Source organism: Elephas maximus, chromosome 13 (genome assembly GCF_024166365.1).
Source record: "Elephas maximus indicus isolate mEleMax1 chromosome 13, mEleMax1 primary haplotype, whole genome shotgun sequence".
In the NCBI taxonomy this organism is placed as follows: Eukaryota; Metazoa; Chordata; class Mammalia; order Proboscidea; family Elephantidae; genus Elephas; species Elephas maximus.
In genome coordinates this window covers 68,807,974-68,952,152 of record NC_064831.1, presented here as the reverse complement: position 1 = coordinate 68,952,152, position 144,179 = coordinate 68,807,974, and the positions used below count along the sequence as shown (strand labels likewise).

Sequence of the window (144,179 nt, the reverse complement as noted above, 5' to 3'; positions counted from 1 at the left end):
CTCACCCTGGGCCCCCTACTGCAGATTTGGCAAAGCTCTGCCCAGGCCTTGGACCAATTGAAGTTTGAGGCAGAGGAATTTCACACAGCCCAGGTCCCTACGGGGTGAATTAGCTATCCAGTCACCATTCCCATCAGTCTAAGCCAGTGTCCAATCTCTGATTTCCCAGATTCCAAGTGACACCCAGCATAGGCCCAGAGCCCTGGGGTTCTTTCCATTAGGATAAGGGAATATCTATTAATACCACAGGATGCCTGAGGACTCTCTAAAAGCTCCCAGACCAAATTCTCTGCATTCCTGCCCCTCAAATTGTATGTGTTGGAGCCAGTAATACCCAAACCAGCCAGGCAAAGAAACAGGTACAGAGGACCCTGGACAGAATTTGCCCTTGACATTCATTCATTCAATTATTATTTTGCACCTACTGTGTGTCAGGCCCTGTGCTTTCCATACTGAGAGGATGTGGTAAGGGTGGACACTCATTCTGGGCTTTTCTCCCACCCAGACTTATCTTGCCATCTGGAGCAGCCGCCACTCATCTCCTGTAAGCCAAATTCCACTCTTCCTCTAGGGAGCACTGTCAACATTTGCTGAGCACCTACTATGTGCCAGGCATCATTCTAAGACTGGGGTAAGTCAGGGGCATGACCTGTCTTCAGGGAGCTTAATGCCAAGTGGGAAGACATTAAACAAATCACTCCCTAATGATTAAATAATTCCACCTGTGACATGAGCTTCATGGGACAAGCACAAGGGACTCTATGGGAACAGGACAAGGGGACCCAGCTCAATCTGGGGGACAGGGAAGAATTTTCAATCAGAACCAACACATCTTGGTTTCATACTCCCACACTGGATCAATCAATAGAAAATGTAAGAAATAGAAACAAAAAGGGATGGAAAAAAACCCAGACCTGCATCATTAGCTTCATTTCCCACAGCTTTTGTTCGGCAAGACACAGAGGCCAGGCTTCATCAGGTCCCTGTGTGGAGAAGACCCTGTCTCTGGCATCAGGTACTTGGGTGCTGGTTCTGGTCTCACCCCTTCCTCACTTTATTACCCTGGCCTAGCCACTTGTCCTCTCTGAGCCTCGGTTGCTCTATCTGTAGAATGGAGGCAACATGTCCCCCACTGGGTTGTTAGGAGGATAAACTAAGGGGTGCTTATTAAATGGTAAAGTGTGCGGGGCTGTGGCTAATTCCTCCCACCGGCTCCTACCACTGTAACAGCCACATGTTCCCCTTTTGTCACTAACAGAGCTCTCTTTCTGAAACTCCCAGAGCCTGTCTGCTCGATCAACCCAGGGACATGCTGATATGCACCGTTGTTTGATGTGCCCCTCACAGAGGTACGAGATTCCTGTGTCTGTTCGGATCTCCTGTCCCTTTCTGTCCAATCCAATGTGACAGTATGTTTCAAGGATTTGTTTGACACCATCGACAACCGAAATAGAAAGCCCATCTCAAGCTCCCCTGGATACAGCTTGTCACTGTCTTTAGAAGACAATTCTTTCTAGTAAAGGAAGGAACCACGGGAGCTCGATGTCGGGTCCTACACCACCCCTTCATCCGGATGTGCAGCAGAAGGAGGCATTTGAATAAACTGGGGGACAGGTGGAATGTCGCTTCTCCCCACACTAGAAAGCTGTTCCCTATTCATGCCTGTGCTAAACTCTAGCATGTTTTGCTAAGATTAGCAGAAGGCTTCGTTTATTAAAATCTACTAGGAGCCAGGCCCTCTGCTGGGACTCTGCATCCAACTCCACTAATGCTCATGATCACTTTGCAAAGCCAAGATGACCATGCCCATTTCATGGATGAGCAAACTGAGACCTGAGAGAGAAGAAGTCATTTACCCAAAGTCACCCAGCTAGAGAGTGCTGGGGCTGAGATTTGAGTTCAGGTGTCTGGCTGCACTGCCCCCAGCACTGCCCAAGGGATCACACTGTCTCCGCTTCAGTCGTGCACAGATTCCATCCCTGCCTCCTGTTCTCCACCTTTGCCTTCCTTGGCTCCTCCTGGGTGGTGAGTTTACTGGGGTTCCCACCTGCAAGCTCCTGAGCCAGGATCTGGGGTCCTGGAAGACACTGATGGTGCCTGAACCCCTGGAGGCCCATTGCTGTTCAACCAACCAACCAGTGGCCAATGAGTTGATTTCAACTCATGGCGACCCCACTTGTCTCACAGTAGAACTGTGCTCCACAGGTTTTCAATGGCTGATTCTTCAGAAGCAGGTCTCCAGGCCTTTCTTCTGAGGTGACTCTGAGTGAACTTGAATCACCAACCTTTTGGTGGCAGTGCTAAGCAGACCATGGAAAGGCCCCCGTATCCCACCTCTGTTTCCATGCTGGCCCAGACCCTGTCTTGGTGCCTGCTTTTTAGTCTGGCCCTTGTACTTCTGAAAAGTCTGAAAGACTCTGGAACCCACAAGCTGGAATCTGCCCTGGGTCCCCTACTGATCTCTATATGCCAATCACCATCCTCCGGGCCTTCCAGTTGGTCTGTACTTCCAATCATCCCACCCACCAAAATGGCCTCCGGCATTGGGACAGGACCTACTCTACCCTTTGGGCACTGGGTCTCAGGCTGCCCTTCTGTCCTTATTAGCTATTCTGGACTCAACTTACCTGAGGTCTCCCTACTAGAATACCTTGACTTCACTGATATTTCTCTCTGCTTATGCCCCATCTCCAGGTATAAAGGCACAAGACCTCACTCATCTAGACTGTTGATGAGGGTCCCCATACCCATCTTGCCCTTCCCCACACTGCAGTTGGGAGACTGAGGTCCAGAGACAGGAAGAGGCCCAGGCCTGCTGTTATTTACTGGGATATCCATTTATGGGTAGTATCTGGAGTGGTTTATAGCAGATAATGTTATACAAATATGGAGCTGGGTTCCTGGGACTGGCCAGGGCTCTGCAATCCAGGGCTTCCACTAGGGCTCCCCTTCCCCAAGCAGACCCAGCTCCTCACCAGAGCACAGGCTCAGCAAGCACAGCAAGGACTAGACTTCAGGCCCCACCTGTCCCTTCAGCAGAGAACCTTTGGGCAGGACACCTGTGCAATTGTACCTGATGGCCCTGCACATATAAAACCAAAGCTATTTGCTTAAGTGCCTACTTCTTCCACTAGACTTTGAACATGTGAGGCCCTGTTTCGTGAATCCTTTTACCCGTCCCCATCCCTAGCAAGAGCGGGGCGCATAGGGGCTCATTAAAGCCTATGGGATGAATGCATGAATGAATGAGACTCTCTCTCCAACTTCACTACTTCCCTTTGTGTATATTCACTTAAATGACTCCTGCTTACCTATATACTACTTAGTTTTCTTTAACTTTTCATAGTTTTCCTGCTTTACAGTGTACCCGGCTGCGACATGGGAACGCCAGTGTCTGCTTCTTATCCTTCTCACACAAGAGCTGAGAAAGTGGTTGGAAGCAACAGTAGTTTGCTTAGCTCCTTGGAGAAAGACACAAACTATTGCTGGGGTTTTATAAATGAGATCTCCACTCTTCCTGCATAAATTCTTGTCTTTGAGTTTCTGTCTCCCCGGTTATGCATTGCTGGATGGCTGGAGTTATTCTGGGCATTTATTCAAGTGTCACTAGTAACTTAGAACTCACCAGTGACAAGCTGGCAGATCCACTTACACAAAGCAGCTCCTGAAAACTACTAATGATGCCGTGAGGAGACAGGAGACAGGAACCAGCAGGATTTGGTCTTCGGTGTAAGGCATAAATATCTGAAAATGAGAAATTCCTTGGAGCCAGCCTCTCAGACAGAACATTTAGTGCTCAGTTACATAAAGAGCAACAGAAGCCAAGAGGTCAGATAGAGCTGCAGCAAGGCCTGGCAGTGGGGCCCGGGCACCAGAGCTGGGGGTGACTCCTGACAGGGGCCAACGCCCAGTGGGAGTGTGCCCGGGGGGGAGGAGGCATCCAGAGCATCGCCCAGTTGACTGTGACCGTGGTGGAGTGGGTTACTGTCTAGCACCCCTTCTTCCATCTACCCATCCATCTACGCCACTGAGACAAGAACAGGGAGCCTGGCACTGCAGGGAGGAATTTCTATGTGGTGGGATTGCGTCATGAGCAAATTAGTGGTGCTTTAGGATATGGCAAAGTCCCTGGGTGGCACAAACAGTTTGTGTTTGACTACTAACGTAAAGGTTGGCACTTCGAACCCACCCAGTGGCGCTGCAGAAGAAAGGTCTGGCAACCTGCTTCCATAAAGACTACAGGCAAAAAAAAACCTGTGAAGTGGTTCTGCTCTGTAACATGTGGGGTGGCCGTGGGTCAGAATCGACTCAACAGAAACGCGTTTCTTAGGAACTTGCCCCATAAACGGCACTGGAAGGACAGGGCAAATTGCAAAGACCTGATCTGGAGGGTCTCAGTTCACGGGACAGCTGATAAACAGTGACAATAGAGTGTGATTAGTGTTGGTGTAAAGGAAAGCCCTGGGGGCGAAGGGGCTGTGGGAATCCAGGGAGTCCATCTCCCCAAGCCTGGGGGGTTCAGGGAAGACTCCAGAAAGGATGGGACATTTTAGCAAGCGTGTGTAGATTGCAGGGGAGCAAGGGAGGCGAGGAGGTTGGCACCAGTTCCTAAAGCTTGGGTGCCATGTTACAGAATAATGGGTTTGAGTTTGGGGGGGGGTTGTTTTTTATGATATTGTAGACTCATTTTCAAGAGAACATTTCAGAAAGCAAAACGAGAAGACTCTCCCCTTTCTTCTCTCAAGAGAGCCAGCAAGGCTCAGTGTCCTCAGGTCAGCCCCAGAGGAGAGTGGAAAGGCCTTTGTTTTCTCAAGTCTGGTTCTGGTCACAAAGAGCTGACTTGCCTTGGGTGGGTAGGGGCTCTGGGATGCGCAGGAAGTGGCTCAACTCCCCCTGGAGTTTCCCAGAGACAGGAAGGAAGGGTTTGGTGAGAGGAAAGAGTGGTAAAGGGTGCAGGTGAATGTTTAATAACCTACTCTGAGGGCGAGGGGTGGGTGGGCGTGTCCTGATTTGTAGTGTTTACCAACTTCCGTAGAGGGACATTCGTAGTTCAGTGGTAGAATTCTCAACTTCCACCCAGGAGATCTGGGTTTGATTCCTGGCCAATACACCTCATATGCAGCTATCAACCATCCGTCAGTGGAGGCTTGCATGTTGCTATGATGCTGAGCAGGGTTCAGCGAAGCTTCCACACTAAGACAGGCTAGGAAGAAAGGCCTGGCGATCTGCTTCTAAAAATCAGCCAGTGAAAACCCTATGGATCACCAAGGTCAGACCCACAACCAATCATGGGGATAACACAGAATCAGGCAGTGTTTCATTCCATTGCGTATGGGGTCGCCATGAGTCAGGGCCAACTCGATGGCAGCTGACAACAACAATAATCAATTTCTGTGGTGTAAATACTTCCACCACGGGTGATTTCAAGCTACCACTATTACATCACTGAACAGAAAGTTGGGAAGAGGTGCCCACAATCGGTTCTCAAGACTCGGTAGCAGTCTTCTCCACCCCACCACTGACATGAAGGCATGTACCCACTTCATGCAGCACCAAGGAGGGGACAGGGCCTTTTATGAGGTGGCCCACAGGAACCAGGGACTGAAACCCAAGGTCTAAGACCTTGTGAGCTGCTGCAACAGATCTCGGAGCTGGCTTGGCCTGGAGGGAATGAGCCATCTTTCCTTGGAATGAACCATTTGGGCTTTAGCATGAAGCTCTCAACAATGACCATCAGTGGCTGATGAACACAAGCGTGGCTGAAGTTTCTGGACTGTGTAAACAATCCTTACCCATGTACCCCAAGCAATGACTCAACAGAGGTGACTGGAAGCTCCAAGCCGGATTTAATTCCACTTATAAAATACTGTGATGGCTCTTGCAAATGACTGTCGGGGGGTAAATTCATACCGGCTACGAAGAGATAGCTGAGTTCTTTTGATTTGTGGGGCTTACTCTTTCCGCTTTCTCAGTCTAAGAGGGAAAATGAGGCAAGAATTCAAATAACCTTTATACCCAGCAGAAAGTGATGTGGACCACAAAAAGGAAATCACAATAGTAAAATGCATGTCACACATTCACGTTATCACATTTACAAAAATCCTTCACGTACAGGATCCCCTTTCATTCCCCTCACAATCCTGCCAAGCTGATTGTAGTCCCATTACACAGATTAGGATACTGAGGGGCAGAGGCCCAAGACCATAGGGTCCATCAGTGGCAAAGCCAGCACTCTCCTTCCTATCTTCTGCTTTCAAGCTCTATGTTCTATCCCCTGTTGGGTGACCAACTTGTCCTGGTTTTAGCTCTGAAAGTCCTGCGTCCTAGGAAACCTCTCAGGCTTGGACAAAACAGGACTTTTTGTCTGGGACTGAGTTGGAATAGACTCCACAGCAACAGGTTTGGTTTTGGTTTGGTTTTAATACTGAAAATCCTATGTCCTGTCGACCTCTCAGACTTGGGCAAAACGGAAGAGTTGGTCTCCCTAATTCCCTCTCTTACTGTGACTACACAAAGCGCTATGGAACTCTGGAGAAAGAAGGAGAGGTATTCTGCCTAGGACAATTTGAATCGGGGAGGGCATCCTGGAGGGAGTTTCCATGGCTAGGCCTCCATGGCTAGGCTGAATTTGAACACTTTCCAGGTGGGCACTTTCCAGGAGGAAATAAAAATGATGTAAAAACAGAGAAGGGGTCTCTGAGTGCATTATGGGGTTGGCAGCTGTCTGATGGAAGTCTGCCTAGGACATCAGAGAAATGGAGATGCCACTTCATCTGCGTACTCCAGAAGGAGCAAGGTCTCAGGTGGTAGAGAGTAGTTTGAGGAGGAAGCACATGACCACAGAAACTGCTGTTCCCCTTCCACCTTGGTAGTGGAACGTCACTTTTGGCAGCTTTAAAATATATATACACACACACACACACACACCCACACATAAAGTACATATATTTTTTCCCAGCCTCCCTTGCATGATCTTGCATGATGGCCAATAAGATATAAGTTAAGGTTGCTGGATGGATTTCCTGGAAGTCTCCTTAAAAGCAATTGCACGGCCAGAAACCAGGTTTCTTCTTGCCTGAAACTTGAATGTGATGACTTGAACTCCGGCAGCCATCTTGAGGCCTTGAAGATGAAAGCAACATGATAACCATGGCTGAGCAGAAAGAGAAAAAGAGGCCAGATTCCTCATGACCATGGAGCCACCATAACCACGCTGGACCACCTACTTCCATACTTCCTTTACATGAGAAGATAAACCGTTATGTATTTAGACCACTGGAGTGAGTGCTTGTAACTAGCAGCCAAATGTAATTCCAAGCCAGGGAACTGAGCAAAGGCACTGAGGCAAGAATGAGCACAACTATAGAAATCACTTGGCCACTCCCCCACGGCTTAACTAGGTTTCTTGGGATTTTAATTCTCTTTAAGATCTCTTTCCCTTGCCCTCATCTACAAACCTTTCCTTGGCATTTCACAATGGTATTCTATGGAATCCTGAGACCCAGGGTCACTTTCTTTTCCCCCTTAGCATTTTCATCTATCTTCTAGCCTTTTACCCATTCTGTCAATGGCATTTATAGCCTCAGGGAGTGATTGTGCTACAGAAAAGCATAGAACAAGACAGTCAGTCCTTGGCTTTAGAGTTACGATATAGACTTTTGAAACTCATGGCAAAGACCTTACTTTGAGAAAGGTTTTTTGAGTTTCAAAAGCCTAGGCAGTATACACCACTGTGAAATTTCAGAACACCAAGAATAAAACCCAAACCCATTGCCGTCGAGTCGATTCCAAAAACTTTTTAAAGGGAACAAAATAGGTAACAAAGAAAGAAAGAAGACTCAAAACAGTTTCTGAGTTCTCAGCAGCAAGTTGCTAGAAAACAGTGGAGCAATGTCTTCAAAATTTGCAAGAAAATTATTTTCAAACTAAAAGTCTATTTTCAGTTAAATTACCAATCAAGAGGCATAGCAGATTAAAGACACTGTCAGACATCCAAAAACTCAAATATTCTACCTTCCACATGCCCCTTACTTTAGATAACAAGTGGAAAACAAGAAAGAGTAAGACACAGGATCTGGAAAACAGGAGAGCAAACCCAGGAGGGCAATGAAGGCAAGACCCTGGAAGATGTATACTGTTGGCCTAAAGAGCAACCAGAAGATGGAACATATGGGAAAAGTTAACCACAGTTACAGAGAAAATTAAGCAAATGAAAAACAAAACAATTATTAACTCCAGGACAAACAAAGGGTTGAAAAAGAAAGGAGGCATGATAATAATGCTCTCTTTCTGTTCAGCACTGAATAATATTTGTTTTGGAATATAAATAAAATCCTTTTATTTCCTTTTCTTGCTTTATTGCACTAGCTAAGACTTTCAGTATCATGTTGACTTGTTTAAAGAAGAATTAACACCAATTTTAGACAGTATCTTTGACAAAATATAAGAAAGAACACAACCCAACTCATTTTATAAGGTATGGATATGTGGTATTCAATTGCTCCAGCACCGTTTGTTGAAAAGATGACCCTTCTTCCATTGAATTGCTTTTGTACCTTTGTCAAAAATCAGTTTGTGACAAATATTACCTTGATACCAATATTACCCTGACACCAAAACCAAAGACCGTTCAAAGAAAAAAAAAAAAAAGAAAACCATAGGTCAATATTCCTCATGAATATAGACACAAAAATCATTAACAAAATATTAGCGAATAGAATTCAGTAGTACATAAAAATATTACACACCATGACCAAGTGCAGTTTGATCCAGAGATACGAGACCAGTTCAATATCTGAAAAACAACTAATGATATTAACAATCCACCATATTAATAATAATAATAAAAAAACATATTAACAGGCTGTGGTTGTTGTTGTTAGGTGCCATCGAGTCGGTTCTGACTCATAGTGACCCTATATACAGCAGAAGGAAACACTGCCCAGTCCTGTGCCATCCTCACAATCTTTGTTATGTTTGAGCTCATTGTAGCAGCCACTGTGTCAGTCCATCTCACTGAGGGTCTTCCTCTTTTTCACTGGCCCTCTATTTATCAACCATGGTGTCCTTCCGCAGGGACTGGTCCCTCCGATAATATGTCCAAAGTACGTGAGACAAAGTCTTGCCATCTTTGCTTCTAAGAAGCATCCTGGCTGTACTTCTTCCAAGACAGATCTGTTCATTCTTCTGGCAGTCCATAGTATATTCAATATTCTTCACCAACGTCATAATTCAAAGGTATAAATTCTCCTTCAGTCTTCCTTATTCATTGTCCAGCTTTCACATACACATGAGGTGACTGAAAATATATTGGCTTGGGTCAGGGACATGTTAGTCCTCAAAGTGACATCCTTAGTGACATCTTTGCTTTTTAACACTTTAAAGAAGTCTTTTGCAGCAGATTTGCCAATGCAATACATTGTCTGATTTCTTGACTGCTGCATCCATGGGCATTGATTGTAGATCCAAGTAAAATGAAATCCTTGACAACTTCAATCTTTTCTCTGTTTATCATGATGCTGCTTATTGGTCCAGTTGTCAGGATTTTTGTTTTCTTTATGTTGAGCTGCAATACATACTGAGGTTGTAGTCTTTGGTCTTCATCAGAAAGTGCTTCAAGTCCTCTCCACTTTCAGCAAGCAAGGTTCTGTCATCTGCATATTGCAGGTTGTTAATGCATCTTCATCCATTCCTGATGCCGTGTTCTTCTTCATGTAGTCCAGCTTCTCAGATTATCTGCTCAATGTACAGATTGAGTAAGTATGGTAAAAGGATACAACCCTGACACACACCTTTCCTGACTTCAAATCATGAAGTACCCCCTTGTGCTATTCGAACAACTGCCTCTTGGTCTGTGCATACATTCCTCCTGAGCACAATTAAGGGTTCCAGGATTCCGAATCTTCGCAATGTTATCCATTATTTGTTATACTCCACACAGTCGAAAGCCTCTGCACAGTCAATAAAACCCAGATAAACATCTTTCTGGTATTCCCTGCTTTCATCTCACATCAGCAATGATATCCTTGTTCCAGGTCCTCTTCTGAATACAGCTGCAACTTCTGGCAATTCCCTGTCAATGTACTGCTGCAACTGCTTTTGGATGATCTTCAGCAAAATTTTACTTGTGTGTGATATTAATGATATTGCTCGCTAATTTCTTCATTCCGTTGGGTCGGCTTTTCTTTGGAATGGGCACAAATACGGATCTCTTCCAGTCAGTTGGCCAGGAAGCTGTCTCCCAAATTTCTTGACATAGATGAGTGAGCAACTCCAGTGCTGCATTCATTTGTTGAAATGTCTCAATTGGTATTCTGCCAATTCCTGAAGCCTTGCTTTTTGCCAATGCCTTCAATGCAGCTTGAACTTCTTCCTTAAGCACCATCAGCTCTTGATCAAATACTACCTCCTGAAATGACTGAATGTTGACCAATTCTTTTTGGTACAGTGACTGTGTATTCCTTCCACCTTCTTTTGATGCTCCCTGCGTCATTCAATATTTTCCCCCATAGAATCCTTCAATATTGCAACTCGAGGCTTAAATTTTTTTCTTCAGTTCTTTCAGCTTGAGAAATGCCAAGCATGTTCTTCTAAAGAAAAAAAATTACATAATTATATCAACTGATGCAGAGAAAACATTTGACAAAAATCAACGTCTATCAATTCATGATAAAAATCTCTCGGAAAACTAGGAATATAGGGAAATTTCCTCAACTTGACAGAGAACATCTACAAAAAAAAACCTACACTTAACAACGTAGTGGTAAAAAATTGAATACTTCCACTCTCAGCTGCTAATTGAAGGTTGGCCTGAATGTTGGGCTGTTACACTTATTTGAAGGCAGATTTGCCATTATCACTTGGCAGGCTAATGTAGGATAATCAGTCAAGAAGCCTGGAGAGCTCAGTTTTCCATTTTTGCAATCCTTTGACCCACTTAGGTGCCCCTGGGAGTAGGTGGAAGGAGAAGAGGAGGGTAGTTCTGTGGCTTGAAGAAAGACCACAGTGGTGGGAAGACCCTTATATTCTCAACATAACAAGAACCAGTGTCATTTAGGAGCTGAGTCCTTGTTGTTGTTGTGTGCTGTCAAGTTGATTTCTACTCATAGTAACCCCATGTGACAGACTAGAACTGCCCCATACGGTTTCATAGCCTGTAATCTGTTTAGGAGCTGATCACCAGGTCTGTTCTCCTGTGGAGCCACTGGGTGGGTCCGAACCACCAACCTTTCCGTTAACAGCTGAGCACTTCCTAGGGCTCCATAAAGCTTGAAGGAACATGTTGGTTCCCAGAGGGAGCACAAGGCTCCCCTCTACCTACCTTTTTCTCACTCAGCACTCATAAATGCTGGAATCCAGTCCCCAAAAAGAGAAAGTCCATGCTTTTACTAAAGAAGTCATGCACCAGAATTCTTACCAGGAAATTTCAGTAGAGTTTACAGTGTTTGAATGATTTGAAACAAATCATTTATTAGTCTATGCTTATCTCCCTCAAGAACCTGTGGCTGATTAAGTAGCTGGTTAAAGGCTGGGAGATCCTGGGTCTCAGGCAAATATCAACTCACCACAGCTAATAAAAATTTCCTGGCATCTTCAACCAGGACTATAGAATCTTTGGATTTCTAACAAGTTCCCAGGCAATGTTAATGCTGCTGGTTAGGGACCGATTTCAAGAACTACTACTCTACTAGTGGTTCTCAGAATTTATTATTCATAAGAATCACTTGGGGATCTTGTTAAACTGTATATTCTGATTCAGTATATGTGGGGTGGAAATGCAGATTTTCAGCAGAGGTTCAAACCAGGACAAACCAGTTCAAAGCCCTGGCTCCAACCTGATGTATCGCAGATGGCAACCAGTGACCCAGAAAGAATTCATCTGTACCCAAAGCTCAGACTTTGTTTTCACACAACTCTGGCCTCTGCAGTCAGGTTCCTGATGGGATTGGCGGGAGAAGGGATCTCCAAAAAAAACAAACAAACCAAACTCGTTGCCATCCAGTCGATTCCAACTCATAACAACCCTATAGGACAGAGTAGAACTGCCCCATACGGTTTCCAAGGAGCACCTGGTGAATTTGAGTGCCAACTTTTGGTTAGCAGCTGCAGCTCTTAACCATTATGTCACCAGGGGTTCTGGGATCTCCAAGGGAACCTGCAACTTCAATACCAAAAACCAAAAACCCACTGCCATCGAGTTGATTCCGACTCATAGCAACCCTATAGAGTTTCCAAGGAGCGCCTGTGGATTTGAACTGCCGACCTTCTGGTTAACAGCTGTAGCTCTCAACCACTACGCCGCCAGGGTTTCCAACTTCAATACCACACCCAGCAAATTCAGAGGACAAAGCCATTCAATTCACTTCCCTTTCAGCTCGACTGTTGTTGTTAGGTACCATTGAGTCGGTTCTGATACACAGCGACCCTATGTACAACAGAACAAAACACTGCCTGATCCTGAACCACCCTCTCAATTGTTGTTATGCTTGAGCCCATTTTTGCGGCCACTATGTTGATTCAACTCGTTGAGGGTCTTCCTCTTTTTCACTGTACCTCTACTTTACCAAGTGTGTGATAAAGACTGTGTGTCGACTTGGCTGGGCCATGATTCTTATTGTTAATATGTGATCATCCCTACGATGGGATCTTCTGTGAGTAGCCAATCAGTTGAAAGGGAGTTTCCTTGGGCATCCAAATATAAGCGGATGTTCTGGCTTTTGCTTGCTCTGGGTCCTGCAGCTGGCTCCTGTTCCTCTGACCTCTGGTTCTTGGGACTTGAGCTAGCAGCTTACCTGCTGATCTTGGAATTCGTCAGTGATCACAGCCTGTGAACAAGAGCCCTGCTCTCCGACCCGCCAATCTCAGGTTCACCAGCCCCAGCAGCTATGTGAATCAGGAGAAGCCTCCATTCTGACCCACGGACTTGGGACATTCCAGCCTCTACAACCTCATGAGCCATTTCCTTGATATAAATCTATATATACGTACACTTTACTAGTTTTGCTTCTCTACAGAACCCAGCCTAAGACACCAAGGATGATGTCCTGATGTCCTTCTCTGGGAACTAGTCCCTCCTGATGTTGTCATTGATTCATGCCACATCACCAGATGAAGGTCTTGAAAGCTTGATTCCATTCACGTCATTAAGGTCAACTCTTCTTTGAGGTGGCAGCTCTTGCCCAGTCGTATTTTGAGTGCTTTCCAACCTGAGGGGCTCATCTTCTAGCACTATATCAGACAATGTTCTGCAGCTATTCATAAGGTTTTCACTGACTAACTTTTCCAGGTCCTTCTTCCTCGTCTGTCTTAGTCTGGAAGCCCAGCAGAAACCTGTTCACCATGGGTGATCCTGCTGGTATTTGAAGTACTGGTAGCATAACTCCCAGCATCACAGCAAGACACGAGCCACCACAGTACAACAAACTGACAGACGTGTAAGGCGGCTCTACTAACTTTACTAACTAGCTCTACTAGCTCGTGACAATAAATCCAACTGGTTTAGGCAAACTAAGGGGAACTCATTGGGTATTTTAACTGAAAATGTGGATTCAGGTACAGCTGGGCCCCGAAGCTGGCCCTGTGGATTTGCTCTCAGTGCCTTTGGATGATGAGAAAAGGCATCTCTTCCTTGCCCAGGTGTTCAAGGAGTTGTGCAAAGGATAAGGATTAGAACAGTGGGACATCAGGAAAAGTTATTTATTAAGGTCGCTATGAGCCAGAATCAACTCGACAGCAAAGGGTTTAGTTTTTGGTTTTCATGCACTTTGGGCACCTCAACTGTGACTAGAAATTCCCAAATTATTCCTTTTTATTTTTTTTTTAATTTAAAAACACTGAAATCAGCCAAGTGATATGAGATTGATTTTAAGATGCCTCTGAATTCCATTTCTTAAGACTTTCCTATTTCAGACTGTGCAGTAAATCCACACCCAAAGAATCAGTACAGGGCCTGGAAACAACTATGCCTCATCTAGTAACTCGGTAAAATCTCTTCCTCAGAACATTCCAGAACTCTCTGGAATCATACTATTCTGGATAGGTGAGCTCTCTAAATAGCTGAAGATCTGTCTACTTTTTTAAACCCCAGAAGTTTTAGACTGAAAGCATTTCTCAAAACTCCTATGCATGTCCTTGTTTTATTTCTTTACTATAGTTATTACAAAGAGTAGAAAATGCAGATAAGAAGAAAAGAATATTGAATCAAAATGAGAAGCAGAGCACATATGCCTACCTTCCCTCCCACTCCCCCTGAAATGATTCGAAAGATCAAATTAGCTGGGCGTGCTTCCAATGAAAGGGGGTGGTAAATCTTTATTTTTCATATTCTTCCATGTGTATCAGTCTATCTTAGCCCTCTATATGTAGCATAATTTGATCCAAAAAGAGAATACGAGAGAGGAAAGAATGCCAAACCAAGACCCAGAGATCTGGATTCTAGTTCTAGTCAGCCATGAACTTCCTGTGTGACCTTGAGCATGTCACTTTCCCAAACAAAAGATGAGATGGCTGCATTGAATGGTTCCTAAGTTTCCTACCAGCTCTGTATCAGTCAGGGTCCAGCAGGAAACAGCGCGTTCAAACAGATGGGTAATTTGAGGAGAGTGCAATGAAGGGACTACTGCAAAGGTTTGGGCTGGGAGTAGGGAAGCCACAGGGATAGCGCACTGCCCTGGAGTTAGTATCCTCTCTAGGCTGGAAGCAGCCAGGTGAGGGGGCAGCTGCTGGAAGCTAGAGATAGGGCCTTGTGGAGAGGGCCCCTGATTGGAGCTGTGACCTTTAGTCAAGGCATGCAGCACCAACGTCACCCTCCTCCCTCCCTCCAGGAAAATGCCTGGCTTGGGCCAAAGCCAACCAGAAGCCCTTGTGGCAGATGAGACGAGCGGCTGATGCCAGCCTCCCAGGCAGGAAGGCAGAGAAGAGTGGAGATCAAGCCTGGAGTCGCAAATGGGTGATGTCCAGCAGAAGCTCATTCCTTTGAGCATTAGTAATTACACTACACTATATCCTCTGTGCTCACTGAGGACTTAGGCCTGCTTTTCTTACTGTCAGCCACACGCTTGGCTTGCTCATCTGTGAATTTGTTGCTCCTAATCCTCATTTTGGGAAGGAACCCTGGTGGCGCAACGGCTAGGCATTCGGCTGCTAACCAAAAGGTTGGCAGTTCAAACTCACCTAGTGGCTGCATGGGAGGAAGACCTGGCAATCTGCTCCCATAACAACAACAATTCTCAGTGGTCTAGAAAGCCTAATAATAAAGTTCACGAGAAAGCAGTGTACAATGTAGATCCAGAGGCTATGAGCTAGGGTCTAGAGGCTTGACTCTGGGTAAAATCATAGCTTTGGAGCACATGAACACTGTGTGTTCCTTTTGGCTACTTGGAGGTTCTTTATGTTTGCTCCCTGGTCCTGCTGCTGAGCTCTTGATTTTAGCAAGTCCCTGAGCCATAGGGACACTAGACTGTACTAGAAAAGAATCTCAGCTTTCCCCAGCCTCAGTGCTCACACTCATACAAACATCTTTAACTTGTGCACAGCTGCCAGCTGCCCTGAACAGAGATCAGTATTCAAGACTTGTTCCTGAATAATATAATTAATTATATTGAGTGACTAGACACACGTCCAGCTCTATACTGTGTGAAAGGAGCCCCAGTGGTACAATGATTAAGTACTCAGCTGTTAACTGAAAGGTCAATGATTTGAACCCACCAGCAGTTCCACAGGAGAAAGACCTGGCAATCTTCTCCCATAAATTTTACAGCCTAGGAAAACCTATGGGACAGTTCTATTCTGTCCCATAGAGTCGCTATGAGTCAGAATCGACTTGACAGCTAACAATAACATACCCTGCGAACAGAGTGTGTGTCCTCACTCCCAGTAAATTGACCATATGCAGGGCACAACAAAATTGGCAATAAATTTTAAAATGCAGCAATAGTACAGACCATTGATTCTCTGAGTACAATGGAAAAGAAGGACAAATAAGCAAAAGCAAGAAAAAAATCCACTCAGAAATTGAGAAACCATCCAGTTAAACTTTCGTAACTATCCACCTAGCAATAAATTAATTTCAGAATATTTTAATATAGTGCCAATCAGAAATTTATACAGCAATCCTGTGGGATCTGGAAAAAAAGTCCGTATGTAAAGGAAAAACCATAGTCTTAAACACTACTGTTACCAAACAAGAAATAATGAAAATAAATATTCAAGAAGTTGGGAAAAACCAACAAAACAGAACTAAAGAAAGCAGGAGAATGAATTTAATAGAGATACAGGCATATTAATGAGCTAGACAAAGGGTAGAATTGACAAGTAACTGAAAAGTTTAATAATAATACAGGCAGTCCCCGACTTACGACATATTCGAGTTACTATGAACCACATTTACGACTGTCTGGTTTTTGTTTGTTTGTTTGTTTGGCACATCTTATCATTATTAATATGTACTACACAGTTCAGACCTGCCAGACGCTCCTTGGGAACTCTATGGAGCAGCTCTACTCTGTCCTATAGGGTCACTATGAGTCGGAATCGACTCGACAACAGTGGGCATGGAGAGTGGAGACATACAACGTTGCAGTCCCTGATTTGCTGACATTATCATTCTCCATGTTCACTCACAGATGTTCAACATTATGATTTACTGTTGAAAACACTGCCATACAGCAGGCTATTGAAACTAAAAAAAAAAAAAAGCATTCTACTTATATCAGAACCAACTTAAAAACAGAGCTGTCGCAGCCCCCTCATAAGTTGGGGACTATCTGTAATATAATTAAAACCTTTGCAAGAAAAAAGAAAATAAATACGAAATCTGCCCCTAAGAAGGAGACGTAACATAGATGGAGAAAATCAGAAGAGTTATAGGAGAATGTTCGATTTGGGTCTTTGGAATAAACTGGAAATGTGAGGAAACAATCTATGAAATTATAAGATTGACTCAAGGAGAGATAGATAAACTAAGCAAACCAATGATAATGTAAAAACCTACCACGGCTAAGTGGAATTTGTCTAAGAAATGCAAGAATGCCTAATTATTGAGAAATGTACTAATATATTTAATTGCCTAGCCGGTAAAGTCAAAGAGATGAACTAAGATATTTCTAGATATGAGAATAATTCAGAATAGTAACTGGTTACGAAAGAAATATATAAATAGCAATAGCTTTCCTATATACCAAAATTGCCCAGTTTAAAAAAAAACAAAACCATAATTCCAATAGTAACCACAAAACATAAAATACCCAGAAATAAAACAAACATAAAATGGGCAAGACATAGACAAATAAAATTGTAAAATGTATTTTAAAAGTAAAGACTTGGAGGGATGTACTTTTTCTTGAATAAGATGATAAAACATTATACAGGTATTAATTCTTCCTAAATTAAAAAAATATATTAGATGTAAAATCTTAATGAGGCATTTTTGAAACTTGACAAAATGAGTAATGAAATAGTCTTGAGGACTAAATACACACAACTATTTAGGAAAATTGTGAATCAATCTGCATTGGTATGATTATCACAGTCATCTTCAAACTCTGGCTCTTAACTGGAGGAGTAAATAGAACAAAACTGATATACGATCGCTGTTGGCTCAACAGTTGAATTCAAAAACCTTATCAGATCATCTTAAGTGAAACCACTAAGCTATGTTTTAAAAAAAAAAAAATTGCCGTCAAGTCGATTCTGACGCATAGCGACCCTATAAGACAGAGTAGAACTGCCCCATAGGGTTTCCAAGGAGCAGCTGGTGGGTTCGAACTGCTGACCTTTTGGTTACCAGCTGTATCTCTTAACCACTATGCCACCAGGGCTTCCGTTAAGCTATGTTAGGTCTGCTTATTTCATAGTCTAATTATGTCTTATTAGTGCCAGTGTCTTTGATAGATGATCATGTCACCTTAGTCATATGCTTGCAGCATATAAAAAGATACTTGCTTCTTGTACACCCCACATTTGAATTTCGCCATCTCTTTACTAGAACTAGCCAGTTATCAAATATATTGTGCACATTTTTTCAGTTTATAAATCTAAATAAATCTTAGAACCCTTTAGGATCATGGCAGAAATTAAACGCAAGTCCTATACTGCTGCCTTCAAACTGAAAGTCGTTGCAAGAGTGGAAGAAACAAGTAACAGGGTGACAGCGAGAGACGTGGAGGTTGGAGAGTCGTCCATTTGCAGATGGAGAAAGGGGAAAAAGGAGCTGGAGAGAATGAATCAGGGAAAACGTGCAAGTCGTGGGCCCAAAACGAAATGGCCTGAGTTGGAAAACAACGTGAAAGAGTGAATTATTTCTTGAAGGGAACAAAATCAAGCTGTCTCTCCTGTTGCAATTCAGATCAAAGCAAAGCTTCCGGCAAATAAAAGAGGAATCCCAGATCTTAAGGCAGGTTTCACCTGGATTTCTAAATTCACGAAAAGGAATGGCCTTTCTGTGAGAGTGAGAACCACTGATGACGATAATGAGGGAATAAACTAAAATGGCCTATTTTAAGATAAAAATACAATTTCTTCTGGTGACTTTTGTTTGTTGATTTCAAAGATGCTGATTATCAAAAGGAAACCCTGGTGGCATAGTGGTTAAGTGCTACGGCTGCTAATCAAAGGGTCAGCAGTTCAAATCCGCCAGGCGCTCCTTGGAAACTCTATGGGGCAGTTCTGCTCTGTCCTATACAGTCGCTATGAGTCGGAATTGACTCGACGGCACTGGGTTCTTGGTTTTTTGGTTTTGATTATCAAAAAGTATGGTTCAGTTTAAGATTTATGAAAGCAATAGAATATAAACAACATCTTGTTCTTGTAGTTTTAGGCCTAGAATCATTTCTAACTTTCTAATTTCTACAGTTCTTGCATTCATACTCTGGTTTCAACATGGCGTCTCATTTCCACCACAAGCCTATTCAATCCACCAATGGCTGCACTTGGTTTAGAAAAATACCTACCTTAAATGAAGTTGCCACGAGATCAGTTTTATCACAGTAACATTAAATCCATTAGACAGGAAAAAAACATAAAATTGAAAGTCAACATGTAAAAAAAATATTGGTATAGTGCACTTATGAAAATAACACATTGGGGGAGTTGCATGGTTTGAAAAAACTTATAATGTGCACGTTATTTGCATAAAAATACAGTAATAAAAGAAATATGAATTAATGAAAGAGATATCATTTTTGCCTTGTCGAAATGGGCAAACATATAAGAGACTAACAATAACAACATCCAAGACTGACAAGGAGATGGAGAAATAGGTAGGCCATCTCAACCACTGTTGGTAGCCACGTAAAAGAGTAAAAGCTCTCTGGATATCAACTAGTATGTACCAGCGTTTAAAAGGAAACCCTGGTGGTGTAATGGTTAAGTGCTACAGCTGCCAAGCAAAAGGTCAGCAGTTTGAATGTACCAGGCTCTCCTTGGAAACTCTGTGGGGCAGTCTACTCTGTCCTATAGGGTTGCTATGAATTGGACTTGACGGCAGTGGGCTTGTTTTATTTTATTTTATTTTATTTTTCTTAGAGTTTAAAATACATATGCCCTTATCTCAGAAATACCACTTTTAAGAATTTAGCCTAAGGGGGGAATGTATATTTACACAGATATTGATTGCAGCATTTTTTTCCAAAAACTATGAATCGAAAGCCACCTAAATGCCCAATCATAAAAAAAAAACCATTGCCCTCAAGTCAATTCCAACTCATAGCAACCCTACAGGACAGAGCAGAGCTGCCCCATATGGTTTCCAAGGAGCAGCTGATGGATTCAAACTGCCGACCTTTTGGTTAGCTGCCAAACTCTCAACCACTGCGTCACCAGGGCTCCAATCATAAAGAATCAGTTAATTAAATTTGTAGTAATATAAAAAGATGTCCTCACACACTGTTAAGTAAAGAGAGGGTGAGAGGGAAATTGAGATTATAAAACAGCACGTATTATAAGCCCATTTTAGTAAATGTAGTTGCATAGAAAAAAAAAACTTGGGAAGATTGCACATCATAAAAACTGTTGGAGGGGTTATATCTCCATTTTTTGCATTGTTTTAATCTTTTTATAAAGAGTATGCACTACATTTATAATCAGGTTTTCCATTTGCCAACCTTCCTGTGACCCAGGGACCACCCATTCCTCTCTACATACAAATCTCCAGAAAAGGGTTATCAGGTTTAGCATATAAAAATACATATTGCATGGGACATACTTACATTAAAAAATTATATGTTGTTTACTGAAATTCATGTCACTGGGTGTCCTGTATTGTATCTGGCAACCCTGGTCCGGAAGGGAGGGATACTTCTGATGGAGCTAATGTCCAGGGATTAGGGAAGGGGTTATGGCTTATGCCCCCAACCACAAAGAGGAATGAAACCCATCCGTGGTCAGGTGGCTGGGGTTGCTTGGTCTATTGCATGTACATCAAGGTGGCCTTCTTTCAGTCTCTAACCATACCATCCAATTAGACTCACCAAACATCTACCATGGGTTGGATGTCTTCAAATGCAGTAGCTCGTTAAATCTTCTCACCAGCCCAGTGAGATGAGTATTTTCATGATTATTATGAATTGAATCATGTCCCCCAAAAAGATGTGTTGAAGTCCAAATAAGCCAAGCTCTTAACCACTGTGCCACCAGGGCTCCCAATTTTAGTTATGGCAGCCCTAGGAGACACTCCAGTGACTCTCTGCTTTTCACTGATTCAGAGAGACTTGAATCTGTGATTTGCTCAAAGTCACACACACGAGTGGGAGAGGATTTGAACCCACATCTTTTGACTCCAAGTGAGGGCTCCTGCCCAGACAGTTCATTTGGGTCCTGCCACCCTGAGTCCTCGCTCTCACAGAGGGGAGGGGCCCATTTGGCCCAACTAGCCAGTGTGAAATGGGCAGCATGTCTTGTGAGCTGTCTGTTCTACTGGATTACAGGGCAAAGACCTTGGGGCCAGGCTGCCCAGGCTCAAATCCAGCCTCTGTCACTTCCTGGCTGGGTGAACCTCAGCAAGTCATTCAACACTTCCACTTTCCCATCTGTACCATGGAGCTGAATGGGGGATGATGGAGTCTACTTCCATAGGGTTGTGTGAGGGTTCAACCACTTAACTGATCTAAAGCACTTAAAACAGTGTCCCTTTCCACATGTTTTCTCAGCCTTTTCCTAATAGTAATAATAGGGAAACCCTGGTGGTGTAGTGGTTAAGAGCTACAGCTGCTAACCAAAAGGTCAGCAGTTCGAATCTACCCGCTGCTCCTTAGAAACCCTATGGGGCTGTTCTACTCTGACCTATAGGGTCGCTATGAGTCGGAATCGACTCCACCACAAGGGGTTAACAATAATAGGTTTCCTTTTTTTTTTTTTTTAGTAAAAAAGGTTTAAATAAGGAGAGTCTGGCTTAAGGACCCCAGTCTTGAAAACTTTGCCCTCCATCAAAAAGGCAGAAGAAAAGCAAAGGTAGTCATTGCGCAGGGTTCCTCTTGAGAAGACAACTGAAGATGCTCAGCCTGCTCCTTGTTTTCATTATTTCTGAAGAAAAATCAGCACCAGAAGTCCTTACAGAGGTGCCCTTGCCCGCAGTGAGACACTGGGAGGGACGACTGAGGTCAGTCCCTTCCCTTGAAAGGCTTCCCACCTAGGAACACAGGCCCGCACCATTGTGCCAAGGCCAGGGGCGGCTCCATTTCTCCACAGCAGTAGGGTCTCTCTCCGAGGACTACCCTTGCCCTACCCAGGACTACCTGATTCCCAGACCCACTGTCTCGCGCGTCGTGTGTGTGTGTGTGTGTGCGTGTGTGTGTGTGTGCGCGAACGTGTGTGTGCGTGTGTCAGGGAGGGGCAGCTGCAGGATCCCTGCTGAAAGATGGTGTCCTTCCTCCCAGGGCTGCGTGCCCGCCCATCGCCACCGCAAACAGGCCGGGCCGGCGCCGCTCCCCCGTCCGAGAGTGGCCGCTGCGCTCTGCGGCAGACGGTGGTGCGCGCTCCCTGTTCCTCAGCTCGCCTGGCGGCCCGTGCGCCCTCCCGGTGCAGCGGGCTCTGTGACGTTCTCGGATAAATGCCGTGTAACTGTGTAGGCGAATGGGAGCTAAAAATAAGAACGGAAAATCTATCATTAAGGTATCATTGCGCCAGCGCAGCTATTTGAAGGCTCCCATAGTCCCCGGCGCCTGCGTTTGAAGCCCGCCTTCAGGCTTTGGGGGGTATTTGCAGAAAACTCCCAGCAGCGGCTCGCCAGCCAGACCTCAGGGCTCAGGGGGTGGAGCCGGTAATTATGGCAACGCTTAAAATAAAATAAAATAAAATAAACCTTCACCTCTCCCTTCCCCATCTTCCCCCCCAGCCCCCCGCATTGTCCCCAGGTAGCTGGGGAAGCTGCCAGGAGTGGGACAAGATGCTGAGATGCTGGTCGGTTACGCAAAGATTAGGGCTGAAAGCGCTTTCAAATCTATTTCGCCATCCACTTTCCTCCGTCCACTTCGAATTAGACAAAGTACGGGGGGTGGGGAGGCCTTTGGAGGAGAAAACAACTGGCACTTGACCCCGGATCTACAGTGCGCCGCGGTGGGGCGCAAAGATGCAAACTCCCGGGATGGCGAGTCTCTGGGGTTCCACTGAGCTAAATGAAAATTGATCTGATTTGCTTTATAAACACCCGAAGAGGAGAAGGGGAGTCCCGGACGGGGGGCAGGATGTGTGTGTGTGCGTGTGTGTGCGTGCGAGTGTGCGTGTGTGTGTGTGTCCGAGGAAGGGGAGGGGGCGCCAAGGTGCAGCCTGCGAGCGGCTCTGCGCCTTGCCGGGGCTGCGTGCGTGTGTCCCTGTCCTCGCTGCTGAAACGGGCTCTTCGAGGGATCGGCGTCACATGACTCCGCCTGCCCCTCGCCAGCGCGCAGCTCGCCAGTCCCTCAGTTTGCCAGGCGCCCGGGGAGGGTCGGGCGGCATTTCCTGGGCCCGGGGGCTCTGCAGAGCAGAGGAGACGTGCGGTCGGGGAATGGCACATCTGGATTCGGGAAGCCGCGGTCTGGCGCCAGATCCTGGAGTGTAGACGTTTGGGGGAGGGAAGGGAGGAAAAGGGGGAGAGCAAACGAGCCGGCGCCAGAGAGAGGCAGCGCGCGGCGCGCACTGACTGGGGTCTGCGGAGTGCCGGCCGGAGAAGATGTAAGCGCGTGGGGTCTCGCTGGCCTCCGAGCACCATGCAGAAGGGGATCCGGCTGAACGATGGGCACGTCGCGTCCCTGGGACTGCTGGCGCGCAAGGACGGTACGCGAAAGGGGTACCTGAGCAAGCGGAGTTCGGACAACACAAAATGGCAAACCAAGTGGTTCGCGCTACTGCAGAACCTGCTCTTCTACTTCGAGAGCGACTCGAGCTCGCGGCCCTCGGGGCTCTACCTGCTGGAGGGCTGCGTCTGCGACCGCGCGCCCTCCCCCAAGCCGGCGCTCTCGGCCAAGGAGCCGCTGGAGAAACAGGTGAGGCGAGCGCCGCGTCCTGACCTCCCCGCGCCCGGACCGCGGTCCTCGGGGTGCAGAGCCTTCGGCTGGCCGATGGATCCCGAACTTTGGTCCTTCTACGCTCGCCGCCCTCGGCGGGAGAGGAAAGTTGGCCTTAACCGGGGGGGTGACCCCCTGGCGAGCAGAGGGGGCAGGGACTGCGGACGGGGAGTAGGTACGGGCTGCGGCTGCCCTTCGCCCGGCAAGCTGAGCCCCGTGGGAGGTGGGGACAAAGGGGCAGAGACCGGGAGATGCGGAGGGAGATGGGGTTGGAGGGATCAGACAGAGACGATGAATCTGGACCCAGGTCCAGCCAAAAATGGTCTTCCCAACCTCCTCTGCCACCACCCCACCCACTTCCCCCAGCGCGGGACAGCCCAGACTGTCAGGCCAGGAGGGGAGGTGTAATTCCCCGCGCTTAGGCACCGGAAGGGCTACACTGAGGCGCCCGAGGGCCGCAGCCCCCTGCCTCGCAGCGGCTGGGGGAGAAAAGGAGCCTGCGCCCGCTCCTCGGAGTTCGGGGTTGCGGAACCGCAGGATCGGTTGGATGCGATCGAGCGGTAGCGGGCTCCCAGCCGACTCCGGCCCCGAGCAACAAACCGAGGGGTTCGGAAGAGCGCTCTGACGCGCCGGGGGTAGAATCCGGGCTGCTGCGGGGGCGCTTTTTCCTCCCCCGCCCCCTGCGCCGCCGCCGCCGCCGCCAGCGCCGCCACTGCCACCGCCGCAGTCGTGGCTGTAGCGCTGCCCTCGCGGTTACTGAGTTGCAAGGCTAAAGGGCTAGGCCTGGACCTGCCGGGGGGCCTGGGCAGGATGGGGTGCGCCTTTGGGGTGGGGAAGGGGACAGGGGCAGCTGTAGTTAAGGAGTGGGAATACCCAGACAGCGAGAGAGCGATCTGTAAGCTTGATGCGTTTTCCAAAGGCATTTGGCCCAAGCCCCTGGTTCTGGGAAGGTAAGTAATAGTGGATCCTAAAATGTCACCGATGGGACGGACCTGAGATCAGTTGGACCCAACCAGCTGGTTATTGCCTAGATGGGGACACTGAGGCCCAGAGAGAGAAATCCACCTGCCCAATGTCATACCAGGAGTCAGGGCCACCCCAAGGTTCTGGTAGGCAACTGAGATCTCAAAAGCCTTGCTGCTGGCAGACTGCTTGTGATGGATTGCCCAAAATAAAGCAAGGCTTAAAATACCCTTTCCTCCTAGTCACCTCCCCTCTAATCACCAGGACAGAGATCCTGGTTCAGTCGCCAACACACCTCCTCCTTCCCTGCCCTCTGCCTGCTCCTGATGGAGATGTTTCCTGGGGGCTGGGAAATGTGCAAAGGAATTTTTGAGGGTGGGCCTCTGGAGATGGCGAGCCACATGGCAGGCAGGGGCTTCCAGATGGCAAAGCATAGCAAAGAGCAGGCGGCTCCTTAAGCTTAGAGCACAGATGGGGCCTAGAGGACTCACCTGGGAGAGCCAGACCCAGGGAGGGCCAGAGATGCTGCTCTCAGCCCTTGATGACGTGCCCCAAGACAGCCTTCCAGAACATTAACAGCCCTCACTGTACTTACCAGTGACCTCCAGCACCAGCCTGAGCCCACCTCCATCCTTCAGCTGAGCTCCTGGGGGCAAGGAGGGACGAATGGGGGAAGCCAAGTTGGCACTGGGCTCAGAGTGTCAGTTCTCAGCACCCTGGACACAAATTAGACGGCCTGAAACTGAATCTCAGAGTTGCCACTTCTTGGCTGTGTGACCTTGGTTAACACACTAAACTTCCCTGAGCTTACATTTTATAATCTCTAAAATGGTGATAGTAACACCTACCTTTCCAGAGTCTGAGAAAACTAAATTAAATAATGTATGTGAATGCTCAGAGCACCTTTTAGTTGAATCTGGATAAATCTTAGTCGAATCTGAATTATACCCACCTGGACAGGCACTGGAAACCCTGGTGGTGTAGTGGTTAAGAGTTCAGCTGCTAACCAAAAGGTTGGCAGTTCGAATCCACCAGGTGCTCCTTGGAGACCCTATGGGGCAGTTCTGTTCTATAAGGTAGCTATGAGTCGAAATTGACTCAACAGCAATGGATTTGGTTTTGTTTGTTTGTTCTTTTGGCAGGCACTAAAGGCCTTAGGTCACAAAATATCAAAGGTGAAAGGAACCTCAGCCATTGTCCAACCCATCCTTCCCACTTTATAGATGAGGAAACTGAGGGCCAGAGAGGGAAAGGGAGCTATGCTAAGTCACACAGTAAATCAGTGGCAGATTCAGACCTAGAATTCATGCTGTGTCTAAGAATTCCTAAAAATGAGACTGTATGTTGATTCCAAATCATTCAATCCTGGCTCAGGTATCAAATCAGGCTAGGAGAGGCTCATGGAGAGGCAGGAGTGCAGACCAAGTGACAATCTGCACACATGTTCAGAGCTGTAAGCGTTTCCTCAGAACACCAGCAAAGACCCTCAAACATGCTCACAAGAGTAGCCCTCCTGCACTGGAGAACAGAACCGGGTTGAGAGTAGCAGGCAATAATTTAGTGCTGCGCAGTCAAGGTGTAAACTTTCGTTAAAGTCTCACATCTCATCTCATACACTTAGAAAGGCTTTACGTCCTACTCTAGAACAAGACTTTGGTACGTGTGGAAAAGTCGATCCTGCTCCTTTGGCCTCCGTTGTTGTTGTTGTTAGGTGCCATCGAGTCAGTTCTGACTCATATTGACCCTATAGGACAGAGTAGACATTCCCCATAGGGTTTCCAAGGAATGGCAGGTAGATTTGAACTGCCGACCTTTTGGTTACTAGCCAAGGTCTTAACCACAGTGCCACCAGGGCTCCACTCTAGCCTTTATGTGTGTGCAAAAAATAATTTTTTCTAAATGTTTGCATAAAGTTGATGGCCCCAGAAGCTGCCCCGTGTTTATCCTTGACTTGAGCACCCCATGACAGAGCCCAGTGTAAGAGGCCCAGCTCCTGGCCATTCTGTGACCAGGTTTGCCTTGTGTCTGGGCCCGTAGGAAGTCTTGGCTCAAACCTACTGGGCAAGTGGCCAGGCATCAGCATTAAGAGGCTTCAATGAGGTGATCAGTTTGACAGGACTGGTTAGTATCTGGAGGTCTGTGGATGGCGCAAACAGTTTGCACTTGACTGGTAACCAGAAGGATGGCAGTTCAAACCCACCCGGTGGCACTGGGGAAGAAAAGGTCTTGAGATCTGCTTCCATAAAGATTAAACTAAAAACCAAACCGAAGGCCATGGAGTCAATTCCAACTCATAGTGACCCTGTAGGATAGAGTAGAACTGCCCCATTGGGTTTCCAAGGCTGTAATCTTTAAGGAAGCAGACCGCTACATCAAACGAACAACCTTTCAGTAAGCAGCCAAGCACTTAACCACTGTACCACCGGGCCTCCTCCATAAAGATTACAGCCAAGAAGGCCCTATGGAGCAGTTCTACTCTTTAACACACGGAGTCGCCATTAGTTGGAATCAAGTCAACGGCACAAGACAAGTTAGTATCTGGGGCAGCAGTTGTTCAGTGGTAGAATTCTCACCTTCCACGTGGGAGACTCAGGTGATTCCCTACCAGTGCACCTCATGGGTAGCCACCACCCACCTATCAGTGGAGGTTTGCATGTTGCTATGATGCTGAACAGGTTTCAGCAGAACTTCCAAACTGAGACAGACTAGAAAAAAGGCCTTGCAATCTACTTCTGAAAATTAGCCAGAGAAAACCCTATGGATCACAACGGTCCAATCTCATTGTGTATGGGGTCACCACCAGTCAGGGACTGCCTGGATGGCAGCGAAAAACAACAAGTTAGTATCTAGGGAAGACTTGGTTTTAGAAGGACATCATGTTTACCCAGATCCAAGCAGGCAGCTTCCTCCTTGAAGGCCCAGCAATGGTTTCTGAAGGAATAGAAACCAAGGTTTTGTTGGGAACCCACCCAATGGCAGGAGTGGGGTCTTATTAACCAAGGACAAAGCACATAGTAGGTGCATGGTGCCTACTGAACTGGACTTGTTGGTGTATCAGATGTTAATGCCACATTTCATGTTCTGAGGACTGACTGGGCACCAGGTCCTGGGGCCATGTCCCAGCCCTAAGAAGCTGTATCGTCACAGTCCCTGGGCCCCTGGGTGAGACAGATGCAGATAAAGATGAAAGTCACCTGCTGGGAAGGTGCTCTACTAGCAGGACGTACAGGTGCTCTGGGAACCCAGGCTTGGATCACCAGGTTCATCCCAACATGGTGCAGCCTCGCCTGGCTGCTTCTAGATTGGTCCGAGTCATCTGGTGCAGCTACAAGGTCCTGGAGCCCTGCCTGGTCCCAAAGCCTCCGTAAGCCAGACGGGCACAGCTGTTCCCCGCCCCGTGTCTGCTGGCACCTGCAAGCTGGCTCCCTGGCCTGGACCCTATTGTTCACCCTTGACTTCATCTCCTCCTGACCCTACAGTCCACGCGGCCCATACACCGAAGGCCTGAGTGCCTTGGACTCAGACTTTGAGTTCAGCTTCCCGTGAGGTTGACCCTGGGTGTTCCATAACCTGCCTTATCGTGGAGTCACCCACACTGCCTTTTCCCATCCTTGTTCCAAGCACACTGCAATAAGGTTTCCAGCCAGCTTCTGGGGTGGAGGGGCAGCCAAACCAGCCCCAGCACCCCCCAGCCCCCAGAGTGGTCAAAATGTGGAGACCAGGTTCTTCATTCACCTAGGACCGAGGCAGGGCCATGAAGAGGTGCAGGCAAATCTCTTCAAGCCAGAACCTTACCGGTGATGTGGGCAGAGACGCTGGAAGCTGGGGGCTACCTAACCAGTTGCCGTGGAGCCAGTTCTGATTCATGGCAGTCACATGTGTGTCAGAGTAGAACTGTGCTCCACAGGGTTTTCAGTGATTGATTTTTTGGACATAGATCACCAGGCCTCTCTTCCGAGGCACCTCTGGGTAGACTTGAACCTCCAACCTTTTGATTAGCAGCCAAGTGCGTTAACCATTTGTACTCCCTAGCTCCTCTGAGAGCCACTCGGTACCTACTGTCTGCCTGGTTGGACCCTTTCCCTCCTAAAAAAAAAAAAAAATTTTTTTCCCTCCTAGAAAAAAAACGTAGGCCTAGTCCTTGTTTATAGAACATGTTACCCATTGGCCAGGTCGATGCAGGTGAGCCACGGCCCTGAGGCCATGAGTGTGTCCCCTTTCAGGTGGAACAGTCTCTTCTGTGGTCACCCAGCAAGGCAGTGGCAGAAATGAGATGAACTCTTTAGCTTTCTCACTCTGCAGCTCTGCTCCCTCCACTGCAAAGCCCGCCCTCCTGATGAGCCAGCTCTAGCACAGTCTGCCTCTCAGCCAATCAGAAAAACACAAATGTGAACTGCAGGGGAATAAGATTGCACTAGAAACGGGCACCCCTTGGACACAAAGCCCCGGGACTCTGGCCTAAGCAGTGCCAGCGGCCCAGACGATGGAGTCCTTGCACCTACGGAAAGGCTGCAAGGCTGCCTGACGGTCCAGGGCCAGGCGGGCACGGAGCCCCAGGACTAACCGTGTGGGCTGTTCATCTCCCTATTCCATTTCCAGGTTGGGGAGGCTCAGTGATTACATCTGGAATGAGACAAGGAAGTACCAGGCACTTGCCCCTTTGCCTGGTGACAGTGGGGCCAGGGTCAGGGACAGATTGTACCTACACAAGCTTGAACTAAAATTTCCGTCTTACTTATTTGTGCAGTAAACATCTTAGCTCTCACACCAAGCCTGTGCTAGATCCTGCAGATACAGAGAAGAATAACATTTAACCCTTGTCTTCAAAGCGCTCACAGTTGAGTATGGACCTCTCTTCTAGATTCACTCCCACAGCAATAACACGCACGCACGCGCGCGCACACACACACAGCAGTTGCCATTGAGCCACTGAGTCACTTCCGACTCACGATGCCCCCGTGAGTGTCAGATTAGAACTGTGCTCCACAGTGTTTTCAATGACTGATTTTTCAGAAGAAGATCACCAGGCCTTTCTCCTGAGGTACCTCTGGGTGGACTTGAACCAGCAACCTTCTGGTTAGCAGTGAGGTTAAACCGTTTGCAACACCCAGAGACTCCAAGTACTGGAAATTCTCTCTCCTGAAGACTCAGACTCTCTCCCCCTGCCCCTGCCGGGGTTCAGGGGCTTATGGTGTGACACTGGATTTATTGAAAAACAGGGCCATTGTCTCACCTGGACCCACCCCAGTTCCCCCTCCACACTGCAAGTGCCAGAGTTATCTTTTAAGATGCAAATCAGGTCATGGTAGTATGCCACTGACAGCATCAGGATCTCCCCTTCACCTTTAGGAAAAATTCCATCTCCCAGCCATGACCTGGAGGACCCAGCGAGCTCCAGCCTCTCACTCTGTCCCTCCCCCACTCTCCTTCTTCCTCACCCTGCTCAGGCTGGTCTTCCCACTCCTGCACTGGCCTCCTCTCTTCTACCTCCAGGCCTTTGCAGAAGCTGTTCCCTCTGCCTGGAATGATTTCCCACCCCCACATACTTTGAATGACCAGTTCCTTCTCCCCCTTTAGGGATAGAGTGGGGAGATGAGCACCCCACACAGTCCTGGGGCCCTATTCCTGCCAGGCTGGGCCTGCCTCTGGAACTATGGGCAGCCTTGCTGGCCTTTCCATAGGTGCGAGGACTCCACAGTCTGCAGGTCTTAGCCAAGAAGCAGCCCCCTTGAAGAGAGGCCTTCCCTTACCACGGAGCGGGAATAACCCCATGTTCCCATCGTGTTCGTTGATAGCACACTTCTCTTCCTCCCTGTCACCACAGTCTGGGATGGGTTTACAGATTTGGATGGTTGTTTGCTGTCGATTGTCTTCCCCACTAAAACCGAAGTGCCGGGAGAGTGGGCTGAGGGGCGGGAGGTAGGCCCCCATCAGGGGCTGTTGCCATTAGTAGTCTAGGTGACAGATGTGGAAGTCCTGAAAGGGCGAAGGAACGAGGTCTTTATGATAAAGACTTTACCAAGAGATACTCGGGTGCGGAATTGGCAGGATTTGTGTCCAGTTAGGAGTCCCTGGGTGGCCTAGATGGTCAAGCGCTGGGCTACTAACAGAAAGGCTGGCAGTTCGAGTCTACGCAGAGGGACCTTGGGAGAAAGGCCTGGTGATCTACCTTTGAAAAAGCAGCCACTGAAAACCTTACAAAGCGCAGTTCTACTCAGATACACATGTGGTTGCCATGAGTTGAAGTTGGCTCGACAGCACCTGGTTTGGTCTTGGTTTTTGTGTCCAGTTGGATGTAACAAACCCTTCTGTCCGCGTTTATGCCTTAGGAATCTGGGCAGATGCAATGCCACCACTGAGACAATTTGGAGGAGAAGCAGGCTGGGAGGGAGTGGGAGACGACAAGTCCCCTTTTGGGGAGTCTCTTAGTCTGGGTTCTCTAGAGGAGCAAAACCAGTGAAGCGTGTATATAAGTAGAGAGAGAGATTTACTTCAAGGAAACCGCTCACGGGTCAGGCGGCAGGCTGGAGGCCTCCGTCGGCTCACAGGGTTCCAGGGGCTGCTGAACCCAAAATCTGCAGGTCAGGCAGCAAGCTGAAGACTTCTGCAGGCTTTTGTCCTGAGAACTGGAGGTCAGACGATGAGAAGAGTGTTGTTGTTGTTAGGTGCCACCGAGTCGGTTCCGATTCATAGCGACTCTATGTACAACAGAACTTTAAGAAGAGTACGGGGTCAAGAAAGAGAAAGAGATTTACCAGAACATCCATTTATATACTAGAGGCAGGCCACACCCCCAAGGAAACGCCCCTTTCAACTGATAGATCACATTGTGGACAGGCAGGCAGTCCGACGTCTGCCAAACCCCTGCGGATCATAGCCTAGCCAAGCTGACATACAACGTTAATCATCACAGGGAGGTCAAGCTTGAGGTGCCTAAGGGCAGAAAAGGGCTTTAGCCTCTCCCAAGGCGTGGTGAGGATGTTTATTAAAGAGACAAATGCAGCCCCACAAGGACAGCTGGGGAGTGTGCTGGAGGGATGGGCTGATTGGAAGGGCATGTTCAGAGGCTCAGCAGGTGGCACCCTGTTGCCCAGAGCCCATGGAGTGAAGTGATGTGGCTGCCAGGTACACAGCAGGGGACATGCAGGCTAGGCAAGGGCTGGTGGAGGACAGTGCCAACTGAGCAGAGCCTTCATGTGGTCTCTTTGGGATCTGCCTGCTTTAGACACTTTCACAGCTGGCTTAGCCAGTCAGCCTTTGCTTCCTCTTCTCCAAGTGCAGGCACTGGTGTGAAGGTCACTCGATGATACGGGGACTTCCTACAGGGTGGGGGCACAACCTCTCTCCTTTCAGTTCTACTACACTGCCAGGTAGGTATTTTCACTCCCCGTCACAGATGGTGGTGCAGTGGTTAAGAGCTTGGCTCCTAACCAAAAGGTCAGCAGTTTGAACCCACCAGCTGCTCCTTGGAAACCCTATGGGGCAGTTCCACTCTGTCCTATAGGGTTGCTATGAGTCAGAATCGACTCAATGGCAACAGGTTTGGTTTTGGTTCAGTCATAGATGGGGAGCCGTGGTGGTGCAGTGGTTAAGAGCTCCACAGCTAATCAAAAGGTCAGCAGTTCGAATCCACCAGCCACTCCTTGAAGACTACCGGGCAGTTCCTATAGGATCGCTATGAGTTGGAATCAACTTGACGGGAACAGGCGAGGGTTTTTTTGGTTTTGGGTCACAGATGGAGGAAGGGAGGCCCAGAAGGTTTGCCAATCCACACTCCTGAAGAAGGGTTTGAACCTTCTTTCCCTCCCAGTGACTGGACAAGTCACTCAACAACCCTGGTCTACGGTTTTCCTGCCTCATTCAGAGGAGCCTTGGGCTTCTACAGGGGCTCTTAGGTGGCCACCTTTGGGGCTGGGAGGCAAATGAGGTGGGGAGCATGCTGGGGGCCACACCCCTATGTCAACCACAGCAGAACAGCTTTTAGTTGTTGATAGTTGCAATCTCGTCGGTTCCAACTCATGGCAACCTTATGGATAAGAGAACGAAATGTTGCCCAGTCTTGTACCATCTGCATGATCTTTGCTATGTTTGAGGCCATTGCTGTGGCGATTGTGCCAGTTCATCTCACTGAGGGTTTCCCTGGTTTCGCTGACCCTCTACTTTACCAAACCTGATGTTCTTTTCTAGAGATTGATCTGTCCTGATGACGCGTCCAAAGTAAAAGCAAAACCACGTCTCGCCATCCTCCCTTCTCTGGTTGTGTTCTGGTTGTATTTCTTCGAAGCATTCTGGTTGTATTTCTTCTGAGACTGATTTGTTTGTTCTTCTGGCCATCTACAATATATTCAGTATATTATGTTGCTGTTGGGTGCCGCTGAATCAATTCCAAGTCATAGCGACCCCATGTGACAGAATAGAACTGCCCCATAGGGTTTTCTAGGCAGAGGCAAATTGCCAGGTCTTTCTCTCGCAGAGCCAGCGGGAGGTTTTGAAACGCCGACCTTTCTGTTAGCAGCCAAGCAATTAACTGTTGCGCCATCAGGGCTCCTTCCATAGATAGAGAGAGAGAGATGTATACATTATATATGACGTTTCTGCATAAGTCTGACCTTCACCAACAGATAGTGCTTCAGCTCTGACATGCTATGAGTCCATATTTAAATATATATAATCTTGTAGCAGGGTCCTTCAACACACTAGACCAAAAATACTGGATAACAATTTATCAACCATTTATCAAGCACCTATGATGTGCCAGGCACAGTAGCACATGTTTTACACAAGGCACCTCCATTAATCATCCCACCAGCCCTGTGAGGTAGTCACTAATATTACCACTTTAGAGAGGGCAAAACTGAGGCTCAGAGACATTAAGTAACTTGTTCAAGGTTACAGAATGAGTATGTGGCAAAGCTGGCACGTGATCCCAAGTCTGACATCAAAACCAGAGCCTTCAACCACAAACACACAATATAAAGATTTGGGCTAGGGACTGCTCGATCCTCTGCCAAGATAAATGAAGGAAAAATGGAGAACTAACAGGAAGTGGAAATATGGCACAGCCTCTCTGGTGACTTTGGTGAAGGCGGCTTTTGTTTCTGCTTGGGTGGGAACCTTGTAACTCTGAATCCCATGAGTGTCGAGGAAAAAAATCAGCAAAGCAGGCATCCACGCCCTGCAGTCCGGTTTCCCTGGAATCCGTGGGAGTCTGGAGCTGATACCAAAGCCGGTGTTTCAGCCGTTGCCTGCGCGCACGCAGCCAAGAACAAGACTCAGCCCCCTGATGTTCATGCGGGAGCATCAGTGACGCGTGGACTTGAGAGGGGCCCAGAACACTGCCAACGCCCAGACGCTTCCGTCGGGGCGACTGTCGTGCAGGAGCAGCTGGGGGGCTTGGACACCCCCGGCTGAGAGAGGAGCACGCAGCCGCCAAATGCGCAGCCGCGATTTCCGGCCTCCCGCTTCACTCGCTGATGGAGTTCCACTGCCTTTAAGGATGAGGCAGCGTTAGGGAAAAACCATACAGACCTGGCTTTGTATCCTGGCTCTCCCCGCTCCTAGCTTGGGAAGTCTTCAAGCTCTCTGAGCCTCAATTTCCTCATCTGTGAAATGGCCGCCATAATAGAGCCTACATCCCAGCACTGTTCTGAGTGTTAAATTGGATGATGTTTGTAAAACCCTAGCACAGCACAGTTATTGCGATCCCATGTAACAGAGTAGAATAGGGTTTTCTAGGCTGCAGTCTTTACAGAAGGAGCCCTGGTAGTGCAGTGGTTAAGCCTTTGGCTGCTGCGGTTCGAACCCACCAGCTACTCTGCGGGACAAAGATGTGGCAGTCTACCTCCATAAAGATTTCATACCAAAACCAAACCCTTTGGTTCGAACTCATAGTGACCCTATAAGACAGAGGATTCTAGCCTTGGAAACCCTATGGAACAGTTCTACTCTGTCTTATGGGGTCGCTATGATCCATCCTTGTCGCTCCCTCGCTTCCCGCACAGCTCTAGTCCAGGCTGCTGTCATCTCTCAGCTGAACTTTCTTGGTGGCCTCCTAACTGGTGTACTAGTCAGGACACACTGGGTTGTGCTGCGGTAACAAACAACGCCAGGCCCAGTTAATACAACAAAGGTTTATTTCCCACTCAGGCTTTATGTCCCGTGCAGGTTGGCAGGAGGGTTCTGCTCACTGTGACTGCTCTGGCCCAGGCTGGTAGGGGCTCCATCCTGACACCTGCTTCCCAGTCACCTGACAGAAGGGAGGGAATGGGACCAACCCCCTACTCCTGAAGCTCCCACCCAGAAATGATCCACTCCCCATACAGTTCACTGCATGAGGCAACTTGCACAGCCCTAGTGTCAGAGGTGGGGGAAGTGCAGACCTCCCGCGGGCTGGGAGGGCAGAAGTACTAGGTTGACAGCACTAATGTCACCCACTGTCTCCCCACAGTCACTGGGTCCTGCAGTCCAGAACAGTCTTTCCAAAATGCAAATCCGATCATGTCACACATACATACACAGAGTAGCTGAGGAGAAAGGCAAAGGAGCCTTAATGATGGGCTTAGTGGCAGGAGGCAGGGAGCCTGCTAAGCAAGCTGTGCTGATGCTTAGAGGGGCGGGGTCCTTGCCAGCCTCCCTTCTGTTCATCAAGCTCAGTGTCTCTGTCATCCCTGACCAAGTGTGACAAGAAGTACTTTAGCAACTGGGCTTCCCCTGAATTAATGAGGAAGAGGATTTTAAAGGCTGACATGGCATTCTGAGAATGTTAACACTCCCCATCAGTACCTTTGGCTCAACAGGAATTTACCAGGGCCTCCTAGGAGCCCAGGTACCTGGATGGAGCAAACGGTTAATGTGCTTGGCTGCTAACCGAAAGGTTGGAGGTTCAGGTCCACTCAGAGGCACCTCGGAAGAAAGACCTGGCAATCTTCTGTCAGGCTATATGAGTGAAATATAATCAACTTTGCTTAAATGACTCTTGGGCTCTTAGTCAAACTCAGGAAGTTGGTGGACTCATTTAGGAGAACCTGGTCAGTGTGCAGTGTTCTCAACATGCCTGGTTTCCCCCATCCCCTAAGCCTGCTGCTACCCTGCCACCTGCTTTCCTCCCACGCAGGGCCTCTTCTGCCCTCTTGCCACACTCACCTCCTGGTCAGCTCTGCAGGCAGTGGGAAGCTGGGGCTGGGAGGGGCTGGTGTTCCAAGAGGAGAGCAGATAGATAAGCAGATACCAGTTGGGCAGGGGTGAGGAGAGGGGGGTCATTACGTCTGAAAGCATCCTGTATTCTGGACAATGAGGGAAACAGACTGTTATGGAACACGTACTGGCCTGTAGAAAGACACAAACCAGCCAAGAAGCACTTGTGTCCCAGGGGCTTGTACAAGGGGCACCAGCAGGGGAGTGCTGCTGACACCAAGGACAGAGTCACTGCAAATAGAGAGGCCTCCCCTATCTGCCAGGGCCCTCAGGGGAAGCTGAGCATGCTCAGTGATGACCACTCTCTGGAAGGCTGGAACGTGGAGTGTCCTGGTGGCCAGACAGTGTAGGGTGCAGCTCAGAGGAGTAGGGGGGTGGGAATGGATGTCACCACACCCCTCAGACAGGCACTCCCAAAGAGCCACTGTCTTCTGTTATTTTAAAATTGTAGAATTGGCCACACGTTCCCATGATTCAACATTCAAATGATACAAAGTACAGAGTGACACCCCTGACCCCAGCAACCCAGTTTACCTCCACAAAGGCTGCCATCATTACCAATTTCTTATGCATTCTTCCAGAGTATAGATATATACATATGTATATATGCAAATACATGCATATATGTGCAAATACATACCAAATCAACCAGTTGCTGCCAAGTGGGCTCCAGCTCATGGCGACCTCATGTGTGTCAGAGTAAAACTGTGTTCCATAGCGTTTTCGATGGCTGAGTTTTTGGACATAGATTGCCAGGACTTTCTTCTGAGGTGCCTCTGGGTGGACTCGAACAGCCACCCTTTTGGTTAGCAGCTGAGGGTGTTAATCATTTGTACCACCCAGTGATTTCACAAAGACATACACGTATATACAAATATGTGCAGATATATATATGTATGTATGCATATATATAAAATTATTGTACAAAACATACTACGTTGTAACGTATTACAAATGCTATTCTACATCTTGTTTTTCTCACTGTGTGGTGGAGACAGTTCTTTATGAGTATATTGACCGTCATCGTTCTTTTTTACAGCTGCATAGTATTCCATTGTATGGACGTCTCCTCTTGAGGGACATCTGAGTAATTTGCAGTCTTTTGCTGGTACAGACAGTGATGCAATTAATAAATACCTTTGTGCTATTTCACTCTCATTCAGATGGCTAAGATTAAAAAAAAAAAAACAGAAAATAACGAATGTTGGCGAGGATGTGGGGAAACTGAAACTCTTACCCACTGCTGGTGGGAATACAAAATGGTACAGCCATTGTGAAAAACAGTATGGCCATTCCTCAAAAAACTAAAAATAAAAGTACTATATGACCCAGCAATTCCACTGCTAGGTACATACCCGAAAGACTTGAAAGCAGAGACTTAAAAAGAGACATGTACACCGATGTTCACTGCAGCACTATTCACAATAGCCAAAAGGTAGAAACAACCTAAATGCCCATCAACAGATGAATGGATAAAATGTGGCACATACCTACAATGGAATACTACTCAGCTGGTAGGAGAAATGAAGTCTTGATACATGCTACAGTGCGGATGGAACTAGAAGATGTTATGCTGAGTGAAGTAAGTCAATCACAAAAGGACAAATATTGCATGACCTCACTTATATAAAAAGACAAGAAAAGAAAAACATATAGAGACCAAAGTTTATTAGCAGATACCAGGGGTTCGGGGGAGGGAAGGGGGGTTAACGGTGATGGAAAAATAACATTCATTAAGGGTAGGGCTATATAGCCAAGTACTGTAATTGCTGTCGATAAGTTGTATACCTGTAAAAAGTTGAACTGGCAAAAGTTGTGTGATAGATATATTTACAACAATGATCAAAAAAAACGTAGCTGCTGAGGCTGCTTATATACAACCAACCAAAAGCCTCATGGATGTTCCTTGGTTTGGAGGTTTAGGGTCATGGTTTCCTGGGACATCCCAGTTAATTGGCCCAACAACATGCTTAGTGCTTCTGTTCTACCTCCTAGTTCATTGCATAGTGCCTGGGGTCTTAAAAGCTTGCAAGTGGCCATCCATGACACACAATTGGTCTTTATTTCCCCCAAAAAAGGAGAGTCAGGAATAGGAGGAGGATATGGAATGTGTGGCTAATTGCCTCCATGGACAACTACCTCCTTTTCCATGAGTCCAGAAGAACTGGATGGTGCCTGGCTACCATTACTTAACATTTTGATCAAAAATTCCATAGAAGGATACTGATCAAAAGGGGGAAAATGCAGAACACAATTTCAAATTCTCATGGACTCCAGACTTCCCAGAGCCATGGAGGGTGAATGAACCCCTGAAACTATTGCCTTGACATAACCTGTAAGCCTTAAACCAAAAATATCCCCTGAAGTCTTCTTAAAACCAAACAATAGTTTAATTTAACTGGTAAAAAATATCTGCCTTGAGCATTATGCTCTTTTAAGAACTATCTATAAAGGATCGAATTGACAAAAGCAACTTGAAAGATTCGTTAAGAACCTTGGATGACAGTGAGTTTATGTTAATGGACGAGGAACAGCTCAGAAAAGGGGAGTGAGAACGGTTGCATAACTCAAGAATGTAATCAGTGTCACTGAAGCGAACATTAGAAACTGTAAAAATAGATACATAAGTAAATAACCTTTATGTATAGGTCATTTCTAACCAGGTTTTTACAAAAGCTAAAGGACAGACACGTGCAAACTAAAGCTCATTCCCTTCTACATTTGGCAGACATCTAGAGGTGGTTGGTGGGAACATCAAGGGCAAGCTACCTGATATTCATGCAGAATCTGCAAAGTGGGACAGCCGCCAGGAGTCATTTCATCCCGTGGCCACGACTCCTAGGGCCTGGAGTTGTTAGCTGCCATCGAGTCGGCCCGTGACTCATGAAGACCCTATGCACAATGGGATCCCATTGTGATCCATAGGGTTTTCAGTGGCTGATTTTTTGGAAGTAGATCTCCAGGTCTTTCTACCTGGTCTTAGTCGGGACACATCACTGAAACCTGTTCAGCATCATAGCAACACACGAGCCTCCACTGACCAGTGGTGGCTGCACATGAGGAACATTGGCTGGACATTGAACCTGAGTCTCCTGCATGGAAGGTGAGAATCCTACCACTGAACGACCACTGCCCAGCAGGGCCTGAGTAATATACATTAAGGAAGAGACTGTTCTGTGGGCAGAATCTCAGAGGGCCACACTAACACAGGCCCCCAGACATGGCCAAGCTCTGCCTGGTTCCAGGCAGATTCTGAGAGAGGGGCTTTCACAAGTCTCTTAAGTTCTGACATTGCGGTTACTTCCCAGCAGATCTCCTCCCACCTATTTCACCGCTGTCCCCAGGGAAGGCCAGGCAGGACATACAGGTGAGCAACTATATGGTGTTCAGAGGTCAGTTCCTGGAGCAGGCCTCGGTCCTGGTCTGAGTTGGAGGCTGGAGCAATGCATGGCTCAGGCCCCATCGGAGCCCAGGAGCCTGAGACAGGCACTCAGCATGGGGACAAAGCAGAAATCCTGGCACAGTCACCAGGACCCTGGAAGACTCAGACCTGGGGACTAGGAGGCAGAGGTTGGTTGGAATGAGGCCACTGGGAATGGGGGAGAGGGTCGCAAAGGGGGAGTCCAGAGTCTGGGAAGCCTCATCAGGTGAAGTGGGGGGTGGTGATTTGTGCAGGGTAGATATGTCCTTTCTGGTGGGGGAGCACCAGGGGCGTTGGCTGAGGCCAACACGGCTGTCAAGCAAGGCCCATTGGGGAAATCCTGGACCCAGTGAGGCCCCCACTGTGTGCCAGGCACAAGGGCAGTGCAGCCAGGGCGGGAGAGGATCCAGCACCTGATGAGCACGCGGTGTGTTGCAGAAGCTGTGAGAGGGGCCAGAAGACACTCTTGGGATCCTAGAGGTGAGAGGTAGAAAAAGGTCCTGAGGTGTACGTGAGGACCTAAGGGGAAGCCTGGATGGATGGCCCTGACTGAAGGAAGTGAGGGCAGAGATGACCAAATAGTGGGACTCCAGGCCAGGGCACGTGCATGCACACACACAGACACACATGGGCACACACGGACACACACACATACACACGGACGCAGACATACATACAAGGCTGGGGCCCCATCAAGTTCCCTGTAACACAGCCCCTTCTGTGGACTGGAACATCAGGCCACATCTGGCAGAACAGGGCTAGCTTGGGCACAAGGCCAGCTGAGACCTTGGAAGTGGACCAGGAGGGAGGGAGCCAGGACAAAGCGGAGGAGAAGAGGCCCTGCCTGGGTGGGGCAGCAGAGTGGGACCAATAAGGCATGAGGCTGGCCCAGCGTGAAGGCGTCCATCCTGCCTCAGAGGACCCAGCCCACTCCTCCCCTAGGAAGCCGCAATGAGCAGAGGCCCTGCTAGTAGGCCTGAATCCCAGCCAAGCAGGATAAATTGGAGGGGGCGAGACTAAGGACAGGGAGACCGGACAGAGCCGTTTCATAGTCCAGGTGGCAGATGATGAAGCCTTGAAGCAGAGTGTGGCAGTGAGGATGGGGGCAAGGCATAGATCCCAGAGATATCAAAGAGGAGAAACAGAACTTGGTGACCAGTTGACTCTAGGGGATGAGACCCAGGAACTGAAGGTGATGGAGAGGATACCACAGATTGCTGATTCATAATAACCCTCTGATCTTGGCACAACTGTGACCATTCGGTTTATAAGACCTCCCCAGGCGTGTGTATACGTGTGTGTGCGCGTATGTATGCTTTCTAGTAATTTGCCACGGTCAGGTTGATGAGACCCGTCACATTGGCCTTGCAAAGGATTCAACTGGCTTAAAAGCCATTATTGAGCACTATATGAATCAAGAGCTTTCACACCATTATGTTTTCAACAGAAGTGAGGTGGGTAACATCATTCCTGTTTTGTGAAAAATTGAACAGGTCCACAGAAGCTAAGAGAGGTACTGAAGACCCCCAAGACTAAGTAATAAATAATAAATTTGAACACAGATTTATCATAGACCAAATGGAGGTCTGCCGACTCCAAACCCTGGCACATGTCACCACCCTAGGGTCCCAAAGTGCACTCTCTAGGAAGATCTACCACGGAGCAGCTCTACTCTGTAACACATGGGGTCACCATGAGTTGGAATGAATTTGATGGCATAGATTTGTTTTAAATCTTTGTGGAAGCTGATTGCCAGGCTTTTCTTCCCCAGGACTGTTGGGTAGATTCAAACCACCAACCTTTAGGTTAGCAGTCAACCACAAACGATTTATACTGTACAGGAACCTGTCTGGCTGATAGTGGGAACTTAATAAATTTTTGTTGGATTAATGAATGAGAAATCATTCAGGTAGGGAGTAAAAGATGGCAAGAGCTTTGTTTTCGATTATTAATAACCCTTGTTTTTAGCTGCCTGTTTGCCAGTGAGGAGCCTAGTGCTGAGAGAGAGGGAGGGGCTCCCCAAAGCCCCTTAGCTCCCTAAGCAACAGAACTAGATCCCAAACCCAGCTGGTTGGTCGGTTTGAACCCCTGCTAAGAATTTGCATTTCTAACAAGTTCCCTACTGAGAATTTGCATTTCCACCCCAGATATACTGAGTCAGAATCTACATTTTAACAAGATTCCCAGGTGATTCTTCCGTATAACTTCCTGGGAACTTGTTAGAGCTGCAACTTCTCAACAGGGAACTTGTTAGAAATGCAAATTCCCCACAGGGGTTCAAACCTGAGCAAACTGGTTCAAAGCCATGGTTGAGAACCACTGGTTTAGAGATTAGAGCCTTGGTGGCACCGTGGTTAAGAGCTATGGCTGCTAACCGAAAAGGTTGGCAGTTCAAATCCACCAGCCGCTCCTTGGAAACCCTATGGGGCAGTTCTATTCTATCCCATAGGGTCGCCATGAGTTGGAATCGACTGTACAGCACCCAACAACAACAACAAGGTGTTTATTAAAAACCTTCAGCCCCACCCCTAGAGATTCTGATTCTGAAGGCCTGGGTGGGGCCTGGGCATCTGCATTTTTAGCAAGAGCCCCAGGTGATTTGTATGTGGACAGCTGGGATACCACACTAGGAGAAATGCCCCTACTATATCTAGTTACCTCTGGTGCAGCCGCAGCAAGGCGGAGCGATGGGTCTGAGCCTGATCCTGGAAAACAGGTGGGGTCCCCGTGACGCGGTGAATACAGACGTGGATCCCATGTGTGGTTTCATCTCAAGTAACAGAGCTTTGTCATAAGCAGTGGTTCTTACACTTTAGCGTGTATCTAGATCACCTACAGGGCTTATCTAAACACAGATATCTGGGCAGTTCGAATCCGCCAGGCGCTCCGTGGAAACTCTATGGGGGTAGTTCTACTCTGTCCTATAGGGTTGCTATGAGTCGGAATTGACTTGACAGCACTGGGTTTGGTTTGGGTTGGGTTGGGTTGGGTTGGGTTGGGTTGGGTTGGGTTGGGTTGGGTTGGGTTGGGTTGGGTTGGGTTGGGTTGGGATGGGTTGGGTTGGGATGGGTTGGGATGGGTTGGGTTGGGTTGGGTTGGGTTGGGTTGGGTTGGGTTGGGTTGGGTTGGGATGGGTTGGGTTGGGTTGGGTTGGGTTTGATCTGGGCCCCATCCCAGAGCTTCTGATTTGGGATTCTTGGGTGGCCTGAGAACTTGCATTTTCAACAAGTTCCCAGGCGACACTGACAATGACGCACCAGGGACCGTGCTTTAAGAGCCTCTGTTTTTGCACATCATGAAAAATGTCGTCAGTACCGTTGGATTTCAGATACAGAAGCTGTGCTGGCAAATGTTCTGCTGTGTGTGTTCTCGCCACAATAAAGAAAAGAACCTCTGGTTTTAAGGATTCTCGCAGCAGTGAGGGAGGTGGGATATTCCTGGGAAGGACAAGAACCCCAGTACAGGCAGCATTTCCAGCGGCCATAATCGGAAGACCCGGAAGCCACAGCAGCTCCAGGGCCAGGCAGTCTGTCCCCTACCCACACCTGGACCCCTACAGCCAGAGTCTACGGAGGTGCCGTCTAGGGTCCCATTCCTGCGACTCAGCCCCTCCCCTGCAGCACTGGCCTTGCCTTCAAGGCTCCATGTGTCTCTGTTGGGCCTCCTGCCTTCTGCTGGCTCATGGCCCTTCTTGCCTGCTCCTGACCCACCTCCTAGTGGTCTTCCGATGTTACTGCCAACTTACTGCCTCTTCCCATACTCCCCAGTGCAGACCCCCAGCCTGGCTAGTGCCCATTGTCTCTGTCCAGGTAACTTGGGGAGCCCAGACCAGTCTAGAGCTTGGTCCCTTATTTCAGGTGCCTAAAAAAAAAAAAAAAAAAAAGTTTTTTTTCTTTTTTACCCCTGATCTAAGTGGTGAAAGTTAATGCACTTGGCTGCTAACTGAAAGGTCAGAGGTTCAAGTCCACCCAGAGGCACCTCGGAAGAAAGGCCTAGCTACCTACTTCCAAAACATCACCCCTTGAAATCTCTATGGAGCACACAGTTCTACTCTGACATACATGGGGTCACCATGAGTAGGTGTCAACTCAATGGCACCTGGAAAAAAAACCCTGATCTAATTGGGCTCTGGTCCCGTTCAAAAAAGAGCTCAGGCCCAACTTCCTCAGCAAAGACCATGCAGGGGTCAGAGGCCCATAGAAGAGGCCATGGGCTTATTAGGTACTGTGATTCCGTATCCAGTATCCCAGTGGGCTGGTGAGGGCCTGAGGGTGAGGCTGGACCTGTTTCTGCAACTCTAGTTAGGCCTCAGGGATGCCCAGGGTTTGTTTCTGCATTTATCCTATATCGTTGACAGCACACAGTGTGTGAGTCCTGATCCCACCCACTGTCCCGGGGAGGCCTCAGATGTGGCTCTGTATTGCAATGGAAAGTTCTAGGGTGTCCCCAGGGCTGAAATAATGCTGCCGTTCTGTAGAGGCATACAACTGGGATCCAACAAGTGTATGTAGTCACCTTGCATGGCAGGGGTGGCTCAAGTCCTATCCTGCAGTCACACTGAGTCGCAAGGGTTGTTCTGGGGGAGTCTTCTCAACTCTGATAAGCTCCGAGGTGGTTCTGGTTGGCCGCTATCTCACTCTGGGGTTGCCCAAGATGTGGTCCTGGCTTCCTCTCAGCAGCGCCCACGGGGACCTGGTGTGAGTCTGGTTCCCACTCTGCAGCTTCAGATGGCTGTCTCCAAAGTCCAGGTATGGTTCAGCTCCCAGGGGTGACTTGGTGTCTCTCTATAAGCCCTGATCCAACACCAGCAGAGGTTATAAGGCTGTCTCCTCCAGACTCACTGTTCCACTCTGGAAGGGACTGATATTAAAATTGTGATTTATCCAGAACCCCCAGGAATACCCAAATCCCATCGTAGACCACCACGTTTGTGAGATCCTCAGGCAAGAGGCCATTCAGGCAATGCAACATTCTTTAGGACTTTCTAGCTTTGGCTGCAGGGAAGAGCTGGCCTGGCCCCACTGAGGCTTTGGAGCCTGAGGCCTGGTACCAAAGCAGGCCAGTGGCTGGTGCTTTCTCCTTCCCCCCTGAGCCATGCCTCAATCGCAAGTCTTATGCTCTAGCATCAACAAAGCCTATCCACAAACACGCCAGAACCAGATGGACAGGAGCATAGAGAAGGGAGAGAGAGCGTCAGTCGCAGGCTCCCAGGGCTGGGGAGACAGTGGGAGCCCCTGCACCTGGGGCAACCAGTCACCAAGCAGAGGAAGAGGCGTGAAGCAAGAAAGGCAAAGCTAGAGGGTCCTGTGTCTGGGCTGCTTCTGAGAGGGGGCAACAGCCTCGGCCATTGACCTCACCTGCCCTGTGGAAGGAAGCTAGGAGAAGTGGGGAGGAGACACAGGGATGTGGAGGAGGAGAGAAGCAGGCCAGAACAGAGACCCAATGAGAGAATGAGACAGAGAGGCTTGGAAAAAGGACGAAAGATAGACACAGAGAAACAGCAAGAACAAAAGAAGAGAGAAGGGAAGACGATACCTTTTCCAGGCTCAAAACACCAAGAGGTGGGCTCCTCTTTGAACTGTGGCCCAGCTGATCCAGAGGACCCTGGCTGCCCCAGGACACATGTCCACACCTAGGCCCTCAGGCCACTCCAGGCTGCACACCTGAACCTGGATCCTAGCCACCACAGCTCCACAGGGAAGTCAGGCCATGCCAGAAACACACCAGAGCCTTCCCAGAACTGTGGGGAGAGATCAGGAACCACCCAAGGCCATCCAGAATGCCAGGGAAAGACCCAGAACACAAGCCCTTTCTCCATCTCCATCTCCGTATCTCCCCTTCCCCTCATCTCTGATCCCACATACAACAGTCTCATTCATTTGGCTGCCCAAAGCCAGGATTTGTGATGACTCAGAATTGCTGGGTGGAAGTTAACTTTACCTTAGCAAACACGTTCTACTAGTCAGTCAGGCTGTGCGGTCGTGTAAACCAGAATTCAGGGAGAAGGTTTGCAGTCATGGAGGGAACAAACCACTCTCAAGTCATTTGAGGCAGTTATAATCTGGCTTCAGCCCTGAGTTCTAACATCATTTATGCTGTTTCCCGGCCTGGTGGCCCTGGGCAAGCCACTGTGTCTTGCTTCAGCTTCCTCCCATTTAATGGAGTGGATAGTATACTTAACTCCTAGAGTGGTCATGTTTCCAATGTGGTATACTGACAACCTAGCACCATGCCAGGGGCATAGTTGTTGTTGTTAGGTGCCATCGAGTTGATCCCAACTCATAGCGACCCTATGTACAACAGAGCGAAACACTGCCCAGTCCTGTGCCAACCTCACAGTCATTGTTATGCTTGAGCCAAAGGAAACTAGCACCATGCCTGGGCATAGTATGTCCTCAAATTTCCCTTCCCCTTTTTCTACCTTAGGGGAGTCCCTGGGTGATGTAAATGATTAACGCACTCAGCTGTTAACCAAAAGTTTGGCAGTTTAAGTTCGCCCACAGTGCCTTGGAAGGAAGGCCTGGTGATCGAACTTATAAAAAATCGGCCATTGACGTTAATCCAAAAAACACAAAATAATAAATGTTGGAGAGGTTGTAGAGAGACTGGAACACTTATACACTGCTGGTGGGAATGTAAACTGGTACAACCACTTTGGAAATCGATTTGGCACTTCCTTAAAAAGCTGGAAATAGAACTACCATATGATCCAGCAATCCCACTCGTTGGAATATATCCTAGAGAAGTAAGAGCCATCACATGAACAGATATATCCACATGCATGTTCATTGCAGCACTGTTTACAATAACAAAAAGATGGAAGCAACCAAAGTGTCCGTAAACGGAAGAATGGATGAATAAACTATGGTATATTCACACAATGGAATACTATGCATCCATAAAGAACACCAATGAATCTGTGAAACATTTCATAACATGGAGGAATCTGGAAGGCATCATGTTCAGTGAAATTAGTCAGTTGCAAAAGGACAAATATTGTATGAGACCACTATTACAAGAACTCCAGAAATAGTTTAAACATAGAAATACTCTTTGATGGTTACGAGAGCAGGGAGGGAGGGAAAGAGGAAGAGGCGGATTCCCTAATTACATAGTAGACAAGAACTAATTTAGGTGAAGGGAAGGACAATACATAATACAGGAGAGGTCAGCACAACTGGACTAAACCAAAAGCAAAGCAGTTTCCTGAATAAACCGAAGACTTTGAAGTCCAGCGTAGCAGGGGCGGGGGTTTGGAGACCATGGTTTCAGGGGACATCTAGGTCAACTGGCATAATAAAATCTATTAAAAAAAATTCTGCATCCCATTTTGGAGAGTGGCTTCTGGGGTCTTAAACACTAGCAAGCGGCCATCTAAGATGCAACAATTGTTCTCAACCCACATGGAACAAAGGAGAATGAAGAACACCAAAGACACAAGGTAAGTATGAGCCCAAGAGTCAGAATGGGCAACATAAACCAGAGACTACATCAGCCTGAGACCAGAAGAACTAGACGGTGCCCGGCTACAACCGATGACTGCCATGACAGGGAACACAACAGAGAACCCCTGAGGGAGTAGGAGAGCAGTAGGACGCAGACCTCCAATTCTCATAAAAAGACCAGACTTAATGGTCTGACTGAGACTGGAGGGACCCTGGAGGTCATGGTCCCCAGACCATTTGTTAGCCCAAGACAGGAACCATTCCAGAAGCCAACTCTTCAGACAGGGATTGGACTAGACTATAAAAGAAAATAATACTGGTGAGGAGTGAGCTTCTTGGATCAAGTAGACACGTGAGACTATGTGTGCAGCTCTTGTCTGGAGGGGAGATGTGAAGGCCGAGGCGGGCAGAAGCTGGCTGAACGGACACGGAAACACAGGGCGGAGAGAAGGAATGTGCTGTCTCATTAGGGGGAGAGCAACTAGGAGTATATAGCAAGGTATATACAAGGTTTTGTATGAGAGACTGACTTGATTTGTAAACTTTCACTTAAAGCACAAAAAAAATAAAATAAAATGTTAATGAAAACAAAACAAAAAAATCAGCCATTCAAAACTCTGTGGAGTGCAGTTCTACTCTGATGCATGTGGGATCACCAGTCGTGGTCCACCCAATGGCAATTGGTTTACTGGTTTCCATCTTAGGCTCCTGTAGCTGCCAGGACTGCAAGCCCATTGGCCACTCCCCAAAAGGTGCTCCGGGCATTCCCCAGAGCCACATCCTCCCCGGCCTCTGCAGCCTGGTTGTTATGAGATGCTTATGGGGCACTCCTGGGTCGTGCCTTCTCCTAACACCCCCACACCCACCCCTCCACTTCACCTCAACTTCCAGCCCATAGATCACTCAGGGCCTCGAAACTGTCCCCAAAGAGGACCACAAATTCAGGACACTTGTTAGGAGGTTGTCACAGTAAAAACAGGAGAAAGGCCACAGGCCTAACCTAGAGCGGTAGCCATGAGGACGGAGGTGAGCCGACAGGAGGCAGAGTAGAGGGAGGAGGTGAGGGGCAGAGCAGGGGGAAGCCTCTGGGTAGCCTGCACCAAGCTCTCTGCAGCCTCAGAAGCCGTCCGTGTTCCTGGTCTTAGGGGCAGTGAGCTGAGCACTCCCACCCGCCAGAAGTCAGAGGTCCCTGGTGGCTGGGTTCAGGCCTGGGGACTCTCCTGGGTTCTTTCTTGCCTAAGACTTACTGTAGGGGCTGAGGTGCAGGCAACTTGCAGTACACAACCATGGCAAATAGCCTTTGCTCCTCCACAAAGCAGGGCCAGCTGGGAAGAAGCCTCTGTTAGGAGGGAGGGGCCTCAGCCAAGCCCATCACTCCCTACAGCTCAGAGAGGGTCCGGGCTGGCTTCACAGCCCCCAGACCCTCCCAGGGCCAGCAGCCCAGTGGGGAAGGAGGTCAGTCCTGCCCTGGGAACTCACCTTGGTGCCACAAATGGGTCCAGCCAGCTGTGACATCTGGCCCTTGGGACTCTAGGGGGACCCCGCCACACCACTGAGCCCCAGAGAAGCCCTGTGTGCAGTGGAGAGTGCCTTTTGTCTGGGTTAGGACCCCGAGTCTCACCTGACTACAGGCTTCGTGAGGTCAGGACCTCGCATTTATCATCTTTGCATCCTAGTGCCAAGCCAAGGGCCTGAGTGTAGGGCAGATGCCCAGGGAAGGTTCGTTCTCCTGGCTCCTCAGCTTGCCAGCTGTGTGACCTTAGGCAAGTGGCTCAGCTTCTCGGAGCCTCAGGTTTATCAGCTGTAAAGCAGACATAATCACCCCTATTCCACTTGGTTAATTTGGGAATAAATGAGATCATGGGCCACAAGCGTGTGTGTATTCATTATCTAGGTAGCCACCTGCAGCTTCCTTCTTTAAGGGGAAGGCGGGGGTATACCCATTGGAGCCTTCTGAGTTCAGTTATTCGAGGCTGCAGCTGACATTTCAGTCTACAGCCCCAGTTATCTGTTTCCTAGGAAACAAGAGAGACATTGACTCTGCAGCTTCTCTCTCTTACACACGCATATAAACATACACTGGCTGCCACTGAGGCTGTCAATTAACAGAAATATGGTGAATGTCAGCAGAAACTAAAAATACTTCACACCCCGAACCTTGCGCTGTTGCTCCCTGCAACTGCACCCCGAGAGACAGGGGGTGGCCCCCTCTCTGGCACAGTGTCATGCCCCGGGGCTGGCCCACCAGGGTGTCTTCTAATTGGGCAGACTGAGGGCTCTCCTCTGTACCCTACCTCCGTCTCCCTCCTCCTGGTGTCTTCAGGACCAGATCCGGGTCCCCCAGAGGTTGGGCCCCAGCACTTTGCTTGTCTGCCGTCTCACTAAGTGGCTCCTCTTCCAGCCTTCCTCTCCTCCCTGAGACTGACCCCCCAACGCCCATCTGCAGCCTGAGACACAGGGACTGAGGGAAGCAGAAATGTCTGCCAGTGTGGCTCACGGGCACTCACAGTCTGTATGTCCATCCCCTATCCACCACCCCTAAAGCCTGCTCTTTATCCTGCTAGTGCCCCACCCCAGTCTACTGCATTACCACCACCTGGGCACCCAAGCCAGAAAGCTGGGAGTTGTCCTTACCACTGTCCTCCCATCCCAGCCCTCCACCCAGAGCCACCACCCAGGCCCCTGCCCACCTGCCACTGGCACCCCTTATTCCTTCTGCACAGTCTGTACCGCCCACTCCAGAGCATGCCACATGCTGTAGACCTCTGTGCTGCCCCCCAACCAAAAAAACCATTCAGCTGAAATTAAACCCAGGACCAATGTCCATCCTCTGGAAGCCCTCCCTGACTTTCCTGGGCTGAATCCGTGACTTCCCTGTGCCCCCGCAGACTTTTTTTCTTATCTCCATTACTGTAGTGATTGCTCCGCATTCGTTAGAGGGAACACCTTCATAGCGCTTACTAGGTGCCAGGCATTGTTCTAAGAGCTTTATGTGTATTTAGCGCCTATAACTATTACCTGTGTGTCTAATGTCTGGCTCCTCTGCCTCCCTGGGAGCTGGGGAGGGGGCAGGCACAATGGTTGACCCCGCTGTGAGTCCCCTGCCCCCAGCACAGAGGTGGGAGGTGGCTATGGTAGGCTTTCATGGGGCCATGTCCGTATTCACTGCTCTAACCCCAGGACCTAGGACAGGGTTTAGCAGATGTTTGTGGAGTGAATTAAACGCATGCTGGATTGAACTGGTATCCAACTCCCAATGGGACTGTCCTCTTGGTGTATTTTCCTGTCTCCCCTCCGACAAACCTGATGGTTTAAGACCGGCTTTTTTGCAATTTGTTGGCAAATAGGGCTTTGTGGGTTGCGCTTCCTTCTTAGAACTTCCTAAGCATAGGTTCTGTTGCATCGTACAAAGCCTGTCTTAATCGAGAGTTGGAAACTGCTAAATAGTGGCATCCTGACGATCACAAATAACGAATCTGTGCCTAGCTGGTACAGCAGCGAGCACGTTGCACAGCAGCTAGATTGACAGCAGGACGCGGCACTGGCTGTGTGGATGCCCTAGTAATCGGAAATATCTTTTCTTGGTGCAGCATTATTTCACGGTTAACTTCAGCCATGAGAACCAGAAAGCCTTGGAGCTGAGGACAGAGGATGCAAAGGATTGTGACGAGTGGGTGGCGGCCATTGCTCATGCCAGGTATGTCTACCCCCATCATAGGGTGGAGGGGTCCCACAGTCCAGGCAGTAGGGACCAATCCTAAGGGCCCCATTCTTGAGCAAACCCAAGCCTCACGGTGGGGAGGGCAGGTCAAAGGAGGAGAGAGAGGGGAAAAGAAAAGCTGTAAAGAGGAGCTCCTGACAGGGTCCACGCTTAAGCCGGGAGCTCTGGGCCTGGGCCCTCGAGGCCACCACAGTGAATGAGAGACCTTGAGAAGTGGTGGTGCGGCCTCCCACTCCTATCTCCTCCAGACTAGTTTTTAGTGATACTCAGGGAACTGAGTAGGATTTAGTTTGGCTAAAGGCTTTTATGGCTACCAAAGTCTAAGGCTGCCAGGACTCTAACCGAGACGCTGGGTGGTCGTGAACTAGTCGTTTCTTCTCTCCTGGGCCTCGGTTTTCTCACGTGTGGGCTGAAATTTTCTGAACTTTGATATTCAAGGATTCTAGGCCTGCTCTTCCCACACCCCAGCAGTACATGCCCCTCTCTGGAGGAAACTTACTGGGCCAGATGGGGAGAAAGGCAAGAGGAGTGTATCTGTTGCAAAGAATATAGGGCGCCAAGCTGGACTGAGCCCTTTTGGGTCCTGGGGAAATGAGACATGTGGGCTGGGGTACAGTCCCAGTGCTAATCATCCCCTGGCAGAGCTGAGTATTGTCAGGGGACAGAGGCACCCAGACTCACCCTTCTGAGCGGTGAGACCTCTCTGGCTCAGTGAGGAATGGTGTGTTTCCGTATCTACCTTCCCACTCAAATGTGAGCTCCTGACGGAGGGACCAGCTATGATTCTTTGTATCCCCAGGGACTGATAAAGGCATGGTCAAGGTGCTCAGCAAATGTAGGTTAGAAGAATACAACGATGAAAGGGTTGATGGAGGATGGATACAGGGATGAATGTTGAATTTATAGATGGGTGATGAATGGATGCGTGAATAGAGAATGGATGAGTGTTGAAAGTGTATATGGAATGGATGAGTGTTAAAAGTATACATGGATGATGAATGAGTGGATGGGTGGGTGGATGGATGGATGGATGGATGGATGGATGGATGGATGGATGGATGGATGGATGGATGGATGGATGGATGGATGGATGGATGGATGGATGGATGGATGGATGGATGGATGGATGGATGGATGGGTGGGTGGGTGGGTGGGTGGGTGGGTGGATGGATAGATGGATGGAAAGTTGATGAATGAATGATGGATGGATGATACATCTATCATGGTGGGATGGATGGATAGATCAGTGGGTCAGATGATGGATCGATCAACCCCAAGGTCCCTCCTTGAACTTTGGATCAGGCCAACTGGTCTTGGCCCTGAGATCAGACCATTTCCATCCCTGTCCTCAATAAGTGTCCAGTCTAACTGTGGAGACCAGGTTCTCACACATAAATCAATACAGTCAGGCCTTGTGCTGAGGGGACAGGGATGGATGTGACACATGTGTCCCCCAGGGATATCATAGTCTAGTCAGGGAGACATTAGATATGTGCACAAATAGCCTTGGTGGGTGAAAGCTGTGTTAAGTACAAAACACCACGGGTATATGGAGGAGAGACGCGTTACTTCCATCTTCAGGGAAATGGGTGAATCTGGGGAAGCTGGAAATAGGGTGACATTTGACCTGAGTGTGGCGGGGAGTCAGAGGCAGATTTAATGAGTTTAGATAACAGCATTTCAGACTACCCTTCCCCCCACCATAGATTTAATTATGTCCCCCCAAAAATGTGTGTATCAATTTGGCTGGGCCATGATTCCCAGAATTCTGTAGGTATCCTCCATTTTGTGATTGTAATTTTATGTTAAAGAGGATTAGGGTGGGATCATAACCCCCCCTACCCAGGTCACATCCCTAATCCAATGTAAAGGGAGTTTCCCCGGGGTGTGGCCTGCACCAGCTTTTCTCTCTCAAGAGATGAAAAGGAAAGGGAGGCAGTCAAAGAGTGGGGGACCTCATACCACCAAGAAAGCAGTACAGGGAGCAGAGCGCGTCCTTTAGACCCAGGGTTCCTGTGCAGAGAAGCTCCTAGTCGGGGAGAACATTGATGAGAAGGCCGACAGAAAGAGAAAGCCTTCCACTGGAGCTGACACCTTAAATTTGGACTTGTAGCCTACTTTACTGTGAAGAAATAAACTTCTCCTTGTTAAAGCCATCCACTTGTGGTATTTCTGTTATAGCAGCACTAGATATTTAAAACACCCCCCATCCCCTGCCCAAAAAAAAAAAAAAAAAAAAAAACCTTGAATAAAGGCACTGATACAGCAAAGAGAATTCTAAGAATGATGAAAAGATAAAGTTGGGGTGCCTAGAGGTAGATAAGGTTGCACAGTGGGCTGAGACAAGACCGTACCCAGTCTTGACCACCCAGCCGAGATTTTGGGCCTCTCCTCTGTAAGCAGGGGGAGCAATCGAGGATTTTACAGCAGACGAGCAGCCTGATCAGAGCTATAATTTGGATGGAAGTGGCTGGTGGTGTGGAGGATAGAATCCACTGGGGAAGATCTCAGATTCAGGGGAGCAGCTAGACTTCTGTCTCCACAGCTGTAAAGTAGAGCCAGTAGCAGGGTTATTCTGGGGACCAAATGAAACCATGTACGTGAAGGGGCTTTGGAAGCGATGAAGCATTATAGAATTCTAATTTGTTATGCATTCCGAAAACCAGGGCTACATTGATTTAGAAAATCGATTAATACAAAAATTTTCTAGATGCAATGAGCTACCACCCCATATACACTGGAATGGCTTCAGTGATAAAGACCAGCAATACCAAATGTTGGAGAGGGTGTGGAGCAGCCAGCACTGTCATGCATTGCTAGTGGGAATGTGAAATCATACAACCACTTTGGAAAATTTCAGACAATTTCTTAAACAGTTGAACATACATCTACTCTATGGCCAACCAATTCTACTTCTTGGTATTTACCCAAGAGAAATGAAAAAATGTCCACAAAGAGCCTTGTGCACAAATATTCTTAGCAGTTTTACATACAATAGCCAAAAACTAGAAGTAGCCAAGATGCCCATCAACAGACAAATAGATAAACAAACCTTGGTACATTCACAGAACGGAATATCACTCAGCAAGAAAAAGGGACCAAGGAACCAACTACCGATATGGGGGCGGGGAGCAGCAATGGTTCAGTGGTAGAATTCTCACCTTTCGTGGGCGAGACACAAATTCAATTCCTAGCCAATGCATCCCAGGCACAGCCACCACCCATCTGTGAGTGGAGGCCTACATGATGCTATAATGCTGAACAGGTTTTCAGTGGACCTTCAAGACTAAAACAGACTAGGAATAAAGGCCTGGCAGCCCACTTCCAAAAAATCAGCAGTGAAGACCCTGTTGATCACAACGGTCTGATCATGTTGTGCGTTGGGTCGCCATGAGTCAGGGACAGCTCGACAGCAGCTAACAACACCACCAATACCTGTAGAAAGATGGATGAATCTCAAAAACAATACACTGAATGAAGGAAGCCAGACACAAAATAGTACACACTGTATGAGTTCAATTATATGACACTCTAAAATGGACAAAAGTAACTGTGGAGACAGAAATCACAGCAATGGTGGTTTCTAGGATGGGAATTGACTGGGAAGGGGCATGAGAGAACTTTCTAGGGTGATGGAAACTTGTTACTCCATTAGGGTGTGTACACTTGTCAAAACTGATCAAACTGTGCACTTAAGATCTGTGCTTTCCACTACACATACATTAAACCTCACATCTAGAAAGCGAATAGTGTGTATCCATTCACTTTTTTTGCTGCATAACAAATTACCACCAACTTAGCAGCTTATGGGCTGGGTTTTAGCAGCTTAAAACAATACCCGTTACCTCACAGTTCTGTAGGTCAGAGATTGACCCATCATGGTTGGGTTCTTTGCAAGGGTATCACAAGACTGAAATCAAGGTGTTGGCTGGGCTAGACTCTTAGCTGGAGGCTGGGGAGGTCTTCACTTCCAAGCTTATTCTTATTGTTGGCCGAATTCAGTTCCTTGTGGTTGTAGGTCTGAGGTTCCATTTCTTTGCTAGGTGTCAGTTAGGGGTGGCTGTCAGTTCCTAAAGGTCACCCATATTCCTTGTCATGTGGCCCCCTCCTTCTTCAAGTCAGCGACAGCATGTCAAGTCCTTCTCCTGCCTCAAATCTCACTTTCTTGTGACCAGCTGGAGAAAACTGTTTCAAAAGGCTCATGTGGGTAGATGAGGCCCACCAGATAATCTCCCTATCTTAAGGTCATCTGTGCCATATGACATAACCTAATAAACATAACCTAATAAGGGAGTAAAATTCATTGTATTCCTAGTCCCAGGGATTATGCAGGGCATGTACATGGAGGCTTGGACAGGGTAGGAAATCTTGAAGGCTATCTTAGAATTCTGCCTATCACAAAGAGAGAACAATAATTTTTTAAGCAATTCACTAAATTGAAGACTGACTCTCTTTAGCCAATAAAATAATAATCCAGTTTACATAAAAAGAAAAAAACAAAAAAACTGCCAATCCCATCTAGGAGCCTAACTGAGAATGTTTCACATCTGAGGGTGCTCCATCTTCACAGTCATTAACCCCACACTCACCGCTGCTGTCTAGTTAACAAAGAACAACTGTACAGTCCTCTACAGGCTGTAAAACTCTTTCACACAGTGTGTCATTTTCTCGCAGACCACCCAGCGAGTGGGTCCCTCCAGTCCCATTTGACAGACGTGCACAGTGAGGTCCAATGTCACAAAGGGCGTGGATGCCTGAGTAGAGATGGGGGTGCCTCAGATCCTGGCTCCCAGCTTAGGGCTCTGTGACTCCCAGGTAATGCTGATTCAACCCAGGCTAGAAGCCTGCGCACCCTCAAAGGGGAGCAGTAAGGTGAATGGACTCCATCTACCTCTGAACCAAAACCTCTCCATACTCATCACCCTTTTGGAAGCTAGGAGATGTGCCCATTGGATGTGCTGATTGCTTCTCTTCCCTTGCCAAGCCCTGAGGTTTGGGTCAAACCACTGGCCTCCCACTATGCCCCCATTCAGTCTGAGTGGGGGGCAGAATGATGATCGCTGGTAAGGGAAACCAAGTCGACTTCCCTAGAATAGTTACCATCATGAGCCTTCAGACTCTTACTTGGGGAGCTATCTATTTGATTAGGGGGGGATCTATAAATGGTTCTTTATTATTGCCAAGAGCTTTATTTACCCTCAAACCTCATACATCGTGTGTGTGTGTGTGTGTTTGTGTGTGTGTGTATCTTGAGGAAGAAACTGGCTCTCTTCCACAGCCATATTGAGTATTAAGTATTTTTACATACTCCAAATTTAGTTTTTATTTGCATAGACATACAGATACAGTCTATATACAAAAATAAACACTGTAGTGTATTAATATCATATAGAGACACAATGTACTCTCAGGACATATCTATAATGGTCTAGTATTATGGGATGCCTCTGTGGTGTGTATATACAGCAATGTATAAAATGCAATACACGGTGTGTCCTTACCTTTCAGTGAGGATAACTAGATGCCATACTAGATGGCCACATAGGAAAGTGAAGAAATGCACTGTTGGCGATAGAGTCGGATTCCAGCTTCGACTTTGACGCTAATTGACAGTTGTTTTGGGCAAGGCACTGCCCCTCTCTGGGCCTCAGTTTCTTCATTTATAAAATAAGACGGTTAACCATTATTAAACAGAAGGGACAGAGAGAGGGAAGATGGGAGACAGAGGGAAGGAGAGAAGACGGAAGGAAGGAAGGAAAGGGAGAGTGGAGGAATGGAAAGAGAAAGGGAAGACAAAGGGCAGAAAGGGAGGCAAGCCAAGCTGAGACGCTATGGCTCTGGATTTTGACTGAGTGAGGCATTAGGGTGAAGCCATTGGCAAGAACAGAAAAATGAAGAAGCCGCGTTTTCACACCCCTGGAGAGGGGAGAGGTGTGGTGGTGTGAAAAGAGCCTCCTTCATGCTCTCAGCTGAGTTTCCTTTGCAAGTGAAGACAATTAAGCCTCTTGGGAAGTTGGAAAAAAAAAAACTTTAAAACTTGATATTCTAGTTAAAATTCATTTTAATAAAAGAAGCACAAAATCCTCTTTTTAATCAAATAACATTAAAACCAAAGAATTCTCCAGTATAGCCTGTTATTTATCTTTAAGGTTGTAGTGGGGAGAGACCGTAGAGTTGGCAAGCAGAGGACAGTTGGGGACCCCAGAAAGGGAGGCAGTTCCTGGCTGGGGGCAAACATCAGACTGTCAAGGGTTGAAGAGGACAAAGGAATTGAGGAAATAGGACAATGAGTCAAGGCAGTTCTTTCAACAAACCTCACGTAGAAAGGGGGAGAAAGGGGGTAGGAGCTGGAGGCAAAGTTACGGAGGAAGGACAGCTTGATTTTGCCCTAAAGAGGAGCAACTTGAGCAGCCGAAGTGGCTGCTAATACAGAGGAGAGAGGCAGTACCTGAGGGACAGAGAGCCCTGAGGAGGGGCCAGGCACGGAACCTTGAACTTGGACATGAGCTCACTGAGAAGAAATGGAAACTGTAGTTCCTACAGCTAACAGTTACCCAGCACATACTCGGGTTGGGGCACTGAGCTTCCTGTGTCGACTAATTTAGTCCTCACAGCAACTCTGTGAGCGAGGTGCAATTATTATCCCCATTTTATGGATGAAAAAACTGAGGCACAGAGACAAAGTGGCCTGTCCAAGGTCCCTCAGCCAGTGGGTACAGGAGCTGGGGCTGGGCCCAGGCAGGCTGGATCCTGTGGGGCCTCAGCCAGGACACTATATATATGTTAGAGAGAGGGTGGGTGTGATAGGCCGTGGGGCTGGCCAGGAAGTGACAGAACGTCTGTGAGGGATAGGCTCTGAAGTAGGAACAGGATCACCTGCAGAGGAAGGTGAGGAGTGAGGTACAAGTTTGGAGACAGGGAAGGTTTGGGGAGGCCAGGATGCTGACAGAGATACCCGGAATATTTCAAGGCCCAGCCAAGGCTGAAAGTGGGAAGCATGGAGCTCTCCACTGCTGGGGGACTGAGACGGGTGACACAGGACTGACCCAGAGATGGGGTTCTGCTAGTAGGAGGGAGAGAAGGACAAAGGTCAGAGGAAACTGAGGATATTGGCAGAGGGAGGCTTCTGGGGTGGCCCTGGGCTAGAGCAAAGAAAGATGGGACAAGCAGGAGGGCTGGGTAGAGGGGTCCAGAAACCTCTTAACTTTCCCCCAAATCAGTGCCTAAAATGTCCCTGCTCCCACCCAGCTGGGCACTTCCTCCTGGGTTACTGGGGTCCCCTTCTCAGAGCCTCTCTGCCCTCTAAGGCTGGACCTACCTTACCTGGAATCGAGTCTTGCCCCAGTTCTGACACCTTCAAATGGCCTCGTTGGTGTTGTGGAGTGTCAGGGAGAGGCCCAGGCCTGCGAAGCAGGGGTCCAGGCTCTGCCTGGTATTCTTGGACAAGTCACTGAACCTCCATGGTCCTGGCAATCTTCCAAGCCCCCCTCCATACTGACGCTCTGCAAACTGAGTCATATTAATTTACGTAAATCCTGGCACTGCCACTCCACCCTGTGCTTATCCTCTGGGGCCCTCTCTGATCTGGCCCCAGCTAACTATCCAGCCCCACCACCAATTACCCCCAACACAAGCCTTCCACCTGAGGCTGCCCTCTGATGGGCATGTGTCTAGAACATTGGATTTGGAGTCAGAAGGCCTGGGTTCCAACTCAAGGGCCTCCTCCTCCAGGAAGCCTGCCCTGATTACAAGTCCTCACTGCTGGCTCTGCCCTTCACCCTACAGCGCTAATAGCCCATGACACACCATATGGCACTCAGGAGTACTATGCAGGTTCTGCAGATGTCCCTCAGATAGTGGCATGCACATCCCTGACTTTCTATGTATCCCAAAGGGCTTGACACATCCATCCACCCAGTCATCCATCCACGTAACGAATGTTCACTGAGCACCTTCTAGTGCCTGGAGCTGTGCCCAGCCCTGGGGGTACAGAAGCAAGCAGCACAGACATGGCTTAGCCCTCAGACTATGCAGAGTCCAGTGACAAGGTAGACAAGTAACTGGACTACCCCTAACCAGTGTGGCTGGTGCTATGGTAATGGAAGCCCAGGGTGCTGAGGGGACACCCCATGCAGTCTGGAGACTAGGGAAGACTTCCTGGAGGTAGCACACTTCAACTGGAACCCAGAGCTAACTAGGAAAGATGGTGGAGGTAGCCCAGGGAAAGACAGAGAGAGGGAGGAGGCATGTTTCAGGTCAGAAACCTGCCTGCGCAAAGGCCCAGAGGGGTGTGTGTGTGTGAAAGAGAGAGATAGAGAGAGACAGGATGAGAACTAGACGCGCTGGAGGAACCAGAAGTCAGTGTGGGAGGCAGGGGCTTGGGGAGGGGGCTGGAGCGCCCAGCAGGAGCCACAGCAGCCAGGTCAGGCCCCGAGCAGCACCTCTGAGAGTCGGGGCCTTCTCCTAAGTGCAGGTAGGCGGGTGAGCCCCACTTCTGGTTGGATCTCCGGGGAACAAGGAGGCAGTATCTTACCCACCGTGTCCATCTGTCCATCTGTCCATATGTCCGCAGCTATAGGACCCTGGCCACAGAGCATGAAGCACTGATGCAGAAGTACCTCCACTTGCTGCAGATCGTGGAGACCGAGAAAACCGTGGCCAAGCAGCTACGACAGCAGATCGAGGACGGGGAGATAGAGATCGAGCGGCTGAAGGCAGAGGTGACTGTTGGTGGGGCAGGAGGAGGCTCAACACCTCCAACCCCAGGCGCCTGCGGGCTCTGGAGGCATATGGGCCTGGTGGGTCATGCTGGGTGGGGAGGACCTGCCTCCAGCTGCAGCTTTGCTGGGGTGGGGGAGAGGTGGGAGAGCCTGCCACCCCAATCCATGGCAAACAATCTACTCCCAAGGGATTGCAACGCAACCTCTGTGCTAGGATGTGCCTGGTGCCTTGTATATGAGAAACCGGGCTGAGAGAGCTCAAGTGACCTGCCCAGGCTCACACAGCTGGGAAGAGGCAGAGCTGGGATTTGAACCCAAGCCTCCCTGTGACTTGCTAGTCTTTGCACCATATTCACAGCTCTTCCAGGGAGCCCAGCACAGGGCTGCACTGCCTCTAAACCACCTGGTTTATTCTGGGATTAGTCCCGCTCTGAAGTCAGCCCCTGGGATCTCTTAGACCAACACAGATGCCTGAACCCAAGCTGACCCCCTGTAAGGGATCACGGAAGGAGTCTGGCCCCAGAGCCAGGTTATTTGCTTCATCACAGAGGATGTTTTCACTCATTCTTTCACTCACTAAATACTTAAGATCACCTAACCATTGATCTAAGGAGCCCTGGTGGTGCAGTGGTTAAAGCACTTGGCTGCTAACTGAAAGGTTGGCAGTTCAAACCCATCAGGTGCTCCAGTGGGAGAGAGATGTGGCAGTCTGCTCCCATAAAGATTACAGCCTTGGAAACCCTATGGTGCAGTTCTACTCTGTCCTGTAGGGCCACTGTGAGCTGGAATCGACTCAAGGACAATACGTGTAGCCACCGACCTCATCCCCATCCCCAAGCACCCTTCTCTCCAGTCCCGTTGGCCCTGGTCCACCTCTTGGCCTCTGCACATGCTGGGGCTTCTGCTTCGAAGGCCCTTCTCATCCTCACTCCTCCCCTCAGGGGAAATCCTACCAAGCTCAAATGCCTCGTCTCAGGACACCTTTCTCTGGCTGTGTGTCTGTTGTCTCATCCAGCCTGGTGGGAATTCCTGGAGGGCAGGCTCTGTGCCCTTGATCACTCTCCCCCTTGTCCCTGGCACAGAGTAGGTGCTCACTGAGGGTCTGATGCTGGAATGAACGACAGGATCTGTGGTGGGCATGAGGGACACGGAAGTTTTTCCCCTTAGGGTCCAATCACAGTGTGATCAGTGCTGTTGCAGAGCTTGCAGTGTGAACCAAGTGAGGAAGTGAGTCAGTTTTTGTGAAGGTTCATGTCTCATGTGGCTTTGAAGGGTTTCAGCAGTTTGTAGGCCAGAGAAGGGGTGGGTGCAAAGGGCGGAGCCCCCCTGGTGCTGGGGAGCAGAAAGCAGGTCAATAGTGAGAGAGTGTGTGTGTGTGTGTGTGTGTGTGTGTGTGTGTGTGTGTGTGTGTGTGTGTCTCCAAGTGGCAGCAGAAGCCCAATTGGTGGGAATTTGGATCAATGCTTCCAACTGTGTACATTACCCTCCAGGGCAAAAGATATTTTTAAAGAAAACTTTGAAAGAAAGACCAGCTTGGTAAAGCTTTCTGCCTGTAGTTAGTCTCTCTCCCTCTCCCTCTCTGCCTTACACACACACACTTCCTCTGAATGAGCTGCAGGAAGATAGGAACAGAGCTCATTTTCTACGAATTAGGCCATCAGGAGAATCCCTGGGTGGTGAAAATGATTAACATACCCAGCTGCTAACCAAAAGGTTGAAGGTTAAAGTCCACCCAGCGATGCCTTGGTAGAAAGGCCTGGTGATTGACTTCCTAAAAATCAGCCATAGAAAATCCTATGGAGTACAGTTCTACTCTGACACACATGGGGTGGCCATGAGTCAAAATCGACTCAACAGCAAGTAGTTGGTTGTTTAGGCCATCAGGTAGACAGGAGGCACTGAGAAGCCAGACGAGTGATCAGTGACCCCAGTGATGAAGACGGAGGGCCTTAGAACAACAGAGCTGGGAGAAATCTGAAGACAAAGACACCGAAGTCCATAGAGAGGAAGAGACTTATCAAAGGCCACTCAGCTATTGCGTGCTGGAGTCCAGGCTCAAACCTGGATCTCCTAGCTCCAAATCCTTGGTCTGTGCCTGCACTACCACAACGTACCTCTTCCCCAGTGTGGAGACAGGCCTGGTTAACGGGGGCCTATTAGGGCACTGTGGACCCTGGATGGTCCCAAGCTCTTACGGTCCACCTTTCCTCTGATATCCAAATAAAATTCTTCAAGCTTCCATCCCACATATGCCTGAGGATTTCCAGGGGGCCTACATTCCCCTGGTCACCCCTTGCTTTCAAATTCTGCTCTCCTGATTCATCACATCCCTTCCCACAGCAGCTGTCCTCTTCTCAGTCTTTATTCCTCTTTATCCCTTGGGTGGCCACCACATGTATCTGTCAGGATGGGCTACTTTCTGCTGCAATAACAAACAACCCTAAAATCTTAGTGGCTTAAAACACCTAAAGTTGATTTCTCCCTCACACTGTATGTCTTTTGTGGGTTCTGCTGAGGACTCTGGTCGACAGTATCCTCCCACAGAGACAAGGACACAGGCCAACAGGGCTTCCACCTTCAGGAAATTCTCCAATCACATACGAGGGAAAGGAGCATGGCAAATAACCTGTCTGCTCACATTTCATTGGCCAAACCCAGTCACATGACCATGGCATCTGAGAAACACAGTCCTGCAAGGAGAATTAGAGCATTAGCAAAAGCCCTAATGACTCCCAGACTGTGGCTTCTCCTTCATTCCCCAACCCCCATGACTCAGGATGTTGTATGTAACAGACTTCCCTGAAGGTTTGTACACAATGGAGGAGCATTCCACTACCCAATGAAAAACACCTTAAAAATGCGTAGAAAACATCCCTGCCCTCAAGTCTTTCAGCCTTTCCCATTGTGGTTAGATGCCATTGAGTTGCCCTGACTCATGACAACCCCATGCACAGTGGGATCAGGTGGTTATGATCCAAGGGTTTTCGCTGGCTGGTCTTCAGAAGTAGATATTCAAGCCTTTCTTCCCAGAGCATCTTAGTCTGGAAGCTCCACTGAAACCTGTTCAGCATCCTAGCAACAAGCAAGCCTCCGCTGACAGATGGGTGACGGGTGCTCATGAGCCGCGTTGGCCGCCAACCAAGCCCGGGTCTCCCGAATGGAAGGCGAGGATCTACCTCTGAACCTCCACTGCCCCTTCCTACTGGAAGGATTTCTCACCATTCTCCTCTCCAGACATTCCCGCATGTGTTTTTTGTTGTCGGTGTTCACGATCTCTTTCTCTACCAAAACCCTCACCCTGCATCCAGGGATGTGCCGGGTCCAGCCCTCACCAGCTTACAAGAGCCAATTGTTAACATTCCAAGAATCTGATTGTTAAACCTTTGTTAGCTTGACATGGGGCCGAGGTAGGATGTTTACACTACAGATATTGGCGGATGCTACAAGTCAGAGCTTTTCTTTCAGAGAGCTGTTGTTTGAGCATTTACCAGCACACCACTGTGTCTGCGCCTCTTTTCAGGATGGGTTACATAATTTTTGGCCCCAATGCAAAATGAAAACGCAGGGCCCTACAGACTTTCAAGATGGCAATAGCAAAGTGTTAAACCAAGTGTTGGGTCCTTCTAAGCATGGGACCCCATGGGACTGCACAGGTCTCGTGCCCGTAATGCCCATCTCTCCTCCCTCTGTGCCTTCCCCACCCTGAGCTTCCTCCCACCCCTAGCCATCTCCCTATATAGTAGCAGGAGATCACACCCAAACACTTATAACTTTCTTTGGCAGAGAAATCCACCTCTGTCTTAGTCTCTTCTTTCCCATCTAAACAATCCTCTCAGCCCCCACCTTTCATAACCAGAAGCCCCATCAAGGAACCATCCAAAACAAAGGAAACATCTACCTCTGAGAAGAATCCTCCCCACCCAAGAACGCTCAGTTTGGCACCATTTCATTTTTTTAATAGCTAGTTTTCTCCCATTTATGATTGGAAGTGAATTTAGCGAGTGAAGCCAGGCCCTAAAGGATAGTGTAGGAGTTTACAGATAGTTGTAATATTTTATTGGCTTGGAAGCACTCAGACTCCTAGAAAGTCGACTTGGGAAAAAACTGCAGAGATCTTTACTTCAGTTCAGCGTTTAAAATAAAAATTTACCCATGAAATCTGTTTTGCAAACGAACTTTGACTTAACGTGGAACCCCAATATATAAAATAGGTAAATAAAGAGGCTGCTCTGGGGAAGGAGGAGAGGAAAGCCCTGACCCTTCCCCACCCGACACCTTCCCTCATCAGGGCCCACCACCCATGCCTTGACCCCCTACTCTATCTCTCTTCCTACCATCCACCCACCGCATGCACCTGCTGACCTGGCACATAATGCCCTACCATACTCCTACACCTTTGTTCATATCATCCCCTGCACTCGAATTCCCTCCTTCCCATAGCCCGTATGTTGACCCCCTACTTACCCTTCAAAGCCTCTTCTGGGAAACCCTTACCACTTCCGTGGTCAGGCCCTTCCGTGGCAGTGGGTGCATGCCTCTGGTCTGGTCTTGCTTGTTGGATTATAAATTACCTCTGTGGATGTCTGACCCCCTTCTTAGGGGAGCATGGCTGGAAGCTCCTCAAGGACAGGGATCTGACTTATCCATCTCCAGCTCATTTCACCAGTGCTTAGCATGGCGCCCAGCACAGAGACACCATCAGAACATGCCAATGGGGTTGGTACAAAGCAAGATGGAGATGGATGCCTCTTGGGCTTGGCAGAGACTAGAGGGAAGCAAGAAGTAAGGAGAGAGAACTGAGTTGTATGGCAACTGTTTAAAAAGCAAGAAATGCAGAGATCTTTAGCAAAGCTGCTAACAGAGTGGGAAAAAAAACCTGGATTAATTCCACCATCAATAATTGCACCAAGTAAACACATTCCAGACTAAAGAAAGTATCTCCAGAGAGGGTGGGGCAGGAGCCAATGTGCTGTGCCCAAAAAGGGTGTTACAAACCAGTACTTGCCTCAGACAGACAATTTGGGGGTGCCAGGTGGCAGGGGCCAGCCCAGATGCCACACATTGAACGCAGCATGGAGTCGGACAGCCAGAGCTGGACTCCAGCTGGTGTGTTGAGGTACAAGGAAAAGGTTAACACCTCATGGCCGTCACTGACAAGCATCAACTAAGCTAGGCCTGGACGTCCGCTGAACAAACCAGGGTCCAAAGCAAATTCATTCCCGTAAAGCACCTGCCAAGGTTAAAGAAAGGCAGCTTTCATGAGCCTACTGGGCCCGGGGTTTCCACAGCCACCTGGTGTCAGCTCCTGATAGTGATGACCTTCACACCCTGAGCAGGGTGCCCTGCTCAAGACTTCTGCAGGGTCCCCAGGCTTGTAACTCTCCAGAGCTTCGCCCACCCAGACCAATCCTTAAATAAAGATTCCAAGACTGCTGGTATTGCCTCTGCAGGTAGCAAAGCGTCTGACCTAATTGCATCTATTTTTTGCCCTGGTCCCTGCTGAGTGGATGTCCTGGAATGCCTCTCTCAGAGAAGGGCACTGTCAGTTTTAAATACAGACTCCCTGCTCCCCCGAGACACACGGCCATCCTAAAGAGAGAAAAAATATATATATATGCAAATCCCAACACCGGTGAGGAAAGCATACTGGCTTGGAGGTGATAACCAGCCACCAGGCCAAAGGTGGTGGTATTGGCTGGGTATCCCTGCCTGTTGGGTAACTCCAAGAGTGTGTGTGTGTGTGTGTGTGTGTGCGCGCGCGTGTGTGTATGTCCCCTAGCCCTTCAATGTGCAGATCAAAGAATCAGCCTTTATTTCAACGCGCAACTTTTCTCAGATTATCAAAAAAAAAAAAGAGGAGAAGAGAAAAGAAAAGCCCTTCTCCGCCTGAGTGTTTCTCCGTTGGATATTTTCAGCCACTCTTCAAGCAGAGGCAGGGGTAATTTTAGCAACCAGGGAGTGAAGAACGGTTAACTGTTACATTTGCTTTCAAAGTGCTCCATGCGCCCAATTGTGAGAGCCCATTCATTCTGCGGTTCAGCAAGTGGCCTTGAGGGGACAAAGCCACGTGTTCTGAAGAGGCAGCAGCGCCCAGCTTGGTGGCAGTGTTTGTGGGATCCCCGGAGCTACTATCTTTAGACGTGTGGGGCTCAGTGACTGCAGTGTTTTTCTTTGATGGAGGCTGTCGTTCTGATTTTTTATTATTCTTATTATTCACTAATTTATGTAGCTAACAAGTACGTGTTGTGTGCCAGGCACCGGGCTAGGCACGGGAATGAGTCAGTGAATTATACAGCTGCAGACCCTTCTCCCACAGAGCTCACGGCACAGATGGAAAGGTAACTAGGCAATTCTAGCACTTTCAGGGAGAGTCCACAGTACCGAGAGAGCCCTTGTGAAGGGCGCCCAACAGCGAAAAGACTTGTGGAATCGGGAATGGTTGGAAGGAGCCCAGCCCTGCCCATCTGAGCGGTCCCAGCGCCCCAGCCGCAATGTGGCTTCAGGTGGCCCTGCTGCTGGGCACCACCCTCCTTGTGTTGTTCTTGCAGCTATGCCGACCCCTCTGATCCCCAAATCAGGCAAACGGAGACTTTTAGGCAGCTCAGATGTTAATCCCAAGGGCTGTCTTCTTGCTCTTGCTGTTACCTGCCGTTGAGCGGGCTTCTACTCATGACAACCTTATGTATAACAACAAAATGTCGCGTGGTCCTTCACCATCTTCATGATCGTTGCTATGTCTGAGTCCATTGTCGAGGCTATGGTGTCAATCCATCTCATGGGGGGTTTTCTTCATTTTCGCTGGCCCTCTACTTTATCAGCCATGATGTCCTTTTTCTAGTGATTGGTCTTTCCTGCTGACATGTCCAAAGTAAGCAAGCCCAAGTCTCCCTGTCCTCCCTTCTCAGCAGTATTCTTGTTGTATTTGTCCTAAGACTGATTTGTTCATTGTTCTAGGCCAGGAGTTTTCAGGTAGTGCTTAGAAGAGGTGTCTAGTTCAGGAAAGTGCTTTGGGGTTGACCAGAGAGGGGGAGTCAAGCAAACAGGGGTTCACCCAGAGCCATGCATTTTTATCTGGTTTCCATGTCAGGGCTCTAGGTGAGGTTTTGTTTTAAAAAAAAATAAAGGGACTGGTGGTTTGGGAGGAAATAGGTGGGAGTGAGAGGAAAATCAGAGATTGGGCCACAGCTCTAACATGACAAATGAGACGCCTGCCCCCAGGGAGGGGAGCAGCCTTGTTCATGGTCACTCGAAGAGTGGGCAGACCGGTCGGGCCTGGAACCCCGGTGGACAGGTTCCCAGTCCAGTGCCTGCTGTTCCATAGAAGTCTGGAACGTGTCTGTTCAAACAGCCTAGCTGCACAAAGCAGAAGACACACTGAGGAATCAGTGGTCCTTGGGTAAGAAAAGCAGCAGGGTCCTCCTCACCATGGCATGCCTGCTGGCCAGCCAAGGGTGACGGTCTGCCTGCCAGCACCCCTCCCAGCAGCTGACCTATGTTTCTGTTGCAGATCGCATCCCTGCTCAAGGACAATGAGCGTATCCAGTCCACCCAGAGTGTCACCCCCAACGATGAAGACAGTGACATCAAGAAAATCAAGAAGGTCTGTACCATCACCTGGGCTGGTGGGACAGCCCCAGAGGGCCTCCTGGCACACCCCAGCTTCAGCCCTTACTATCCCACTGCCCCCAGGATGTACCGTCCACCCACCCTCAGCTCCAAAGACAGAACCAACAGCCCCCTACCCTGAAGGTCACCTTGTCAAGCCATTTCTTCTCATTACCCCTTTAGGTAGGGTGATTTGGCCCCATTTTATAGATAAGAAAACTGAGACTCCAAGAGGGAAGGAGTTGATGGAGGCAGGACAGGAACCAAGGCCACAAGAGTCTCAGCTGAGAGCTGTCCTCACAGCACCATGCAGCCTCACCAAGATGCCAAGGCCACCCCTCTCCACTTTCACTTGCTGGTACCTCCGCAACCCCTGCAATCATGCCAACACCCTTTGGTCCCCAACAGACCTCATCTTGGGGCCCCATAGCAGACCCCACAGTTTGGCCCTGATACAGAGTCCAGAAGGGGCAGACATCTTAAAAGGCACCAGCTGAATCCACCCAGTGGCCAGGGTAGTGACCAGCACCATGGACCATCCTGTCAGGGGTTGAGAAAGGGGAAGAGCATGGCTTGGGTCTGCAGTTTGCCAGACCGGGCAGGGGAGCCTGACTCACCCTAGGAAAAACAAGTGAAATCAGAGAGCCTATTCATTGAGAGCACAAAACCACCACCACCGGCCTCCCCGTACCTCGCCACCAGCCCAGAAGCTGCCAGCCAGCATCCCAGGGGCCAACTTCAGCCCTCCAGTGTGTTTGGGGTTTTTAAGCTCACACAGCTTTTTGGCTTTTTTTTTTTTTTTTAATTAGTTGCCAGTGTTTTAAAAGGTAAACATCTCACATAAAAATCTGGATTTCTGATTCCTCTTGAGACCAGAAATTGCTAACATTCATTAAGCACTTTCTATGTGCCAGACACTATTCTAGGAGTTTATGTGGATTAAGTCGATCCTCACTGAAAACCCTCTGAGGTTTTATTATTGTCTCCACTTCATGTATGGGGAAGCTGAGGGGCAGAGAGGCAATGACTTGTCCAAGGTCACACAGCTAAGTATTTGCAGAGTCATGTTCACAGCTTGGCTGCCCAGCTGAGAAGCCCATGCCCTCAATCACTGGGCTGCACGGCCTCTTGCAAAAGCAGAAGGTCCAGCTGCCCCCATATGACCACAGTCGAGGGGTTACTGTCCCCGTTAGGTACCCACCTGGCCAGTTTCATACATCTATAGCACCTGCCAGGCCCCTGCAGGCATTCGAATTTGCCACTGGGCTTCCCAGCTCACCCTGTCTGCCACCAGCCACTTTTACAGCCATTCTGGTTACAGTATTTTTTTAAAAACCAGCTGAAGTTCACCTCCCATCACTCTGATTTCACCCTCTGAGAGCCCCTGGGAGGTGGAAATGGTTAACACCCGCAGCTGCTGACTGAAAGGCTGGAGGTTCAAGTCCTACCAGAGGTGCCTTGGAAGAAAGGCCTGGTGATCCACTTCAGAAAAATCAGTCACCGAAGGCCCTATGGGATGTAGTTCTACCCTGACACACACGAATCGCCATGAGTTGAAGTTGACCCAAACAGCTGGGTTTGGGAGTCTCAGGCCAAGCCGTACCACCTTTGAGAAAGCCCTTTCTACCTTCACAGATAACTGCTGGGGCTCTGATCAAGCCTCTCCTCTCCACGGCAAACACCCCTGGCCAGCTGTTGACTGTGTATCTGCTGCTTATGGCCAGTGCCCCTTTCAGATGATGATATTTTGATTATCACTCTGCCTGGTCCCTCAGCAGATGATCCCCAGAGCCAGACTCTCAGTACCCCCACCCCAGCTCCAGCCAGCCATCTTGCTCTGTTTCCTGCCCCCCACGTCCCTCCCTGTGTGGACACTCAGCTTGCACACAGCTCGGGATGGGAGTGGTGGGGAGCCAGGTGGCCCCAGCGTGTACGTCTTGAGTGACTGACTCTCTGTGTATGTGAATCAAGGCCCTTTCCCAAGTTCTTGCCAAAACGAGGCCACTCCAAGCAGCCTGACTCCAAGTCAAAGAGTTAAGTGTGTGCCATTCCCCTCTGAGGCAGGAGGAGAGGCTCCGGGCAGGCGCCAGCACTCACAAGCCACCGATGAGGCCCAGACATAAAATTAACTAATTTGCCATGTACTGTTCAATTTGATAATCACTGTCTCTCCAGACGAGCTGTAATTGAGACTTCTGGGTTTTCAGGCCAGTCATTAGAAGAGATAAGGTGTGAGCCGTGCCCAGCACAGTGGCAGCCCTCTGTCCTCAAGCTGCCTTTCATGGAGATGTGGGGCCACATTGTCCCCCTTCAGAAAATGCTTCTGCTTAAAATGCAGAGTCTGATCCAGTGGGTCTGGAATGGGGCCTGAGAATCTGCATTTCTAACGAGGGAGATGTTGATGTTGCCAGTCCATGGACCACACCTTAAGTCCAGCCATCATCTTGTTAGCCCCACTTTACAGATGGGAAAATTGGCTCGGAAGGACCAAACAGCTTGCCCAGCATCATGCAGGCAGCAGAGCCAGGCCTGATCCATGTCTATGCTCTTTCTCCTGCAAGCCCAGCATGCCAAAAACAAAAACCCAAGCCTATTGCTGTCAAATCAGTTCCAACTCATGGCCACCCCATGTGTTACAGAATGGAACTGCTCCATAGGGTTGTCTTGGCTGTAATCTTTTCAGAAGCAGATTGCCAGGACATTCTTCTGCAGTGCCACTGAGTGGGTTCAAACCGACAACCTTTCAGTTAGTTGTTGTTGTTAGGTACTGTCAAGTCTATTTGAACTCAGAGTGACCCCATGTGACACAGCCGAACTCCATAGGGTTTTCTAGGCTGTAGTCTTTATGGGAAGGGGTCTTGGTGGTGCAACTCTTAAGTGTTTGGGTGCTAGCCAAAAGGTTGGTGATTCGAACCCATCTAGCAGCTTTGTGGGAGAAAGACCTGGCAGTTTGCTCCCATAAAGATTACAGCCTAGAAAACCCTATGGGGTAGCTCTCTGCCAGATGGGGTTGCTTTGAGTCAAAATCAATTCAACGGCACCTAACAACAATCTTTACGGAAGCAGATTGTCGGGTCTTTCTCCCACAGAGCCACCAAGTGGGTTTGAACTGCCAACTTTGGGTTAGCAGCTGAGTGCTTAACCATTGTGCCACCAGGGCGTCAGTCGGGTGCAAACATTTGCAACACCTAGGGACCTTGGGGGATGACAAAGCCTTGGTCCCCGCTCTTGGAGAGCTCCAGCCTGTAAGGACAAGAGAAGCCAAGACTAACGGGAGACTCTCCGCTGGTCTGGGCACCCAGGTGCAGAGCTTCCTGCGGGGCTGGCTGTGCCGGCGCAAGTGGAAGACCATCATCCAGGACTACATCCGGTCGCCCCATGCCGACAGCATGCGCAAGAGGAACCAGGTGGTGTTCAGCATGCTGGAAGCCGAGGCCGAGTACGTGCAGCAGCTGCACATCCTTGTCAACAACTTTCTGCGCCCGCTGCGCATGGCCGCCAGCTCCAAGAAACCCCCCATCACGCACGACGACGTCAGCAGCATCTTCCTGAACAGGTGAGCGCTCCCAAAGGTTCGCCCCACCTCAGTGCATGTGGCCAAGGCGGGAAGAAGGGGCCTCACCAGTATTGGCCACAGGGTACCGAGCTGAACTTTGACAGGAGTTCCCGTCTAATTCCCATGAAGTGCAGATAAGGAAACTGAGGCCCAGAAATGAAGGAAATTGCCCAAGGTCAGGTAGCTAGAAACCACCCTGCCCCAACAGTTGTGGGGCCTGGAGCAAAGTCAATGCTTCTGTACTGGGACAATGGTGCTCCGCAGGGGACATTTGGCAATGTCTGCAGACATTTTGGGTTGTCACAACTGGGAGAGGGTACTGGTATCATCTAGTGGGTAGAAATGCTGCTAAACATCCTGCAATGCCCAGGACAGACCCCACCACAAAGAATTATCCATCCAAGGTTGAGAGACCCTGCTTTAATAAAAGTTATAAATCAAGCTACAAAATGTTAAATAAAATATGTTCTGTTCTCTATCTCGATACTGTCCTAATGGCCTGGGGGCCAAGTTCAGATTTAGAATTCTTAGACCCCTCAGAGTGCTGCTCTGTACCATGCTCCACCTGTACTTGATAAAAACGGTCACTTTTCCCAGCTGGTGGCTCTGGGCATCAGGATGGGCTCTGTGGAACTTCAGAGGCTGCGCTGATGGCTATTCTTCTGCTCTCAGCCTCTTTAAGGATTTTCTAGGAAATGGATTAAAGGAGCTTCTTGATGGGCAAGAAAATTGTGTAAACTAGATAAAAATGACAAAACATGAAAACAGAGAGAGAGTTCTGTTTGCAGACAATCTTCATCTAGGAATTAAAGCGAGTCACTGTGTGACCTTAGACAGTCTCCGAGTTCCCTAGTGCTGCTGTAACAGAAATGCCACAGGTAGTGGGCTTTAAAGAACAGAAATTCATTTTCTCACAGTTGTGGAGGCTAAAAGTCCAAATGGAGGTCTAGGCCATGTGGATTCCTTCCTCGTGGGTAGCTCTGGGTATTCCTTGGTTCTTGGTGATCCTTGCATGGCATTGTCTTCCCCAGTATATGCTCGAATGTCTCTGTGTCTGATCTGCTCTTTATATAACTCAGAAGCAATTAGGTCTAGGATCTCCCTTACACTGGTATAGCTTCAACTGACTCATTACATTACATTATAGAAGGTAATTACATTACATCTATACTAAATTACATCCACAGGTATAGGGGTTAGGATCCCAACACATATTTCGGGGGGACACCATTCAGTCCATAATATGGTAATTCAGCTGCATTATTAAAAAAAAAAAAAAGTCATCATTCAGTCATTTCACTAATTCTGACTAGCCAAGCACTCTACATAGGTATTCGTGACCATAGTCACCTTCTCTGTGCCCTCCTCTTCCCCCTTCCCCTGCCAGTGGTGTGGTGAGTTTGAGGGGACTTGGGACCCCCCAGGGGAGGTGGGAGAGGCAGTGGATGTGAATCAGACACGGATCTGATGCCCAAACAAGAAATGGAAGCTGCAAAAGCTGAAAGTCATTGGCGTGGGACAGGGCTGATGCCGTGGACATGGATGAGGCATCAGAAGAACGGGAAGCAGAGAGGCAGAGAGAGAGAAGCAGGAAGGGAGCATACTTTTGGCCTTACAGAACCTTCTAGAAACCCTGAATCAGTGAGTCTGACGATGTTAATCTTTAACATTGTCAATCTTTAATACACATGTTGAACACAATTTGTAAACATTACATAAATTACCAATATAAAGAAAATGTATATTATCTTTTTATGAAATCAGGTAACATTGGCCTCAGAATATACAGCTGAGTCTTTTAGACTCAGCGACTCAAATTGGCTGGAAAATGAAGAGCTTGGTTCTTCCTGAGGAAACCTTGGACAGTTCTGCTGCGATCCCCGCCTTGCTCTACAGCGAGGTGCTCACGCCTGAGCCTAGAACTTGGGCACTACCCTCAGAGTTTCTCAATCTCAGGGTCTGGGGTGGGGCCCCAGGATTCTCATTTCTAATAAGTCAGCAGGTGCTGCTGATGCTGCTGGTCCTGGACCACACTTGGAAATGTCCGCCTTTAGGTCAGCATGTTTGCCTGTATTGGTAGCTTGGCCTGGCCAACTCCTTCAGGAATCCTTCAGGAAGCCTTGTAAGAGTTTTATGTTGTTTGTATTTTTCAGGCCATTATTGCAAACTTTCAATGACTATTCTCATAATCACCAAGAGACAAAGGTTTTCTTTTGTTTTTGTAACTTTGTTAGACTGTATTGATCTTTAATGGAATGTTTTTAACCTAGAATCTTTGATTAAGAGTATTCATGCCAGATCCCAGCATTTGTTCAAAGGCTGTTTGAAAAATCACACCATGATTTTTATTTTTATCATTTAAGAAATGAATGAATTCGTGGGGCACGCCTGTAATCGAGAGTAAAGAAAAGGGAGGAAGGGGGACTTTTGCCTTCTCATGAAGCTGATATTTTCAACACTGACCCTAAAAATAAACAAGGAGGTAGAAACAACCCAAGTGCCTATCAGCAGATGAATGGATAAACAAAATGTAGCCTATACCCACAATGGAATATTACTCAGTCATGAGGAGAAATGAAGCTCTGATATATACCACCACATGGATGAACCTTGAAAACACTACACTCGGTGAAATAAGCCAGACACAAGAGAGCAGATATTGTGTGATCCCACTTACAGGGTCACTTGCATGATCTCACCCATGTAGAAGAGGTAAATCTATCCAGACAAAAGAAGAGTAGTAGTTTAAGGAAAACATTGTCACTCAGGGATGATACGTGTTGGGTGTGTACAAGAACTGAATATTTGTTTGCCAATTTTAGTGACGAGCAGGTCAAACCAAGGCCTAGGAAGGCAGGAGTAGATTTAAAAGGAGAATACTTGGGAAAAATAAAATTTTTTTTTAAGTGGGAGGAAAGATATATGAATAGTTAGATGATAGATGACAGATAGATAGATGACAAGTCAATAGACAGATAAATGACAGATAGATAGATGATAGATAGATAAGATAGGATGAATCTTGACACAAAAAAATGGGAAGTAGGAAATGATGGAAAATCTGTAGCAAAGAAAGCCATAAAGGAATAGGGAGAGGGGAGCTCACGCCGTGGGGGTTCTCTTCCTGCTCTCTATCTCAGACACAGCCACCTAGCATCCATTCCTCAACTCTAAACCCGAACCCTAAATCTGAAACAATCCCCAGCCTTGCTTCTGAAGGAGCTTTCGTATATCCACTGTTGACCTAGGAACAAATCAGCTGAGTGTCTTTAGAGATATTATCGCTACCTCTACCCCTACCGCCCCCGCAAAAATAAAGAAACAGAGAGAGACTTCAAGCTAGACCCATGAATCCTCTGGCAGGGCAGGTAGATAGATTCATCCAAATCTGTTTTCCCCTCCCTGTTGTTGACAGGAAGCCAGCCTTTAGGAAGGGATCCAGCAATGATTAGGGGTGGAAGGAGGACTGGTGAGCAGTGGCCCCACCAAAGGCAGGGGCCATTCGCTCATTCTTTCAACAAATACAAATGAGTGGCATCCGTGCCGGGCTGCATGCTGGGTTCAGGGATGCGGAGGTGGGCCTTGTGGGCCCTGTCATCTCCCCAGCTGTTTGTTAAATAATGAGCTAGAATCTCCCCACCGCCCTCCCCTCTCCCAGACTGTGGCTTATCACAGCGCAGGTCTCCAAATGCACTCTCTCACGCTTGTCGGGTTAGATAACTTTCCCTTGCACATCAGCCCAGCCTTCCTCTTCCTGTGGGGACCCAGGGCATGCCCCTCCCCTGTCTCCCTGCCTCGACCACAGCCCAGAGCTCTGTGCATCAATAGCCCAGGGCAGAGGCTGGTAGCCTGCTTACCAGAAAGCATGGTAGCACATAGCTTTCCCTTGAATTGGCTTTTAGGCTGAAATGTAGAGCCACATTAAAAACCTGATGCTAATTTGGTGATTTAATTTACTGGAGCTCATTAAAAGAGGTCCTTGGGAAGTGCAAGGCCTCCCTTCAGGTTGGCAGATTCATCCAGGATGTTGCAGAGCTCGGGAGGGTGTTAACTGTGGGCTTTACAAAAAGAGGAGAGAAGATCTTGGAGCTAAACAGCTGCAGCAGGCTTTGTTTCACCCAGACAATAAGCATATAAACTTGGACTATTTCCCTTTAATGAAAATCATGCCCACCGTCCTGTGCTTGCCCCATGATGAGAGCCGTCGAGCCCCAGGGGGCAAATAGTTTGTATCTGATTGATTGGCAGTGGGTGCCTGGAGCCCTGGGCTGAGAAGGACAATGAGGCCACATCCAGCTCAGTGGGGGCGAGTGCCACGATCAGTTTGTCATATCTGCATGGGCTGAGGAATGGGGAGGGGCAGGTGCCTGAACCCATGATGTCTGGAGAAGTGCAGCTGGCAGAGGGTGGGGCGGGAGTGAAGAGGCCCGGGTTCTGTCCTGCTCTGACCAAGCCCTATGCACCTTGGACTGGCTTTGGGCAGGTCAGGCCCCTTTCTGGGCTCAGGGAGGGGACAGGGCACGGTGAGCACTTCCCAAGTGTGTCCTGCTGACCAGCCACTTACTCTCCCTGGAAGATTCTTTTCACCCTACTCTCCTGTCAGTTTTCTCCTACTCCTTTTTTAAGTCTTCCCCCTGGATGTCACGCCCCTGACTAACTCCCATCCTCCCTCCCCCGACCTTGTTGCTCTTGGCTTATGTCCCCTGGTTTTACACTCCCAGGATCCCCGTGCTGCCCTTTTGTAGCATTTTTCACACTTAAATAATGATTTCTTTCATGTCTAGATTCCCCACTAGACTAAAAGCTCCCTGTGGGCAGGGTCAGGGCGGTAGAACACAGCTGTACCTGCTGTGTGCTGCACAATCCAGGAAGCACCATTCATATAGACCAGGGGTCAGCAAACCTTTTCTGTAAAAGGCCGAATAACAAATACTTCCTACTTTGCAGGCCATGTAGTCTCTGTTGCAGCTGCTCAACTCTGCTGTTGTAGCTGGAAGCAGGCATGTGTAATGCATAAATGAATAGGCATGGTTATATTCACTAATTCCCTAACATTAATTATGTGCAATTTTTTATATGTCACAAAATATTCTTCTTTTGGTTTTTTTTTAATCATTTAAAACTGTGAAAACCATTCTAAACTCGCAGGCCATACAAAGACAGATTTGGCCTGTGGGCATAGTTTGCCAACCCCTGATATAGGGTAGGATGTAAATGGTGCCCCCTAGAATTGTGTGTCCAGTGGCCCTGGAGGGGACTATTTCTATTTTTATCTCTGCAGGAGTTAGACACAGGGATATCAATGTCTGACCAAGTGCCTGATACCTAGTTGGTACTCAGCAACCATGTGTTGAATGAATAAATAAAACACTAGTTCTGCAGGATGTTAATGGGTTGTTCCACTTTCAAAGGGTCATGTAGATTTAGGAAAACTGCACAGTAGTTTGCCCCTTAACCAAAAACCAAACCAAACCAAACCCATTGCCATCGAGTTGATTCCAACTCAAAGCCACCCTAAAGGACAGAGTAGAGCTGCCCCATAGGGTTTCCAGGGCTGTAATCTTTACGGAAGCTGACTGCCATATCTTTCTTCTGCGGAGCAGCTGGTAAGCTCAAACCACCAACCCTTCAGTTAGAAACAGAGTGCTTAACCACTGTGACACAGGCTCCTAGAGAGTCATAATAAACTAAGCATTTTAAAAGAGTCAGTCATCCTTATTTCAAGCTGTTATAGAGCATAGAAAAATATGGAAATTTTCACAATTTTTTTTTTCCAAAACTCAATTAAAAAAATAGCACATTTCCACATGGACATACACACACCTCAGCCAGGCCACTCTCATTAATGACAGAGGAGCTATGCCAACAAAGAGAGTCAGTCAAGAGTGCTCCAAGCAAAGGGAATAGCCTGTGCAAAGGCCCTGAGGCAGGAAAAAGTATGGCAAGTTCAAGGAAGAGAAAGAAGGCCAGAGTGGCAGGAGGAGAATAGGGGAGAAGGAGTAACTTATGAGACAGGCAGGGGCAGTTCTTGTAGGGCTTTAAGGCCGAGTTAAGGAGGGTGCCGTTATCCCACTCCACAGGATCAGATTTAGGCCTTTAAAGGATGAGTCTGGTGACTGTGTGGAGAAGGGTTGGGACAGGGACAAGAGTGGAAGCAGGGGACCAGTTGGTGACCCATTAATGGTGGTCCAGGCAGAGATGATGGGAGTGGCAGGAGTGATAGAGGGAACAGGAAGAGCAGTGCTTGATGGGGTGAATGTAGGGGGTGGGGTTGGGAGGACTGATGACTCCCAGGTGCTGCCTGAGCACCTGGCCAGATGAGGCTGCTATTTAATAAGATGAGAAGCTAGTGAAAGAGGAGCAGCTCTGGGGCGGGCAAGATGAGAGTCAGAATCAACACTAAAACTGCTATGAGTTCAGATTGTGAAAGAAAGAGACCATCCAAATCAGTAGTTTTCCCCTGTATCTACAGTAACCAGTTAGAAAATATAATGTGCAAAAAGGATCCCATTCTTAATGGCACCAAAAATTTAGACTACCTAGAAGTAAACGTACAGCCCGTGTGGCAAGGGCATAAATGAAGACGTCTGTAGGCAGACAGACATATCAGCATCTTGGATGGAAAAGTTCCATCTTGCAAGGATGTCATATTCTCCCAAAGTTTTCTGTAAATTTCATATCATTCCAATTGAAACATAACCTAGCGAAATGATTTTAAAGCTCAACTGAAGGAATAAATGTATACAAACAGATAATAACGTTCCAAAAAAGAACCCTGTAATTAAATTATAAAAGTTTACAAATATAAAGTGTTAACTGTGAGCCCTGGTGGTTAAGAGCTCGGCTGCTAACCAAAAGGTCGGCAGTTCGAATCCACCACCCACTCCTTGGAAACCCTATGGGGCGGTTCTACTCTGTCCTATAGGGTTGCCATGAGTCGGAATCGATTCGATAGCAACGGGTTTGGTTTTTTTGGTTTTTGGAGGATCAGTGCCGTAACAGACCAGTAGATCATAAGAACAAAATAGAAGTCCAGAAACAGATTCAGATTATATGAGAATTTAGTAAGTATGAAAAGACAGCCTATCAAATCAGTAGGAAACAGATGGGTAGTCAATAAACAAGACTGGGAAATTAACGAACCAAGTTGAGAGGAAGATTACATTTATATCCATTATTCACATCTTACACCAAAGTAAATTCTAGATATATTAAGTATTTATGTGTAAAAATGAGACAATAAAATCAATATATTATAAACTACAGGAGAGCACGAATGCAACCCGGGGGTGGGGGCAGACATGATGCCCAAGGCAGAAAGCTTGGTAGACCTACAAATGCAGAAAGGAAAAACTTGAAAAAATATATCTATATACACACACAAATAAAAAAAAAATAGCTAAGCAAAAATGTCTATGGCACATATGTTCAGGTTATATGCTTGGGATGTAAACCAGAAAAAAAAAAAAAAAAAACCTGTTGCTGTCGACTTGATTCCAACTCACAGAGACCGTATAGGACAGAGTAGAGCTGTCCTATAGGGTTTCCAAGGAGCAGCTGGTGGATCAGGATATTTAAAATTCATAAGATAGAAAATAGGAAATGGACATGAATAGAATAAGCAATTCTCAAGAGAAGAAATACAAATGACCAATACATATGATACATATGAAAAAATGTTCAACAAACCCATAACAATGATTTTTTTTAAAAGCAAAGCAAATCAAATCAAAGTGAGATACCTTTTTTTTTCCTTATCAGATGAGTAACAATGGCAATTTCTAGGTAATAGGATTACAGGTAAAATACTCAAAGTTCACACTTTAAAAAAATGTAGGCTTCACCAAGTATATTTTCATAGTTCCAGCTTATGATATTCCTGACATGCTACTACACCAGTCTGTGCAGTACTGGAATTTAAGGAGGTTTCTTTCCTCTGGGGTGTATCCTGACAGTTGCCTGCTGGGGCTGCCTGGAAACGGCTTTCCTGAGCCTTGCTATGGCAATGTGCAGGGCCATCTAGATCCTCCTGACTGTAGGAAGGAAGAGAACAAACAGCTCCCTCAGGAACCCCATGGAAGTCCCCTGACCCCCATCCTGTCCCCACTCAGGTCACATGTTCTCCCCTCTGTGCGCTGTCACACACCCAGGTGGTTTCTTGCTGTAGAGCTTTTTGAAGAATCTTCATGTATCGACTACCAGAGTCCTTAAAACTGGGAAATTTTGTTTATCCATTCAGCAAACTAGTTCAGGGGCCATGGTCAGACAGAAACAAGGATGATTCTTTAGGAACTTGCTACCTGACAAAAATGCCTTTCTCATCAGGTGGTTCTGGAAATCAATGTGTACCCACGCCCAAAGGAGCCCTTTCTCTTAGGACTTGAGGGAAATGATAGACAAATTCACAATCATGATCAGACCCACACTCAGGAATGAGAATGTGGGAAAGTCTTCTCCACTGAGATTGTTTTAAGTTCCCACTAGTTTCAGTATTTATGACATTTTCCTTCCAGTACATTCTGTGGAATGTAATGGAGTTCCAATGTTCTCGAAGGCTTGTCCTGGGAGAGGTGGGGCTTGCTGTGTAGCGGGCAGCTGCTTGGGGAGCGGTGGACAGGGAAGGTGGTGTGGGAGGGGAGCCTAGGCAGATGTGGCCTAGTGCTCAGAGACGCAGCCCAGCCCAGTGCTAGGCTGCTAGGGAGAATGCATGTTCCCGGGCATGTTCAGCAATGGCAAAGCAGGGAGATCCTGGGTCCTTTCGCTTCTGTGACTGAGATTCCCAGAAAGGGGGCGGTCATGGGGGTGGTGGCAGGAAACTAGCATTTGCTGAGCGCCTGCTGTGTACCAGGCACTGGGGTAGACACTTCACCTGCTGGAGTGACCCCACTTCACCTTCATATTTTACACTGAAGGGCCTGAGGTTCAGATATGTTAAGCATCTCACTGAAGGTCACACAGCTGGGAAGGGGCAGAAGGTGGATTCGAGCCCTGCTCTGTGTGGTTCCCAAGCCCTAGCTCTTTCCACATCATCAGTGGCTTTTACTCTGTGTTCCCCAGAGCCCTGGGTTCATCCAAGATACCTCAGGGGTGCCCCCAGTAGGTGGGGGCTCCAGGAAGCAGGGGCGGCCATCAGTCTAGGCAGCTCCACGCTATGGGCAACTAACCTGCAGGGCTGGTTTCCTGGGCATGCAACCCTTGAAGTTGACAGAGCCCCACACTTATTTAATGGTCTCTTAGTGCCGTCTTGACATTGTTAGTAATTTTTGAACAAGGAACCCCACATTTTCATTTTGCACTGGGCCCCAGGAATTGTATAGTCGGTTCTGCTCGTTGGGTATCCGCACAGGGACTCAAGTGGGAAGGAGCTTTGCTGCTAAGAACTTCCACAGGCGGTGGTCGCTGGCCCTATCCCTCAGGCCCCTCAGCAGGGCTGAGTTTCGGAGACCCCCTAGGCCCTGGAGGGGCAGGAACACACTCCCTTGGCCGAGCTTACCCTGTGCTTCTTTTCCAGCGAAACCATCATGTTTTTGCACCAGATCTTTTACCAAGGCCTGAAAGCCCGCATCTCCAGCTGGCCCACGCTGGTCCTGGGTGAGTAGACGCCCCTGGCAGGGGCCCCTAGCCACTCCTCGCCCCAGATGTCCCTGTCCAGGGGCCCTTGGCTGCCCCTCAAGGCTGGGGCACCTTCCGGAGCAGAATCCAGTGGCATCCTAAAACCCATGGAACCCCTCTGAGGGACAGAATGGAAAAGACAAGTTGGCAAAAGCTATATTTCTAGGAGGAAAAGATATATTTTTATCTCTTATCTGCTTTTCCCTTTTAAAAATAATGCACACGTCCACATTTGGGAAGATTTGAAAACCCAGAAAAGTAGAAAAAGTTTAAAAATATCAAGCACAGTTCTGCTCCCCAAAGATCACCACTATAAACACTTTGGGTGCTTTCTTCCAACTTTTTTTTTCTATGCATAGATCTTTTTTTCCCCATTTTTACATAATTGTAAACATACAGAATTTGAAGCTTGCTGTGTGTGTGCACGTGTGTGTGCACTTACACTTAACCTTATAGCCTAAGCATTTTCTCTTGCTGAAAACATCATGTTGGATCACTGTGTCACCCCCCAGTATGGTGAATGAGCCATCATTTATATAACCGGCTCCATCGTGGCCTCTTAGAGTTGTTTCCAACTTGTTATTGTAAATAGTCATCTTTGCACACAATGTTTTCTTCATATTAGACCTCGCTTCCCAAACGTACAATTACTAAGACAAAGGGTATCGATGCGACAAAGGCTCTTGCTTCATGCATGCTGTCAAATTGCTCTCCAAGAATAACATACACGCAAGAAACTAAAGTATCTCCCGCGCCTCACCTCACCAGCACTAGTTGTTTTGGGGAGTTTGTTGTTGTTACTATCTTAATGCGATAGGTAAAGGTGAAGGCTGGTGTCACCTCTGCCATGAGGAAACAGGCTGAGGGAAGTGCCAAACCAGACCCCAGACCCGGGGCTGTCAGAGTCTATCAGAGTTTCTCTGCCCTCGAGCTCTGGAGACTTCCTATGTGCAAGTGGGGGCATTTGTTTGTCTTCTCAAGCCTAAGACCCATAGGTCAAAACAAGAAGAGGTCTTAGCAGGGGCAGGGGAGCATTTCCTACAGTAGCATTGTTGAAGACACCATCCATTGGGTCATTGAATGCCCTTTTATGAGAGCTTCTCATTTCACATGTATTACGAGGAAAGCATTTTTTTTTTCTTTTTTCAATGAGGTTTGTAAGCAGAAGTTTCAAATGGTTTCATCGGTTCCCGTCAAATGTTGAAGGGCAAATTCAGGGAGATGGCTTGGGCTTCCCGGGGGGGCTAGAAGGGCAGGATATACCCAGGAGAACCTGGGGGAGGTCAGAGACAGATGGGTCAAAGAGGGCACTCGTGACTGAATCAGAAGGTGCAGAGCTGGGGAGGCCTGGTAGGGACAAGGACAGACGGATGAAGGGACAGACAGACGAAGGAGCAGAGATTGACAGGAGGGCTTGTCATGTGGTGGGGAGAAACCATGGAATGGGAAAGTCAGGAGACCCAGTTCCCGGCCTGCTACTGACTCACCTGTGGCCTGGAATGTGTCACTTCCTGTCACAGGTGGGAGAGTCTGGGATGGAGGTCTACTGGGGACTGCTCTCGGCAGCAACGCAGTGGGGAAGCGAGGGCAGCAGGATAAGGAAGAGGGAGAAGCTGGGCTTCCATGCAGTTGCAACAGAGGCCTCAGCCCCCCCCACAGAGAGCTCTGGAGCCAGGGTGGCCCTCAAGAGATGTCCCGAATTGAAGCAGGGGGCTGGCCTTTATACCCTCACATGAACCAGTCTTTGGATGGGGCATGACCTGGGCAAAGCACCTTCCATCATCAGAGAGCAATTTTTGGACGGTGACCCTGCTAAGCACCATGAGCCACCATCTCTCCGGGTGGCTGGGAGAACGAATCCTGAGGGGATCCGGGCAGCACACTGCAGCAGCCACCACACCATGGGTGTGCTCTGACCCTGAGCAAAGAGGCGTCAGACGAGACAGGGCCCCACATCTCCAAAGATCTGTGGTTCCAACGTGATCCCAACAGCTGGGGCCCCTCTCTCTGGTCCTGGCTAGGGCAGCGGTACCAGCGGTACTTAAAGGCAAGGATCTCTCAGGGCAGGGGCTGAGCCTGGCCCCGGCCTCACTGAGTGGTCTGCGAGATCCGAGGGCACACGGAGCATCTGTCTGCCCCGGCGCCTGGCTGACGCCCACCCTCCTTCCAGCCGACCTGTTTGACATCCTGCTGCCCATGCTCAACATCTACCAGGAGTTCGTTCGCAACCACCAGTACAGCCTGCAGATCCTGGCCCACTGCAAGCAGAACCGTGACTTTGACAAGCTGCTGAAGCACTACGAGGCCAAGCCCGACTGCGAGGAGAGGACGCTGGAGACCTTCCTCACCTACCCCATGTTCCAGGTGGCCACCAGCCCTGCCTACCTGGGGGCCCACAGCGGGGAGGGCATGGCGTGAGGGCCACAGCTGAGAGGAAGCCATGCCCCAGGGCACCGTCCCTAATATTGATTGCAGCTCTAGGCTGCCTGGGGAATGGCATTAGGACCAGCCCTGAATCCTGGCTGGTGGAGGGCAAGCTGGTGGTGGTCCACAGAACAGGTGGAGGAAGGAGCGGGACAGCTCCTGGAGACGGCCATCAGGAGGCACTTGCCTCCCCAGGCCCTGCCTCCTGCCAGGGCGGAGCTGCCAGTTCAGGGTCTGGTCCCCAGAGGAGACCTTAGAAGGGCCTCTACAGTGGAGTCTGCAGCCCATCTCCTTCCTCAGCCCTGCTGTGGAAGTCCTCTGGGCTGAACAAATTGTTCTCTGCTTTTCTCTCTTTCTATCCCTCTATATTGCTGCTCTGTCTCTGTCTCTCTTTCTTGCTTCACATTGTCTCTCTCTCTCCCTGTCTCTGTCCCTCTCTTGCTCTTTGTCTCTGTCCCTGTCTCCCTGACCCTCCCTATTTTCCCATCACCTGTCTCTTTCTCTGCCCTGTCCCTGTCTCTCTTTCTCCATCCCTGTCCCCCGTCCCTCTGTCTTTCTCTGTCCCTGTCCCCCGTCTCTCTGTCTTTCTCTGTCCCTGTCCCTTGCCCCATCCTGTCCTTCTGTCTCTCTTGGCTCCCGGTCCCTCTGCGTCTCCCCTGCCCACAGATCCCCAGGTATATCCTGACACTACATGAGCTCCTGGCCCACACACCTCACGAGCATGTTGAGCGCAACAGCCTGGACTATGCCAAGTCCAAACTGGAGGAGCTGTCCAGGTAAGCCCGGCTGCCCTACTCTCCCCCAGACAGGTGCACAGGGCAGGCCAAATACCCCTCCCTGGAGGCTACTGAGCCCCAGATGCTAAAACTCACATTCAGATTCGGAGGGAACAGCCCGCCCCATCTCGAAGCAGAATCCCCTGAAGAGGTCCCGAGAGGTTTCAAATCAAGCCCAAGTGGGCACTGATGGGGACAATGTGGGTGAGTGTGGTGTCCCTGGCACCGTGTGGGGACAGTGTGGGTTAGTGTGGAGTCCCTGGCACCATGTGGGGACAGTGTGGGTGACTGTGGAGTCTCTGGCACTGTGTGGAGACAGAGTGGGTGAGTGTGGTGTCCCTGGCACTGTGTGGGGACAGTGTGGGTGAGTGTGGTGTCCCTGGCACTGTGTGGGGACAGTGTGGGTGAGTGTGGTGTCCCTGGCACTGTGTGGGAACAGTGTGGGTGAGTATGGTGTCCCTGGCACTGTGTGGGGACAGAGTGGGTGAGTGTGGTGTCCCTGGCACTGTGTGGGAACAGTGTGGGTGAGTATGGTGTCCCTGGCACTGATGGGGACATTGTGGGTGTGTGTGGGTTCCCTGGCACCATGTGGGGATAGAGTGGGTGACTGTGGGGTCCCGGTAGTGATGGGGACAGTGTGAGTGTGGAGTCCCTGGCACCATGTGGGGACAGCATGGGTGAGTGTGGGGTCCCTGGCACCATGGGGGGACACCATGGGTGAGTATGGGGTCCCTGGCACCATGTGGGGACAGCATGGGTGAGTGTGGGGTCCCTGGCACCATGGGGGGACACCGTGGGTGAGTGTGGGGTCCCTGGCACCATGAGAGGACAGCATTGGTGAGTGTAGGGTCCCTGGCTTAGATGGATCCCAGGAAAAGCCCTGGGCACTCCAGGTGTGCCCACCAGGTGCGAGAGTGGGAACACTGGAGGGAGTCAGACCTGAGAATGTCTGGAAGGTGGAACGAAGAGGGTTTTCTGATGGATCAGAGGTGAGAGGGGAGGGGAAGACTGGAGTCCAGGTGCCTCCAGAGTCGGGCACCCTCACCCAGATGGAGAAAATGCAGGCAGGGCTGGTTTAAGGGCAATTCCAGGAGCTTTATTGGGGAGCATGTTCAACTTGACGTGCCAATGAAGCATCTGAGTGGAGATGACAAGAGGGAGTTGGGTATTTGAATCTGTTGTTGAGGGGAGAGAGAAGCTTGAGAGTCATCAGCCTGGAGGTGGTAGTTAAAGTCACAGGACTGGCTGAGGTCCCAAGGGAGTGAGTTTACACAGAAAGGGACAGGACCAAGGCCTGAGCCCTGGACCTCCACCATGGAGAGGTCAGAGATGAGGAGCCTGTGGTTAGGATGGGCTGGCCCAGCCCCCAGCCCTCCCCAGGGCCCTACCAAGCCACTCAACACCCTAAACGGCTTCCCAAGTCTATCAGGGGCAGCGGGCCAGGCCACAGCCCCCAACTGGGCAGAGGGGGCAGAGGCTGGACCAGAGCGGGATGCAGGCTATCCCCTGTGATCCCGCCAAGGCCCAGCTGAGTTACAGACCCCAGAGTGGAGGGTAAGGGCGCAGAGGTGACCAGGATGTGACTGCAGAGTGACACAACCATTGTAGGGCACACCCCAGTCCTCACATGCACCAGGGAGCCAGATCCTACACACTCCCCTATAGGAGAAGACTTGGGTTCCCTGAGGCAGCGTGCTTCTCATCACTGCGGGACGCTCCGTTCTGGTGCCATGCAGGGGAGCAGGTGGCAAATGGGTACCAAGGTATTTGGCCTAAGATCATGATCCCTTTCCCCTGGGTCCTGGGTGTGTCAGCCTGCTCTCTCTTGGTTCCGTCCAACCGCCTGTACCTGCCCTGAACCCCGCCCTGGTGGCACAGGAGAGGGTTTTCCTATTGCCATGACAACGGTCCTCTCATCCTCCTCATACACTCCCATGGGGGAATCCTGGCAGGAAGCCATCAGATAAGCAATGCAGGCCCACTCTGCTCAGAATCACACCTCCCCTCTAGGGACTGGCTCTCCCCAACCTCGGGCCTTTGTCCAGCTATTTGGTCCTGAACCCCCAGATCCTGGGTGACCCGAGTCATCACTTCCCAAAGCTCCCCAAATAAGTATGCGGCATGAGTCCCCAACACACACCCCAGCCTGGAACTGGGACTTATCCTGAGCAGCAGTGGTATACACACACCTAACAGGAAACCAATGCTGCTACTTTGAAATCACCCTTTGTTTGTCACCAGATACAGTCTTTCCCAGCAAAGTCCCCACCTGCTCAAGAGACCAACTGACCAACCCATTGCCTTCGAGTTGATTCCCATTCATGGTGACCCCATAAAAGTAAGAGTAGAACCACACTCCATAGGGTTTTCAATGGCTGTGACCTTTCAAAAGCAAATTGCCAGGCCTTTCTTCCAAGGCACTCAGTTTGCAGCGGAGCACTTTAACCGTTTATGTGCACCCATTAACTCCCGATCAAAAAGTGCTTCTGATTACCTTTGGTTACTTCCAAAAATGAATGTATCTCCAGGAAACCAGTATATGCCCTGGAAGGTATCTCCTCTCAGACTTCCTTTCCAGAAGAGGGCTGGGGCCAGGGCTTCTGGGGAGAGCATCATTGCCTGAGGGGGTGGAGGTGGGACTGAGGCCCTTGAAGAAGAAATTCCATCTAAATGCCCCACTCTCTTTATAAGTTGAATAGCATCTGTGAGAGAACTTTGTAAGCTGCACACGCTAACCAGCCCTTTTGGTGGTCTTGGTGGAACTGCAGGCATAAGCGGACAAATAGAAGGTTTTGTGCTTTGCTTGGAGTAGGTGGGGTACTTTTTCCAGAGGACCAAAAAAATCACTCGCCACTTTCCTAAGACCCCTGGAAACCCACAAGATTCAGCAAAATTGACAGCTTACACCCATCCTTTATGTGCAACTTTTAGGAAAAAAAGTTAAATGGCGCCACCTTCTGGACAGGAGGGTTGTTGCAGCAGTCAGGATAGGGACAGCTAGGACAGTTGTCTTATTCTTGATTCAAGGGCCGACTGTGTCCTGCTTTCCTCCCAGACCTTCTGGAGCCAACTAGATTGCCAGGAGTTCCAAAAATGAGCTATTCTATGGTACCAACGACAGTTTTTTTTTTAAAAAAAAAACACATGAAGATCAGGGGAAAGAGTTTTCAGAGAAAGGAAACAGCAAGTGCAAAGGCACCGAGGCAGGAATGAGCATGGTTTAGTCTATGGATGGAAATACTATGGCCAGTAGTGGAATGAGGGGCAGGATGTCACCTGGACTCCCATCTCTTTCCCAGTGCTGGGGCTGGTCCTGCTGCCTCTGTTTCACATGGTTCAGACTTTGAAATCAGACCAACCTGCTTCCTAGTTGCTAACTTCCATTTTCTTTTCTCTGAAATAAGAACAGCTGCCTCCTTGGGCTGACAGACTGATAAAATGAGATCACACCTGTAAAGTGCCCAGCACACAGTGGGCACTCAGTAGATGCACGTTCCTTTATGACGACGTCTGGCCAGAGACCCAGCATTCCCTCCTCCCTGGGAAGTGGGCAGCCCACCTCTGACCATGTGATTTATTTCCCGGCCCCACAGGATCATGCACGACGAAGTAAGCGAGACAGAGAACATCCGAAAGAACCTGGCCATTGAGCGCATGATCATTGAGGGCTGTGAGATCCTCCTGGACACCAGCCAGACCTTCGTGAGACAAGGTATGGCCCCTGCACCCTGCCTGACCTCTACAGGTGAGCCCCAACAGAGGCAGGGAGGTGGCACTTGGGGACACTGCTAGTTGGTGAGGCTGTCTGGTGCCAAAACCTGCCAGTGTGCCTGCCGAGTATTCCGGGGCTGCTGGCGGAACGTGACGGCTATATGTAGATGTTGGTATCTATACATATAGATGCAGATATTATTGGTTTTCACAGTTTCCTTCTCTCCAGATGTAAACATAATCCTACCCAGATGGCCTTGATTTGTCTATTGTATGTCATAGTAAACATTGGTATGTCCTTTTTGGGGAGGAAGTATGGCTGGAGGATGGAAGATAGATAACAATTGGCTCTTACTCAGTGAATCGCAAGCATTTTCAGTGCCTGAGAGGAAGTGGGTGTTGGCTCAGTCCGTCTGTCCTTTGGGCTTCTTCTACCTCTTGGGGGAAGCCGTGTTCATAGTTGTTCTCTCAGGTGGAAGGCTTTCTCCACCCTTCCGCCTCAACTTACTTGAGGACAGCGTTTGAGAGATACACCGTGTTGAAAAAGCTGAGTAGAGGCTCCTTGTGACTGAGGGGACTGAAGACACTCAATTTGAGGCTTCAGAGCCGGAGTGTACTTAAAGTTCAGCTTGTTCAAATTCCATGTCCCGTGAGAAACTCAGCTTCTGCTTGAATGCCCCAGAGGTGACGTCCAACCTCAGGATGGACCCTCCGAGTCCCTTTTCTCTAACCTGTTGCTGTCAGTTCCAACTCATGGCAACCCCATGTGTTACAGAGTAGAACTGCTCCACAGGGTTTTCTTGACTATAATCTTTAGAGAAGCAGATTACCAGGCCTTTTTCCCATGGTGCCACTGGGAATTGCGAACCTTTCGGTTAGTTGATCACAACTAGGCTCATCTAGCCCTGGGATTCTCTGATTAGATGAAAAACCTACCAGCGCCCCCTACTGGCCTGTGCAGCTGTCTCAGGCCCCTGCTGTCCTGGGCAAGGATAGCGTCCTTGGAGTTTTGTCCCAAGCCGGTGTGTGGCCACTCTGCTCTTCCCTGAGGCCCATCCTGAGACCTACTGGGCCCAGAGCCAGCGCCGCCTGTGTCCTGGCTGCCCCCGAGCTGTGCTGGGTGCTGCCTATGCCAGAGGTGTCCCCATATGGTATTTTGAAGCCCCTTTAAAGAAAATTCCAAATGGACTTGGCTTGGAAGTCACCTAAGGAATCACTTCTTCTGGGTGGGAGGTGTCCGCACAAGCCAGGAGTCTGCACCATGCCCCGAGACAAAGCATTTCCTCACCTCCTGCGGGGCTGGGTGGGACCTGGTTATGAGAAGTTGGGGCCCAACAAGCCCTTTCTCCCTTGTTCCGTCTGTACCTGCCTGCCCTAAGCCCCGCCCTGGCAGCACAGGACAGAGTTTTCCTGTCATCCTGATTACAGCCCTCTCATCCTCCTCACACGCCCCCATGGGGGAATCCTGGCAGGAACCCATCAGAAAACCCCATCCCTGGCAACAAACACTGATGCCTGCCCCATTCATGCCAGGCCCTACGTGGGGCTACAGGGACACCCAGAGAACCAGATCCAGCCTCATCCTCCAGCAAACTGTGTAGTGAGAGAGAGTCATAAAGAGAAATGCAGGAAAGTGTCCCGGGCAGGTAGTGGACATTAGCAGGAGATGGTGTGTCGGCCCAGAGCAGAACTGAGGATCTGGGGAAAGCTTTCCAGAGGAGATGACACTGGAGTGGGATCTTGAAGCATAACTAGGAGTTCACTCGGTAGATGGGGTGAAGGAGGGACTTACTAAGCTGAGGACCAGAGTTCAGGGAGCCACAGACGATTGACCTCAAACTAGCCTTGGAGCAGAAAAGGGAGACAATTGCAAGAGAGGAGGCTGGGGCGGTAAGCCTAAGCCAGACAGCTGAAAGACCTTGACTGCCCAAATCCCGGGGGTGATGAGAAGCTGTTGAGGGATTTTAAGTAGGAAAGGAGACCTGTAGAGCACGTATTGGGGGTGAGGATTCCAGAGCAGGTACAGCAAATGAGTGTCATTACAGGCACCTACTCTGCTCAGTAATGGCTGCCTGGAGTACCACGTGGGGAAGGACTGTGAGGCTCCAGTGGGCTCTGCAGGAAAGAGTGCGTTGATCGATTGGTGATGTCTGCCATGGCTGCTTGTGGCAGCCTCCTGCCATCCCCAAAGCCCTTCTTCTTACCACATGGGCTACACATCTCTTTTAGGGTTCCTTTTCTTGCCAAGGCCATGGCCTCTGGCTGGGAGGTCAAGGTGTCCCACACGGAGCTTACCTGATCAACGCCCCCCCACCCCCTGCCAAAATCTGGTCCTGAGGAAGGGCTGGAAGGAGTGTCTGAGGGTGTGTTTGTTACCAGGAACTAGGATTGCCTTGCCGCACAGCCACTGCCGCTGGTATCTCAAGCCCACATTCAACCTCAAAGCCAGGTCAGAGTCAGAGAGAGGGTCGTCCTTGGAAACGGGCTCAGGGTCTCCCTCCTCCACCCACAGGTTCCCTCATCCAGGTGCCCATGTCTGAAAAGGGGAAGATCACCAGAGGGCGCCTGGGGTCTCTGTCGCTAAAGAAGGAGGGTGAGCGGCAGTGTTTCCTGTTTTCTAAGCATCTAATTATCTGTACCAGAGGCTCTGGAGGGAAACTCCACCTGACCAAGGTAAGGACCCAGGAGACAGCTGCTTCCCTGACCACAGGTATGACTGACCCTGACGGGGGCCCAGATGGTAGACAAATGTGTCAGAGACACATGCACACACACACACACATACACACACCGTGTGCCATGGTTTAACTGGCAGGTTGGAATGAACAGCCCATTGATCGATTTTCCAATGGAGGAATCATGAGACATGGGAAGGGGAGTATCTAGGCCCCCGAAGTCTCCCCTACGGCTGGGTACCTGGGCCAGAGGAGCCAGGCGGTCTGGACAAGCACATAGAAGGCCCATGATGTGTGTGTCTATGTGTCTGTGTGTCTGTGTTGGGGAGAGGTGGAAAGGGCAGGGCAGAGGATGATATCTCCAGAGCCTTTCTCTCATCTCCAACCAAAGGGGCTCAGACAGATCCCCTCCAACGCCCTTCTCAGACTCTCCTCTGCCAGTGCGGGAGTGCTGCCCCAGGGACGGCTGGTCAATCCCAGAAGGCCATTCAGGTGTTCACAGACACAGCCCACTCTCAGGACCCCACAGCCCTGCAGGGGACCCCACATGTTCAACCAACCCACCTTCCCTTCCCAAAACGTGGAAGGGAATAAGCATCCCCTCCTGCTTCCTCACAGACCCCTGGGCCCTTGCTCATGCTGTCCGCTCAGCTGCACAACTGTCCTTCTCCCCAGCCAGCCTCTTTTACGTCCTTCATGTCCTTCAAGGCCTGCTCCAACGCCCCCTCCCCTGTAAACCTACACCCTGGCAGAGTCTACTGCCCCCCAAGACTGCACACTGCTTCTCTCATTGCTCTGAGCTTGGGGTCTGTCCTACTTCTGTCACTGACACATGTGTGACCGTGGACAAGTCCCTGGCCCTCTCTACACCTCAGTTTCTCATCTGTAAAATGGGGAGAACTGTCCTCACAGAGCCACTGGAAGGATGCAGGAAGCCAACGGTGGGCGTCTGTTTGCTCTGTGAATTACGTGGTGCTTCCCTCTGAGAAGCTGCAGGCCCCCCGCATCGTGCCCGTCACCAGAGCTTGCTCCTGCGGGTTGCAGATCCGCCTGGGAAGGGCCAGAAGGTGCCCTTAATTAAGGCAGAGCATCAGGGAAACCGTTCTTCCAGACCCGGGATGCCTGTCCCATAACCACCTGCAGCGCCAATAGATCAACCCGTGACTTCGGGGAATACACTGCTTGTGTTAACCTGTCGACGAACTAGTTGGCTGGCTGCACAAGGAGAAATTAATTTACAAATATTGAATACTCCAGTCTCAACCAAATTATGTATCAAGGAAAGCTTTCATTATTTATTAGCTCTGGAGTTTCTGCTGTGAAGACCTCTATCCAAGTTTGCGGGGACGGTTCCCTCAGTGGGCGGGGGCCGGAAGGGGCAGGTTGAACTGAAGACTTCAAGGCAACTTCCTGCTCTGAAAATATGAAAGCATTTGTTTCCATGTTTGTTCATTTTGTTTGGGGATTTTTTTTTCTTTTTTCTTTTTAAGTTTTAGGAGTCTTGTAGCATACTGGTGAAGAACACGGAGTCAGATGCCACTCAAAGTCTAGAACTGCCACTTACCAGTGGGTGACAGTAGATAAATCATGTCACCTCACCAAGCCTCAGTTTCCTTATCTGCGTAATGGGGGTGAAAATACTACTGCATGTGAATACTATAAGGATTAAGTGAGATGGCCCATCCAAAGCCCTTAGTCCAGTGCCTGGTACATAAGTACTCAATACACGGGAATAATCGTTGTCATTCTTAGTTATATAATAATAAACTTGTAATCATAACAATAATAATAGCAAGCCCCTATATAATGATTACTGTGGGCCAGGCAGGGTCCCTGGGTGATGTAAATGATTAATGCGTTCAGCTGCTAACCAAAAAGTTGGCAGTTCAAGTCCACCCAGAGGCACCTCAGAAGAAAAGCCTGGTGATCTACTTCTGAAAAATCGGCCATTGAAAACCCTGTGGAGCACAGTTCTACTCTGACATACATGGGGTCATATCATGGAAGGCAACTGGTTGGAAGAGCCAGGTACTATCCCAAATATTTTATGTATCTTTAATTCTTAGAACAACCCACCAAGGTGAGTACTATTACTTTTCCCATTTTATAGATAAGGGAACTGAGGCAGAAGAAGCTAGAAAGTGGCAGAGCTGGGCTTTGAACCCAGGTAGTCTGGCTCCAGAGTCTGTGTTCCTAATCACTTTGGTAAATATCCTTCAGTGACCATAAATTCAAATCATTCCTCTTTAAGTGTGCAGATCAGAAATAGAATGCCTTTAGTCCTTTCTGAAGGGGGTATGCTGCAAATCTGCGAGATTTAAAACTACAAAACGGAATTTTTTTTTAAGACTTAAAGAATATCAATACTATGAGGCTTTCGTGATTAATGACATCATCGGGCAGGTTAAGACCCAGAAAGGCTGGAGACCCCCCCAAGGCCACCACAGAGCAAAGCAAGAAGCAGAACCCCAGATTTGGGGGGCCAGTCTCACGCTCTCCCAGCCCTTCTCTGCCTTCCAAATGGCCGCCTTCCCTCCAAGGACTTTCATTTATAGATTAGACACATGGCCAGGTCTCTACTGTTATTATCGGTCATTGTATTAGTTATCTATTGCTGTGTAACCAATTACCTCCAAAGTATACTGACTTAAGAAACATTTATTATCTCATGGTTTCTGTGGGTCGGGAATTCAGTAGTGACTTACCTGGGTGCTCCTGGCTCCAGGTCTCTCATGGGTTTGCAATCAAGATGTCAGCTTGGGTTGCAATCATCTGAAGGCTTGACTAGGACTGGAGGATCCTTTTCCAAGATGACCCGCTCATATGGCTGTTGGCTGGAGGCCTCAGTTCCTCATTCATAGAGCTCTTCTCACAACACGTTAGCTGGCTTCCCCCAAAATGAGTGACGTTAGAGAGAGCGAAAGAGCAAGGAGTACCGTCAGTGCCTTCTGTGACCCACTCTCCAGAGTTGCATTCCATCACTTCCTCTTTATTCTTTTAATTAAAAGCAATCAGTAAGCCTGGCCCACACTCAAGAAGAGGGGAATTAGCCGAAGGGAGGAGTATCAATTTGTGGACATAATCTTAAAACCACCGTTGTTGTAGTTACTCTTCTCGTTACAACCTCAGGGGATCTCACACCCAAGAGACATTCAAACACTCAAGAATGGGAGGTGTTTGCCCATATATTTCAAATAATTGCCAACCAGGAGCTGACCCTGGGCTGGGATCAGCCCCCTGAGATTCTCTCTGGGCCCCACCACTAACTTGTCAGATCTTGAGCAAATCTCTTAACCTTTCTGTCTCCTTTTTTCCATCTGTAAAATGAGAACAACAATACCTGTGACATGTCCAGGAAATTGGTCTCAGTTTCCCCATTTATAATATGATGTGTTTGGCCCAGCACAGCAGATTTCAAGCTTCTGCAGACATAGGGCTACGAGGTGATGCTTCAGAGCAGCTGCTGTGGGAACAAGAAGAGGCCAAGCTGGCAGGTGCTGACCTCTCTGCCCACAGCCCGACCTCAGCCCTCATTCAGGAACGGCCTCTCCGAGACACTCCCATTTCATCCACTTTCTCAGGCTTCTTATATGCAGATGAAGCCCTTCAACTTAAAAAACAAAATACCCACACACACCTGGCATGTAGTATGCATGTACATATGTGTATATACATGAGTGCTCTCCAAAGGCTCTTGCAGCCTAGCATTTTGGGGCTCCTACATATCGCCTTACCCCCTTGACTCAAAGTGGCCCCGCTGCTCTTTTTCAGAATGGAGTCATATCCCTCATTGACTGCACCTTATTGGAGGACCCAGAAACCACGGAGGAGGAAGGTAAGTGTGAAGGTTCCGTGTGTGCACATTCACACAACCCGAAAGGTGGGCCCAGGTATTGTTTTTTTGTTGGGAGATGCTGCAATATGGTAGCCCACTCCTGAACACATGGAGAACCCGGGGTCTGGGTCTTTGGAGAAAGAGCTCCCTGGCTCAACAGGTGATAGCCTCCATCAGCCTTCTTGGTTCTTTTCAAGCTCCTCAGGCCCCTGTAGCAGTTGGCATCATTAGGGTGAGTAGACATGGGATCTCAGAGAGCACCCCTCATTTCCACATTCAAGGACTCAGTGGGCAGACTCAGAGTCTGGCCCTGAGCTGGGTCACGTGGTGGACACTTAAGAGGTGCTCAGCCACATCCCTACCCTCCATGGGAAAGGATGGGGTATGCTGAGGGCACATGGGCCACTGACAGAGGACATGCAGGGCTGGGACCCTTAGAGAGGGGATGGACCACCGGGGTGAGGGAACAAGACTTCAGGGAGGAGAGAGTGCCTGAGCATGGCCTCAACAAACCAGAAGGGGAGGCAGGGGATGTCCGAGCCTGGTGCTTTGGGTTTTTCTCCCCTGTCATCAGAGTTGGGGAATGGGGTCATTATTCTAGGTTAGGGGGTGGGATCACTACCACCTTTTGACTGAGCCAAAGTCTTTTCTGTCTCCCTTATTCACTGACTCCCCTCAGAGAGTGCCCTCGGTGTGCCCTGTGCTAGGCCAGGGGTTGGTATACCAGCAGGACTCCTGTCTGTGCCCTTCCCCAAACTGGGGGCTCCTGAGGAAGCAGGTGTATCTGATCCACTCAGCATCACAGTCTCAGCATGGCTGGGCTTAGGATTTGCTAGAGGTGGGGGCTGGTCTACACACACACTCGACAGCCCCAATACACACACACACACACACACACACAGAGAGGCATTCGCTGTTCAGCCACAGCTACAGCTGGGCTCTGCTCCCCTCTCTCATAACCTCAGTTCCCCACTGGTGAAATGAGAGCAGAAGGCAGATTCCAGATTATTTGGGGTTTCTCCCCTGTCCGGATCCAGCGCTGTCCCCGAGTGGTTGAAGCTCCTTCTGTACTCCAGGTCTTAGTCTTTCCATTTTTGAAATTGGGATTCTCTACCCTAGTTAAAAATAAAAAAAAAAAAAAAAAAAAGGTTCTGAAAATAGCAAGTAGCCTGGTACTTCCCAATGCAGAAATTCCACCAGTAAGGCAGGCTATCCTTCAAATATATTCCAACTCGAAAAAGGGCCCCACACTCACTTTGCTAATTTCATGTTTTGCAACTGGAAGCCAAAGGATCCGGCCAAGATATAGACCACTTGGACTTTAAGATTGGGGTGGAGCCAAAGGACTCGCCTCCCTTCACGGTCATCCTTGTGGCCTCATCCAGACAGGAGAAGGCAGCGTGGACCAGCGACATCAGCCAGGTGAGCAGCGTCACCTGTTCCTGAAAGCAGGCAGTCCCTTCATGGCTAACCTGGTTGGGAACAGGGAGGCAACTGCATTGTGCTAATGGAGAAGATAAAAGTGCCCTCCAGCTACATACACCTGAGGCTGAGCTCAGCCACCCATCCCATTTGCATCCCAGGGCCATTCTCAAAGTGGGGTCTGGGGACCTCTTGTATCTGAATCACCCGGCAAGGTGTTTTAAAAAATCCAGATTCCTGGGCTTCCCCCCAGACCTACTGGGTCCAAATCTCTGGTTTGAGGCCCAGGAATCTGCATTCTCAATACCTGCCCCAGGTCATTGGTGTGCACAGAAAAGTTTGAGAAACTACTACCTGAGGATATTAGAGATGGAGGTTGTAGAGGGAGAGGAACGACCCCCAAAGCAGGGCATCTTCTCCAGTGAGGCAGGGCAGGTTCCTGAGACCAAGCTGAAGGTCACCTGTGCAGAAGGAAGATTTACCCTCTGCCTTTGAGAGAAGAGGTGGGGGGAGCATTAGGGTCAGTCACCCTGTCTGAAGAATTAACAGGAAGGGCAGCCCTCCTGGGTGCTGATGAGCAGACCCAGAGGCCTGTGAGCATGTGGGGTGATAGGCAGAGATCTGACTCCAGAAAGAGGCTGTGGGTGGCTCCCAGGCTTGGGCTCCAGGTTGGGCCTCTCTCTGAGCCCAATGTGGGCCTGTCATGAATCAGGGGCAGCCCCACTCCAGCACCTGAAAAGCCAGTCTACCTGTGGTCTCCCCACCACCAAGTGGGACGAGCGAGTTAGCTCAGTGGATGGTGGGAGAAGGAAGAATGCTAGACTAGCATTTTACCCCACCATTCAGGCAGTTTGTGCCATAGGAAAAAGGTCCCTGGGTGGTGCAGATGATTCTCGCTCGACTACTAATCTAAAGGCTGACAGTTCAGACCCACCCAGCATGCTGTGGAAGAAAAGCCTGGTGATCTATTTCCATAAAGATTACACCCAAGAAAACCCTATGGAGCCATTCTACTCTAACACATGGGGTCACCATGAGTCGGAATCGATTCTATGACAGTGGGTTTGGGTTTGGGTTTTGGTGTCATACAAAGCTGTAAGGGCTGAGTCTTCGTTGTACTTAAGGAAGGCTTGCCTCCTCCCTCCCGCCCTCCTGTTTTCATGCCCCACTTCCAGCCTTCCCCGCCTGCCTGCTCCCCACCACCCTTCTGGCCTGCCTACCCATCTCAGTCCCAGAAGAGTCAGGCAGGGCGAGGCCACGTGCAGCACGTGTCTGCTCTTTCTGAGCCTCAGTGCATGTCTTCGGAAGCCCACCGTGCCCTGGAGTAAGGTGGGCCCCCTATGTGGTCACTGGGCCCATTTACAGCCCATATGAGCTGTAGCCGGCAAGATACCAGGGCTACCACCCGGAGGGTACCCGCAGGCCCCGGCCTCCTGATGCCACTGAGTGTTGGGTCTTCCATCCTCTCCCCCTGGGGAGTGGCAGTGACCACTTTCCCCAGGACCCCTGTTGCCTCCACAAAGCTCTGACTGGCCCCCCGTCCCGCCCAAGTCTCTTTCTTTCCAGAGTTGCTAATAGAACCAGAGCTAAAGAGCCTACACGTTGTGGGTTGGAGAATTTAGACTGGGAAATGAAATGGGCAGACTCTGGTTCCTCAAGGCATCTTCAGGAACTTTCTTGGGGGCCTGGCCTTGACCAGAAAGCAGGCCCAGAAGCATCTACCACCCACTGTGCCGCCTCTCAGCTGCCACTTCCCAGTGTCTTCGGCCCCACACACATTCTTAACACCAGAAGGCCCTGCCATGTGCCACAGAGGCCCCCACCTCCCCACTCCCCCCAACTACTCCACCCCCACCCATGAGAAACCCTCTCATGGTGGAACTATACGGGCTCAGGGGAGGGGGTGACGGGGGGGGAAGACAGTCTCTATCGCTCCCCCACGCCACCAAGGATGTAGCTTTTATTTTTGTTTTATTCAAAACGAACCTCAGACTGAGTTTTTTCAAGGGATGAATAAAATGTACTATCATCTGTTCCCTCCGGCAGCAGCCTGGCCTCCCCCAGGGGGCCCCCACACACGTGAGTTTTTAATATGTGACTCTGTCTACAGAGCCAGACAGAGCATTGGCAGAGCGTACAGGGCAGCGCTCGCATGCAGGAGGGACGAAGGCCCTGCTAGGCCCGCCTCCCAGGAGAGAGGGCACAATTGGGGGCCTCTTTACTCACTGTGGCCCTGACCCTATCCTTCGCTATACCTCCAAGGTCAGCAACAGAGTGGTCAATGACAGACACATCCATTTTGCAAACAACCCTATGAGGTAAAAAAATAGGAGGCATTATTTTGCAGATAGGGAAACTAAAAAAAAAAGGCTCAAGGAAATCAAGTAAATCCCCCAAGGTCACCCAGCTGGGCCTTGACTTCCGGCCAAAGCTCTGCATTGACCCTGCTGTTGCCTGGAGCACGCATTTGGCAGGGCATGAGGTCACTGTGCCGGGCTGGGACTCGGGAACTGTTCACACCGCAGAGCTCCTGGGAGGGTGTGGGTCCTGGAATGAAGACTGAGGCTCTGACACGGGGGCTCTGCTCTCTGATTCCAGTGTGTGGACAACATCCGGTGCAATGGGCTCATGATGAACGCCTTTGAAGAAAATTCCAAGGTCACTGTGCCACAGATGATCAAGTAAGTGCCTGTAACCGGTCTTGGCCAGCCCACACGCTGACAGCCAGGACACTACAACAGGTGCCACTGGGCTCAAAAAGATGCTAGATTTCATCTTTGGGGATTTGTTTACTTGCTTGCTTGCTTTGTTTGTTTGTTTGTTTGGAATTGTTAGTGTCTGTTTGGATGATGGCTTTGCCTTAGTTTTATTGTAGTTTGAGCATGTGAATTATTGCAATAAAAAAAAATATATAGCATTATGAATGAAATTTTATGTACTTTTTTTTTAAGTAACTGTTTTTCTTTTCCTAATTACAAAATGAATATATAGAACACTTCAAAATCACAGAAAAGTCAAAAGTGCAGGCTCCAGGGCCACTGTACTTGTTTGAGTGCCGCAACCCCAGAGGTTAAGGGGAAGGCACCCTGCTGGACACCACCCTCCCAACCCACTGTAACCCAGCCTCCTCACCCAGCACAGGCACAATTCTCCTCCAGGGATCTGCCTTTCCAGCCCCCTCACCCTCACCCTCCTCCTGCTCCAACCCTGGTCACTGCAGCTTCATGGCCTCCATTGGAACCTCTGAGTTCTGAGGCTGCAGACACCCACCTGGTGCTCACTAGGTCCCACCCAGCCCACAGCCTCTTTGCTACTTCAAGTGCGTGCTCTGGGGACCTACAGACACAGCATCGCTATATAATTCCAGAACATTTTTATCACCCCAGAGAGAAACCTCAGTCCTTCCTGCCCCCATCTCCTGACAACCACCAGTCTACTTCTGTGTCTAAAGGTTTGCCTCTTCTGGACATTTCATCTAAGTGACGTCATACTATGTGTGGCCCCTGTGGCTGGTTCCTGCCGTGTTTTCCAGGTTCACCCGTAGCACAGCATGTATGAACACTCCATTCTTTTTTATGACCAAGTAACATTCCATTATGTGGATAGACCACTTTTTTTCTTTTTGTTCTTCAGTTGATGTACGTTTAGGTTATTTCCACTTTTGGGCTATTGTGAGTAATTCTGCTTTGAACATTTGAACATTTGTGCGAACAGATTTCCTTATACCTTGTGAGCTCAGCAATATGTTAAAAAAAAAGTTTGTTGTAGTTTATCTAAGGAGGCTGGTGGCGCAGTGGTTAAATGCTCAGCTGCTAACCGAAAGGTCAGAGGTTCGAACACACCGGCGGCTCCATAGGAGAAAAGACCTGGCGATCTGCTCCCATAAAGATTTCAGACTTGGAAACCCTATAGGGCAGTTCTACTGTGTCCTGTAGGATCACTATGAGTTAGAATAAACTCAACGGTACACAACAACATATTTTATCCAGTATTTCTAGGAGTTTTAGAGTGTAAGATTTTTAGGACATTGTTGGAAAAAAGAAGTTGCAGCCCTTTCATCAATGCCATCCTTCTAAGCTTTCCTCATTCCCTTAAGAAGATAACTAGCCTTCAGCCAACCATCTTGGCTATTGTGCCTGGGGAAGACAGTGCCAAGTGGCCACGGCCCCAGCCCTCAGGGAACTTGCCACCTGGCCAGGAGACAGCTGTGGGCTCAGACAGCTTCAGACCCCGCTCACCTTTTCCTCCTTCCTCCCTCCTCAGGTCTGACGCCTCCTTATATTGTGATGACGTTGACATTCGCTTCAGCAAAACCATGAACTCCTGCAAAGTGCTGCAGATCCGGTACGCCAGCGTGGAGCGGCTGCTGGAGAGGCTGACAGACCTGCGCTTCCTGAGCATCGACTTCCTCAACACCTTCCTGCACTCCTACCGCGTCTTCACCACGGCCGTCGTGGTCCTGGACAAGCTCATCACCATCTACAAAAAGCCCATCAGCGCCATCCCTGCCAGGTGGGCTGGCCTCACAGCTGGAGCCCACAGTGTCCGCCTCTCCCTGGATCCACAGAGCTTCCAGGCCAGGGGGGAAAACTGAGCTTTGCAGCCGGGGGTGGCCTGGGAGGCCCCTGGAGGATAAGCTGAATGTGAGCTGCAGTGATGTGGACCCCCCCCGCTACACACACACACACACACACACACACACACACACACACACACACACACACACACACACACACACACACACACACACACACACACACACACACACACACACACACACACACACACACACACACACACACACACACACACACACACACACACACACACACACACGCTCTGCAAAGAGGCCAGGGCAGGCTGACCGGCCTGATGCTACTGCTTTCTCCACCCTCACCCCACCCTGCCCCTGGGTTTGGGGGAGCACACTTTGTTCTCTCCTCCCTGCTGTCTCCTCAGTCCACTCACTGAAGCATAGAGCCCCCACTCCTACAAAGGGCAGTGCTTCCCCACTGTCTTATGTCCTAGCACTGCCGTAACACAAATACCACACGTGGGTTGTTTAAATAACGGAAATTTATTTTCTCACAGTTCTGGAGGCTACAAAGTCTGAATTCAGGGCACCAACTCTAGGGGAAGGCTCTCTGTCACCTCTGAGGGAAGATCCTTGTCTCCTACGTTTCTCGGTTCCTTGGCAGTCTTCATGTGGCATCTATCTTCTCATGTTTGTGCTCCCTTGTCTGTGTGTCTCTGCTGCTCCTTATAACTCAGAAGTGATTAGGTATAGGACCCACCCTGTACTGATTTGGCCTCCTTAACATAATAAAGAATACTCTATTTCCAAATAGAGATTTACATCCACAGGTATAGGGGTTAGGACTCCAGCACATATTTTGGGGGGACATAATTCAATCCATAACACCCATCTTTCCCATTTGAAAAAGAAAGAGAAAACCTTATCCTTGCTCTGCTTAAACCACATTCCTGCTCTGCCGAGAAAGGAAGTGGCCCTTTTTGGTGTACTTGGGGTGGTAAAACAAAGGGAGGGTGGGCAGCCACCTTAGTCTTGGCTTTCTGGCCATCTTTCCTACCCACATCATCACTGTTCAACTCAGCCCTGCCATTAGGCCAACTGGGGCCCAGAAGGTCAAAGAGACTTGCCCCAGGGCACCTGGCAAATCTGTGGCTAAGAAGGGCCTTGAATCCAGGGCCAGATCTCAGTAAGCCCACGCTGCAGCCCTCCTGTTGTCCTCACTTTCCTGCTCCAACCAGTGTACAACTGCCCACTCCCAGCCCTGGCAAACCCTCAAGGAGACTGCTGGGTCTCTGCGAACCGAGGGTCCCTATGGTGTGAGAATTACAGGGGCAGGCACAGCACCGGTCAGTGAGGAGCCTGAATAAGGCTGAGGTTAGCCCAAAGGGCCCAGCCTCAGATCGTCCAAGGAATAGGACTTTGCTGTCTGGTAAATCACCAGTCTAATTCCTGAGCACCCAGTGTCCTGATTTAACAAAGAACACTCTCCCCCATCTTATCCCATGGGGCCTGGCCCCGAGTTAGGCCCTGGGGGAGTCTGTGTCAAATCAAGCAAGACCCTGCCTGCAGCCTGGTTTGAGATGCGTAAGGAAAGCAGTTATTAGTCCTCATTTAACAGAGGGGGGACTTGAGGCACAGAGCAGTGGAGGACTTGCCCAAGGCCACACAGCAGTAGGTCAGGTTCAGGGACCTGGCTGAGCCAGATGGACCCAGTCAGTAATGGGGCAGGCCACATGTGCTTTCTTTTCCTCAGAGACCACCTGTCTGGACTGCAGTTATGGACACCCCAACTCTCTTCCAGTTGCCATCGGGTCGACTCTGACTTGTGGAGACCTCACAGGTGTCAGAGAAGATGGATTTCAATGGCTGATTTCATGGGAATAGGCCTTTCTCCAGGGCACCTCTGGGTGGACTCAAACCTCCAACCTTTCAGTTAGCAGCAAAGAGTGTTAACCATTTGCATCACCCAGGAACCCCATCCCAACCCTCAGGGCCCCAGAGCCCTCCACTGAATGCTCCTTCCAGGCAAGACTTGGGGCCGGAGCCTCAGCTCTGGGGCTATCTGGGGCAAAGCTCCTGAATCACACTGTCTCCCCAGTGCCACCATGAGGTCAAGGCTGTGTTCAGATGGAGCCCTGGACATGGGAAGGGGCCAGGAAGCCTGAGGCATGAGGGCTCTAAGCGTCCCTTCCTAGAATACCCTCCCCATCTGCTTCCCTCTCCCTCACTCTGCCCCCACTGGTGCTCACTGTCCACCGGCAGCCTCAGGCCAGGCCTCCTGTAATTTTTACAGAAGGAGCCCTGGTGGTGCAGTAGTTAAAGCGTTCAGCTGCTCACTGAAAGATTGGCAGCTCGAACCCATCGGCCACTCTGCAGGGGAAAGATGCGGCAGTCTGCTTCTGTAAAGATTCCAAACCAAACCAAATGCGGACTCATAGCGACCCTAGAGGACAGAGTAGAACTGCCCCGTAGGGTTTCCAAGGCTGTAAATCTTTAAGGAAGCAGACTTCCACATCTTTCTCCTGCAGAATGGCTGATGGGTTCAAACTGCTGACCTTTCTGTTAGCACCCGAGCGCTTAACCACTGCACCGCCAGAGTTCCTTCCTATCTGTGAAATGGGGTAATAATACCTACCTTCTGGGGCAATGGAGCCCTGGTGGCACAGTGGTTGAAAGCTACAGCTGTTAACCAAAAGGTTAGCAGTTCAAATCCACCAGCCGTTCCTTGGAAATCCTATGGGGCAGTTCTACTCTGTCCTGTAGGGTCTCTGTGAGTCGGGATCAACTCGACAGCAACAGGTTAGTGAGGATTAAAAGAGAGAAGGTCTGTTCCGTGGGTGACGTAGAACCAGCATGTTCAATGCATTTTAGCTGTTGCTTTAATTATTAAGTACTATCACCTGTTTCCAGCCTGGCCCTGGGCTGTGGTCCCTGTTGTGAGGATGGTGGGAACATGACCAGGGGGCTAGGAGGTCCCAGTTTCAGCCCCCCTCCCCCACTGTACACCCAAGTGGAAAAGACACTGGGTTTAGAGTCCAGAGATATGACTACACATGAGTCATTTCCTGTCTCTGACCCTCAGTTTCCTAATCCGGAAATCATCCCTCAGGACCTCTGTAAGGATGAGGTCAGAGCATGGTGGTGAGAACAGCCCCTTGTGTGGGGTGAAAGGAGGCTTCACAGAAGCCTGGAGGTCATGGGGGACCCTTAGCCTCAGGTCAGACGCTGCTGCTGGCCAGATGGGAGGCAGAGGAGGGAGCATCAGACAGACCCACCTCCACCAAGAAAGCCCCATGTCCCCTGCCCAGACCATCAAAGCAGGCCACTTGTGTTTATGGACAACTGGCCATAAGTCATTTAATCCCATGGACACTTTGGCCTGCTCAGAGGGTCAGCACGGGCTTCAGGGATGGTGAGAATGAGGGAGCCATTGGTGCCACCCTGAGCCCCGTCAGAGGTGGGTCCCCCAGGCCGGAGTGTCATCAGGCCTCCCCTGACCATTTATTTCCATCCCCTGCTCTCCAGGTCTCTGGAGCTCTTGTTTGCCAGCGGCCAGAACAACAAGCTTCTGTATGGTGACCCCCCCAAGTCCCCACGCGCCACCCGCAAGTTCTCCTCGCCGCCACCACTGTCCATCACCAAGACGTCGTCCCCAAGCCGCCGGCGAAAGCTGTCCCTAAACATCCCCATCATCACCGGAGGCAAGGCCCTGGACCTGGCCGCGCTCAGCTGCAACTCCAACGGCTATACCAGCATGTACTCAGCCATGTCGCCTTTCAGCAAGGCCACACTGGACACCAGCAAGCTCTACGTGTCCAGCAGCTTCGCCAACAAGATTCCAGATGAGAGTGATACAACCACTGAGAAGACCGAAGACCCCTCAGCTCTCAGCAAGCAAAGTGAGTGGCTGTGTGGGCTGAGCCGCTACTTGGTTCAGGGACCACGGAGGCTCAGCCCAGCCCAGCCCAGCTAGGCCTTTGGCCTGCTCCTTGGAGCTCCCGTGGGACAGGAGGGGAAAGGCTTCAGGGTCCCAGCCAGATCAGAGAGGCAGTGCAGAGCCTGGGCAGGGCAAAGCGGTGGTGTGTGGGAGCCCAGGCTGCCAGGGCGAGGCAGGCAGAAAGTTGCAGGGCATGTGCACACTCAAGATGAGTGTCAGCGCCTGCTGCCCTAACTACAGCTTCCTTCTGCATCCTTGTTCTCACCCACTTATGCAGTGGACTTGTCTGGCCTCCCACTCTGGGCTGGCCCCAAGTCAGGACCCCAGAGAGAAACAGGTAACAGACCTGGTTCCTGCCCTCCAGGATTCACAGTCTGGTGAAAAGCCAGACCAGACACGAAAACCTGGACACCTGATACGTGTTATATTAGAGGGGTCTTAAGGGGCACAGAGGGTGGAGTGGGGCTGCCATCAGGGCAGTCAGAGAACGGTTCCTAGAGGATGCATTGGATCTAGATTTTCCCCAGGAGGAAGGGAGAACATTCTAGACAGAGGGAACAGACTGTGCAAGACTGAGGAGCGAGGCAAAACATTGTATATTCAGGGAACAGCTTGAAGCTCAGCATTCCTGGGACATTTGGTATGGGGGGAGAAGCTGGAGATGACGCTGGAGCAGAGCCTCTCCTGACCATTCTAGAAGGGCATTTGTTTGGGTAGGTGGTCTGGCTCTATCTTAGATCAAGTCAGGGTACCACCAACATCTGTCTTGGTTAGCACACACATGCCCGCACATAAACACATACATAGCCCGGGGCTGGTCAGAAGACCCAGGCTTTGAGGAGGAGACCTTTGAAAAAGACTTTGAAGATGGTCAGGATTCCTCTCCTCTGGGACGAGAAGAGAGGAGGCAGAGGGCACTCCCAGCAGCAGGCACAGCTGGGAAGAGGCACAGCCCCCAAGAGGCTCTATCATCAAGTGACATTTACTGTGGCCCATATACTACAGAGATGACATGCACAGCTCAAAGCTGGTAACCAAGGGAACAGCCCACCGGAGAGCCCCAGATGCTGCCCTGCAGATGCAGAGAAGGATCCCGACGGGGGTGGGTGGAGGGACAGAATCCATCTTACATAAACCTAGAGTGATTCCCCTTCAGTGGGTCCAAAGCTGTCACATTATAAAACAGAATGCAGGACAGTCCTGAGAAATCTCTTCTGGGCTTCTTGATTGGTGACCCAGAGGTCTGTGGACTCTGCTAACTGTGTGTGTGTGTGTATACATATGGGCTATGTGTTTTTTTAGAGAAGTTCATGGCTTTTGGGGTTCTCTGAAGAGTCAAGTGTAACTCCACTTGTAGTTGGGGAAATTGGGGCCCAAAGAGGTTACAAATTTTTGACCAAGATCTTGCTGTGCCAGGGCTGGGCTTTTAATATAATTCATCAGCTTTCCCCCAGGTGTGTACGCCCTGAGTCTCCCAAGGTGATGGTGACGGTTATTAGTCGCCATCGAGTCGGCTCCAACTCATGGCAAGCTTATTGCCGCAGAATGAAACGTTGCCCAGTCCTGTGCCATCTTCGTGATCGTTGATGTGTTTGAGCCCATTGTTGTGGCTGTTGTATCAATCCATCTCACTGAAGGTCTCCCTTGAGTTCACTGATAATTTATTGCCCAAACCAGAATAATTTTAAGAACGACAAGGGCCACAGGAGAATAAGTATAAAGCAGGACTGTCCTGGGCAAACAGGGACAGATGGTCACCCTAAGTAAGGTACTTCACAAAAAAAAAAAAAAAAAAGGAGCTTCCTGTTCAAAGTGTGGTCTATGAACCAGCTACGTGGTCATCACGTGGGAGATTGCTAGAAATGCAGACTCTCAGGTCCCACGCCAGCACTCTGAAGGGAATCTGCATTCTAACAAGCTCCCCAGGTGTGCACATTAAGATTTGAAGAGTGCTGGTAGAGCAAGAAGGAGCCCTGGTGGCACAGTGGTTAAATGCTTGGCTGATAACTGGAAGGTCAGCAGTATGAACCCACCAGTCACTCTGTTGGAGAAAGATGTGGCAGTCTGCTTCTGTAAAAACATTACAGCCTTGGAAACCCTATGGGGTAGTTCTATTCTGTTCTGCATGGTCACTGTGAGTTGGAATTGACCGGAAGGCAACAGGTTTGTTTGTTTGTGGTAGAGCAAAACCCTGTCTTGGCGATTTACAGTGCACATTAGCATGGGAAAAGTTCTGGTAAGTTCTATGACAAATAAAGCTGTTATACTTTGTTCAGTGGGCATATCCCAAACTTAATCTGGTTTGCTTCAATAAATTATAGATACAAATTTCAAGATCAATGAGTAGTTGAGAAAAATAAAATTATTTCCTTCTTTTTGCCCAGGCTCAGAAGTCTCCGTGAGAGAAGAGTCCGATATTGATCAAAACCAGAGTGACGATGGTGATACTGAGACATCACCCACTAAATCTCCAACAACACCAAAATCAGTCAAAAGCAAAAATTCTTCAGGTACAATTCACCAGCCCGAAGCTATAAACAGATTCCAGGAGGATGTGTACGATCAAGGTTGGGATTGGGCAGCAGGTTAAGTACAGGCCAGGCCAAGCGGGTGTCATCCCTTAGGCTTTATGAGTGAGCCCTGAGGACAGCTATTCCATAACCCCGGGGGAGCCTGTGGGTGCCGCAGCGCTGGCTGGGTAAAAAAAAAAAAAAAAAATAGGCCCTACTTTTCAACTCACCCTAGTCATTCCCCATCTTCAGACAAGACTGCATCTAACCCACCGGAAACAGGTGAGCAGGGAGGCCCAGCATCTCATTCATAGAAGATCCAGGTTCCTAAGGTGCTTCTTAAACTCCAGCTTCATGTCAGACTCCGTGCCAGGTCCTTTAATTATCCTGACAATCTTGTGGAGTGACCATGTGATCTCATTTTTCAAATAAAGAAAAAGGCTAGAGAGCTTGTGACCTTGCCCACCCAACTTCTCAGACTCATGATCCTGAAGGGCCCTTAGAAGCCGTCTTGGTCTCCAGTTTCCATAAAGCACCTCACCACACACAGAGGGCTGGGAGATAGCCAAGGTGGAGAGAGCACACGGACCTCGCCCTGCAGCTGCCTTCTCAGAGCCCCTGTTCCCAAAGCCAAGGCCAAGGGGCAGTCTGAATCCCAAACACCCAAACTATCCAGGCCTTCTTCACAGGAAACCCGGTAGGTAACAAGTCGCCTAGCTTTAGAGAGAAGTTACAGCCATGCCTTATAGCTCCTTAGCCACACAAAAGCAGATTCCGTGGAGACTCAGATTTCAGAAATAAGTTTTAGATTTCAAAAATAAACCATTAAAAAATTTTTTAGTTTAAAAATAATTTTAAAAATCAAAGAATGCTTCAGACATGGATTGGACTGGACAATGGGTTGGAGAGGGATGCTGGTGAGGAGTGAGCTTCTTGGATCAGGTGGATACTTGAGACTACGTTGGCATCTCCTGCCTGGAGGGGAGATGAGAGGGTGAAGGGGGTTAGAAGCTGGTGAAAAGGACACAAAAAGAGAGAGTGGAGGGAGAGAGCAGGCTGTCTCATTAGGGGGAGAGTAATTGGGAGAGTGTTGCAAGGTGTATATGGGTTTTTGTGTGAGAGACTGACTTGATTTGTAAACTTTCACTTAAAGCACAATAAAAATTATTAAAAAAAAAAAAATCAAAGGATAAACCGTTTGCTCCTCACAGCATAAGTAATGCTACTTCATCCTAACTGAGTGTAGATTGCTTTCCAGAGATTTATAAGATGAAGTATGTCTGGAATCAGATTCTACTACTCTTATCACTATAAAATAATAATAATAATTATTAATAGCTGTAGTAGTCTATGGCATCTATATAACTTTTCACCCAATACAAAGTACTTTGATCTATGTTATCTCCTTTAATCTTTACAGCAACCTTTTGAAATAGGTATTAACATTCCCATTATCCAGAAGAGATTACGGAGGCTCAGAACACACAGCTAGTCAGGGGGCAGGGATTAGAGTTTCACCCCAGGTGAGCAGACTCTGAGTGCAGTGTTCACACCGTGCTGATGAGCCCGTCATATGCTGGGACCAGCAAAGGCTAAGGGTTGGCTCCATCCTCTCCACAGAGTTCCCGCTCTTTTCCTATAATAATGGAGTTGTCATGACTTCCTGTCGAGAACTGGACAGTAACCGCAGTGCCCTATCTGCCGCTTCTGCCTTTGCCATAGCAACGGCAGGAGCCAACGAGGGCACCCCAAACAAGGAGAAGTACCGGAGGATGTCCTTAGCGAGCACAGGTACATTGGGGGGTGGTCTACATCCATGGGGCCCTCCCCCAGGCAGCCCCACTCTGTGAGGCCCATGCCAAGGATTGTCACTACTGGCAGGAGCACAGCCACAGCCCTAGGGATTCATCCCCCTGTAAGTGTGGAAAGGAGCTCTGGTAGCATAGTTGTTAAAGCAATTGACTGCCAACCAAAAGGTTGGCAGCTTGAAACCACCTAGCAGCTCTGCAGGAAAGAGATGTGGCAGTTTGCTTTTGTAGAGATTTACAGCCTTGGAAACCCTATGGGACCACTGAGTCGGAATCAACTCAACTGCAGTGGGTTTGGTTTTTTTTTTTTTTGGTAGGTGTGGAACTCATGGTTAGAAAGCTAATTACCCTTACTAACTGGAGGCCAAGCTTCCTATGCCATTATCATGACTTTGGCAGCCCTCTCCCACTTATTGAGGCTCTGGGTCATGCTGCCATCTCCCACCACCGGTGTCTAGGGCACAACCTGCTTCTGCATCCCTACCCTGCACCCCCACTCTCAGCTGCCATCACTAACCAGACAAAATCCAGACTGCTCGGCCTTGCATGCCCAGGGAGGGGGCCTTACCTCCATCCACCATCCCCCTACAGTCCATCCAAACCTACCCTAGCCTCCAGCCAGTTTAAACCAATTGCCCTGCCTCACCCCACAGCCTTTCCCAGTGCTGCCCCATCTGCCTGGAGTTCCTTTCCACCCATTCCCCTCTTCTGCTTGGCAAACATCTACTCATGCTTCAAAGCCCATTGCCCTTGAGAACATCTGTTACCCCATCCCTCAGGAAGGACTAGTCCTTCCCACCTCCCGCTTGAGAGACTGGTCACTGGGGAGGGCCATGTGGCCCTGCCTGGGGAGGCTGCCTCAATCTTCCAGCAGCCCCTGAGTACATGGGGAGGCCTGGTGGAGATGGGGTATTTATGGACTGTATCTACTGAGAAGGCATATTGGCCAGCACCTGGGCCCATCATTAGATATTTTATGGCCTCCTGCCCACAGCCCTCCCCCAGCAGTCATGAGGAGCAGCCCCAGGTTCACCCAATCTGGAATGTGAATGCCAAGATCTGTTTCTGTCCCTCGTGTCCCCTCTCCCTTTTGCCATGCATGCTGCCAGGGTTTCCCCCAGACCAGAGGAACGGAGACAAGGAGTTTGTGATCCGCAGAGCAGCCACCAACCGCGTCCTGAATGTGCTCCGTCACTGGGTCTCCAAGCACTCACAGGTGGGTGGAACCCTCCCTGGGCAGGGGTGTGGAGGGCAACAGGCACTGGCCCAAAAACCAGGTGCCCTCTGAGAGCAGAATGAGACAGACGGTCACCAGTAGGGTGGCAGGTGGGAGGGAGCCCAAGTGTGCTGCCTCTATATTCTTGGAAGGGCCCGAGCAGATCCCCTCGGAGGGACCAAGGACATTCAAGGGGACGAGAGGGGTGGGGCGTCTCTGTACCTCTGTCTGCAGCAAGGTACAGGGTAGGTGTGTACCTCCCAGGGCCCTGGCCAAGCGGTGCAGCCGGCTGAAGGCTGGTCCTTGGTCTTGTCCTGGCACCTTTTACCTAAGAGCCCCTAGGCCCCACTTGTTCCCTACCATGCCACCAGCAAAAAGGAAAGTGGGGCAGGGCAGCTGCGTGGGCAGAGATAGAAACTGTAGCCTCCTCCCTGGCCTGGCCAGGACCACTCTCGGGTAGCTTGAGAATAGTAGCCAAAGCCACCCGACACATCTTCTGCAGGACTTTGAGACCAATGACGAGCTCAAATGCAAGGTGATCAGCTTCCTGGAGGAGGTCATGCACGACCCGGAGCTCCTGACCCAGGAACGCAAGGCTGCAGCCAACATCATCAGGTAAGTGAGGCCCCCGGCCCCCGGGGCCAGGGTGGCCTGCTGGGATAGGGCTACAGGGCTGGGCAGACAGAGTCCTGTCTTCCAGGGCTCCCTGCCCAGGTCTACCAGGGGCCAGGCACATACATAGTAGGTCCAACAGGGTGAGACCAGGGAGCTGAGATGGCAGGAGGCCCAGGAGCTAAGGGAGCCCCAGGCGGAGGCCTCACCCAGCCAAGAGGGTCAGTGAGCTGAGTCCTGAAGAGTGGGCCATCAGGAAGAAGTCTATGAAGAAGAAAGAGGCAAAGGGAGTAGCATGAGCGAAGACAGAGAGGCGAGAGAGCTTCGGGTGCATGGGGGAGACATGCAAAGTGTTCAGTCTGGCTGGGCAGGGGGCTGCTGGATAGGTAAGGTACAAGTACAGACTCATTGTGTCTTCCCATCCCCAGGACTCTGACCCAGGAGGACCCGGGCGACAACCAGATCACGTTGGAGGAGATCACGCAGATGGTAAGCCAGGCCCGCCCTCAGGTGCTGGCCAAGGCTGTCCTTCCCCACCCCTGCACTGACTCTCCCTGACTCCCTGGATCCCCACCCCTTGCCCCCTTCTGCTCTTGCTCGGCTCTCACACTGTCCCTGGAAGGGGGGGATAAGAAGTAGGAACTATGATTGGTGGAGTGCCTCCTGTGGCACTGTGCTAGACTCCTAAAGACTTGAGCTCTTCTTACCAACAACACTGCAAGTTTCTACCATTGTCCCCATTTTACAGATGAGGCAAATGGGGCACACACACAGGAGGTTAAGTAACCTACCCAAGGTCGTGGGAAGGGGCAGAGCTGGCATTCTGGCTTAGGGCCAGCTGACTCCAAAACACCAACTCATTCCATCCCCTACACTGCCTTCTCCCAGGGAGTCAGGGTGCAGAGCTCCACCCACTCAGAAATGATGGACACCAGGGAGAGAGCTATACTTACCACAAGGCTAGGAGCTTCTGGGGACATTGCAGACCCAGCAAGGAACAATGGGTTTTCAGACTGCAAGTGCCTGGCTAGGGCCATTTTTCTCCCAGGTGGCTGATATATGTCCCAGAATGCCACCGTGAACCACCCCAGAGCCCTTGGCCCTGCCATCATGGCAGCCAACAATGCTCAAGACCAACTCACTTTGACCTCCCTAGAGGTCGAGACTGCGCCCACTTCCCAAATTAAGTGACTTCCAGTCTGTTAAAAGTAGTCAGTGAGCACTTGAGACTGTGTTGGCATCTCCTGTCTGGAGGGGGGATGGGAGGATAGAGAGAGTTGGAAGCTGGCAAAATTGTCACGAAAGGAGAGACTGGAAGGGCTGACTCATTAGGGGGAGAGCAAGTGGGAGAATGGAGTAAGGTGTATATAAACTTATATGTGACAATCTGACTTGATTTGTAAACGTTCACTTGAAGCTCAATAAAAGTTAATAAAAAAAAAAAAGTAGTCAATGAGGGTTTAGAACTCTGAGTTCTTGGCCCACTGACCTCTCTGGTCTTCTGGAGCTGGCTCTCCCTGCCCTGGGGTGTGGGTGAGGCCATCCACTAATTCTGGAGCAACAAGCTCCCCTGCCCACCTTCTGCCCACACCGCAGCCTAGACCTGCCCCCTGAGAACAGTGCCAGGTGCCCTAGGGAGCCCACACCTGCCCCTCAGGCTGGGAAGTTGTTTGTGTAGGACCTGGCCTTCCCAACTCCTGGTGTCTCCCCACCCCGGGGCCAAGGCTGGAATAAACCCTGAGAGAGAAGAGCCCCACCCTGGCCCTTCCCTGAGGGGAGCGCCCAGTACTCTGGCCAAGCTCCCAGTCAGGGCCTGGCTGGTCGCTGACCCTTCCAGAGCACAAGAGCCTCTTGTTCCATCCTGAACAGCCTGGCCCTTTTCCAAAACAAAGACCGCTGAGCTTCCCTGGTCCTAACATGACCCAGAATCCACAGAAGGCCTGTGGGGGGCAGATCCAATGGGAGGAGGCCCCTGATGGCCTCAGCAGAGAATAGAAAGGCCTCTTGTTGGAGGAAGTTATGAGTTCTGGACTCTGCTTTCAGGTCGCCTAGACCACATCAAAAAGGAAGGAGCTGCCTGCTCCTCCTTCCCCACCTTGCTGTTCCTGGAGAGGAGGCTATATTCAGGCCTTTCTCAAAGAGACACCCCGGGCCCCTGGGCCATACCCCACCCCACCCCTAGGCCTCTCCCCAGGCCAGACCTGGACTGGCCCTTGGCCCTGACATTTCAGCCATCCTGGGCCCAGCCCCAAGGCACCAGCACAGGACTCAGGAAAGAATATGGCTGAACTGCCTGTCTGCCTGCCTTCACCTGCTTCAGAGGCTGGGGGCTCCTCACTGTGCGCACACACAAGAGCCCCCTCCCCAGGGTCCAGATGGCCCTGCTGCTCTTGTCCTCAGATCCCCTTGTCCCTCCTGAGAGCTCATTGTTCCCTGGAGCATACTTCCCCCACACCCAAACAAGCCATTCTCCAAGGCACAGCGTCCCCACGCCCATGCTCCTGCCCGCATAGGGCCGTCTGTGCATACTGTTCCCTGCACGCAGAGATTTTACTGACACACACAGAGAGGCTGAATTGGGAACTCCCTTTGTTTTCTTACAGTCCCTGTCCCTTCTCTGCTCACGTGACTGGAAACCCCTTCATCTGGAGCTTCTTGAAGCCAAGGACCCTGTTTTCTGGTCTTTATATCTGCAGTGTCTAACACAGGGCTAGGCAATGAATGTTCGCTGAGAAAATGGAAGGGAAGGAGACAATCTAGGAAGGATAGCTTGTCCCCTTGATATGGCCTAGGTCCCACTTCCTTTGTCATCAGTGGAGATGGGTTCTCCAGTGCTCAGCCAAGCTGCTGGGACTTCAATGGGCTGATCCCTCTCCTTCTGTATGGCCCAGGTGGCCCTTGAGACAGGAGGGGTGGCTTTGTCCCTGTCCCTGACTCACCCCTCAGTGAACACAGGCTTCCCTCCAAGACCAACCAGGGTTGTCCCTTTCCCCCCTTCTCTCCAGCTCCCTCCAGCTCCCACTCCCCCAGGTCCATCAGACATCTCATGAGGCCTTTGGGCCCCGAGAACACCTCTGATCTAATCTCTGCCACGGGCGCAGCTGTTTCCTGAGGATTTCCCCTGAGCAAGGGGCCCAGGTGGTGGACTCCCTTGAAGGTGGTGTTCGTGGGTGAGCCTGGGGCCCGGGACATGGTAACCCGGGGATGAAGCCTAGAAAGCTGCCTCTGGGCAGAGGACTGGGACACTGTGAGCTAATCACACCTGTGAGTCCACACCTGCTGATGGACTTTAAAAGAAAAGTGTATCTATCCAGTCGTGGAGCCGGACAGAACCTGATAGGAATGTAAAGCCATAGCTAGATGTCAGGTGACCTGGTCCCCAGTCTCAGTCAGCCCTGTTACATACAGTTGAGGGACTTGGGGCAAGTCATTAACCTCTGTAAGGTTGGGTTTTCTCAGTCCTATGCCAGTGGTAATGAAAGCTCGTTTGCAGGGCACACGAGGACTAAACAGGGCAATCCTCATGAAACACCACACACACACACACACACACACACACACACACATACACGGCTCAACAAATGGTGACTCCTGGCTCCCTTCGCCCCCTTTCCTTCATCTCCCCTATCCTGGTCCACCAGGAGGGCCTCCCCAGTCACTCCCATCCACCCACCCAGCAGAGTCCAGTCTGAGATTCCCACAGAGAAGTGGCCAAAAGCCAACTGCTGTCCTCGTGGACCTAACTTAAGGCTCTGTTCTTAGGCTGAAGGTGTGAAGGCCGAGCCCTTTGAAAACCACTCGGCGCTGGAGATCGCAGAGCAGCTGACCTTGCTGGACCACCTCGTCTTCAAGAAGATTCCCTACGAGTAAGTGGGTGCAGATGCCAGGCCCTCCCGCGCCCCTTCCTCCAGGCACCATCTTTGGTAGCATCCCTAAAGCATGCGCAGTAGACTTCCAGAGCTTGTGGATTCTTCACAGCTTGAAAAAAAAATGCATGTGTATGCAGGGGTGAAGGGCGATAGCCTGTGACCTTTTCCTGATGTTCTGTTCTTCCTGATGTTCTGTTCTTACCTGTCAGCTGCACACACACACACACACACACACACACACATACACACATTTCCAGAAGCACCTCTAACTCTGAGCTCCTCTTCTGGAGATTAGTTAGGAAAGAAGTGTGTGTTCATGCATGTGCACAATAGTACATGTGAGTAAATGGTCACGTCCACACATAATATGTGTGTGCATATGTGTACCTACAGTCTGAGGACCCCCAGGATCAGCCTTTGGGGACAGCTCTGGATTTTCAGGAAGCCCCAAAGCCTGGTGTTACATGCTCTGGCCTGTTGTCAATTACTCCCTAGTGTTTTTCCTTTCCTGTTTTTTTAACATGTTGTTTTTACTACATTGTAATTATACTACTTAGATAATTTTGTGTTTTTCTTTTTTCATCTAAAAGTACACCAAAATGACATTTGTAAACCACATTTTTCATAAATATACCATATTCCCTAACATTTTACTTTTTCACTTTCATATTTAAAGCTGAGGTAAGCATCCTCATGGTTAAATATTTCTCTGACTTTCTGACAATTTCCTTAGAATAGCTTTCTGGAAGTAGAGTCACCGGATCTGAAGCTATGCATCATTTTAGGGCTTTCTAACCCTGCCTTCCAGAAAGGTGGCCCCACTTGGCACACTCCCATGCCCTCACCAACACAGGTGCCGCGTCACCTAAATGAAGGGTGTCTGCATCCTGAAAACTTGCCGCATGTCCTGGGTGTATAAACAGTAGTTCTTCTCGATATGCTCCCACAGAAGGAGAAGCAGGATGTTTTTGCAAATACAAACCACCTCCTCTGTGGCTCTTCCTGCCTATGGGACACAGCCCAGGTCACTCTCCTGGTTGCTGTCCAAAAAGGAGCTCCTTGGAAGTTTGCATTATCCGGGGCTTTCCATAAAGTCACTGCTGCCTTGACTTGCTGGCTCTTTGATCCTTCTATCTGGCCCTTTTTTGTGATCTTCTCTCCTGCTATGTCTACAGACCAGCTGCTACAAAGTGATTCTAAGATATGACTTCTCCCATCAGAAAACAAGACCTATAACAAAACCTGATGTGCCCACCACACTTTACAGTTTATGACGTGCCCACTTCATTTCACAGTTTATGATGTGCCTTCCCAAACCTTAGCGCATTTCATCTTCGCAATAACCCTATTCAAGGAGTGTTATCATTATCCTCATTTTACGGTAGAGGAAACCGAGGCCCCAAGATATTAAGGGCTTGCCTGAAGCCACAAAGCTGGGACATTGTTGTTAGGTGCTGTCGAGTTCCAACTCGTAGCGACCCTATGTACAGCAGAACAAACCAATGCCTGGTCCTGCGCCATCCTCAAAATCGTTGTTATGCTTGAGCTCATTGTTGCAGCCACTGTGTCAGTCCATCTAGTTGAGGGTCTTCCTCTTTTCCACTGACTTTCTACTCTACCAAGCATGATGTCCTTCTCCAGGGACTGGTCCCTCCTGATAACATGTCCAGAGTATGTGAGATGAAGTCTCACCATTCTCCCTTCTAATGAGCATCCTGGCTGTACTTCTTCCAAGACAAATTTGTTCCTTCTTTTGGCAGTCCCTGGTGTATTCAATATTCAAAGGCTTTGATTCTTCTTTGGTCTTCCTTATGGATTGTCTAGCTTTCACATGCATATGAGGCAATTGAAAAGACACCTCGGTCCTTAAAGTGCTGTCACTTTAAGGAGCTGGGATATGGTTGAGCTAAATTTGAACCCAGGGTCCCTTCTCTCCCTATAAGGCTCTGCTGGAAATACTTCCCCAGAAATGATAACCTCAGTCTGTAAAACAAAGTAATCAGCAAGGCAGAGTAACCTCATCATCCAACCTAATGGTTTCCCCTTACTTCCCACAGGGAGTTTTTCGGACAAGGCTGGATGAAGCTGGAAAAGAACGAAAGGACCCCTTATATCATGAAAACCACTAAGCATTTCAATGATGTGAGTATGGGGCAGGCAGCGCCTTCCTCTCCTGTGTTTTCTTGGGCAGGACCCTTGAGAGGCTGGATAGAGGGCGGGCTACATGCCTGGCTGGAGCCAGGCCACCTGTGTCCTCTCCAGCCCCACCTCCTATGTGGCCTTGGGCCAGTTACAACTTGGGCAACTTCCCCAGATTTCCCCAGACACTGACACCTAGAACCACAGGGACCATCTCTGGCCCCGTGACAGCCCTGTAGGGATTTTCTGTCCTCTGAATTTAATCATCAACACAAGTAAAGAGCCTTTGGCGGCCAGAGGTGAGGGAACATCGTTCCACTTGTCCTCAATGCCCTGCCCAGGTACACATCAGTCAACTACATCGAGGATTGCTGCCCCCCAAGCCCCCCCCAACCCCTGGTGAGCACACTGCATCCTGGGAGGGGCCTCAGGGATATTGCAGCTCAGGGGAGGAGCCCTGTGGGGCTTCCCAGCACCCAGCAGTTCCTCCATGAGCACAGCAGCAGAATGGAGACCCACATGTAGCAGTAGAGACCAAGTGGTGGGTACAGGGCAAGCCCCCAGGACACACATCTGAAGCCTGAATCTGACCACACCATACACAAAACTTGAACACAGCAACTTACACACAACTTGAATGAGGCAGCAAAAACTGTCCCTCTCGCTTTGCCCATTCCATTGTGTGCCCAGGACTCAACTAAGTAAAAGATAAGAATCTGAAGTGAACATTTATTGACTTTTTACCTTGTAAAAGCAAACAAGGTGTGCAGGGCACAAAATTTAAGGAGCCACACATTCTCAGATGCCTGCACTTGCCCTCCCTGGGTGCCTCCTTTGCCTCACCCTAGTCCCAACCCTCTCCAGTACAGAGTTGAATGAAAATGGTGATAGTGAGTCTTGTTCTCGATTTTAAAGGGCTTGCTTTTAATATTTCTGCAATAAGGTAATATTTGTTTCTTTATCAAATTAAGAAAATTATTTTCTATTCCTTGTTTGCTAATGGTTTGTATGATGAATGAGTACTGAATTTTGTAAAAAAATTTTCTGCATCTGTTGAGATGGTCATATGGTTTTCCTCCTTTACTCTGTTTATGTGGTGAATGACAGTTATAGATTTTTTTTCTAATATTCAGCCATCCTCGCATTCCAGAGACAAATCTAATATGGTCATGATATATTGAACAAATGGGTATATAATGTTCCTTTCTTATATTACCCTTATTTGGTTTTGGTATCAAAGTTATACTGGCCTCACAGAATAAATTGACAGATGTTTCTTTTTTGTCTAATCTCTGGAAGTTTGTATAAAATTTGACTGATCTGTCCCTTGAAAAATTAATTATGTTAAGCTATTTGTGTTTTCTTTATGGAAAAAAATTTAACTGTTACTACAATTTTATTAAGAGTTAAAATATATGTATTATTTTGTGTTATCATTCCTTCTTGAATCTCAAACCATTCTTAAATACTTTTTCAATCCATTCTTCTTGAAGTACATCCATTATAAGTTCTTTTTGAAGTTTCTTGGTGGTAAAGCCCTACAGTTTTTATTCATGTGTAAATGTCCTTTTTCATCCTTTTTTTTTTATTATTATTTCAGTTAGTCTTTTTTTTTTTTTTTACTTTTTATTTTGAAATATAGATTACAGGAAGTTGCAAAGCAATGTACAGGGAGATCCCATGTGTCCTTCACCCCATCCCATTGTTGACAGTTCCCATAACTATAAAATCAAAACCAGGTAATTGGCGTTGATGTAATCCACAGAATTTATTCAGATTTTTTCCAGTTTCGGCCTCATTCTTAAAGGATAATTTTGCTGGGTACATAATTTTCTGTGGACAAGTGTTTTCCCTCAACACTATAAAGATCTTTTTTCTATAAAGATATTATTGCACTGTCTTCTGGATTCTGTTGTTGTAGCTGTGAAAATTACTGTCATTCTAACTATTGTTCTTTAAGGTGACCTGTTCTTTCTCTTAGCTGCTTTTAGGATGTTATCTTTGTCTTTGGTGTTCCACTGTTTTTCTATAATGTTTCTAGGAATAGATTTTTTTTTTATTCTAATCAGGATATTTTGTGCTTCCTAAATCTGTTGTAGATTTATGTTTATGGCCATTATCTCTTTGAGTCTTGTTTTTTCTCCATTATTATTATTTTCTTCTCCTGAAAACTCTATTAAATTTTCTCATGTTTTCGTATCTCCTAACATGTCATATTTTCAATTGCCTTAGCTCTCTTTGTTGTATTTTGAATATGTCTAACAGTTAACAAATTCTCTCCTCAAATGTATCTAATCTATCTACAGTTCCAATTAAGTTTTCATGTCAACAATTATATTTTCATTTCAGGAGCACAATTTTTTTTTAATGCATCTGATATTCCTAATAGTTTCTTTTTGCATGTTTTTCTTTATAATTGCATCACTTAAGTCTTTACCATTTTATGCATAGCTGTTTCATATTCTGCATCTGAAGTTTTTAGGATTCTAAACCAGTTCTTCTTGTTTCTGCTGCTCACCCTTATAGTCATTTGCTTTCTTATTTACCTTAGTCCTCAAAGTGACATCTTAGCTTTTTTAACAGTTTAAAGAGGTCTTTTGCAGCAGGTTTGCCCAATGCTATATGTCTTTTGATTTCTTGACTGCTGCTTCCATGGGCCTTGATTGTGGATCCAAGTAAAATGAAATCAATATTTTCTCCATTTATCATGATGTTGTTATTGGTCCAGTTGTGAGGATTTTGATTTTCTTTATGTTGAGGTGCAATCTGTACTGAAGCCATAGTTTTTGATCTTCATCAGTAAGGGCTTCAAGTCCTCTTCACTCTCAGCAAGCAAAGTTGTGTTATCTGCTTAACGCAGGTTGTTAATGAGTCATCCTCCAATCCTAATGCCACTTTCTTCTTCATATAGTCTGGCTTCTCAGATTATTTGCTCAACATACAGATTGAATAAGTATGGTGAAAAGATACAACCCTGACACACACCTTTTCTGAGTTTAAACTACATAGCATCCCCTTGTTCTGTTTGAATGACTCCCTCTTGGTCTGTGTACAGGTTCCTCATGAACACAGTTAAGTGTTCTGGAATTCCCATTCTTCACAGTGTTATCCATAATTTGTTATGATCCACACAGTCGAATGCCTTGGCGTAGTCAATAAAACACAGGTAAACCTCTTTCTGGTATTCTCTGCTTTCAGCCAAGATTCACCTGGCATCAGCACTGATAGCCCTCATTCCATGTTTTCTTCTGAATCCAACTTGAATTTCTGGCAGTTCCCTATCAATGTACTGCAGCAACCATTTTTGAATTATCTTCAGCAAAATTTTACTTACATGTGGTATTAATGCTATTGTTCTATAATTTCTGCATTCTCTTGGATTACCTTTCTTTGAAATGAACACAAATATGGATCTCTTCCAGTCCATTGGCCAGGTAGCTGTCTTCCAAATTTCTTGGCATAGAAAAGTGAGTTCTTCCAGCATTGCATCCATTTGTTGAAAATCTCAATTGGTATTCTGTTAGTTCCTGGAGCCTTGTTTTTCGTTGATGCCTTCAGTGCAACTTGAACTTCTTCCTTCAATACCATTGGTTCTTGATCGTATGCTACCTCCTGAAATGGTTGGACAGTGACCAATGCTTTTTGGTACAGTGACCTTGTGTATTCCTTCCACCTGCTTTTGATGCTGCCTACGTTGTTCAGTATTTTTCCCATAGAATCCTTCACTATTGCAACTTGAGGCTTGAATTTTTTCTTCAGTTTTTCCAGTTTGAGAAACGCTGAGTGAGTTTTTCCTTTTCGGTTTTCTAACTCCAAGTCTTTGCACATTTCATTATAATACTTGGTCTTCCCAAGCCACCCTTCAAAATCTTCTATTCAGCTCTTTTACATGATCATTTCTTCCTTTCATTCTAGCTGCTGTATGTTCAAGAGCAAGTTTCAGAGTCTCTTCTGACAACCGTTTTGATCTTTTTTTCTTTCCTGTATTTTTAATGACTTTTGCTTTCTTCATATATGATGTCCTTGGTGTCATCCCACAACTCGTCTGGTCTTCGGTCATTACTGTTCAATGCATCAAATCCATTCTTGATATGTTCTCTAAGGTCATACTTTGGCTTTCGTGGACTTTAATTTTCTTCAGCTTCAACTTGAACTTGCATATGAGCAATTGATGGTCTATCTGTTCCACAGTGGGCCCCTGGCCTTGTTCTCACTGATGATATTGAGCTTCTCCATCATCTCTTTCCACAGATGTAGTCAATTTGATTCCTGTGTATTCCATCTGTTGAGGTCCACGTGTATAAAAAAAATAGTCACCGTTTATGTTGTTGAAAAAGGTATTTGCAACGAATAAGTCGTTGGTCTTGCAAAATTCTATCACACAACTTCCAGTGTCATTTCTATCACAGAGGCCATATTTTCCAACTACTGATCCTTCTTTGTTTCCAACTTTCGCATTCCAATCATCAGTAATTTATCAATGCATCTGGATTGCATGTTTAATCAATTTCAGACTGCAGAAGTTGGTAAAAATCTTCAATTTCTTCATCCTACATAGTTCTCATTAAATTAAATTCCTAGGTAATTTACAATTCTCATTGTTATTTTGAAGGTAATCTCTTTTTCATTGAATTTTTTAATTAGTTACAGTTGATACATAGGAAAACTTTTCATTTTTGCATATTATATCTTTAACCAGCCACTGTAATAAACTCCATTATTTGTTCTAGTAGTTTTCTGATTCCTTCTTTTGAGATTTTCATTCATGCAATCATATCATCTGCAAATTGTATCAATTTATCATCTTTGCAATACTTATTCCTCTTAATTTTTTCTTGTTTTATTGCATTGGCTTAAAGATCAGTAACTTGATTGCTTCAGAAATCATCCGCAACGAGGACATCAACGCAAGGGTAAGCGCCATTGAGAAGTGGGTGGCTGTAGCCGACATATGCCGCTGCTTACACAACTACAATGCTGTGCTGGAGATCACCTCATCCATGAACAGAAGTGCAATCTTTCGGCTCAAAAAGACATGGCTCAAAGTCTCTAAGCAGGTGCGAGCAGGAGGCTGGCACCACTGCCTGCCTGGGGCTAGGCTGGGGCTAGAGCAGGGAGGCCAGAGGGCTGGCCACTGGGTATCCACAAGTGGGTGAAGGACAGGGCTGAGGGCCAATACTCCCCAGCAAGATGGAGACTCTTCTCGTCTGTCACTTTGGAGCAGATGTCAGGTCCAATATATGGCACTGGAATCCATAGTATTTTAATTCCCAGCTGAATAATTAATACTCAAAGTGGGACTGTAGGACAGTGATTATTGGTACCAATACTCTTTTCCTTGAGTTGGAGGCAAAAGAGTGATGCCTTCATGGGGATCCCACCCAGATCTGCAGGGTTGTTGAGACAGTGGGCAAATGATTCTGCAAACCCCTTCTTAGAACTCTAATCTCACCGGCCCTTCTGGCCACCCAGAGAATTAGGTGGTCCCTGTTACCCATTGGATAGATGATGATCTTAAATGTGGGCTTGATTTTTATTCATTCAGAACATGATTCTGAAAAGCCATAAGGTGGATTCTTCCTCTGGAATAAAGTTCCCTGCACTAGGGTCACAAGAGGGCAGCTCTCCTGGAAGGAGAGCTTGGGCCACTTCCTTAGTGCACCTGGTGGATGTCCCAACCCTAACCTGCATGAGTGGAAGAGACTAGTCAAGCATTACCAATAGACTGAGTGGGCCTCCAAAGTTATTGATTACTTAGCAATATTCCCCATAGTCCAACAGATGGGTGGAGTGTGGCCCAGTGTCTCCAAGGGGCCTGTCTCTTCTGGATCACTCTGGATTTGCATACTGTGTCTCCCTCAGTGTTCTCTTTGTCACCTGCTCCTCACTAACCCCCTCATGCCAGGCAGGTTATGATCCTACCCATCAAACAGGCAGCATGTCCACTAATCCCTCTTACTTAAATAAGCAGCCAAACTCAGGACAGCCTTGGGGTGTGCCTACTGCCTTTCCTCTGCCTTTTGGTCACTCCAGCTCCCTTACAGTAGAACTGCAGCGTGTTGCTAGACACCCCCTGGACTTCTCTGGTCTTGCATCCTAGTAAGGCTGGTCTTCTTGCTTCTTGGCACATGTAGATGCTGGGATCAGGGCAAGGACAGGGGAAGAAGCCACTCTTGTTAGTGGGCTTCTGCAAGGCACAGAGGCTGGGAGCAGGGGAGCTCAGGTCTGTAGGCACATCTGGCCACACATGGCACGTGTTGTCATGAACTCCTGAAGTCAGGAGTTGAGCAAGGCTACTTCACAGCCTTCAACTCATCCAGACTGACTTGGCCTGTCACAGTTCAGGCAGGGTTATTACAGGGTTTGAGGAGCCCGTTTCTAACCAATGTCTTGTTTCCCCTGCCCTATACTACTACCTGGATAATGTTGTCTCTTCCAGAGGCCTTTGAGATCAGACTGCTCTTTCCCATGTCACTGTAGGTTTCTTGGTACCCACACTTGGTGAATTTCTTGGCCTCATTCTTTATCATCACTCTCTTCATGGAATTTGGAGGAACCACCTTGGCCATCTGAAGTCTTCCATTCTTTTTGGAGAGTACAAATCAAGGGCAGTTAGAGGTCAGGGCATGTGGCTTCAACCTTCAAAGCTGACCTGCACTCTAGGATGTCATGCAGGAACCTGGGCCAGCTGGCAAGCTCCAAAAATCAAAGATGCCTCTGACAGCACATCCAGGTGTGCCTCTAACACACACTGGGCAATAGTGGCTTCTCCCAGCCCCCCAGCTTGTGCTATAGTTACACGTCTGCATCACACTTGGCTCCAAGGGCTTCTGGAGTCCATGGTCATGGCCTGGTCAGCCCCAGCCAGGGACAACTCACTATCTTTCAGCAGGTCTTCCACAGACACTTTTGACCGACCAAAATAACCACATTTCCTAGAGGACCTGAAGTGTAGCCTCATCAGCTAATTTTTATCACCCTATAAGTATTTTTTTTTTAATATATATAAGTATACTGGAAACCTTGGTGGCGTAGTGGTTTATAGTTTGGGTGCTAATCCAAAGGTCAGCAGTTAAAATCCACGAGGCGCTCCTTGGAAACTTTATGAAGCAGTTCTACTCTGTCCTATAGGGTCGCTATGAGTTGGAATTGACTCAACAGCAAGGAGTTTGATTTGGTTTTTTTGTTTGTTTTAAATGTACCGGTCCAAAGCAGAAAAGCATTATGTCTAAGTCCAGTTCCTCCCTGGGCAAAAGGGTTAAGCGATCAGGTTTAGTTTGGAATTTCTGGGCTCCATCCCTCTTTCTTCTCCTTCCAACCCCTCTCTATACCCTCTTTGCAAATAAAACTTTTCCCTAGGAAAGGATCCGATGATACTCCTTCATGGGATGGTATGAATGACTAATATGGTTTCATGTGTTACCTCTCTCAGGGACAGTTGTATTTTGATAGAGACAGAAGCCTCTCTTTGGCTAACAGTATTTTTTGACCTTATTCTCCAGCATCGCCCTCCTCATGAATTTGGGAAGTAGCATCCTTGGCCATTCTGAAGTCTTCCCTTTGGTGAACAAGAAGGGATGGTATTTGGGAAGCCATATAATCACCTTTCTTCCTGACACTGCCTCCAAGGCAGCCTCCTTGTTTGGTCCCTGGCTTCAATGGCATATTCTAAGGGTCCCCATATTTATGCCCACTGGTGTCCGCACTCCAGAGATGCCCAAGATACAGGGACCTGAGTCCCCAGTAAGCACCAATGGAGAAAGTTCCTGGCTCGGCCAGAAAATTCTTGAACTGATTCAAGTTGAAACACACTTTTTAAGCAGCAGCTGGGAAAATTCTGTAGCCTCCCCAGCCACACAGCTACTTCTTGGACAGACTGTGAGAACCAGAGAGGAGTAGACACAGAGCAAGCAAGCACAGGGATGTGAAGGAATCAAGGTGTGCCCACCTAAAGGCCACGAACTGGCCCCAGGTGTATACAGAAAACCCCAAAAAGGGAATATTTCTATACATTTTCATGGCCTTTAAGCATGTTGACACTTCACCCATAGTCACCTGGCCACCAGGGCCTCTTGATCTACTTCTGTGTCACTCACAATTCTGGAATATCTGAGCCAGCACTGTTCTTCAGGAGCACCTGGACCTTCCATTTTCCAGATGTGGAAACTGAGGCCCAGCAAGGCAAGAGAAGTGGTGACTTGCCTGTGGGCACACCAACGGTGAGCGACATAGCCCAGCGAAGCCCCAGATCTCTGGATGCTCAGCCCCCATGTCTAGTCTCATACCATATCAGGTCATTCCTCTGCAGGTGGGTGGAAAAGAAGAGGAAAAAGGGATGCAACTCAGATCCACCACCCCCTCCTTGAGGGAAGTTTAGACCCTGGGGCAGAGGTTGCACTGGGCATCTAGCTTTCCTAGTCATCTGAGAGTAGACATCTCAAGTGAAAGCAGTATTATCTGCCCTTGACTCAATGGGGCCTTCCTGGCTCTTGTCCCTTTCATCAGCTCCAGAACACTTTTTTTTTTTTTTTTCCCTACCTTTCAGCAGGATAAGCCCTAACCAGCTGGCCATGTTCCTTCTCTTTGTTAATGATGGACTGGATGGTTCATTTGGCCATTCTTTCCCCTTGAAGAACACACACTGATCTCTTCTTCCATGAGAATGAATAGTTAGATTGCCATTTTCTAAGGACAGATTTCTAAGATAAAAATTAACCCAAAGAATAAGCATGTGCTTGGCCTCTGTGGCCAATGTCCCAAGGAACTACCTTCTCAGGCCGAAGGGCACTTCTGGCACATGGTATACCACCATCCTCCATCATGGTTTCCCGGCCACATTCTGAATTCTTGTAGCAGAGCTGAAAGGAGGTCACTGATCCATGTCACCATTTTATTAATGAGAGAACTGAGGACCCCAGTGGTAAAGCCATTCCCTCCAGGCCACACAGGGAAAAGAGAGCAAAGCCAGACCCAACCCAGCGTGTTCTCCAAGACACACGGCTGATTTCTAGATGAACTCTAGCCACTTGAAACTTTGCTGCAGCCAGTGTGTGGGGGCAGCCTGGCATGGTCACTTAGCAGATAGGACCTTTAGTCATAGGGTGCACTCTTCTACAGCAAGGCCTTCTCTTCTTTGATGATCAGTTCATTGACCATCTTTTGTCTTGATTCTTATACTTGAGTGGTGTTCCTGGCATGAGAAGAGGATCCCATCTTCTGAGTGTAGTTCATGAGAAGGATCATGATCATGAAAACTCAAGCCTTCTCTGCTCTGAGTTCAGCTCCTGAAAGTTACCCACCAAGCCCTGGGTCCCAGGACCCTGAAGTATTTCTGAGGGCCAAAATCAAAGCTCAGGTACCCACACCCCACGTCCATGTGTTTCCAAGAGATGTTTCCATGAGCATGGGCACGCAAAACAAGGATCTATGTCTGACTTCAAAGGGGTTCAGGGCAAGGTTCCTAGGCCCGGGAAGTCCCCCAAATCCACCTAGCCCTGCACAGGGCAAAACGAATGAGGTTTGGACCCCTATGGCTGAGCCATGGAAGGGAGCATGCTGGAGTGTGGGCCAGAGCCGCGGGCCTCCACATGTGCTGTGTGTGAGTAAATGCTTCTAATTCCTTCTAGACAAAAGCTTTGATTGATAAGCTCCAAAAGCTTGTGTCATCAGAGGGCAGATTTAAGAATCTGAGAGAAGCTCTGAAAAAGTAAGTGTGTGTCATTTTGTCACTGTTATTTTTTAAATATAGAACCATATTACAGGGGTATTCACATGCCACACCTGGCTAGAACAGGAAGTCTGTCTATCTGTCCATCATTCTGTCTACCCACAAGACCTCTAGATGTCCTGGACCCCAAGGGCAGGTCAGCTTTTTCCTCATTTTCTGCTAAGCAAGTTCCAGGGTTTTGGTGTTGTTTCCTGGAAGAGGTACTGGAACCCCAACAAGCATGGTAACCATGATAATGAGAGTGACGCCAGAATCCTTGATGCTAAAATGCACCTTTTTTCTTTACATCTTAATATTTCTGACATCAGGATATGTCTGAAAAAGTCAATATATGCATTGAGTGTGATTGTGTATCCTTGTTTATGTAAGATGTAGCCACCAAATCAAGAGGGCATTTTCTAGACAATGGCATCTTGGTATCAAAGAAACAGTTTTACCAACAATAGCACCTTACAGTTTACACAGAGCTTTCCTAGCCATAAATGCCTTTAAGTCCAACAACATTCCCTACAAGGCAGGGTTTCTCACCCTCACATGGTTGTCATTTTGACTAGGATAACTCTTTGTCACAGGCAACTACCATGTGTAGCATTCCTGGCCTCAACCCACAAGATGCCAGTGCCACCCCTCCAGTTGGGATAACCCAAAATGTCTTCAGACATTTCAAAGGTCACCTGGGGTGCGGGGCCAAAATCGCCCCCACTGAGAACCATTGCTATAAGGCAGCTTCTCACATCCAATTTTTCCAGCCAAGGAAACTGAAGAACCAGTGGCTGAGCCAAGGACATATGACCAGAACCAGGACTCAGTCCAGGCTGTCCTCCAAGGCCAGTGTCCCTGCTTGACCCAGTCTGCTCCCGTGAGATCCCAGGAACGCTGTCCCAGGGAAGCTAGGCTGTTTGTACACACAACTGTCTCGCCCTCCTTTCACTGACCAGATGTCCTCATGGTGCTGCCCATGGTCCCCTGAATACCTGCTCTGTTGGGCTGGCCCTTGCCCTCTCTCTCCCTGCCTAATGACTGCTCACTGGACCTTGGAGAGACCCCAGGAGGCCCCTGGGGTCCTAGTTCCCTAGAGAACCCACTCTCCTTCTTTCTGCCACAAATCACATGATCATTCTAGGGAGGCCCCTAGAGTTCACTTCCTCCCCAAATGTGGGATTGGGACCAGTCAGACCCTCCAGCCCTGACAGTGGCTGTGGTATACCGCTCACCCCCACTCCGCCAGCCACGGCTGCCTGTTCTTGTTTTCTTCTTGCTATACTTGGCCTGTCCTTCACCAGCTCTGTGTGCCATTGCCTTGACCATGTCCACTTTATTTGTGTCCTCAGACAGATGTTCCACCCATCTGTGCTGTCCGGCCGTCTCTCTTCCGCCTGGGCTCCCCAGAGCCCCTGTGGACTGTGCTTGTGGGGAGCTGCCCCATCGTGCATTCACCAACTTGTCCGTCCGTCCGTCCGCCCCTGGGGGTGCTGCTCCACCTGCCTCCTTCACATGGCTTCCTCGCCCACCGCCGCCTCCACCACCGCCTTCACTGCCTCCGTGGTCCCCCATTCTGTCTCAGAGTCCCCATCCTGACTGCCTTCCCTCTTTCAGGTTCCTTTGGGCCTGTGTAAGTGCCTTTCCTAGATGCCTCTACTCCTGCAACACAGGACAGAGGTGACCTCTGGGCATTCTGGGAGCTGAGACCTCTATGCAAACCAGGTTCTTACCTATGGAAACTTAGGCCAAGCCATGCAGAGGAAGACAGAAATGAGCAGACTTGGGGCAAAAGTTTACACCTTTCTCCTAAGGCTCTAAAGTTTTCACATAGAGCTATGCTGCCATGAACACTAGGGGTCTATTCAGCCAAGCAGGGGAGAATGGTCAGAGAGATGGAGGTAGCAGTCTGGTGGGCATGGTTGGTGACCCATTCAGACAAGGGACCCTGGGGTGGGCCTCACCATGCAGGTTCTCAGCCCTGTTCATATGTCCTGGGCATCTTTTGCAGCCTCTCATTAAAATATTCAATCTTGTGCCTGCAGCCCTGCTCATGATTGGCCTTATTGCCTTTACCAGCCAAGACTTCACCCCCAAATCCCACATCATTGCTTCCTCCAGGCACTCTCTTCAAAACCCTCTAGCCCCCCTACAACTCTTGTGTGTCCTTTCAGTCTCCCGTCTGGGCACCCCAAGAATGACCTTATCTCCCATTCTCATTCCCCAAGCCCACACCCTCATGAAGCCCGTGTTACTGTCCCCGCCTCTCAGCCTCCTAGTGATCAGACCTTCCCACAGCTCCACGCTGCAAAATTTGGCAGAGAACTAAATTTAGCAGTAAGATATGGTCATGAGCGCTTTGGGGACTGGTCTCAGCTCTGTCTGCCTTGTCTAATCTGAACCCAGCACAGGTCTGATTAGCTGCACCTTTTTCTTTAATTTGAGTAGAAAGTACTTGATTTGGAGAAACAAAGCGGACAGGTTTTCATTGCAGGCTGCTTCATTAAAAGCTTTTTGCCCTTGTTCCCTTAAATTAAGTAGGTATAGCTATGGAGGAGCTAGCTGACCATCAGGGCGTCCCCAAGGCACCCTCCAAATGGGGTGAAATTCCATCCCTCCGTGTAAATATGAGTCCAAAGGCTGAGGTTCTAGACTTCCAGATTTTCAGAGGCTCCATGAAGGCTGACTGTCAATGTTTCTGTCTTCATTTTCTACCCTTGACCATGTTGCAAAGGCCTGGCCTCCTGCTGATAACACAAGGAGGCAATTACTGTACAGGAGACAAAAAGCAGATTGGACTCTGCTCCCCGTTGCATTTTTTTCTTCTTCTTCTTCAAAATTGCAATATCTAATTTCCCTGCACCGTGTGCCAGAACCTTGGACCAGGACCCCAAGGGATTCAGCCCACACTGCCCAGCCCCAAGTGCCCCCTCTGCTCCCTCCCTGAATGCTCTTCACGTGGCCTCAAGGCAGGAGAAGAGGAGACCCCTACCAGAACCAGCAGAGACCTACAAGAGAGAGGAGTCTGTGCCATGACTGGGGCCATGCAGAGACAGGAAAAGAAGGCAGAGAGAGGAAGGCAGGGTGGACATGGTTCCTGGCATCCAGTATAGGCAGGTGCACATCTTGCTCTTGGTAGTGGATGCCACTTGATGTCTGTCACTCCACTTGACATAATCAAGAGCTTCTTGGTAGACAGAAACATCGAGTTGGAGGGGCTCCAAACAACCACAGGCAAGGCCTTGATGCCAGGGGTCACCAGGCACTGGCGTACTCCTGCTGGCCACTGCCCAGAAAACCAGAAGCAGCTTTGAGAATCTGGGGGTGGGATACTTTTCTCTCTGCTTCCTGAAACGTCAGACAGAGGCCATCTGAGAACTCTGCCAACAAAGTACCCCTGAGTCAGCTTTGCTGGACAGGATCACTGAGGGCAAGGCGGGATCCCACCTGAGGGAGACCCAATGCCCACATGAGAAGATCAGAGATAGCCAGATGCTGGGGTATTTTGCCTCCACAAAGCCCCAAACTCTGTGTTTCCCTTTCATTCAGGTGCTCAGCATGGTTCAGTCCCCTCGCTGTGGTGCCCTTCCAGTGCCCTCTACCAGCCCTCCACCCCAGGCCTGTCCTCCACCACAACCCTGGCCATTCTGACAAGCCATACACTTACCTGCATGGCTCTGGATTTTGACTGGTTGGTTGTGTATGTGGACTTGCTGTGTGTATATGTGTGTGTGCGTGTCATTGAATTGATTAGGTGTGTGTTCTCCATGGCCCTCCTCCGAGGCTCCTCACTAAGAAAGTTCTGGGGCTGGGGGTACACTTGAAAATGATTAGATTGCAAATCCATCACCTTCCCACAACAGGGTCACGAATCCTCAGGGAAATCTACTTCAGTGATCAGATAACCCCTCCTGAGCCCCACGGTAAGGTTCTCACTAGTCAGGTGGTCAGAGACCCTGGAAGGCCTTTGGTGTTTCAGAGCCCCTCTGAACCCTCCCACTCTGCACTGTCAGCTTGCAGGCACTTGGCCTCCCATCTCCTCCATCCAAGAAGAGAGGTTATTTATGGATGTAGGGTTTGGTTTAGTTTTCGAGTCACGTGCAGAGGTAGCAGGGTGAAGAGGCACGTGCTGCTCAGAGCCTGCCAGTCAGCAAACCACCTCGGCCTTCCACTCCAGAGTGACTTCTCAGACCTTTGAATTATTTCTCCATTAGATGCACAAGTCTTGTGCTTCAGACTTGGAGAAAGAGAGAGAGGAAATGAAAAGTCGGGTATGTTGTAATCATGGACTGTGAAGACTAGAAGGACCCCGAAAGGCCTGACAGTGACCATTGTAACCCATACTTTTTTATCACAACCCACAGTAAGAATATAGTTGACATTGCCATCCAGTATACAAATGCATATATGCGTAACAGGGACAGAATTTTACAAAACAACATATAGCTTTATTCTCTGCAGTGAACTCCCGATATTTTCTGTTCTACTCCGTTTTTCTTTCTTTTATTAAAAATCTGGTCAGACCCAGTAAACTGATTTAACACCCATGAAAGGGTCGTGCCTACTTTTGAAAAACCCTCCTGCCCAATGTTTCCCAAAGGTCGCATGTCCACCTCCTACGACTTTGCCCTGCCCATGTGCTAACTGTGTTTGTGCTTATTTGTGTCTCCTTGAAATGAACTCATTTTTTCCCCAAAATAAATTTAAAGAAAAAGAAAAACTTTTTAGTATGACAGTAAAAAGAAAACAGCGTAGTCACCATAAATACAAGGCTACCATAAAAAATAAATCAAGTGAAAACAAAACGTTAAGCTACTGATGTTTGCCAGCTCTCTGATCCTGAGACCTGTTGCTGTTTGTTTAAAAAAGAAAATAAAAAAAAGAGGGAAGAGATCAGGGAGAAAGTGTCAGAGCCACTTTACCACCAAACTGAGGCTCTCCTTGAGCACTAGGGAAGAAAAGAAAATCTAATACCTTTCTTAAAATATGAACCAATGTTATTTAATCAGTTCTCAGGCCACCTGAAATGATCTTAGGGCTTTCAGGCTGAGGACCAAAGAGGGAAAGGCCTAGGCCAGGATCACACAGTAAGCAAGAGAGGGAGAAGGCCGGGTTTCTGTTCTTGCTCTACCTCCCCTCCCTGCCTCATCTCCTCTGGAGTGGCAGGATTGCCAAGTGGCCATGAGCAGACAAAGGTGGGGTGGGCTGGAAATGAGGGTCACCTACATCTGTGTGCTGAGCTAAGAGGAGGCTGTGGAGCACTGTGCAAGGAGTCCCCCTGAAGGAGCTAAATGAAGCCCTGCCAGAACGTAGTGGCCATTGGGCTCTATCACAGACTCACCTCCTTACCCCGCACCCACTCAGGGGCACCAGGACAAGCACAGTCAGCCCCAGGACAGAGCGGTAACAGGAGCCCCTGCTTCAGGCCCAGGGGTAGCAGGGGTGCTGGATAGGGTGACCAGTGGTGACTGCAGGAATGGGGTGGGGCAGAAAAGCCCACTTGTGGGAGATTCTGGGATAGGGTTTCCATGGAGCATTTCAGCGGTGAGACAGAGAGAAAAGGTGAGCTGGGAGGGGGCTGGTGACAGCAAGTTTCTTGGTCAGTGCCAAGGGGACAAAGTCTAGAACGGAGGCTAGGGAGGTCAAGCAGGGCCTTCTGGCTCGGTAAGGGAGGGGGCACCTGACTGATAAGGCCCAGACTGTGTGAGAGGCCCCATTTAGCACCATATCACCCCCACCACCCAGAGGACTGGCCCTCAGACCCAGCTGACAAACTAAGAGCATACCGTTATTCTCAGTGAACAGAAATCCCTCTGCCTCTGGCAAAGCAAAAAAGCATGTAGGGTGTTCTGTTCTTAGTAGAGTCTTGTATTTTTAAATGAAAAAAACTGTCATGAATGCCATTTGCTTTGAAGTTGTGACCCTCCCTGTGTCCCTTACCTGGGGATGTACCTCACCGACCTGGCCTTCATTGAAGAGGGAACGCCCAACTACACGGAGGACGGCCTGGTCAACTTCTCCAAGATGAGAATGGTGCGTTTCCCACCACGGGCAGGGAGGGGATCAAAACCCAAACTCTAGCCCTGGGCCCACCAGGCTCAGCTTGCTAGATATGGTGCACCCATTTGAGAACCTGAATCCCGCTTCTCCATAAGAATCCCCGCTCTCATTAATGTGCTGTTAGCATTTGGCAGGCCCTGAGCCCTGAGCCCTGAGCCTTCTTTGGAGCCTCAGTGGCGCAGTGGTTAAGAGTTCAGCCACTAACCAAAAGGTCAGCGATTTGAACCCACCAGCCGTTCCTTGGAAACCCCATGGGGCAGTTCTACTCTGTCATATAGGGTCACTTTGAGTCAGAATCGACTCAATGGCAACGGGTTTGATTTGCTTTTTTTGAGCCTTCTTCAATCCTGACAGCCTGAGAGGTGGTTCTGCTATTCTCCATCTTACAGATGAGTAGATGGAGACTTGGAGAGGTCAAGTGAGCAGCCCAAGTAAAGGACAGAGCCGGGAGGGTCTGTCTGTCTCCAAAGCCTGTACTTTTTCCCTCCTGGCTTTGGGCTTGGGCTTGGGCTTGGGCTGCAGGCAGGCTGAGCCTGGACCAAGGACCACAGGGACCATGCCCCTCTCCATCCCGTCAGATACTGTTCATATTAAAAAAAAAAAAAATCAGCTGCCGTTGAGTGAACTCCAACTCATGGCACCTCCATGTGTGTCAGGGTAAAACTGTGTTTTCTTTTTTTTTTTAAGATCCTTTTTAAATTTTATTTTATTTATTTTGTTGTTGTTGTTGCTGAGAATATACACCAATTACATCAAAACCTACACCAATTCAGTGGCTCCTACATGTACAACTCAGTGACATTGATTACGTTCTTGGAGTTGGGCAACCGTTGTCACCCTCCTGTTCAGAGTTGCTCCTCCCCTATTAACACAGCCTCACTGGCCCCGAAGGTTGCTATCTAATCTTTCGAGTTGCTGTTGTCCATTTGATCCCATAGAGATAGATCTTAGAAAAGCATAATGCTCAGACACATTTTTTATTAGTGAAACTAAACTACTGTTTGGTTTCAAGAAGACTTCAGGGGATATTTTTGGGTCGTAGGGTTTCCATGGCTGATTTTTTGGAAGTAGGTCACCAGACCTTTGTCCCAAGGTACCTCTGGGTGTACTCAAACCTCTAACCTTTCAGTTAGCAGCAGAGCGCATTAACTGTTTGCACTAGAAAGGTGCTCCACTGTTCATATAAACACTTGCTTTATGTAGTCGAAGGAAATCACTGGGTCATATGCAGCACCTCCTAACCAGTAGTTTTCAAATTTTCCCTGGAAGTTGGGGCGAGGAGACCCCTCTGAGCAGGGAGCAGGATTTCTAGGCATCCCCTTCTCCACCTCTCACTGCAACCAGACAGCCTCCACTTTTATCTGCTTTGTAGATTGGGCTTCCACATGAGATTTTGTTTGATAAAAAGATTTCTCTGTCAGACATAAATTGGAGGTGCTGTCCTACTGAAAGGATGAAAGTCCCTGAGCATCATGTCTTGCACACAGCAGGCCCTTGTTATGGATTGAATTATGTCACCCAAAAATGTGTGTCAATTTGGCTAGGCCATGATTCCCAGTATGGCATGATTGTCCACCATTTTGTCATCTGATGTGATTTTCCTGTGTTGTAAATCCTACCTCTATGATGTTAATAAGGCAGGATCAGAGGCAGTTATGTTAATGAGGCAGGACTCAGTCTACAAGATTAGGTTGTATCTTGAGTCAATCTGTTTGGAGATATAAAAAAGAGAAGCAAGCAGAGAGACATGGGGACCTCATACCACCAAGAAAGTAGTACTGGCAACAGAGTGTATCCTTTGGACCCAGGATCCCTGCACTGAGAAGCTCCTAGACCAGAGGAAGATTGATGACAAGGACATTCCCTCAGAACCAAGAGAGAGAGAGCCTTCCGCTGGAGCTGGCACCCTGAATTCAGACTTCTAGCCTCCTAGACTGTGAGAGAATAAATTTCTCTTTGTTAAAGCCATCCACTTGTGGTATTTCTGTTATAGCAGCACTAGATAACTAAGATAGCCCTTAAAAAGTAGCAGATACCTTTAACTTTTGCTGGAGCCATAGGGTTCTGTTCTAGCTATGTTGGATGGTTTATGCCACTGATTAAGTGAGATTTTTTTTTTTTTCACTCCATCATGGAGCATAATTAGCCTATACAGTCTTGACAGGTATGACCCTTGGAAGCAGACTGCTGATTTGAAGAAAGCCGTAATGTCCCGGTAGCACCTTCTAGGAGGCAATGTGATGTGAATTAAGAGACTGAGTTGGGGCTTCACTGCTGATGCCCTTTCTGTACTTCCACAAAGAGGGGGGTGGCACTAACAGCACAAACTATCTTCTAAAACTCTCCTTACTTCCCACAGATATCCCATATCATCCGAGAGATTCGCCAGTTTCAACAAACTGCCTACAAAATAGAACACCAAGCAAAGGTAAGCGGGCTGCGTTTTCACGGTCATGTTTGCTTTGTCACAGTTGCTCCGTCTGGACCGCCTTCCTCCCTTTTGCCTCCACCTGCAACCCCTTTTCCCGTCCTGAATCCTCTTGGGCCCAGCTCAGATGCCCTCTCTTTAAGAAAGCCCTCCCTATTCCCTGTTCCCTGCTTAGAGGCAAGTTCTCCGTCCAAATTTGTCTGATTTTATCTGCCATGGGATGATGTATAATGGTGTCGAATCCCCCCAAGGCAAGGGGGAACTCCTAGGAGGCAAAGATTCAGCACCATTTTTTGAAAGGCAATATGTTCACAAGTTAGAAACCTCACAGATATACAACAAGACCCAGCGAGAAGTCCCCAGCCACATGGCAACTATGTCACCAGTTTCTTGTGTCTATGTAATGACAAGCAGACTTTTTTTACTATGATATACTATACTATATGTGTTATCAGGAGGGACGAGTCCCTGGAGAAAGACATAATGCTTGGTGAAGTAGAGGGTCAGTGAAAAAGAGAAAGCTCAGGAAAAACAGTGGCTGCAACAATGGGCTTAAACATAGCAACGACTGTGAGGATGGCACAGGACCAAGCAGATTTTCTTTCTGTTGTCCATGGGGTTGCTATGAATCCGGACTGACTTGACAGTATCTAACAGCAACAGTGCTCTGCAAAGGTCATTCTCCCTTAACAACATATCACAGAGATCATTTCCCTATTGAGATGCAAGAGAAATCCATTTATGTAGCCAGTCTTCTAAATTTAAGGGGAGTCCCTAGGTGGTGCAAATGGTTAACACATTCAGCTCCAACCAAAAGGTTGGAGGTTTGACTCCATCTAGAGGTGCCTCAGAAGAAAGGCCTGGCAATCTACTTCCAAAAAATGCACCATCGAAAACCCTATGTTGCACAATTGTACTCTGACACATGGGGCTGCCATGAGTCAGAGCTGACTCGGCAGCACCTGGTTTTGGTGATATCTGAAGCCATCTTCCCACAGACGCTGGGACTGGATCATTAATTAGACATAATAACCATTAGTCAGTATACTGGACAGCAGTTTCTGTCCATCACAGTAGCAGAGAGAGTCAGTTAGTCAAAACATCAAGCAACATATGTGCTTTTTCTTGAGCATCTATCAGCAGATTCTCAGACATAATAAGAAATATAATTCTTTTTTTTTCTTTCTGGAATTCTGTCTTAGCTACCTAATACTGCTGAAACTCAAATAGCACAAGTAAAAAGAAAAAAAATAGCACAAGTAGGTAGCTTTAAAGAACATAAATTTATTTTCTCACAGTTCTGGAGGCTGGGAGTTCGATTCAAGGTGTCAGCAGGGCCAGGCTGTCTGTCTCTCAGCTCTAGGGGAAGATCCTTGTCTTTCAGCTTCGGTAGCCTCGGGCTTTTCTTGACGTTCCTTGACTTGTAGATGGATCCTCCCGTGATCTCTTACCCCGTGTGTGTATGTGTGTGTGTGTGTGCATGTGTGTCTATTCTGTTCTTTTTATAAGACTTTCAGAAGGAATTAGGTTTAGGACATACCTGGTACATCTGGTATTAGGTAGGACCTCATTAACATAATAAAAGAAAACCTTATTTCCAAATCGGGTCATATTTACAGGTACAAGAGTTAGGACTTCCACATTTCCACGTTTCTTCTTGGGGACACAGTTCAATTCATAGTAGTTTCTTTGGGAAAATGCACTTTTAGTTGCAAACAACAGACAAATAGAGAGTCTCTTTGGACCTGGGTGCTGCCTTTGAGGCTCTGGTCTCTCACTGCACATCTAATGCACAGGAATTCAGCTCCCCACTCGGGAGCAGGAGCGGCGTGAGGAGGGAGGAAAAGGAATCATTCAGATCCCATAGGTGAATCTCCCTGTTTTCCACATTAAGATTTTGCCCCAGAGTAACCCAAGGGAAGGGACAAAGAGGAGGCTGTTCCCTCACAGTCCCCACTTGCCTCTCTTGGGGTGAACATCTCGCAGTGGTATATAATCTTAATGTTTAAATATGTGTCTTCCCTACATTGGATTATGAACCATTTCAAACATACAAAACATTGGAAGAAATGTATAGTGAACCCCATACACTCACCACCTAGATTCTACAATTGACATTTTAAGATATATATGTATATATATTTTTTATTGTGCTTTAAGTGACAGTTTACAAATCACGTCAGTCTCTCATACAAAAATTTATATATACCTTGCTATGTCCTCCTAGTTGCTCTCCCCATAATGAGGCAGCACACTACCTCTCTCATGCTGTATTCCCGTGTCTATTCAGCCAGCTCCTATCCCCCTCTGCCCTCTTATCTCACCTCCAGACAGGAGCTGCCCACATAATCTCATGTGTCTACTTGAGCCAAGAAGCTCACTCCTCACCAGTAGCATTTTCTATCTTATAGTCCAGTCCAATCCCTGTCTGAAGAGTTGGCTTTGGGAATGGTTCCAGTCTTGGGCTAACAGAAGATCTGGGGACCATGACCTCCGGAGTCCTTCTGGTCTCAGTCAAACCGTTAAGTCTGGTCTTTTTACGAGAATTTGAGGTTTGCATCACACTGCTCTCCTGCTCCATCAGGGATTCTCTGTTGTGGTCCCTATAACATTTTAAGATATATTTTTTTAATGGAACATGGACCCAAAACACTTCATCGAGTGCTCAAGCAAAGAAATAGCCATCAAGGGTAATTTTGACAGTTGTTGTTGTTAGTTGCCTTCAAGTCAGCCCCCTACTCAGGACAACCCCATGCACAATGGAGTGAAACACTGCCTGGTCCTGCACCATTCCCATGATTGGTTGTGAATTGAACCGTTGTGATCCATAGGTTTTTCACTGGCTGATTTTCATAAGTAGATCTCCAGGCCTTTCTTCCTAGTCCATCTTAGTCTAGAAGCTCCACTGAAACCTGTTCAGCATCGTAGCAACATGTAAGCCCCCATGGACAGACAGGTGGAGGCCGGGTACGAGGTGCACTGGCCAGGAATCAAACCTGGGTCTCCCACATGGAAGGTAAGAATTCTACCACTGAACCACCACTGAAGCTAATGTTAATATTAAGACAATATTAAAAATAATAATAGTAATAAGACAAAACACTGCTTAACTCAGTGAATTTTGCCTCACATGCCGACCTGACCGTGGTTCGACTCTGGTTCCCTCAAGACCCCTGGTGTCCACAGTCGGTGTATTCAGGGGGTCCCATAACTCTGCCATTCCTTTTCCTCTTTTCTTTTTTCAGGTAACCCAATACTTACTGGACCAATCTTTTGTCATGGATGAAGAAAGTCTCTACGAGTCTTCTCTCCGAATAGAGCCAAAACTTCCAACCTGAAGCTGTCCCAGCTCAGGTCCAGCTGCCCCCATGTACACTTGCTATATGACACTGTACATATTTGTTTGGTTTCTCTGGATTTTCTTCTTCAGTATGTGCTTCTCTAAGAATACAAATCCGTTCTTGTTCTTAGATTCCTGTAGACCCGGAATACGAATCTCTGCACCATTTAAGACTTCACCCACTTATTCCACCCTGTCTCCCGCAGTGCCTGTTTCTTTTAAACAACTCTACTCTTGGTCCATCCTTCCCAGATCCCTCACTCTTGTTGGAAGGGAAAACAGAACCCACGTGCACACGAATCTTAAGCACCAATCCTGCTTCCGTCCTTCCCCAGCCCAGGCCCCTGGGTTGAGTCAGCCACCCAGGCATCCTCCCAGCATGTTCCATGTAGTTGTTATAACTGGGTGGGGGGTGGGAGGGTGGCGGGAGGGGGAAAACCATACCCTGAAGTCCAGTCATTGACAAATCTTTCCGCTGATGGTGATGCCAATTTCCAAAGCAGCTTTTTCAGCCACAATCGCAGGTCTCAAAACTCTCTACCTCCCAGTAACCTGGATGGAAGGGAGTCCTCTCTGCTGAGAACCATGCCATTTGACACCAACGCCGCGATCTTGTTCAGGCACCACCGTACGTCCTTGCTCTAGGATAACATCTGACAGCATGAATAGCCACCTCAATCAAACTGGACGGAGGCCCTGGAACTTTCCAAGGGAAACGGAGTCACAACACAAAGTCTTGTCGACTTTGACCGCTGCCCAGCATCCACTGGAAGTCGGGAACACAAAAATGTAACTGTTACTCTTCTAGCCGCCTAATGGTCACTACAAGCTTATGTGGAGATGCTCTGAGTCTGTAGACCTTGTGATAATTAGTACCACACTGTAGAATTAGGAAACCAATAACCGCGTGTTTTTATTGCATATACTGTAGTCCTGTCTAAATGCCTTCTAGCAGGAATATAGTACCGTAGTGCTTATTCTGTGAATATTACCATGTATTTTTTACATTGTACAGTATAGAAAACACAGGTTAACTCTGAAGTGGCAGGCATGGTCCACTACAACAAACAGACAACTTTTGCTGTAAGCAATACCTAGTGGTATGAGAATTCTATTTCAAGTCCTAAAATATTTCAACTTACAGCTTGTTTGGAAAAGAGAAATTTCCATTTTTGTAAAAATATATGTTTCCTGATTACCTCTTGCTAATAAATCTATACTATCTCAGGGTGAACAGTGAGTTTTGATGTGTTTCATTTATTCACTCAAGGAATAGTAGCTGATCACTTGCTCCTTACCAGGCCTTGGGTTGGGGACCAAATATCCAAAGGTGACAAGGATACGACCCCTGCTTTTTGGAAACTCACAGCCTGGTGATGATTCCAGTTGTTTATTGCACTGGGAACAAACCACTCCAAAACTTAAAGGCTTAAAGCAATACTTTTTATTATCTTTCTCAGTTCTGTGACTTGACTGGGCCCAGCTGGTGGTTTTCGCTTGGGGTCCTTCATAAGGTCACGTCGCCTATCAGCTGGGGCTGGAGTCATTTAAAGGCTTATATGGTCTGGGTTCCAAGATGGCACTCTCATGTGGCTGGGACTTGATATTGGCTGGGAGCTGAGCTGGGGCTGTCAACTGAGGCCCACACCTGGCCTCTCTGCGTGGAGTACGGCAGCTGTGTCTCAAGAGCAAGCAGAAGCTGCAAGGAATTCCCAGAATGGCACACCCACAACTTTGTATTGGTCAGGCACATTACCAAGGCCAGCCCCATTATAAGGGGAAGGGAATTCAGGCTCCCCATCTCAACAGGAAAACAAAACCCGTTGCCATAGAGTCAATTCCAACGCATAGCAACCCTATAAGACAGAGTAAAACTGCCCCATAAGGTTTCCAAGGAGCAGCTGGTAGATTTGAACTGCTGACCTTTTGGTTAGCAGCCTGAGCTCTTAACGACTGCGCCACCAGGGCTCCTCTCAAAGGGAAGAGGAGCAAAAAATTTGCAGCCATCTTTAGGTACAGGTATCGGCTGCTAACTGAAAAGCTGGCCATTCAAACTGATCCAGCAGCTCCATGGGAGAAAGACCTGGTGATCTGCTCCTGTAAAAATTACAGCCAAGAAAACCTTGTGGGCTGGGGCCTAACTGTGGGAAATAGTGCCCAGGGCAACTAGCGTTAAATCGCTGAGTGATTGCTCACAGCTGGAGACGGAAACTGTGATGGCCAACAGGAACTGCTAACTGGTGCCTCCCCTCAAGCGGCAGGCACCCTGGGCCCCCCTCCCCAGTTAGGCCTCTGCCTATGGGGCAGTTCTACTCTGAGTTAGAGTTGACTCGGTAGCACCAATAACAGTTAAAAGCTCTAGAGCAGTGGATTTCAACAGGGGGTGATTTTGCCCCCCAGGGGGCATTGGACAGTGTCTGGAGACAATTTTTGGTTGTCACAACTGGTGGGGGGACTGCTATTGGCATCCAATGGGTAGAGGCCAGGGAAGCTGTTAAATATCCCACAGTGTACGACAGCCCTGTCTTAGTGATCTAAAACAGTGATCTAGTGCTGCTAAGATAGGAATACCACAGCAGGTGGCTTTAATGAACGGAAATTTATTTTTTCACAGTTTAGGAGGCTAGAAGTTCGAATTCAGGACACCAGCTCTAGGGGAAGACCTTCTCTGTCAGCTCTGGGGGAAGGTTCTTTTCTCTTCAGCATCTGTTTCCCGGTTCCTCGGCAGTCTTCATGTGGGAGGGCATGTATCTTCCCCATCTGTGCCTGCTTGCTTCTGTGCCTAATCTGCTTCTTTTAAACCTCGGAAGTGATTGACATAAAACACACCCTCCACTGACATGGCCTCATTAACCTAACAAAGAAAACTCTATGGCCAAGTGGCATTACATGGATATAGGTTTGCCATGAGTCGGAATCAAATCACTGGCAATGGGTTTGTTTTTTTGTTTTGGATAAGGGTTAGGATCCCAATACAAATTTGGGAGGAATACAACTGAATCCATAAAAGCCCCCCACAACCAAAACTTATTCAAGTTGTCACTAGTACTGAAGTTGAGAAACCCTGCTCTTAAGTCAGACTGCCCTGGTTCAAATCCCAGCTTCACTACTTACTAGTTGTATGACCTTAGGTGAATTACATAATCTCTCTATGCCTCAGTTTCTCCACTTGTAAAGTAGGGACGATACTACTACCTACCTCACAAGCTGGTTGTGAGAATTAAATGGGCTATTAAATGTGAGCTGATTAGCAAGCACACAGCAAGTGCTTGATAGCCATGAGCTGTTTTTGTCCTTCATGAAATATTTATAGAGCACTTACTTTGTATTGTGAATCCCTGGTGGTGCGGTGGTTAAGCACTCGGTTGCTATCTGAAAGATCGGTGGTTCCAACTCACCAGCCACTCCGAGCAGATGTGGCAGTCTGCTTCTGTAAAGATTTACAGCCATGGAAATCTGGTGGAGCAGGTCTGCTCTGGCATATACAGCTGCGATGAGTCGGAACCAACTGGACGGCAAGGGACTTTGCATCAGGCCCCAGTTTAGGCACTGCAGAATTTATAGTGATCAAAGCAAACAAGGTCCCTGCCCTCATGAGGTTTACATTCTAGTGTGCATGGGGAAAGGGTCATACCCAAGGCAGGGTGACAGGTGCCACGAGGACAACCAAACAGGGCGATGTTGAGGCTGACTGAGGCTGGGGTATCTGCCCTGAAACCTAGGTGCTACAAAGCCACATAGCCAATCATTAGAAGTTGTGAGGTCCTGGCTCATCTGAAGCACTCTGGTTTGGTATGAGGCATAAGGGGCTTCTCAGAGGCTTGTTCAGGGACTATACTATGATGAGGCAAGAGAAGCACCCACTTCAGGCATAAAATGTAAGGAGAGTGCCAAAAAACTCAAAAATTGAGATAAATAATATTTTTGTGTGTTTCCTTGTTTTTATTGTGTTACATATATGTAACAAAACATTTGCCATTTCAATAACCTCCACGCGTGCAGTTCAGCGACATTAGTTATGTTGATCCTATTGTCCAACTGTCACCCTGACCCACTCCCAGATTTCCTATCACCCTTAACAGATGCTCAGAGTCCCCTAAGCATTGAATCCTCCTTCCCCGCCCCCGCACCTGCCCCTGGTAACCACTAATAAACTGTGGTCTCTATACACTTGCTATTCTAGATATTTCCCATAAGTGGGATCATATACTATTTGTTCTTTTGTGACTGACTTATTTCACTCAGCATAATGTTTTCCAGGTTCATTCATGAGAGATAAGTATTTTAATGCAATATATTAAATAGTTAAAATTAGTGTAAAAAAAAACCATGATGAAGAAAATATCAAAACTTTAAATAAAAGCAGCATCAGTGTGACTGATTTTTCCTTTTGACTCTGGCTCAGCTTGGCACTGGGATGCTCGGCACTGGGATGCTTGCCCTTTTGTAAGTGATGTAAAAAATGCCTCCAGTTCAAGAGAGGAAGTAGCACTGCTCCAGGTTATAGAAAGAAGGTCCCTAGGAGGCTCCAACTGTTTGCTCTGGACTGCTAACCTAAAAGTTGGCAGATCAAATCCACCAAGTGATACCACAGAAGAAAAAGCCTGGCAATGTGCTTCCATTAAGATTACAGCCAAGAAAACCCTGTGGAGCAGTTCTACTCTGTAACACATGGGGTTACCCTGAGTCAGAATTAACTCAATGGCAATTAACAACAACAACAATGAAGCTATTTCCTAGAGAGAGAGGCGGTGAATTTGATTTGCTTGTTTGTGTATGTGTTTGATTGGTTGGTTTTAAGGATTTTTCCCCTCAACTCCATTAACGAGCTTTTTAAACATAAACTTCAACACCCAGGGAAAAGACTGCACCTGGTCCATTAGTGCTCTTTGGTGCAATTGGGATTCATGATGGCAAATGGAGTCGCCTGTTGACACCTGGCTGCCCCCTCAACAGCTTCTCGCTCACCCTGTGTTTAATGATTACAGTCCCTTTCCCAACAGTCGCCCTGTAGAGGCCTTGTTGGCTGACATGGCATAAGCACCTGAAGAAGTAGGTTGTTGTTGTCACAGGAATATGAAGGTGCCACCCAGACCCACGCATTGCCTACTATTTGTTAAGCTCATGTCCTATGCATACCCAGGTAACAAGCATTTGTTAAACTCATGCCATATGCATACCTAGGTAACAAACATCCAAACCAGTCCCTGACCTCCTAGAGTTTATGACACACCTGAGGAGAGGAAACCCATGGATGAAACAACTCTCATAATTCTAGCACCAGCCCAGACCTCCCTCTAGGCTCCAGACTTTTATATACTGGAAGTTTTGCCACAAGTATTCCAAATACCAGCAAGGTCACCCTTTGTAGACAGGTTTCACCTGAGTTTTCCAAACTAAGACAGACTAGGAAGAAGGGCCTGGCAGTCTACTTCTGAAAAAACAAATTGGCCAGTGAAAACCTTAAAACAGCAGTGGAACATTGTCTTATACAGTGCCAGAAGATGAGCCCCTCAGGTTGGGAGGCACTCAAAATATGACTGAGGAAGAGCTGCCTCTTCAAAGTAGAGTTGACCTTAATGATGGGGATGGAGTTAAGCTTTTAGGACCTTCATTTGCTAATGTGGCATGACTCAAAATGAGAAGTAACAGCTGTAAACATCCACAGAAATCAAAACATGGAATGTACAGAGTATGACTCTAGGAAAATTGGGAGTCAAAAATGAAATGAAATGCATAAAAATCGATATCCTAAGCATTAGTGAGCTGAAATGGACTGGTATTGGCCACTGAATCAGACAATCATATGGTTTACTCTGCCAGGAATAACAAATTGAAGTGGAATGGCATTGAGTTCATCATCAAAAAAAAAACATTTCAAGATCTATGCTGAAGTACAACGCTGTCAGTGATAGGGTAATATCCATACGCCTACAAGAAAAACCAGTTAATACGACTACTGTTCAAATTTAGGCACCAACCACTTAAGGCCAAAGATGAAGAACCTGAAGATTTTTACCAACTTTTGCAAGCTGAAATTGACCAAACATGCATTCAGGATGCATTGATAATTACTGGTGATTGGAATGCAAAGTTGGAAACAAAGAATGTATAGTAGTCAGAAAACATGGACTTGGTGTTAGAAACAATCCCAAAGATGGCATGATAGAACTTTGCAAGACCAACAACTTCTTCATTGCAGATACCTTTTTTCACCAACATACCAACAGCAACTGTACACGTGGACCTCACCAGATGGAATACACAGGAATTAAGTCAACTACATCTGTGGAAAGAGACAATAGAAAAGCTCAATATCACCAGTCAGAACAAGGCCAGGGGCTGACTGTAGAACAGAACATGCAAGTTCAAGTTGTAGTCGAAGAAAATTAGAACAAGTCCATGACAGCCAAAGTACAACCTTGAATATATCCCTCCTGAATTTAGAGACCATATCAAGGATAGATTTGATGCATTGAACACTAATGACCAAAGACCAGACAAGTTGTACAATAACATCAAGGACATCACACATGAGGAAAGCAAGAGGTCATTAAAAAGACAGGAAAGAAAAAAAGACCAAAATGGATGTTAGAAGAGACTCTGAAACTTGCTCTTGAATGTAGTGTCTTAGTTATCTAGTTCTGCCATAACAGAAATACCACAAGTGGATGGCTTTAACAAAAAGAAATTTATTCTCTCACAGCCTATGAGGCTAGAAGTCTGAATTCAGGATGCCAGCTCCAGGGGAAGGCTTTCTCTGTCTGTTGGTTCTGAGGGAATGTCCTTGTCATCAGTCTTCCTCTGTCCAGGGGCTTCTCAGTGTAGGAACCTCGGGTCCAAAGGGTGCGCTTTGCACCTAGCACTACTTTCTTGGTGTATGAGGTCCCCTTGTCTCTCTGCTTGTTTCTTTCTTTTATATCTCAAAAGGGATTGGCTCAAGTTGCAGATTAATCTTATAGACTGAGTCTACATAACTGCCGATAATCTCATCAACATCATAGAGATAGGATTTACAACACATAGCCAAATTACATCAGATGACAAAATGGTGAACAATCAAACAATACTGGGAATCATGACGTAGCCAAGTTGACGGGTATTTTGGGGGGGACACAATTCAATCCATGACAAGTAGCTAAAGCTAATGGAAGAAATGATGAAGTAAAAGAGCTGAATAGAATATTTCAAAGGGTGGCTCAAGAAGACAAAATATTATAAAGAAATGTGCTAAGATCTGGAGACAGAAAACTAAAAGGGAAGAACACACTTGACATTTCTCAAGCTGAAAGAACTGATGGAAAAAAATTCAAGCCTCAAGTTGCAATATTGAAGGATTCTACAGGGAAAATATTAGACGACACAGGAAACATTAAAAGAAGATGGAAGGAATACACAGAGTCACTTTACCAAAAAGAATTGGTCAACATTCATCCATTTCAGGAGGAAGCATGTGATCAGGAGCTG

The 144,179-nt window shown here is 48.5% G+C and overlaps 1 protein-coding gene across 1 annotated transcript; it reads left to right on the top strand.

The window, feature by feature from the left end:
• The first annotated feature begins 23,132 nt into the window (after positions 1-23,132).
• Positions 23,133-137,110, top strand: RASGRF1 (Ras protein specific guanine nucleotide releasing factor 1). The gene is made up of 27 exons (XM_049852589.1): positions 23,133-23,453; positions 50,087-50,193; positions 58,790-58,937; positions 66,445-66,537; positions 69,845-70,098; positions 79,610-79,689; positions 81,881-82,074; positions 82,801-82,910; positions 86,504-86,622; positions 89,134-89,294; positions 93,068-93,131; positions 94,417-94,553; positions 97,152-97,234; positions 98,817-99,065; positions 102,613-102,986; positions 105,409-105,534; positions 107,155-107,325; positions 108,452-108,558; positions 109,061-109,173; positions 109,599-109,659; positions 112,933-113,036; positions 115,097-115,181; positions 120,038-120,235; positions 124,805-124,884; positions 130,800-130,917; positions 133,304-133,372; positions 136,618-137,110. The coding sequence occupies exons 1-27, from the start codon at positions 23,178-23,180 to the stop codon at positions 136,708-136,710; spliced, it is 3,774 nt and encodes a 1,257-aa protein (XP_049708546.1). The 5' UTR covers positions 23,133-23,177; the 3' UTR covers positions 136,711-137,110.
• Positions 137,111-144,179: the final 7,069 nt, after the last annotated feature.

Excerpts from the sequence above, each read along its gene's own strand:
- RASGRF1 (XM_049852589.1), top strand. The coding sequence starts at position 23,178 with ATGCAGAAGGGGATCCGGCTGAACGATGGGCACGTCGCGTCCCTGGGA. Across the intron at positions 109,174-109,598 it reads GCTGCAGCCAACATCATCAG|GACTCTGACCCAGGAGGACC; the intron begins GTAAGTGAGGCC and ends TCCCATCCCCAG. Across the intron at positions 120,236-124,804 it reads GGCTCAAAGTCTCTAAGCAG|ACAAAAGCTTTGATTGATAA; the intron begins GTGCGAGCAGGA and ends AATTCCTTCTAG.